Raw genomic sequence first — 103,068 nt, 5'->3', positions numbered from 1 at the left:
GGATCTCTGGAATCAATTTCCTGCAGGTGCTGAGAGAATTTCTGAGTAGATTTAAGGGCTACCTTTGCAAACAGCATCTTTAAGAATCACTGAATTGATGTTCGTGGTGAAGTGCTCTGGCACCTGGAGCAGGAAATGAGAGAATCATCATTGGAGTCTCATCAGAGCCAAGGATTTAAGCTGACTGCGTGGACCAAGTCATCTGCCACCAAGTTCAGCCATTTGAAATGTAGAGCAGATAATTTGTGCTGCTCGCTGTTACCAGTCGTCTGAGAGCCAGCAGTCCCAAGTTTATATAGAGGGTTTTGTGAGCCTTAAACAAAGTGTGCACAGGGGGTTCCCAGGAAGGGGAACACCCATGGCAGGGCAGCACATCAGTAACACAGAACAATCATGTTCCTGCCAAAGCCATTGCCCACAATCAGCTGCTGATTTAAGCAAGGGTATTCTGCCAGGTTGGCTGTATCAGGAACCCACAGTCACTTTTTCCTGCCCTGCACATTGTATTGGGGCATTTTATGTGGTTTTACACTGCAAGTTGTTTGCTCTTTGGAGGATCCTACATAATCTGAGTCCTTGGGGAAACAACAGCCACAGAGAAGGGCACAGGGCTAAAAGTGCAACAAATGGGTCACACTGATTATTGTCTTTACAACCAGAGATTTTTCTAGGCCAGGCAGTGCAACAGATCAAATCTCTTCTTCTGACAGCACTGAGTGAGTTGTCATCGGTGGAATCAAAGCAGGTGAGGATTAGGAAATGGATTGCAAAGTGAGTAACACACTGGCTGAAGGGAGCAGAAGGGCTGGAGGCATCACCCCCACTCAGCAGAGCTGGGACCCATCCCAAAAGAAGAGTCAGGACCAGCAGCAGTGGGTTTTGCTGTGACGTGATTGCCATAAGATGTGGGGATCTCAGTCCATTGGAAGCCATCCCTGTGGGATTGCTGTGGGCAGCAAACTAGGGGCCGGGATGCTGAGACTTGTCCCTGGTGCTGGTGCAATGATCAACCATGGCCAGGCTGAGGACTGAGGATGCCAGGCAGGTTCAGCCTGGGAGGATGCACAATCTCTCTCCTTAGTTACAATGACAGGGGGCAGAGGAAGATGAGGAAGAAGCTGTAGGGAAATACTGGGGGGAGAAAATAGCTTTTAAACCGCAGATAATGTTGGCACATGAACAAATGGGTATTAAGTGGTGGGGGCTGCTGGGAGACTGAGAAATTTGTGAAGGGGATTATATGACGTGGCTGCTCAGAATAGTTGGACTAAATGACCCAGCCTATCCCCTCTGGTTTTGCCCTCCCCTTATGGCACCAGGTGCTTGGAGTAGCAGCAGAGCTGGCCTATTTGTATTTCAATATTAGGATGTCAAGCAAGTAAAAATGAGAAAAACTGCATCCAAACACTGGTGTGCTTTTTCTGTTCTTGGGATGCACCAGAAAACCCTTCTGCATCAGCTTCTGGGGTCAAAACTTGCCTGCCAGTGCCCTGCAGAGGCACAGTGAGCTGTATTGGAGGGAGATGCTTGTAAGAAGTGAAGGAAATCATTAGGCAACAGCAATTACACTGCAAGAGTCACGAGTTGTCTCTCGATGCATTTCACTGAACCAGCAGAGTTGCTGGCTGGTGGCACTGGAGGCTCCCAAGGTTCTTCCCAAAGCCAAGCTCCTCCTGGAAGCATTATCTCCTCCAAGCCATTTGCTCCCCTGCCCAGCTGGTGTCCATCACTGTGGCTCCACAGCCAGAGGCTGCATTCCCCTGCCCACTGTGGTGTGGCATTAGGGCCAAGAGCAGCATCCTTGTGCCCCCCAGCCTCCAAATCAACCCCAGGAGCCTTTGCCCATCAGGTTCCTGCAGTCTTTCCCTGTGCACTGACCCTTTCTTCTGCCTGCAGGTCAGCAGTAACTCCAGGTCTGACCTCTTTAGCCAATGACTTTTTTTTCTGAAGTTTAACAAATTTTTAAAGGTAAACTTTCATCCAACCTTTTATTTGGAATAACCAGCATTCTTCCCTTCCTTTGAAGGGAAGAATGTAATTTTTCACTATTATTTAGTTGCTGTTGTTGCTGGAGTCAAGTGTCAGCTGTGCCCTGATGGATTTCCCCACCTTAACACCAGACCCAGGTACCACAAAGCCCAAGTTAGCCATGAAATCCAAGGAAACTAATTTTACTGTGCAAATGAGGATCTCGTCTTTGTAGAAACTGTCTGATGAGTCCAAGCTGCAAAAGCTTTGACAAAGCAGAAATAAGGTATTGCTGAAGGACAGTCTGGGGAGGCCAAAACTGAGCCCTTGCCCCTCCAAAACCCTGGGCATCATTTCTGCATACTCCATCTTGAGGTGGGGATGGCAGGAAACCTCCCTGGACACTTCCCCTTGTAAAGCCTCTGCCTTTCGTTTCCTCTAGGCTTTATCTTCTGCAGCCAGTTTGCCAAGACACGAGGCCTGAGGGGGTGAAAGGGAAAAATGAGGCACCTGAGCAGGTGCAGTTTGTGCACAACCCCAGAGATGCCTGGCTTCATAGCAGTCACCACCTCAGGAAGGCCGTCCTGGGCTAATGCATCAAAACATAGGGGGACCAGGAGGTTGTGTGCTATGACATCAGTTAAAAGGCCAGCTGAATGGAGGGACACAAAGCATTCAAAAGTGAGAAGAGGCTCAAACCTCCACTGGGGGGTGTGGGATCCTCTTTCTCTACTCTTCCCACAGTGAATCCTGCTGGGCTTGTCCTAATGGCTCTTCAGCCTAGCCCAGAAAGCACAAATCCCAGAAATGTGTTGGAGATGTGTTGGATGTCACTTTACTGAGTCTAACATAAAAATTCAAAGCTGAAGCATGCAAAATTGCACACTGAGAATATTACAAGATCCTCCTCCCTGGAGCAATGTCAAATGACCTTCTCTTGATCTGCCAGCCCAGTCCAGACTCAAGGATCAATCGGTGTACTCCTAGGAGTGATGTAAAGCTTTCAGCTGAACAGATGGAGAGCTAGATCCTCCACTTGACTCTTTTCACCAGGGGAGACACTCTTGGACGTTTTGCCACATCCATCCTCCCACCTGCCTTAGCAGGTCCCATCCACGCCTTACAGAGCCACCCAGACCCACCAGGAATATTCAGCATTTAATCCACCCACCAAGAGATGTGCCTTTTTTCTGCTGGCACAAGGCAATTTCAGACCATATGTGTGCTTTCCCTTAAGGGTGGGCAAGAAAAATTCTTTATTATTTTTATATCAGAACTGCATGGCAACTACTGTGAAAGGCCAAGTGTGAACGGCAGAAAACTAGTAGGAGCTGAGAAGAGCTTGTGCCATCTCCCAGCTTCTGAGACAGAAAACCTACTATTACAAAGATGGAGAGTGGGGAGAGCAATTAGAAGGCTGGAAATTAAAAAAAAAAAAAAAAAAAAAAAAAAAAAAAAAAAAAAACCTTATTGTAAAAGCAGAGATCATAGCTCAGATTTGCCTGATGAATGCTGAGATCAGGGGGTGCCACACAGGAGTTCAAGGAGGACCAATCCTTACAGGATTGTAAGGAGGGATTTCAAAGGAAATTAAGTAGAAGCTTTAGAGGTACTAGCAGGACAAAACTGTAAATAACAGCATCATAAATGGATCTGAGTGAAGCAGTATGGCTAGGCAAGGCAGGAGCAGGCAAGAGGGACCATCACCACTATTTGTAGTATTTGTAGTTATTTCCAGCACACACCAAAAGAGAGCATCAAGGACAGATCGCAGAGGCGATGTGGCACCATGGGCAGCCAGAGACACCCAGTGAAACTACGGAGCTTCCTGAGCCCCAGCAAAGGATCAGGAGTGCTCCAGAGCCTGAGGACCCACCTTATGCATGACAGCTGCTGGAGCAGGCACCTGAAACCCTGACAAGGGCCTTTCTCCTGGAGCACCTCTGAGTTATCCTGATCTCTTGTTTCTCTTAGGGAGCAGTTGGGGAAATGAAAGGCCATTGTAATAATGGCTTCATAAGAGGGCTGGATGCATCCCCCCACTCTGAGCCTGGCCAGGTGAGAGTCAGGCTCTGACAGCATCCCTAAGGACATGGAGCCTTGGCTGCAAACATCTAGCAGCCCCACAGAAGGATGTGTGGCCCTGCTGTAAATCATGGTCCCATGCCTTGGGACAAGGGACAACAGGCAGCAATAGCAGGTGGCAGCCAGGGGCCTGGCAGGACAGCCTGGAGCCAATGTTCCAGGGGAGAGCTACATGTATTAATTATTGACTAGTGAAAGAAGAGATATGGGATTTCACTGACCTCTGTGCATCTCTCTGTACAGGCAGGTTTCTGCACCCCAATTAAATCATGCTTGGGCAAGGAGAGGGACAATACCTGCACTCACCATTGGGCTGGGGCCATAAGGAGTGATGCCAGTAACACTAAAAACTTCCTGGGTCTAACAGCAAAATCAAGGTTTTAGAAATCACCCAGGTTCCATGAGAGATCTTTTCTCCCTCCAGAGTACAGCTGCTCCAGACCAGCTCTAGCCCATCCCCACCACAACAACTGTGTCCATTAAAAAAAAAAAAAAAAAGAGATATGTGATAGCCTCCAAACAATTTTTCAATATCTTTATATCACTCTTGTGCAGCAAGAAATGCCTACCCATGGCAGACAGGCAGCACAAATATCACTTGGAAAATGAGTTAGTTCTTCCAAGATGACTGCAGCAGACTTTTAAAGGCAGGTGAAATTTTATAAAAGGATTACATTAGGATTAGCCTGAAAGGAAAGAGAGCAGGTGCTTCCAGGAGCTTTTGCAGACCAAAATCCAGGGTTGTCTTGGCTCTCACCCTTCAAAACCCTTTCTGAACCCTGCCAGGTTTGTCCAGGGGGTGATTTACACTGGTGCTGCCACTGGAACAAACTGAATGGATAACACCTGCGATGTGGGGAAACAGCTGCTGTGTGTGATACCACCAGAACAAGGTCAAAATACACCCACCAAAGGGGACTTAGCATTTGTGCTCAGAGCAGGAGCTCTGTTTTCCTCTGTTCAGCCCAACATGGGCACCACACACACACACAAGATGATTCCCATGGCAGAGGGAAGGGATGCCCACTCTCTACCCCAGGGGTTTCTCATGGCACCTCACACCACCTGGCAGCTTTGCACCTAAACCCACACCTTGCTATGTTATGCAGAACTGCAAAATAAAGCACTCCAGCAATCTTGCCTCTTATCTTACCCAATCCCCAAATGATGGGGTGGATATTTTCCCCACTTTTACAGGTGTGAATATGGCAGCATCCCTGTGGGCACCCAACCTCTGCATCCCTGGGCCATGCTCCCCTCGCCGTATTGAGGTCAGCCTGCAGCCACAGGCTGCTGATAAAAGGTCCAGGGATGTCCCATGATGTGAGAGCTGCCTTGGCCACCCCCTAGAAGCAGAGGTCATGTGGGCAGTGGGGCTGAGCCAGGGGCTCAGCCCAGCTCACCCCAACTCCCATTTCTGTGGGCCCATGGGGCTGCACTCAGGTCTTCCACTTTTGTCTGAGAATCAGCTTCCCCATCACCTTGCAGAGAAAAAATTGACAGTGAGACTTCAGGATGAGCTCAAAGGTTGAACAAAGTACAAGAGAAGGGAAATAAAGACAGCATGCCCTTAGCTGGCTATAGTCAGAAGGCTGCAGTGGATGAGGGTGCCGGACCATGGCTGCTGGATGTGCAGAACTGGCAATACTGCAAAACTTCTTCCCTTATCACTCCTGTGTTGCCTCTCTGATTCTGGGTGCTTTCCACTGCCCACTCTCTTTTTTTGTACCCCACAGCCCACGTGCCCTAAAGCTTCCATTCCTCTTGAGCCAGTTCCCTTGCAATGCCTGCCCTTGGACCATTCCCTCAGGAATACTTTTCTCTGTGGAAGTGCCTTTAAAGAGAAATCATCCTGCAACTAAGCTAGAAGGGAAAGGGATCAAAATTATGATTATTCTGGCTTCAAACCTGGGATGTCGCTGGGAAAAGCGGTACCTGCTGAATCAGCACCAATCAATACAAAGCATTCCAAAAATCGCTAGAGAAGTGTTGTGCAGGTGCACAAGGAGGACCAAGAAATGCAGTAGGTAACAGAGGATGTTGCCATTAGGCACAAGATCTACAGTATGGAGTCTGGATGGCCATATACATCCTCATCTTCTGGGAGAGGGGCTGAGATTTTTAAATAATCTGATTTTTAAGCAATCTGATGCTGGCTACCTCTGGTGCCTTTGGTGTGCTTTCAGCAATGATCTCTTGTACTTTAAGGTGAGGTCATGGAAAGCCTTCTGCCCGATGGTGAGCCAGCAGAGAGGTGCCCTCAGTGTCCAGCCAAGCTGGACAGCTGCTTGTGTCCAGGTCCTCAGTGGCTGCAACTGGGATTAATTAGAGCAACCCCACCACCAGCTCAATCCCTGCACAATTAGAAAGCCAGAGACTTTCTGACTGATGTTTTAATGGGAGTGTTCACCCATGCATGCTTGTAAAGCAGGAATCGTGTCTTATCTCAGCTAGTCACTGGAGTTAATAAAAGCCAAGTACATTCTGAGTCCTTCACTTGCCTGGATGTACCCTGTGGCTCAGCCTGGCTCCCATCTCCACCTCTGCTCAGCCCTTGCTTTCCCAGCTGAAATCCTGCTCTCAGGGATGGCCAGTCGCCTGCGGGTGCTGAGCGCACCTGAGCCTGGCAGCGCCCTTCTGTCCCGTTCCACTCCCAACACATCAGGCTCTGCCTTCTTCTCCACTCTTCTCAAGGCCACAACTAAATCTAGATGATGCTTTGTATCCTCCCTCCTACATCAGCCCGTTCTGGGCTGCCAAGCGCAGTGATGGGACAATTCGTGGCATCGTTGATGTGGCAGCAGCCATGTGGTGCTGCCGGCACGGAGGAGGTGCCATATGGCCGCGGGAGGGGCTGTGTTGAGCCGCACTGCACGGGGAGCTGGCCCAGCCCCGGCATGTGCCGTGGGAAGTGCATGTGACCGACGAGATCCTGCAGCCATGCTTCCCAAAAATAGCCTGCTGGCCCCCAGCAATTGGGTGCCGCAGGGATTTCATTGCATGCGCTGCAGTCTGGGGCACCGTCCCCTCTCAGATGATTCAGGTCCCGGTGATGCTGCGGGCTCCAGGTACCCATTAGCCCTTACTAATACAGCACTCCTAAACGCCCCACGACCTCTCTTCTCTGCTCTTCAGCCAGTTCCGGTCCCTGGGAGGCCGGTGAGCCCGGCGAGACCCACGGAGCCCCACGGCAGCCAGGTGTGAGCAGGTCCCCACGCCCCAGCACATCTCTGGGGCGATGCTTCTCCCCAGCCGCTCCTACAGGGCTCCTCAGTGGAACCAGACCAACCCGACCGGCCGGGCAGGAGCGGGATTTTGTGCTGCAAACGTAGCACCGTGTTTCAGGTGATGCTGTCACGGATAGAAGGGGAACCAGGAGGGTGTTGGAGGTCACTTGCTGCCAGCCTGGTGCGAGTGGAATCCACTCCGCCTACCCCCTCAAAATTCATGGACCCGAGATTGCAAATGATTTCTGGAAGTGCAAATCCTTGCCCTTCTCCTCAGTCTGGGTCACGTCCTGCGCTCTCTCCTCCGGGCTCAGCTGCTCTTTCTCACCTCCCTGACTGCAAAACAAGGGGAAAACAAGCTATAGTGTGCCCGGCCCTGACCCCAGGTCTGCAGGGGTGGATATGGAGGAGATGAGGAAGGCTGGTGCATCCCTTTCCTGCTCTCCACCTTCGATTTACTTTCGGAAAAAAAAAAATATTAATTGCTTTTAGAGTCTAAACCCAGAGAGAGCTTTCTGGGGGGCACTGCATAATAGAGGAGGAGTAATTTGACATTAAACTGCTAGTGCTTCATGCCGAGGGGCCCCTTTGGAGTTCGAGTTTTGCTTGCAGTGCTGACCCCATCGCCCCCAGGGCTGGGCGCAGCATGGGCTCCCCAGCCCGCCTGTCCCGCTGGCTCCCTGACCAGGGACAGACCTCGGGCAGTGGCGGGAGGTGACACGGGGTGACAAGGGCCGGGCAGGCCTGGCTGTGCCTCTGTGCCTCCTGGGGGTGGGTGCAGCTGGGCTCCCACCAGTGCCACCATCCCCGGGGGCGCGGTGCCACCACGGCCGGCGCAGCAGCCGGTGCCCCTTTCCAAAGGCTCGTTCCCCGCTGCGGAGCTGTAACATATCCCGGGGCTGCTGAGCGGCGACCCGCCGGTCCCCCCCGCCCCGGGACAAGCCCGACCCTGCCCCGCCGGCCGCCCCCCCCGCGCCGGGCGCCGCGCAGCCGCCGGCGTTCGCACTCCGCAGGCGCGGCCGGGCCGGGCCGCCCCGCCGGGGCGCGGGGGGGGCGGGACGGTGGCGGCCCGTGGGGCGACACAGCGGCGGGGCGGGCGGCGGCAGCGCTGGGACGGCGGCGGCCGCCGGGCTCGCCGGCAGACGGACTGACGGACGGACGCGGCGCAGCACGGGGAGCCTGCGGGGCATGGGGAAGCGCGGCCGGCCGCGGAGGGAGCCGCGGAGCGAGCCGCGGAGCGCAGGGGCGGCCGGCGGGGCCCGGTGCCCCCTCGGGGACATCTGCAACACGAGCCCCGCGGCGGGCATGGACACCTTCCTCTACAACGTGCAGGTGCTCCTGGAGGCCGCCAGCTACCTGGAGCGGATCGAGAAGGAGAATAAAAGTAAGTGCGGGCTGGCGGCCGTGGCCGCGCGTGTGCGTGACCGCGGGGCGGTCAAGGGGAGTAAAGAAAATAAACCAAACTTTCGGCTGGCTGCAGGGGCTGGCGACGCAGTGACAAAGGGCGCCGGGGCCGGCCTGCACCCCCCGAGGCAGAGGCGTGCGTGCGACCCCGCCGCCACTGGGGAGATCGGGCCCGGGGGGAAAGTTTGGGATGGAGAGTGGAGCGGGACGGTGCAGGGAGGGGGGGCGCATCTCCGGTTCTCGGGGAGAGCGGGCTCGGAGGGGCACTGAGAGGGGCCGGGGGGGCGGCGGGCTCCGCGCGGAGCCAGAGCCGGTGGCGGAGCCGGAGCGGCGGGGGAGGAGGCGATGACACGTCCCCGCTCCCCCCGCCGGGGCATGGGCAGAGTCACGTAGGCAAGTGGCAGCGCTCGCCAGGTAGCCGGCGGGGAGGAGAGGGCAGGGCAGAGCAGTGTAGTGCAGGGCAGGACAAGCGTCCGGTGCGGGGCGGTGGCCAGCGGCGCCGCTAGCCCCCTGCTCCGCGGGCGCGGAGGGTGCGCGTAGCCCGCGGCTTTCCCCCGCGGAGCGGTCTCCCGAGCGGGCACGCGACCTGCGGGGGACGGCGGCACCGCGAGGAAGAGGCGCTTTGGGAACAAAGGGGCGGCCGTGGCCCGCGGCGGAGCGCGGCCGCGGACCCCGCGCAGTGGCGGAGCGCACTCCAGCGGCGCAGCGCCCGGCGCGCCCCGCCCCGCGGGCGGACACATGGTTCGCACATGGAGCCAGCGCGCCGCGCTCATTGGCCGCCGCCTCCCGGGGGCGGGGCCGCGCGGCCGGCTCCGCCAATGCGCGGCGCCGGGGTCCCCCGTGTGACGTCACGCGTTGCCGAGCGGGCCGGGGGGGGCGTGGGGGGGGGGTCTCGGCCCGGGGGTTCGGCCCGGGGGCTCCGGGGACCGGCGAGCCCGGGGGTGTCACATGGACACCACGCCGGGAGCCCCGGGCTCCGCTCCGCCACCGACGCTTTGCCCTCGTTTTCCTCGGGTTTCTCTGTTACTCTTTGTTTTAGCCTTTATTTTTTTTTTAATTTTCTACCTTTTTTTTTTTTTTTTTTTTTTTTTTAATTTCTCTGCCCTCCTCGGTTTCATGTTTGGGGTTTTTCCCCCCCCCCCCCCCCCATTTTTCCTCCGCGGAGTATGTGCTGCGTTTTGTTTTCCGTTTAACTTTACAAAGGGATCAGCGAGTCCCTCGCCACGCGTCTCCATCGCACCATCACCCTCTCCTCGCCGTTCATCCCTATGGCAGCTATAGGTCCCGTGCAGGTGACGATATAGGGTGCCCTTGTTCTGCGGGAAAAGCTGCGTGCATGCAGGCTCCCAGGGAAAGGGATCCCACTGCGGAGGAGCTGCTCTGCCTCTGAAGCTGCGGCCAAAAGCCCTTGTTCCTTGCTCGCCCGGAACAAATCCAGGCTGCTTTTCTGTTTGGGAAAGTTGAGTTAATATTGGAGTGGGATTTTTTTTCTCACGTGCTAATTGTTGTTTCGTAATGAATCTGCAAAGCCAAGCGTCTGAGGAGCTGAGCTGCACCGTGAGCAGCAGCTCTGAGCAGGAAAATGACAGGAGACATGAGCAAGAATTGGGTTTGCATGTGAAAACAGCAGCATCCCTGTTTTGGAAACTGATGTGAGACCGTTTTGCTTTTTTTTCTCAATGAGCACTGTTCTTGTGAAGGGGAACTGTCAAAATCATGGCTTTTTTTCGAGGTGGGGGAAGATAGAATTTTCCTTGCTGTTGAGATGGATAGTATCTGATCTTTTAAACGCTCCATTTAAAAATGCATCATTTTATATGGTTCCTTGTTTGGAACTGGAAAATGAGTAGGACAACAGGATACAGGATTTTTTTATTGCTAGATTTTTAAAAGAGGTGTTTGCATCTAAACAACTCCATTCCTGAGCACTTGTTTTCACTGAAGCTTTCACTAGTAATTGTTGAGGTCATAGTGTTGAAAATCATCACTTTTATTAGGAAATTCTGCAAAACCTTTCAGTATTTTAATGTGCAGTCAGGACATTTTAGGGTGAAAAGTCCCATTTAACCAAAGTTTCAGCTGAATGTGCTGTTCAGAACATGACCATCATAAAACAGGCAGCTTTTACGTGTTGCTCCCAAACAAAGAAAAATGCTGCTGGGATTGGAAAACAATCTCTGAGCCTTACTGGCCCTATCTAAACTAAGGAACAGCTGCAGAAGCGGGAGGGTTGTATCCTAATGTATATGCATCTCCTTTCTGGGAAGAGATTTACATCCAGAACTCAGCTTATTGCACCAAGACAATGCTGTGTCCATTCATCTGCCAGGGCAGGGGTGATTCCTCAATGCACTCAGTGCTGGCAGCCTGGCAGAGATGTTGCTAATGGGTGGTCACTCCTCATTACAGTCTCTGAACTCACAATTCACAATAATGGGGGGGGGCAGCTCAAAAAGGTTTGGTGATGGAGACTGCCACACTCGCTTGCAGTCAGACTTGGTGTTTGCCTGCTTCCTGCAGGATGCCCAGGTCATTTGACCATGGTGTTACGAAGGGCTGTAATGAGCTATTTTGGTGTTACTCCCATCAGGAAGGTGGCTGACTCACAGCCCTGTTGTGCCAGGTGCTGTACATGCAGGGGAGTGACAGTGCCCTGCCCCAAGGAAACAGAGTCTTAAAAAAATAGAGGTGACAAATAGATGTTTGTCTCTTCCTGGCCAGGATGGGTGACAGGGACAGAGCTGGGTAAAGCACCAGGATGCTGGTTGGGATCAGCATCACAGTGGTATGGAAGCTGGAGGACTTCACTAGCCAAAAGAAGGAATTTAAGGAAGGGATATTAAGGCTCCCAGAGCTCAAGTGGTTTTCCTCATAGTTTTATGGTTTCTGATAAACCACACTCAGTGTCCTCCTACATTCTTCCGAGCCTTTGATGGCTGTGCCATGTTATTCACCTTCTCCAAACACTGTCCTCAGCAGGAGCAGATGCTGTTTGGTAGAGGGGCCCCCTGAGAGGTGGACACGACCTCTTCTCTTGTGGATCGAAATGCTTGGATATCCCAGATGTGCATGTCACAACTTCTGGTCATAAAGGAGCAACTACAAGGATGTTTTCAGCTTCCAAAACACTCCTACCCTTGTCTGCAGGTCAGTGGTACAAGGCAGACAGCAGAGCCTTTCATGTCTAGGGCAGGACTTTCAGATAAGGCAGGAGTTTCCTACCTGCCTGAAGCTCAGGCAGAAATATGGAGATGATGATGATTTACATTTATAGGTCCCACATCCTATTGTTGTGGTCATGAATAACAGCAGAGGGGCCATGGGTTGGCTGGGTGGTGTGGAAACAGAACCACAGGGCAGGAGAGCTGGGTAGGATATACTGTCAGGGCTATGGCAGGGGGAGGCAGTGTTCCGGAGTGGCTTCTCATCACCACCCTTGTAGTATTCACTTATATTTTAAAATATTAGAATAAAAATGACCTGTGTTACAGTATGGTGACAGGGAAGGTTAGAATCCTCTTATCAGACTCCTTGGGTAAGCTGGAGTATTTTAGCTACTGAAATATAACTGAATTATTTTTCCAGTTAAGCCTCTGAGTGAATAACAGTGCTGCCTGCCTTCTTGCTGCAGTTCTCATGGTGAGACCACAAAACCCAATCCCAACACACACCTTGCTAACTGACATGTACAGGTTTCCAAATGACCTGTTTCTAGAAATTTAAGCTTGGTATCCAAGGAATAGAAACGTCACATGAAGAAAGTTACAGTGGCTGTTTTCAGAAATGAAAGTTGTGCTGAGGGCAGCTCTGTTGATACATCTGTAACCCCTGCAAATGCCACTTAATGAATAAGCATGGCTGAAAATCTGTAGCAGCTGAAATGCTGGAATTTGGAAGATGTTTTTAAAGGGACCTGGAATAAACTCAGCTGAGGTTTAGTATTGTGCCAGGCATCCCCTTTGGGTGTGTAGACTCATGTTTTTGTCAGTAGGAGTTGCACAAACACGTGATTAATCCTTTGGATACGATGACTTATCTGTAATAGGCATGGTGTGTAATACATTCTGATCTCACTACAGATACAGACCTGTGTTGCCATATCCTCTTCCAAAAGCATGAAGGCAATCAAGTCTCTGTAACAGGGGTGACAAGTTCACAAATCTAATAGAGGTGTGCATGCATGGGACAGTGGACCTTGCCCCCTTGCAGGAGATAGCTAGATCTTCTTCAAATGCTGGCTATGTTTATTAATCTTCTGACCAGGAACAACAAATGGGTGATCTTAGATTTGTCCTTTGCTCCTGAATAATTCTCTCTGAGGGAGAAGACAGCTGAGCCTTGGGCATGAGTTAACATTATCTTCATCATGTGGCTCCATCCATTGTTAATGTGCTGTTTAGAGTCTTTTTCTGACAAACCAAAGAAATGTCAGAAACCTGTAATTAGTGGAGGGCAGAAGAAGCTGAGACTGCCTTTGGTCTGCATGCAGAACTCCCATTGTATCAATGAGAGCTGACCGTGTGGCTCAAGGTCAGTGTAGATGGTCTTGGATCTTAAGGTGATGTGATCTACAGAGATGTGTGGGACCCCTTTATTTATATATTTTTCATCCAACTCACAGTAACCCCCTTTCATTCCTCCTGGTTCATGACCTGGCCACAGTGATTCATGCGTTAGCCACTTCCAGGTTAGGGTATTTTGACTCATGCTGTTTGGACCTCAGCATAGAATTCAGAAGGAAGCCACAGCAGGAGAAATGATAGGGCAGAGGTAGAACCATGGAACTGTGCCAGAAGCACTGCTGCGAACCGATTACATCCCTTGTCAGCAAAGCATCCTGAGAGCTGGGAGAGAAGCATCTTTTGCCACTAGCTGAACAACCCTACCTTCTTGTTATTTAGCTGAAGGACTGTGTATATTTTTTTTCATGGAAATTCCTCTTAATTTTGCAGCTGGATCAGTTAACTGACTTAATCAAAGTTACAAGAGTAAGTCACTGACTCATTATAAATTTGGGCACAGCACAGGTCTGAAAACAAAGCATATCTCCTGGAGAGAAGGAACAAGTGGCCCAAAGAGCCAATAGATCTGTGGCTTTTATCTTATTGTTTGGCAGAGCTTAGTCTTTGAATCAGAGTGTGCACTTTATTGCTGTTCAAACTCGGTTCTGAGGAACTTTTACCTTATTTTTTAGCAGAGCTTAGTCTTTGAATCAGAGTGTGCACTTTATTCCTTTTCAAACTCTTGGATATCCCAGAGGTTTGGTTCTGAGGAACGTCTGTCCTCAGTGGTGGATGGGTTCCAGATACCAGTGGGAGTGCTGAAATGGATTATCTGATGCCTTGCGAAAGAGTGAAGCTCCTGGATGAGGAATGAGGCCACATCCTATAGGCACTTGTAGGTCCCTTAGTGAAGGTATTGCAAGCCTTGGAAGGGAGTTGAGTAGGTGGGACTTGGGTTGTGCTCCAGTCTCCTGCTGCAAGTCCTGCAATACTGAGCTATTACAGCCATGACTACAAGAATAGAGACCTCTTTGTTACAGTGCTGATATGTTGTTCAGATGTTGTTCCCCTCACTAGAGAAACAGGAGTGGTATGGATCTGCTGTTCCCAGAAATTTGGGGAATCACTGAATCTTTGCACTGTTTTGAGAGTGCCAGAAAATGGTTCCCACCAGGGATCTCTGTTCATGCTTTGATTGCACAAGTGTTAGATTTCAAGGATTTGAAAACAATATTAAGAGTTTGGAGGGTTTGTGTGAAGGTGGCAAAGGAAGCGCTTATGGCTGTTGCCATCTTGATGTTCCTCCCAGAAAATGCACATGGTTGGGAACAGGAGGATTTTAGCAAAAGCCAAATACAGAATGAAAAACAAGGCAGCTTAGCCAAAGGGATTGCCCTTATTGAAAATAACTTCCACATTGCAAAGCATTGTGTTATTTCTAAGGTTTGTGTTCAAAGCAGAGGGCTGGGCATCTTGATTTGTGAGACGTGTTCCTGTTCCACGTCTGACTTAGGGTGTGTCTTCATGTGAGTAATTATGCTGCTTACACCTCAGTTTCCCTTCCTGTCGAGTGGAAAGAAAATAGCTAAAGTAATTTTGGGTTTGAGAAGCTTAAAGCATTACTTTTGGAAAGCTCTTAGAAAATTTCCCTGATGGAAGTTGCTAGTTTAATGTAAGTGATGGTGATGTTGATAAAAAACAGATGACATCTGTTATACTTGATGAAAATAGTACAGCAGCATTTCAGATGTAAATATTAATTGATTTCTGCACTGCAGATTTCTTCTTGGATATTTAAATTATTGCTAAGGAGGAGGGAAAGGCTATCAGGGAGATTAACAAATCCATTATTAAGGCTGGAAATGGAGGGTTGCCGAAGTGCCATTTAATAAAATGTAAAAAGCCCCTTTCTAAAGGGCGAAGCAGCAGAACACACAATGAAACTGAATCACAGCTGCCAGAAGGGATGCCAGCAGCAAGCACTTATAATCAGAAAACTGTACTTACAGATCATTCAGAGCCACTAAATTAAATGATCTCATTCTCCCCTAAAATACTCTTCCCTTAGCCCCTCCCCAGTGTTGCCTGTGGATTGCTCAACCACATTTAAAATCTGACTTTGGGGGCTTTTTGGTCAGCAGTTGAATGGTATTGGGCCTCTTTGTGCTATTTACTTTCCACCCACTTTTGTTTCTGTCACATTCTGGCATTTTGCAGGCTGACCTGCCCACATGAGCACTTGGGATGGCAATTGCAAGATTTTACAGATCTGCTGTTGCTCCATAGTTGACTTGCCTCTTCTCTAGGGCTCCTTCTTTGGGAAAATGTCCCACAGTTTATTCCCAAATTTGTCTTTGTTTCACACAGATTTTTTTCTTTTCTAATTGTACATTGTTTACTTCAGAAACAAAGACTTGGAAGCTGAGCTGAAGTGTAAACGCAAGAGCTTATCCTACATAATTTCGCACAGAACTGATCCTGCTGTTACTTCTTTCCAGGCTGATTTAATTCACCATGTGTATCAGGATCCCCCTCCTTCATCTTCTCTTGTTTTGTATCTTGAACTTTACTTTCATGAGGCTGACACTCTGATACGCTCTTAACTGACCCCTTCATTTTCCAGGCATGGCTTTCCCTATTTAATCCCTAGAGTGGCACCACATATCTCCCAATGTGCCACCAGAAAAGCTAATGGCAGTGGATGCTCACAAGGGCCTCTTTTACAGTGATTTTGGGGCTTCATCATGAGTTTGGGGGGTTGGAGTTTCAGGGTTTGGGTTTTTTCATGTTTAGTGTTGCTAATCCTGAGAAGCAAATGGCTTGCTGGTTTTGGGAGTAGGTTAAAGGAAGCACAGTTAGAGCCCAGAAATGCTCTTGCCTTAACCTCACTGTTGTGGAGATGTCTGTGCAACTGTGTCCTTTTCTCTAATCCAAGATCTTATGAGCACTCCTTGAGACCGCTCAAATTTGGAGTTTTCCCTGTGCTTTTAACAGTCTCCTCTATGGGCAGTTTCCAGTGTAGAAATAGGAGGTGGGGAGAGAGAATACTTCATTCCCTGAGTTCTCCCCTGGACAAAAGCCAGTCTTTGCACGTGCTGTGGTCTGGCTGGGTGTAGGTGCCTGAGTGGAGACTCTCCTGTCCGAGCAAGGGCTGGGACTGGCTTTCCCAGAATGAGGGAGGGATGTCCCTGGAGGTGTCCCAGCTTCCTTTATTTTTCAGCTATCCCACCTTAAGAGAAACAAAACAAATCAACCCCTAGAGATCTGGAGATTAAAAGGTCTATGTAAGAACTGAATAGTGGTATTATTTTTACCTCCATCAGCTGCAAGCCTGCAGTTTTCTGAGGAAACCTCAGAAATGGTGAATCAGCAAATTGTGTGTAGAGAAAAGTTAGCTACCCTGAATCCACTTTTTTCAGCTCTTCTCTAGTTCAGTGCTGCCGACTCTTGCAGCTCCATCAGAGTCCCCTGATACTTTGTGCTCTGCCTAAAACCCTTCCTACCAGATATAAGCCTTTGACTGAGAATCTCTGCTTTTTTGGGATTTTTCCAAGGTACTTTTCTGTCTCCCATTGTGATGGAGGAATGTTTGCAAATGTAACCAGTCATGGCCTAAAGGTTCAGAAAATAACCCCAGTCAGAATACAAAACAGTCTTTGGGGGATTCTAAGTCAGAATCAGTTGGAGATTCAGATATTTACTATGAATGTTCTGATCTTGAATGTTTTCTGAGTGCATCCTTTTCGGTATAATACAAAGACTGGTATAATAGAATTCTATGTTATCAGGTTTTTAAGCTCTATTCCAGCTAATGCTGAAGTTGGTAAAATTCAGGGTGATAGAAGTGATCCAAGGGTTTGTACCTATATGAAAATCAGGGTGTAAATACATTATTAAAGTTCTGAAAAGAGTGAAAATACTGAAAGCATTTGTTAAAATGTTGAGATGGTCACTGTTGTGCCTTGTTAATGTGCTGCTTCAAGTATAGTGAGTTTGCTGTCTATGGCATCTCTTGTCTATGCTCTTAAATAATCTGTGCACATTGAAAAATGGGCCTTGCTCCTTAGCCTCCCATGAAAAACAATGTATCAGTCACTCCAGGTGGGAATTCCTGGCACCTTTTTTTTAGTTCCATCTCCACAGGTGAGATGTAGAAAGTTTCCACACTGTGGCTGTGGCTTTGTCTTTTGTAGCCTTTCTGCTTTATCCTTGCCAGTTCCATGTGGGTGGGCATGGAGCCCTCGCCTGGCATGCCGCATCCAGTTCTGGGCTTCTCATTTCAAGAGGGACGTGGAGCTCCTCGGGCAGGTGCGGTGGAGGGCTACAGAGTTGATCAGGGGACTGGAGGGTCTCTCTTAGGAGGAAAGGTTGAGGGAGCTGGGCCTGTTCCACCTCAAGAAGAGATGACTGAGAGGGGATCTTAGCAGTGTCTGTGTGTTTGAAGGGAGGTTGGAACAGGTAGTTTTTGGTGGTGCCCAGCAATGCACCACCAAAGTAGCAACGGGCAGAAACTGATACACAGCAGTCCCACCTGAATATGAGGAACTGTGCAAGTAACTGAGCACCGGCACAGGTTGCCCAGTGAGGTTGTGGAGTCTCTCTCACTGGAGATATTCCAGAGCCATCTGGATGCAATCCTGTACACTGTGCTCTGGAGTGACCCTGCTTGAGCTGGGAGGTTGACCCACCGTGGTCCCTCCCAACGTGACCCACTCTGTGATTCTGTGACCTGACCACCACCAGCTGGGGGTCTGGGTGGGCGCAGAGCCATCCCCTCAGGCGTGGGGACACGCAGCCATTGCCCCGGGAGCTGCCCCCGACACGCTCCGGCGGTGCCTCGGTGCTCCCGGGAACTGCATTTCCCAGCCCGCCCCGCTCCGCTCCGCTCCGCCCGCCCGTGAGCGCCGGGCAGAGGTAAACAAAGTGCTGCGAGGCGGCGGGCGGGGCGGCGGCCGGAGGGGCCGGTCCCGCCGCGGGGCTGCCGGGCCGAGGGGGCCGGGGCTGGGATCCTGGCAGGGCCCGGCGCGGGGGCGCGTCGGGGCTGGCCGCGGGGGCAGCGCTCGGCCGGGCGCTGGGGACGGGGCTGGGGCAGGAATAAGCGCTCGCCGCTCCCCGGCGGGAGCATCCCGGAGCGGGTCCTTGCTCCGGCATTTCCTCGCGTGTTCCCTTGCCGCCCCTCGCCCTCTCAGGAGAGCCGCCCTCGGGACGGTGTGACGAGGCCCGGGCACTGGGCAGAGACGGCGATCCCCGGCGCCTCACCACCGCAGCCGCCCCCCTGTCCAGCGGGGAAGCCGGGAGCGTGGGGGCGGAGGGCGGCCCGGGGCTGCGGAGCCCCCCGGCCATGGAGCAGGTCCAGATGATCAACATCCAGCGGCTGCTGGAAGCGGCCGAGTATCTGGAGCGAAGGGAGAGAGGTAATCGGGGGAGGATGGGTGCCCTCTGTGAGGGGAACGGGTCTGGGGTCAGATCCCCACCGAGGGCGGAGAGTGACCCCGGAGAACGGATCAGAGCCAGTGTTTACTGGCGGGGTGGTGGTAAATCCCCAGCAGTGAGGGTTGGATGAAGGATAGGGCTGATGAGTCCTCCTGAAGGTGGTGGGTGAGGTGGAATGTTTTTGCAGAGTGGGGGAGATTGACGTGGATGTGGTTTCTGGGAGGAAAAGGGGATATTGGTGTGAAAGTTTTCCACTGGGCAGGAGGGATGATGATGGGTGGCTCTGGCTCAGCAGAGACGTCAGTGGCACAGTGAAATACATCTGTTTGCCTGGTTCAGATAGGTTGGGCAGGAGGAGAGATATGAGGCACTCTCTGGACTGTCATGGGTTTTTTTTTATATTTTCAATGTTTGAGTGGTGGTGACCTTCGTCCAGGGTTGGCAGAGACTTTATACTTCCCTTCCTCCCTTTTCTCCAACCGCAGTCCACTTCCCTGTGAATATATCCTCAGTCATTTCCCTGAGCCATTGTGGTTAAGGGCCTCCCCAGCTACGCCAGTGGGTTAGTGGTGAGGCCTGCCTGCTGAGTTCTTTACTTTTTTCTCTCTCTTTTTTTTTTTTTTTTTTTTTTTGTTTGTTGTTGGTTTTTGTTTTTAATGCCTTGCCTGTTGATTCTCTTGCAGAGTGTGAACACGGCTATGCCTCAACCTTCCCCTCAGTTCCAAGCCCTGGACTACAAGACCCAAAACCCCCGCGGAGGCTGAGCCGGGCACGGAAATACAGCGGCAGTGGCAGCATTGCCAGTATTGCCACCAGGTACGAGGTGGGCAGCACAGCTCAGGGGGCAGGGCAGGCTGGGCGTCAAAGCTGCAGAAGAAAGTTGGAGGCAGTGGAGAGAAACTTGCTCTCTTGGAAAAATGGGAAGAGTCTGAACAGCTAGAGGGATTCAGAGCTGGAGCACACAAGGGCAGTGTCCATTCTGGATCCATAGCACTGGAAGTAGCGGGGACACAGGGGAGCTGGATCTGAAGTGGCACTGCCAGCTGACACCATGCCAAGTCTCAGATGCTGCAGAGGGAAGGGGAATAGGGAGATCTGTTCATAAGGTTTAAGGAGGAGGTAGGCAATAGCTATTCCCATTGTATACAGCTGATGTCTTTCCAACCCAGAAATCACTGCTTTTAAGGGATAGTGCATGTGCAGCCTGGGTGCTTTGGGATTGTAATGACAGGCATGATTTGAAGCAAGGAAATGTTTTGAAATGGATCCCCTACCAAATGGGAGAGAGGGAGATGACTGACTGTAATGTACAACATGTTAAAAATTCAGTTCAGGAAAACAAAGCTGTGTTTCAGTCTGCCTTTCAGGGCAGTGGGATTTCCCAGCTTTTGATAGCTTGGTAATTGTAGAACTCCATGTTTTTGACACCTTTCTTATTATACAATGGTACGTTTGTTGGTTTTTTAAATCTAGAAGAGACAACAGGATTAAGCCTATTGCCTGGTGCTGTGGTTGCATCTGCCTCTTCCCTCTCATTCCTGTTCTTTTTATTTTTGTTTGCTACCTTCTGTATATTTGTTGAGACCTTCTGAGATACAGAAACTTTAGAAACATAAAGTATGCCTTTGAAAAGGCATTTGCAAGCTTGCTTTTACTGCAGCAAGGCCTGTGCAATCCATAAAATGGTGGCAGGTGGCTCAGGTGATTAAGACTTTCTTAAGGCCATTGGGAAGGATCTGTAAAGGCCTAAGAGAAAGGTGCCTTTGCAGTGATTCTGCTTTGGCAGCATTTGATAATAGAGGTTGTTTGAAGCAACGTTAGGACACCTTGCTGTGGGGAAGTTCTCTTCATCAGGATCAGCATATCTTGAGCTCGTTGTATGCTCAATGTTTGTATTTGCTTCCCTACTTCATCCAGCCTCTCCTAATTTGAGGGCAGTTGTAGCTCTTTACTGTTTATTATGAGCCAAAGCCCCCAGTCCTGCAATTTTGTGTTGAAAAATGATGGCAAATGCTGAATTGAGGTCGGTATTTTTCTCTCTACGTTTCCCACTTACTATTTTTCCATCCCACACCTCTTTGTCTCAAAGGCCTTTGTCATGGCAACCTGCCCTTCTCCAGAGGAGGGCTGGAAGCACATCCCCCTCAGGAACTCCTTAGCACTGAATCCAGCAGCCTGTAGGCTGGAGAGGGATGCAGAGCACTCCCAGTCCCTGGGGCCAGGGTGCTCAGCAGGCCCTGCCAGCACACTGCTCCAGGCACAGCTCTCCTGGGGCAGCTTTGGTGCTGACACCAGCCCGCTGGGCCCTGAGCCTGACAGGCAGAATATGTTCCTGTGGGGGGAAAGGCAACAGAGAAGCAGAAGAGGTACTTTCTAGTCTTACTTAAACCTTCTTTATACAAGGAATAGTGAGGGCACATTGAATCTTAAGAGTGTGAGAGCATTGTTATCCAGAGCATTTCCTCCTGTGGGTGTTTCAGCCTCAGGGAGTGACCAGTGTCAGGTCTGCTCCAGGCAGAGACCAGAGTGGGTCTTCTGGGGAGCTCAGACCTTACATGCACAGTTGGAAATGGAAGTTTCTTTTAGCACAAGTCGTAGCAGCTTGCACTTGCTGTAGGAGATGGCAGGCCTTCCAGATGGCTGAAGTGCTGGGAAGTGACAACTGTGAAGTTTAGGGTGCCTCCAAATTCACTGCAGTGTCTTTTGTGTGATGCTGAGTATAGCATCAGCCTTGTTTAAGGAAGGCTCTGTATCATCTCTTCCTGTTAAAATCAAAGGGGCAATTCAGTAAGTTCTGTCTGGTGGAGTTGGAATGGACTTTGAATTAAATATCAAATCCTTGATGAAGAACAAAACTTACATTTCATGTGTGGACAAGAGATTTTCTTAGATTGCTTTTGTCTCAAAATGTTTCATTAGTGTAGAGGAATTATGCATTTAGATCTTATGCAGATCTTGTAATAAAACAGCCTCCTGTAAAAATATCTCTCAAGCAACCTTGGGAAAGCAACAATGTTTTCCTTTTTTTTTATTTTTTATTAATACACTTTTACAAATTCTTTTACAAATTGGCACGTGTACATTTTGGATGGTCTTTATTGAACCAAATAATCCATGATTTTGTGATACAGTGTATTCACGAAGCCTGGTTGCTTATTTGATTAATATTTTAATTCCAAGTATTTCCCTTCAGCATTTGCAGCCCAGACATGACAGCTATTTCTTCCCAACAGGCTCTGTGCTGTCATTGCACAAACATACAGAAAGTTCTGAGGAGCAGACAGCCCAGTTCTGGATGGCAATGTGGTGGAGGAATTTTTATTCTTACAGAACTATGGTAGTCTCACAGTCTCAGCAAAATAATTCTTTTCTACCCCAAATAGATAAGTGGGAGAACATTGCTTTATAATTTCTAATTCATGTGATGCAATTGTACAGAAGGATGTTGTGGCTCAGGTTCTCTTTTCCTTTGCTTGTCTCTGTTGTGCTGCAGAGGGTTTCCCTCTGCAGTCATTTTCTACATGAATGTGCAGTGTTTCATGCAGATATTTGAAAGACCTAGTGAGTTTGAGTTAAATCATGAATGTGTTTAAAAATACAGTTTTATTTTAGTCGGGGATATTTTGGTATGGGAAATTATCCACCTGCAGAAAATAAGTGGAGAATCACAGTCATTGTTACCTTGTGTTTATAATAGACAAGGGAAACTTTTTTTTTTTAAACAAATCCTACTTAACACATAGATAAAAGCAAAAACCCAAGCAAATTAAAAACCCAGGTTAGCCAACATGTGTTACATTTGAATTGAATATTGCCTCCTTAAATTTGATCTTGACAAAATTATCTTCTGGTTTTTGGAATGGGATGAAAAATGAACAGAGGTTTGTTACAGCGTGTAGTATTACTTATTTAATGTTACTTTCTTCAGAAGATGTTTCTGGGGCAGAACCTGAGTTCTAAAACATTGCAAGAGAAGTGAGGTGGTCTGTGCTGGGAGTGCAGTTCTGTGGGTACATTAACTTGTACTCAATGTCACTGGAAATTGCTGTCATGGACCCTCCATGTGCAGTTCTAATAGACCCAATTATTTGAAAGGTTCATTATAGTTAGTTAGGATTAGCCTGGCTTGATATTTGTACATTTTGGAAAATAATTGAGAAGACTTTTTAATCAATTAAATCATTGTGTCAGCAGGAAATAAAATAAACAGTAGGGTTGTTAAATTATTTTTCCCCCAATAATACCATCAATTTAATGAAGTTAAGATTTATAACGAAATCTGAATTTACATTACAATATTAGATTGTCATTTGTGTTTTGTTTTTATTTAGGCTCTCAGGCACGTAGAAAGCCTGTTGTTTTTTGGTGTAATCCTGGGGAAATACCAAGCATCCTCCCAGCAGCACTGGGAGCCTTAGCTCTCCCAGGAGGCCCATGTTGTTAAGGGCTCTCAAATAATCTATTGCTCAGTTCCATGGGGGAGGGTTTGATCTCTGTCCAGTTTCTTTTTCGTTTCATTTTCCTCTCTTCCCATTATCCTCCCTTGTGTCTGGCGCTGCTTCCCAAGGGCCTTTCAGACACCTACAGTCTGGTAGCAGGTTGCTTGCAGAGCTTGGAGGCAGCAGCTGTGATGAGTATGGTAAGGCATTTTGGGCATGTTATCTTGGAAATCTGGGTGTCTGGGTTTCTTTGCCCTTCTGACTGTTCTCCTGGTGCAGCTCCTCATTTTCTCTGTTGTTACACTCTCATCTACCCATATGAAACTGTTTTCCCACTTCTAAATCTCGTCACTTGGTTTTGTGCTGAATCTTCTCTGTAGACCTTCACTCTCATATCCTTTGAAACTCTCTCTTAAGGGTTGATATGGGGACTGTACTGCTGAAACCTTCAGGTATCCTTGGCTTTAAGCTTGGTTTACTCACAGTGTCCCAGAGCAAGGGCTGTGGGGTGGGTGTGTAGCTGTGCATTAGGTACACTGTGTGCCTTAGGTGATGGCTTAATGTAGCACAGGTTCAGAAGCTCAAAAGGTGTGGCTGCAGGTGAATCTACAAGTCAGCCTTGGGTGTCTGGTACACAAGAAATCTGACTTACTGCAGCAGAAGTGCTGTGCAGCTGTACCTCACTGTACAGGGGAGGAATAGAGGGGTTGGTGAACATTTCACAGTTTTAATATATTATATCTTTTCTGTCAAAGAAGGTTTCCACCCTCCTCCCCTCACATTGTGCTGCTGACTGAGTACCTGGCAATCTTCAGTCCTTCCTAGAGCCTCTGGAGTTAGGACAGTCCTGTAATTATGATTTTATTGGGAGGGAGGGTGTGCAGGTGGCTGAGTAGTTTGCCTGTCTTTTGTAAGGAATTCCTGAAAGAGCAAATTGCTGTGTCAACTCTTGTTGATCTATTTTTCTGCACAAAGCCCCTACCCCTATCGTCATGTCCCAGAGACCTAGTTCCTGAGACCTTCTGTCCACAGCTTTCCTGCTTCCTAGGCTCTATAGTTGTTACTTGTTTCTGGATGATACTTTGTTTATTTGCGTGTGAGTTTTTTGGGTTATTTTTTAATCCTCTTGCACTGGATCACACCTCACTCCACAGCTAGTGGGAGTTGAGTTTTGACTCGCTGTGTGTAGGTGGGTTAGAATCTGGCCCTTGTGTAATATGGGGGGGATAGAGGCTGCTTTCTGCCTCAAGCCTTGTAGTGAAGCTCTATTCATGGCTCAGGACCTGGCTTTGCTTCACAGAGTACAAATCCACACGTGTAAAACAGAGAATGTGTGAGATCTGCTGTGCTATGTTTTGAGTTATGCTTCATTTTGATTATGTACAAGCAGTGTGATTAGTATCTGGAATCTTCATCTTGCTGTTGAAACCTTGTCTGGACTTACTTGGAGACAGGATCTTGCCTTCCGGTAGAGGGTATACCTGAATATGCTGGTTAATTTTTCAAGAAAGGGAAGCTGAACAAAGCTGAGTTGTCAAGGATTGCTTTTCTCTTAGAGATATTGAGGGACACTGGCCAGCAATACTGAGTACAGTAAGATAATGTGCATGACTTCCTTTTGAGAAAGCATAATGACAGTATAAATGTTGGGCTGGGAAGCTGGATTGGTGGTCCATGCACAAGAGGCAAATCACCCCATATTCAAATCCCACTGTCTTTGTAAGTTTGTACCTGCATACAGGTGCTCAGAGAAGTCTGGCAGGTAGGACTGTACTGAACTCTGTTCAGCCTCAGCACATCCCCTCTGCCCATTTGATGTAATTTGCCCCTGTGCAATCTGCAAGTATAGATAAGCAACTCCCAGTTATGCTGGAGTTTCTGAACCTGCCAGCACTGCATTGTGTGAGATCCTGACATGATGTGGAAAACAAAAAAGTACCCCATGTAGGTGACTTTTTGTATACAGTGTTTTCTGAGTGGTGCTTGGCTTTGCAGTACAGCTGACAGGTTACCAGAGAAAGCACAGAAAGTGGGGTGAACCCAGCAAAAGGCATGAGAAGCATAAACCCCACTCCCTGGTGAGGAATGAGGCCTCCAAAAGTGCAAGAGCTGATGTAGCAATTTCCATGGGGTAACCCACTGTGTTCCTCTTTGTCACCCTGTTTATTTTATAAGCCTCCAAGGAAGAAGATCCTGCAGAGCTGCAGTTCCTGTTTTCCTTTGTGTATTAGCAATATAGGGGTATCTGGGCGGCAGGGAGTCTATGCAGAAACCCACAATTCTAGGCTCAATTTATACTTTGTACTTTCAGTAGTTGTAAAATGTAATTTGTGTTCTCTTTAGACTAACCAAGTTGTGCAAAGAGGCCTTTGTGTAAACTAGAAGTAGGCCCAGTTGTTGATGTTATCTGCAACTGAGCTGTAATTCTCTGCTGCAGCATCTGTCTGCTGTGAAGTGTCACTGTATGTGGCTGAAGGCTCATGATCCCTTTGTCCTCCCGGACATGGGGGAATCCTCTGCAGGAGTGTGCTGTTTTACAGCAGTGGGAGTCAGTCAGGGCTCATGCTGTTTGTGTTGCAGCACTGCCCAGTTAGAGCTGTGCTGCAGCTGCCGTGGGCTGATTTGCATCACTGATCACAGTGCTGTTGTGATGACAGGAAACTTCACATTTTGGTTCTTATGTTCTCTGGGTCTTTTGAAATGTGAAGCTTGTTAGTCCCAGCCCCTAGAGAAATTTGGTGTCCTGGGATGGTGGGGAGGATATTTGGGCCAAATCTGGTCAACTGTTCCTGCAATTCTCTTGTTTTCTCTTTCCATTGTATTCACTGTACAGGCAATTCTCTGGTTTAAGTCGTATTTCTTCTTTGTCAGTTGTTTTGGTTTTCTTCCCATCTCAGCACATTTGTACCCTTTTTATATCTTCTCTGTGTAATGCTTCATCCACAGTACATGCAGGGATTTATCCTTCATGGTTTTGTTTAACCTGACCTGGTGCTGTGCTCGGCAGTGAATTGGTTGTCACCTGTAGTGTTGTTTCCATCTGTTCTCCTGTTTATAGGTAAGACTGACTTTTTCCTTTCCTGCTCCTGATGGAGCTTTCAAATCCATTTCTATTTCTGACCCAAACAGACTGGTCAATGTCCTGCTGCTGAGTTAATTGTCTTGCTTGTTGGAGTTCCTGCTGTTCATCATCTCCTGATCCCTCCTGACAAACTTCTGCCCAAATTCAAAGACTGGCTGCTATTTGTTCTCCTCCTGAGAGTGTTGGCTCTTACTCCCTACCTTCTTTGAACCAACAAAGATAGGATTTGTTTTTGTTGACTTATTTTGGGCTCTCTTGATCAGAGGCTGTGGGTCTCTGGGGCTGTGCACTTGGCTGGCCTTTGCCTGGATCTCTTCTCTATGAGACACTGCCTTGTTGCAGCTCAGAGAGAACAGGCCTGCTTTTTCCATCTTGCTGGATATATTCCCATCTCTCTTTTCTGTGTTCCTTACTGTACTTTCAGTCCTTTCATTCTCTGATATGAAAGTGATTTCACTTCAGTTCTGTTGCTTTATGAATCCAGTTTGAAGTAGCCTTAGATGATTTCCAATATTATCTTAATTACTTGTTTATGCTTTGCTGCTTGCTCTGTGACAAGCAGGCATGTGGACTGAGAGCAATTCTTCTGCCTCAGTTTTGATTAAAGCTCCTCTCCATAAAATAGTCGATTATTTTCTGAAAGCTTCTCATTTATCTCCTACCATCTGTTACACCATCAAGAAGGGAGAAGTTGTGAGAAAGGACAGAAAACATTGGGATTGCTGTTGGGGCTGCTGCTCCAGTGGTCATTGCCCAGGTGCCTGGGCAACACTAAAGCAGCATATAGGCATGGTAAGCTAACATAGCACCACTTCTGATTTGCCTTTAACAGTGAGGCTACAAAGTGCAGCAGTTCATGAACTGCTTTACAAGCAGCCTGGCCACCTGGGAGCTGTGGGAGGTAGCCACCTTGCAGCCTTCATGTTAGTTGGTGCTGCTTGTGAGCCAGAACTGTAAGAATGGAAGAAATTGAAGCTCTTCTGTTTTTCTCAGCCTTTCTTTTCCATGGATCTCCCAAATGCTGAATGAGTGTGTCCCTATTGACAGAATACAGTTGGAGACATAAGGGCATCTGGATTCTCTTCCTGATTTTCTTACAGCCCGTGGAGTCTTTGTGCCTCAGTTTCCCTAGTTCAGCAAGCAGCTAACAGTATTGTCAATGTATTTTCCTCTTTTAAAGTATATTTCCCCCTGCCTTCATCTCCAGGCACAGTATTGCAGCAGTATGGTTGTAACATGAGAGATAACTAACAAGCCTAAATAGAAGTGAAGGAAGCCTGGCCTGGCCCAGAGCCATACAAATGCCATCAGTTTCTTTTCAAACAAAGTGCAGTTCAGTCAGGTGGTGTTTACACAAAAAGCCTCACTTTCCCCAGTGCATCTGAAGGCAGTTTCTTGAGGGCAGAAGATGTGTGTTTGCAGAGAAGTACATGTTCCCCAAACAGACTGCTGCACTGCAGAGGACATTGCCTAGGCTATTTCTGGAAATGACCATCTTCCTCAAAAGGGTAATGTTATGTGTGGGAAGAAGCATGTTATAGGGGAAGGGCCTGGCATGCTGGGCCCTTGGATCATTTCCTGAGTCTGCTGCCGAAAGGCTGCATGATCTGGGCACGTCAGATGACCTACATGGGTCCTGCCATCTGCACATTATATGGTTCCCACCATCTGTATGTTGAGGTAATGCACACACTTTTCTAATCCTGTTTTCTGGAAACAGTATAGATGTTTTGGAGCTTGTAACTGTTTGAAAGAAGATGAGACTTAATCTCCTAAATTTTCTAGATAGATTTGAAAATTGCCTTCTGTGTCTTTATTCTTTTTCTGTGAACCACTGCAGTGCAGGTACCAGCAACTGGGATACTGGTTCTGATTTGGCCTTGGAAGGGGCCAAGTCCTTGACCATGTAGTGAGACATATCCTACTGGAAATCAGCAAGACAGGGACCACATAAAAAGTATTTGTATTTTTCTGTCCTCATTCTTTGTCATGCTCTTCCTTGTTCATGGGAGAGCTTGGAAGTGAATGGTAACATTTTTCTTCAGCAGGTCATAAAATACACGGTTTTGTCAATATATTAAAAAAAGACAAGAATCTTTTTATAAGAAGCTCAAACTCCCTTGCATCATGGATCACAGACAGGAGTCTTGCCTTGGTGAAGGCAAAAATATTCTTTTTCCTGACATGTGAGAATCTACCTGAATTGTCCGAGTTCTAAATTTTTACAGAAGATGTTGTCTGCTGTATGTCCAAGAGGGATGGACTAGGGTTTCTCTACTGAAATGGCTAAGGCACTTCACCAAATGAACATACATCAGCCTTTGTCTCTGATCTGTGTGTACCAGCCTCTTTTGACGTGGTTAACTGTAGGCTGGGAAAAAAAGGAAGTGGTTTCTGTAGGACTTTTGCTCACTTGTGGCAGAAGGCAAATGGAGCAATGAATACCACTTTGGAGAACTTGCTTCACTCTTGGCTGCTGTCAGCTGCCCGGTGTCCAGTCAGCAAGCCCCTTTCAGGCCAGCTGGTTATGGGAGACCCCAAACTGTCTATTCCTCACACTGGTCTTTTCCAAGGTACAAACCTGGGATCTGGACTGTGGAAGTGCTGGTGGTACACAGCCAGAGGGGGCACCAGCAGGGCTTGTGTTTAGAACATGCAAAGTGGCCCAGAAAACGAGGTCCTTGGGGGTCTTCATGGAAGTGTTCACAGGGACATGGAAGATGCAGTTCTGTTTTCTCTGTTTCTTAGCTTCCAGTTTGGAAAGTGAGGATGCATGACAATAAATGTGCTTGTGAACTGCCCAGCCACTGCTCTCGGTGAGCCTGTCAAAAAGCCTGTAAGGAAAGCACCAGTTCTGTATTCAGAGCAGGGCTTGGCTTGAGGCCACGCATTGAACAATGAAGAGAAAACAAAATATTGAATAGCTGCTTGTTCAGCAAACCCAGTTCCTCTTGGCCGTACAGGGCCCTGCATGAGGACAGTTTTCCTCTTGCATTTGGGGCTAGGATCAGCATGTAGGGTCTCAGGTGGTGCAGGAAAAAGCCCACACCAGCACACTTGCTCCCAGCCTGCATAGTAGGGAGCGAAGCCAGCTGGGGACTTCTTTGCTGGCCCCAGACTGCAGCACTGAATGCAAACAACATTCCTGCTGTTATGTCGCCTGGCTTGGAAAACCTTTCCCTGCAGAGTGCCACCTTGTGCTGCTTATTAGGATGTCAGTCTGGTTTGGGGGAGCTCAGCTCTGGAACTGGGATACACTCGTGGTGCTCAGCAAGGAGGAGCTGTCTTCCTGCTCTTTTCTCCTGTGTGCTGAAAAAGCAGAACATGCAGCAACAGAACAATGTTGCTTCCCCAGCTGAGGGTTATGTCTGATATGTCTGTTGGTTGAGTTTTATTAGTAAATTAATACTGCTTTGTTATTGGCTCCCATTTTAGATTGTTCTCTGGCACTTTGTACAGTGATGTTTGAGAGTCAGGATAGCCCACTTGGCAGACAGTGGGCAAGACATTAAGGCTGGTTTTGGTTTGGGTTGTTGTTGATTGTGGGCTTTTTTCTCATTTTCCCACTTACACTTCACAATGGTTATGTGATTTTTTTGGGGGTATTTGACCAAAGAGTCAGATGGCATGAGTGTTCATGTTAGCTGTCTCTGGGATGCCTGAGAACACCTACCTTATCCTGGGGTTCAGGGAACCCAAATTAAGTACCCTGCTCTGCCACAGGTTTCCTGTGTGACCTTGGGAAAATTATTTCTAATTTCTGTGTGGTGGTGTTGTCCCCCTGCATAAAAAGTATTATGGAAGACTTAATTTTGAAATGTTGCAAACAGAAATAATGGTTATGGGGAGCAGGTACCAAATTGAGAGAGGCTGTGTAAATACTGTAGGTGACTTTGAATATATGTACTCCTTGAAGGGAAGTATGCAGTATACTTTTAAAAGTTGTTTTGACTGAGTCTTGCAGGAGACTTTCCCAATACTGTGTAGAAACACAGGGGTAGGTGACTTTCTACAGTTGTGAACCACGTGGAAGAGCTCTCTTCTGCTCTTTGAGCTGAAAAAAGACTGTGGGGCCATTTCTCCTTTTGCAAAGATGAACAAACATGAACAGATGCCAGTACGGCTGCGTTCCCTTCTCTGTTGGAGATGGAGAATTTGAACTTTGGAAAGGGTCTGGCTTGATCCTGGGAAAACAGCTTTGATCAGAGCCTTAGGAGGAATCTGATACTGTGTCCGTCTAAGAGCGACAGAAAAACTAGCCAGAGTTTGGGGCCAGGTTAATCTGGTGCATCTCCACTGACGTCTGTGAGAAGGTGAAACAGTCTGTTCCACCCCCTCACCTCACCTCCTCATGGAGAAGAATTTACTCTGCACCTCAAGGCCAGACAGTGTAGGGGATTTTTGAGGTAGTAATGCTTATGATAATTTTTGTCTCTGGTATTGCTTGGAAGGAAACATTTTGTTAGATTTGCTGATATGCAAGGCTGAGGTGATGTTCTTGTTAGACTTGAGGCTGCTACTTGCAAAGGACATAAGGATGGCAGCAGAAGGACTCTGGCTGTGCCGTCTTCTGTTCAGCTGCATTTTGCTTCTCCTTGCTGTAGGAGCTCATGGCAGTGTTGAGTACAATAAGTTGCTATGTTCCCAAGGCTCCCCTGCAGCTCTATGAGGGCCAAACTTCTGGGCCTCCCAGAGGTGAGGAGGATTCACAACTCCCTTAGAAAGAGCTCTTGAGCATATCTGGGCAGGAAGAGTTAACTCTTGTGCAGCCTTCATTTGTCTTGCCATTGGGCTGGAAGCTTGACATGCTGCTGGTGCTGAAGGTTCTTTGTGGGCTTCCCAGGCTGGCTTCTGCCCTGGCTTCATAGGTTACTATGGTGTTGATCCACTTGGGACCCTGGCAAAACACTGGAGTTCTTCAGCCAGTACGTTCTGTTTTGTAGACACAGATGGATTTAAAATGTAAAAAAGCTGTTGACCACCCTTCTTTTCCATGATTTTGTTTTGTCATTTTTGAGGAAGAACTTGCATAAAAGAGAGCAGTAATGTATTCCACTGGTTTCAGAAGGATTGGTTATTCTTGGCTTGGGGAAGGGAAGAAGGCATTTCCTGCAGAGGAATTTAGTGGCCCAGTGAATGGGTCAGCAGAGCCAGAAGGTGGAAAGGGTCTGTAAAATGAAGAAGAATGAGTTTGTATATGGTGTGATGATGCATAAGCGGGAGAAGTAGCTGAACCTGAGTGAAGTAAGACAGAAAGCAGTTGGCCTGGTCTGCAGATGAATGTTCTTGTTTTGCTAAACACGATTCTGTACCCTAATTTTCACAAGCTGGTGGGATATTTCTTTAATTATTAAACTCTTGATAAAGCTGAATAGGATAAGTGAATTTGGAGGAGAAGCACTGGGTCTTGTGCAGGCATTAAGGATGTACTGGAAGAGGCCCCTTACTTAAGGCCTGCAGCACCTCTGAGACAGCAGTATATCTGTTGTGGTGCAGATGGAGTTCTTGGAGTCTTGGACTCCTCTGGAGCCAGGAGCTGATGCCAAATACAGGCAGGAAGATGACCAGGTTCAAGAGAGATGACAGGATCGTTGGGTCTGAATGCCACCTGTGTATTGCGTAGGACAGGGGCTCTTGAGGACTGTGTTTTTCTCAGTAGAAAATAGTTACCTCACTGAGAACCCAAACCAAAATGCAGATGTTCTGCAAATGCATGTATTGGCCCAGTTATCAATAATAAATGTGTAAACCAGAAAGGTCAGCTGTGTTTAATGTCATGTGGCAGCTTTGTGATTTTAGTTACAGTAAAAATTCCAATGACAAATGAATTCAATGCTCTTTAGAGCTTGTTCCTTTCTGCTGCAGTTAATTGTGTTGCCTTACCTGTGCTTGAGCAAAGTTGGGCTGCTTCTGCCATGGTAGAAGAAATTTTATTTAAATAAGGAAAAATGGGGTAAAGTGGCAAATTATTTGCAGATTCTCATTTACTCAGGGACTTCAGTGTAGCTTAATGCTTCGGCAACACCTTGTTACTGTGTTGGATGGCGAGGTTGCAGGCTATATCACTGTAACTGGCACAAAAAGGTTGTTGCATTTAACCTTAAATTAGAATGACTGACAATTTCTGCTTCCCTCTTTCTTCCTATTCTGTATGCAGTTTCAGGTATGTGGGGTAAATTGGGATAACTTGAGTTTGTCGTCTTTCAACTTTTTGTTGCGTAGACAGGGACTGCTTTGCTATTTTTGTTGTTGTTTGCTTGTCTCCTTTATCTTAAGCTTCTGAAACTCATTCTTGGTCTTTTTCCAAGCTGTTTTCAAAATGTAGTGAGCAGGATCCTCCTCCTTAATAACATTTCTTCAGTTTTTAGGAGTAGTTATCAGTTTGGGTGTTTCAAATTGACTGTTAAAGAATGACTGCTATAGAAACCTGACTTTTAAATGAGGACCCTGCAGACGGTTTGTGCTGGAGCTACTTTTAAATTGCAGCAGACGTTTTGAGCAGTGCCAGTACATGTGTTTGGTCTTTTCTTTTCCCCTCTGAATGTGTCCATACCTGCCTGGCTCTGGTTTCAGCTTTGCAGGTTCTGCTTGCCCTGTCCACCTGACAGCAGGAGTGTGAATTCCCCTGGTTTGTGGTCCATGCTCAACAGCAGTGTCCTTGTTTCACGGGGTGACACAGGCTGTGGCTGCTGTCAGCAGCAGCCCAGCGGTGTCCCACTGAGCACACTGGTTACTTGCTGCTGTACAACCAGAGTGTTCCCTGGGTTTTGGCAAGTTTTCAGCTGTGGTGTTCATCCTGTACCCATCAAAAAGCTGGTGATGGTGCACCAGGATGAGGCCTTGATTTCAGTCTGCTGATAGTCTCTAAGTTCTCAGTTGATGATAAGACCAGCTCACTTAGAGATCCAGTTACATTTTCTTCTGTTTACCTATTTACCTATTTAAGGCACTTCTTTTTCTGAGTTGTATCAGTAGAGGCTCCTCCACTTTTTTCCACTTCACTGACAGCACTGTCCTTGTTTAACTCCAAATAAATCTTAGTGACACGTGCAGCCCAAAGATGAGGGCTAAAAACTAATCTCTAGATTAGGAGCTATAGAAAATGAAATGAGTAGTGAACAGAAGAGAGAGGGTTTTTTCCCTTTATGTGTTGTCCAAGCAAAAGAAAACTGTCACAGAAAATTTGAGTTAGTGAATAGTGATAGTGAGGAGCAGTGCTGGACTTTTTTCCTGAATTCAGGTGAAATAAAGAATTAAAACTTTTCCAGATGGTCCTCAGTGAGATTAAGCAAAACATAGGCAGGTAAGAGAAGAAGCCTCCCTGTAGGATTGATTCAATACTGCTGAGATTCTTTCGTTTGCATTCAGCTTCAGTGGGAAGGTGTTGGGGGTTGCTTTTTTTTCCTTGCCACAGACATGGTTAAAAGTCACAGTGAATATTTCCTGACTTGGTGAAAAGCCTATGACCTCTCTCAGTTGCCTTGTTCATCAGAAGGCAGATAGGTAATAAAGAGTCTCCTGTGTGAGAGGAGTAAGGAGAACCTGCTGTTTTAATTTTGTTCACAGCAGTGGGCCAAACTTTGTTCTTTCAGTGCTGGCCTTGGTAATTGGCTCGATATAATATAGGAATTCAAGCCATTGCATATCTTTGGCCTTATAACTGCTAATGTCACAGCCAAGAAGAGTGCAGTCTCCTGCAGGAGCATACAGTAAAAAAGAACAATAAGCATGTTTCAAACTACATACAGGCCGTGGTTCTAAAGGGCCTCAGCTCAGTCCTGATAGGCTCATTTGTCTCCAAGTTGCCTGGACAAATGGATTTTGCTGGTTTAGACTCAAGAGGTGGAGGGTGGGGTGTGGGTTTGATTTGGGAAATTTTCTGGACTAAATATTATGTTATGATAAACATAATGGACTAAATATTATGTTTCTGATTCCCGGGAACCAGAATTCACTACTTTAGGGAGGGAATTCAGGAATTTTCTCAACATGAAGAGTTTGACTATAGTGTGCATTGCTTTTAGGGTATCCCATGTCCTGCTGAGCAGGGTGGCTTGCACAGGTATATGCTAACATTTTGTTTTTCCTCTGCTCTCAGCCATGGTCAGCTAAGGCTCATTTACCTTGTTTTTTGCAGACATCCACAGTTTATTCATCATTCTCAATGCAGTTCTAACACCTGTTAGGCACTCCTCTTTCCTTTTTTTGGAGAAGCATTTAATTATGATAGGGTTTCCCTTGAAGCACATCCTCCATTCAGTTCCCTAATTGTAGAATTCTCTGTGGGATTCTCCAGATGGGGGATAGAGGATAATCTTCTCAGAGCTCCGGAAGAAATGTGATGCCAAATTAGAGAAAATAGATCCTTTTTATTAAGCTCTTGGGTTCTTTTTACTCTTATTTTAAGATGACCTTCTGTTAAAGAGAAATGTTGGACAAATGGCTATCCTTTTAAATAATCCTCAACAACCTTACCTGGGTTAGATTAGAAATTCTGAATGGATTTAAACTTTTTTTTGCCACTCATTCTATCATCACAGAGGCAAAGAGAATGAACTTGCCTGTTTCCCTTTTGTTTCTAGTTGGTTTCATTTTCAAGCTGCAAGACTCTAAATTAAGGAATACTGTCAGTGTTCGTGGTGTGGTGGGCAGGTATAAAGACAAAGCCCCCTCCTTTGTCAAGTGTCACAGTGTCACTTTATGGGTCACTTCACTGCATGCTGGTGTTGTGGCAGTGCTGTTCCCATCCCCAAGGGGTTTGCAGGCATCCTAAATGTGCTACGCAGTGCCAATGATATTTGAAAACACGGCAGTACTGGCCATCCCATTTTGTGCCCAAATGCTGGCCATGTCTGTGTCTGCTAAATTGGCTCAATCTGGCATGTGAGGGCTGAAGGGCTCCAGGGGCTGTCCCTACAACCTCCCTTCTGCTGGAAGGAAGGTTCCCATGTATTTGATGCACAGATTAATTCTCTGTGAGCTCCTGCATTAGAAGATGATACCAATATTTTTATAGTGTGAATGAAGAAATTAAAGCACAAAGAAACAACTTCAGTCCTGTACTGAGTTGGTGGCAGTGCCAGGAGTCTGGAAGTGACAGACTCTGGTCCCTTGTTCTAATCATTGCCTCTCTTTGGGATTTTGTGTGCATTTAAGTCTCTAGGGAACATTTTCTTTAGCAGTAAGGGTACCAGCATTTGCACTGGAGGGAAGGAACATCTTGTCAGCAAGGAGGATGAGACTATACATTTTTATGTACGTAGTTGGTTGGCTTTGCAGTGTGATGTGCCAGTGGGGATGTGTATGGTTTGCAGCAGTTGAACTTTGGTGCCCAGAGGTCAAAGGTGGCTAATCCAAATTTGTTTTTTTTTTTCCAGGTCTACGCACAACGAACTAGAAAAGAACCGGTAAGTAGCTAATGAGTTGAATTCTAAAAAATGTAGACCTGGTAAGTGTAATGTGCTTTGACCTTACTGTCCATGCATGTACTGTTTGATCAGCTTAGACAGCTGTGAGTGACCACACTGCATCATGTAGTTTTAAAAGTTTGGGGGAAGACACAAAGATCTGAAAAAGAAGCTTTGTTTTCAGTTGGGTTTTTTCTCTCTCTCTCTGAAAAGGCAAGAAGTGACCCAGTTTTGTGACTAATCTGTATGCAGAGTAAATACTGTTCTTCTCCTGACACAGTGAAATCTGATTGGGGCACTTTCCATACATGAGGTTGCTACGGGATCAGGTTTCTTGGGCGCTGGGTACTATGTGTTACCGTGAAGCGAAGGGCAGAGCCCTGTGCTCTGCACCCTCTCCCCCCACCCCTGCACTGGGCTGTGACAGTCTCTATAGCACAGAAGAAAATACCATTGTCCAGAGGCTTGGAGCTCTGGCTACCTGCACTCCTGCAGAGACTTTTCTAACCTGTTCTAGGATTGCGCCTGTTTATCCTTGAATCTGATGTTTTAGCAAGCCCTGCAGTTTTGTTACTTGGCTGGCTCTTCTATATGACTCAACCCTTTTGTAACAGGAGTTAAAGTAAGATAAATACCATTGAGACAAGGGGAGCTAGTTCACACACAGATCAGATTATCACCTTCCATTCAGGATGCTATAGTTAAGGTTGTGTCAGGGTTTCCATTATAAACTTATCTTGGCTCTTCTGCTGGATTTTAGGGGGGCTGAGGGTGGGTGTCTGTTTTTTGTGGCTGCTGTAACAAAGGCGGTGCTTTGGCCAGCTGCTCCTATGAAGAAACCCCCAGGGTGGGAAGGAAAGCTGAGTCTAAATAGGTTGATTGCCTCCTCTTCTCTCTCAACAGCCATCATTTAACAAGGGATGGGAGGACTGTGAGGATGTTCAAAGACACACAGAGGCTTTGAGCCATGTGTGTATTTTTATTCAGACAAGATCTTCCCATGTGGCTTCAAGGGAATTGGAGCCGAGTACCTCATGTTGGTCTTGTTTCCCTGTCTAGTTAAGTGTACGCAGAAGTCCATTGGGGAGGTCTTCTTAGTAATAAAAAAAAGCCCCCATTTTCCCCCACATCTGCCTCCCCCTAGGAGCAGCCATGCTGGGAAGCAGCTTGGCCTTTGCATGGTCTGGGTGTTTTCTTCCAGCCTGTGCTTCTACCTCCTGATATTTTTGAGTATCTACAGAGTTGCCATGGTCTTATCTCTCCGGGTTGGTGCAGGGAGGGTTTTTTATTTGGGTTATGTTGCTCCCTGAGCTTCAGCCTCTCCAGTCCCAGGTTGAGCTGTGTTGAGGGGTGTTGGCTCCTGGGTTTTCCAGTGCTCTCTCCAGTTCTATTTACCAGTGAGGGAAAGAAAATGCAGTCCTTGGGTCTGACCCAGAACTGAAGGTGCTTTTTTTTCTCCATGACAACAGTAAACCGTCACTAATCTTCAATGTGCTTATTTGCATATCTAATTATTGCTGCAAATGCTGCTTTTACTCAGTACAGCTTTAGAGCAGAGCTGTCTCTATCTTTCCCTCTACCATCCTGGTCCTATCACATTGGCCAAGTTTGCATGGATATGTGATCATCTTCTTCTAGCCTGAGGGCAGGCAGCAAAACTTCAATTTCTGTGTGGGTGGGATCCTAGCAGCCAGTGTTACAAACTTACTGTCCAGCTAAGGACTCCTGTGGACTGATGGGGTTGGGATGTGCTGGGTAACAGTTGTCTGAGTTGAGGAAGTTTCTGCCTTGATTCCCTGTCTTTAACTGAGGACAGTTATATTATCTGAGGTGGGGATACATAAGGATTGACTATTGACTAGCATGTCAAGAAGTGTTACTTGTGAGAGGAACGTTATTACTTCAGCTTCCCCTTATGCCTCCTTTTCCTGAATATTGACAAGATGTTTGCTGCAGAATTAGTCCTTCCATTTTCAGTTGGTGTAATATCTCTTTCTTCCTCTCCTTTTGTCTGTTATTCTCCTTAGTCCCCACCTGCTCCAGGCTGAAGATTCCTAACCATCAGCCTTCTCAGCAAGGTCTTTCCTCCAGGGCTTCCCATTCTGGGGCACTGTATTCCAGGTCTGTCTCAGACATGGTTTTACAAGCCTTTGGTTTTCATCCTTCTGAGAAGGGTACACGTTTGATCATATTGGGTGCTCTGTACAGGCAGATTCCTGTATCTGGGAACTTAGGTCAGGAGTCCAGTGTTCCTGGTTTGGGATTGTCTGTCCCTTGATGCAGATGCTGTGGCTTGATCAGCTACTCACATCTGCAAACCCAGCTAGATGCTGCGGTGCCTTTGCTATGTTTGCAGTGTTCATTACCAGTGATTTGGGCAGCGAGTTGCATACTGGAAGCATTTATTTTCAAACTCCACAGCAGTGTTTTCTGAGTGAGGGGGATTGTTTCTTGTGTTCCTCAGCTCCATGTTTTATTTGCTGTGTTGTTAAGTTTGTCAGTGTCTCCAGACTTAACTGTTGCAAATATAAAAGCCCTGATACTAATGGCTTTGTGGCTGACAGGTGCTCATTTTCCCTATTATTTGAGATTATTCCTTCTGAATCTCACTGTTATCTCTATTATTGACACACACTATAATTTTCAAAATTGTCCACTATTAGGTCTCTGACTCTGTTTTTTTCTCTTCTTGTCTGTGAACAGCAGTCTTCTTATGTTCGGTTAAATTTTGGTTTAACCCATTCAACAATTACACAGAGTTTGTTTCAAGCAGTAGCAAGAGAATATTAGTCAAACAAAATGCTCTTCTCCTTTTTGAATATGTGATTTAACTGGGATCGCAGAGCTGGTGGTGTTTTAATGTGTACCCCTTTAATGTAGAAAACCCCCTAAAATGTATTTTAAAATATTAAAGCAATTTTTAAAGGTCTACTGCTTGAAAATATGTCACTCCAGAACACTCCATTGGTTCTGTTAAGGAGCTGTTTGATTTGGTACCAAACATTAGCTGCAATATTTAAATGACTCCTCTTCTGGCTTTGATTTGGGTTTTTTTATTTGAAAAGATTGCAGTGACATTTATATAAGGGACTTCGTTTGTTGTAAAAGATTAAAGTTAATTTATACATATTATCTGTCATTAATCCTCACGCTGAAAAAATTTATTTAATGGGTATGTGTTTCAGTTTATCTCTGCTCAGGATGAGTCATAGCTTGCATTTAAACAAGAAACCAACATTCTTCTCATCTGCTGCAATATGTAACTAAAATGAAATATTTTAGTCCTTTAACACGCCTACCAAAAAACCTGATGTGTAAGCAACACTTCATCGTTTTCTGAAAGAAAACAAGATAAAGCGTGTGACTGAAAGATGAAGTTTGCAAGTGTAATATTTTCTCCAAAAGGATAACAACTGAAATTCAGGCTAAAGGTAAATGTTGTGTGTTGTACAGATAGTGGTGTTAGCTGTTGTCTGTGAACATTTAGACACATGGCAGTGTTAGGAGGATGTGGTCAGTGTGGTATTAAGGGAAGACACACAGCTCTGAGGTGACATCCTGCTGCTCTGTGAAGTGGCAGTTCTGGTAGACCAATACAGCGGTGATGTCTATCAGAAAAGTTACATCTCCTGACAGAACGAGTTTTGTAATGCTTTTGATCAAATTTAAAAAATAAAAACCACCAGCATTTTTCTGTAGATCATACATTGTTCTATTAGGTTTTGATGATGATTGCTTTGTAATACAGCAGAAGGAAGGAAAACAAAGCTAAGTAATTCAGTAAAGAATGAGTTATGAGAGCATATTTTTCTTATGGTAACAATAATCCAGTTCAAACAAAAGATAGACCAAGGAGGTAAAGAGACCTTGAGATCACTGAAAATAGAATTTTCTGAAGATCTTGCAGAATTTGTGGCTTTGCAGAAGTACATAATTTAGAAAGAAAAAAGAAAAAGTCGAAAGGAGACAAACATCTAAACCAAGTTGCTAAAAGTTTGTTTCGTGTAAAAGCACAGAGTGAAGTGATGTAACATCCTTTCTCTCTGATATCTTTTAAGATGATCAGAAGCAAAGAAGACAAACACATAGTAAGGATCAAGTATTGTGGTTTTTAGCCTGACTCTTACCAGAATTCCCCATCTTGTGGTTCCTCACCCATTCTTTCTTTGACGTGAGAGACTGTTTTTTGCAGTGGTTCTCCAGGGTGGTTTCTCACCCAGAGCTGACTGTTGTGCTCAGGTGCCTATCTGAGGCAGTGGGTAAGATAAACAAAAAGCCCTGCTGAAAGTTGAGGAGAGAACAATGACCTGGGTCAGCTTGCACTGAAACATGGGGGCCTTCTGAGGCTCTGCAGCATTTGCACCATTTGGTTCTGTTTCTTTAGAATAAGGGCTTTGAGTGTGTCTTAGGAAAAGCTTTTAAGGTAGGGCTTTTAAGTAGTGCAGACAAGCTGTCTAGGCTGGGAAAGATAGAAGGAAGGAAAATGAAAGTATGGTGAATCCTTGCTACTCTGAATAGACAAGGATGATTGTGCTTTTGTAGTGCTATATATACTTGCCAAGGCAATCTGATCAGTGTTTGTCTTGAACCAACTAATCAATGTGGTGTTGAGTTCAGTGCTATTTATCAGGAGAGCTGGAACAAGAAACAAATCCAGTAAATTTCATTTGTTCTCTGGAGTGGGCTTTGTTTTCATGCTAACTTCATGTAGCAAACGTTGACAGTACATATTGTTTTCCTCATTAATAAAACTTGGAACCTGTGATGTTCCTTGCAGCAGTCAAACCATATCCAACACAGCTGAGCATGCATCTTTCTTTGACACATCCAAAGGTCATAGCATGCACTGATCCAACTTGCTCCTTGTGGGAACTGTAGCTAAACTCTCCTGTCTCCAAGGCCAGTGTGGAACAAGAGCTGGAGGTAGTTAGCTGTCTTCAGCTCTGTTGTTTGGATGACAGATGCCTCTGTTTTCAGCTGGGACTAACAATTTTCAACAGAGCTGCAGCATGTTTCTCTGTTTTAGGAGATCTGGATAACTTATTATACTGCTGTTCCTGTTTTTGCTTAACCTGGAGAGGGTGAAGCTGGTGGTTTTTGGAGTAAAGCTATCAGAGAGCTGTTCTTTCTGGGTACATTCAGGCTCAGCCAGCATTATTTAGTGTCAGCCTGCCTTTTGCTGTTTCTTTGCATTGCTCTGAGAACTCGCCAGTCACTGGTGTAACACTGGGGAAGGATGACCACCACACTTGCTCATGCAAAGTGCCTCTTTGGGCAGAAGCAGCATTTTGATTCAGTTACAACTGAAAGTCTGCAAAGGCTTTGTTTCACACTGGCTGGGTTTCTGAACATTCTGAACTCTGAGTACAGCTGCTGCAAAGGGACAGTTAGTCTCCATGCCAAGATTTGAAGGAAACAAAATGATCCACATTTCACTTAAAGTCCTTTAGTACTGCTCATATAGGAATTTCTAGTTTCAATATGATTTATTTTTTATTCAAAGAGATGCAGTGAAGAATGTATGCATGCCTATCATCCTTTCTGCTCCCAGATCTCTGCACCTCCCTTAGGAATCCAATAGCTCTTGGAGAAAGAAGAGGAAAAAGAACAATACTACTATTTTGGATGAACTGTCACAAAGAAAAATGTTTTTGTTTCAACAATGTTACACAATAAAATCACTGTTATAAGCCATTTTTCAGAAACATATTTATCACAAAGCCCTTCTTAATTAAGATGTGTTTGGGGCACTTTCTGATGTGTTTTTCTCCCATGGTGTAGAAAGAACTGTCAGCACAATCTGCTTGGCCTTGTCATAATGGTCTGATGCTGAGAATCCTTTCATCGTCCTGCCTCTCAGAAGGGAGACTTGAGAGGAAACCCCCATCTTCGAAAGAAACATTCTCTGCAGTCAGGTCTCTGCACCAAATAAGAGGTCACCAGTCTGATTTGGAGTGCATCATTGCCAGCTGTGGTTCCTGAAACTCTTCCCAAACTTGCATCCTCAGATTTGCACTTGGTGCATTTGCATATGGTTGCATTGCCATAGTTTTCTTTCAGGCTGAACCCTCTCCAGTTCTGTATATTTATGTTTGTCCTCAAAAAATTATGAAGACTGGGCAAATGCCCTCTCTAATCAGTGAGCTTGGATCTCTGGTCCCAAGTAGGAGGTCAAGCATTCAGCTTTCCTGGCTCCTTTTTCAGTCATGTCATGGCTCTGTACTTACCATCTCTCTCCTAAATGGATCTCTGGAGACTTTGCAGGCTTGCTATTTTTTTCCCAGGGTGCTTTTTGAGGTGCTGAGAGCCAGCAGTCCTGATGTAACAACTTTTCTTGTTCAAGTGACTTACATTGCTCGTGGGCCTGAAAGCATTGCTAGCAAAAAGCCAGTTGGGAGTTTCTGCTGTAGGGAAGATGAGGTAATAGGAACATAATTTTGAGACAGATCACCTGTTAACAACAATTTTCAGGACCTTGTACTCTTGGGGCAGAAGTTGGAGTTGTATGTGTTGATCTACATCTGGTACATGTAATAATGTAGCCCATGCAGACTTGTAATAACCAAAGGAAGTGGGATAGAAAAGGAAGCATGCTCTTGTTCTCTTTTCTGTATGTGGCCCATTTTTACCGAAGTATGACAGCTTTGATAACCTCTAACCTTGTATTGCAAAGGAAGATGGGAAGAGTGGGATGCCCCCAGGTATCTCCTGGTGTGACCTCTGCCAGGTGAGAAGCAGAAACATGCACAGAGCTGGTGCCTGGATGAAGAAAAGGAGCAGGGACAAAGTTGCATTGACCCAGTCCTTTGCTTCATTAATCCACATCTCTGGCTGGTTGCTTGCCTTTTCTCTCCTTCACACAAATTTCCCCTATCCCACCTTCCTTCAAAACTTCATGCTCACTCCTTCTGTCCCCTCAGTGCTGGCCACGGCCAGGAGGTGCTGCTTGACACCTTCTCCCATAAGGAAAGAGAAGATGGACACAAAGTGTAGGCACATTTGCTGCTCTGGGAGGCAGCAGTATGGTCTAACTCCTAGTTTTGGGTGCTGCGATGGTAAATGCTAGTGTGTGACAGGTGTTCACAACCTTGCCTGGGAAAGGAGAGAAGGGTTTCTTCATCTTGTGATTGCTGTGGTTCTTGCCTGGCTGCAAATGGTGCTGGTCACCCTGAGTAGTTTGCATAACTGTGGGCAAACAGACCTCACAGATTTCCTCCCAAAAAGTGCATGAGAAAACCATAAACAATTAAATAAGCAATGTGAAACCAAGGGTCAGGAATTTTCCTCACATGAAACAAGTGTATAACATGGACAGGGCTACGTCAGGGGCATGGCAGAACATAGCAGTAGATGGTGTAATCTACCAATTTTCCTTCTGTCCTTGAGAGTTTGAATTTGTGTGGAAATACAGATTATCTCTGCCTAGTGATCATTGTGGTTGTTCCTTATAGTGCCTGTGCAAAATTAAGAGTATCCTGATTTTCAGAGGTGAAACAGACTTGAGTCTGTTAGATGCAGGCTGAATCTCAGATAAAGATTTTGGATTTGTCTGAGTCTGGAGGAATGCAGAGGAATCCCTGCATGAGTCAGGTTTTCAGCCCAATGTTCCAATAAGAAGGCCTAGGGGCTGTCTTTTGAAGCTATACTTTATGGGTACACTGCTGCCTGAGCATCACTTCCCATTAGCCATGTAATAAGATTTTCTGTCCCTCTTGCCTGTTAATTATTTACCTTTGAGAGTACATTCATAAAGCAACATGACTTATTTAGGGGAAAAATGAAAAGCTTTTGCAAAGCATGGATGCTTTTCTCTCTCTCTCTTTTTTTTTTTTTTTTTTTTTTTTTTTTTTTTTTTTTTTTGCCTGGGAGTTCAGTACTTATAAGGCTCAGGATGAAGAAGAGATTGCTGTGAATGGGAGATTTTGCAAATGAGCATGTTCAGCTCACAAAAGGTGAGGCAGGAAAGGGGATGTAGCAGTTACAGAATGATCTTGTAACTGTACAAGGGTTTCTGCACAGGAGGGCTGAGGGAAAGAAGGAGGATTGGTACAGGAAAGCTTATTCATGAAGCCACCACTGGAAACAGGACATGAGTTTGAAATGCAGCGTTATTTTTATAGAAGCAGACTCAGTGCATGGTATCAGGGGCTCACACATGGTCCAGACTGATAGCAGTTCCCATGGTAAGGGTGTGGTTTGTATCATGGTACGTAGTAAGCAGCTGCACAAAATTTAGTCATGCTTGCAAAGTCAAGTGCAGGCTGCTATCTCTGAGTTGTCTGGTGGCTGAGCCAGGGTGGAATATCTAAAAGCATCTGAATCATTTAGAAGCAGAGCTCTTAATGGCTCTCGAGTGAATACTTGCTCCTTCACTTGGGCAGTTGTTGCTCCTCTCTGGTTGTCTCTACAGTGCTGTAGTTATGCTGAGTCATTTGGGGAGCAGTGCCAAGGGTTCCTTACTCTTCAGGACAGTGCATAATGCAAAAACAAAAGGAGGGCATTTTGATAGACACTGCTCTTCTTGTGATTAAGTGGGTGTGTTTATAGTAAAAGGGTAAGGACCCTTCCACATGGGTGAAGTCTGGCAAAGCCATACAGCCATCAGGAGGGATATATGGAAAGGTAGTTGATGCCAGATTTGATTTTGCTGCATGTTTGTGTGCAGGAAGATCTCCCTGTGAGCATCCCAGGAAAGAAAAGGAACAGAACAGGAAGGTTTAAAGGTGAGGTCAGCCCTGAGGAGCCCACTGTGGCTGTCAATAGCCTTGAAGAAGAGCCTGGTCAACCAAGAGTGTTCCAGGACCTGACAGCAGGAAACTACCAGCATTTCCATGTGCAACTACAATGTGTTAATCTCCTCTTTCTCTCAGAGCTGGATTTTGCAGGAGGGATTGTTTTGGCTCTCCCAGGAAGTTCTGGGCAATGTGTCCTCCATATTTTCCTCTCAGGAGAGACTTTACAGGACTACTTAAAGACACAACCTGCTGAAAAGTTGGGTAATTAATTCTAGTTCCACATGGTCAAAGCCCAGCCCTTAGATGGGAATTGTTCTGCTCATTCTGGAAACTCAATGAAATCATTCAAATTAGTAATTCTAAAAGGAGGGGCAGTGCAGCAGGTTTATTGTAGAAATCAGAGGCTAAAACAGAGGTTGCTTTGTATCTCCCATGTCTTTTATTTCCACCTCTTTGCCCTTGTTCCCTGGGGGGGGGTTGAGTTGTGGGTTGCCCAGTCAGGTTTTGCCCATCTGTGTGGGAATCTTCCATACAGCTTGGAACATACCATTCATTAGCTACACTCCGGTAATGCCAGGAGGCCGAGCGTGGGGCGAGTTGGCGCGTTTGCCCAGATGCACGCTTACGTGCGAGCGCACACAGAGAGCTTGCAGTTAAAAGCTACGTGCCCTTCTCCTTTTAACTGGGGAAGACAGCCCCAGCTGTGTATACAGCTTGGTGTTTCCCTTTGATCTCTGTTTGTTTCCAGTGTTTCTCATAGAGAAACAGCTCCTCAGAGCTGTCTGCCCTTTTCCAAGTTTGCAGCTGTGTAACTGCAGAGCTTGCTGGGGTGCAGCCAGTTTCAGCAGTTTGGGTGGGGGGTTCCTCTTCCCTGCAGTCCCTCCTGTTATTTGCTTTGCTCCTGGTCTTTCCTTGCCAATGTGCACAGCAGGGAGCTGCCTCATTCTGCTAATGGAAACAGTGCCTTGCAGATGCCCAATATCCTCCCTTTTACTTTGCTTGTTTGCTCCTACACACATGGCGTTAATGCCCTTTGCCAGCTGCAGCTGCCACTCTGGAGCAGATCTTCTGCTCTGTCACCTAGGTCAAACCTCAGAGAGGTTTCTGGAGACTCAGCATGCTGCCCCTGCAGCTGGGTCAGGCTCTGTATCTAAAGGAGAGCAAGAAATTGTGTTCTCCAGATTTCTGTGGTTTCTGAAGTTTTCTGAAGCTGTCAGAGATGGGGCTGAGAGGAGCCTGCAGCACTCATTTGGTGCCCTCATCCCAAGGCAGGATAAGCTCCATGTAAAGCTTTTTCTGGCAGGTGCCAATCTAGCATGACCTTAAAAGCATTTGACAGCAGGATTGCATAGGGAAACAGTGCAGCCTATTGCCCTGATTAACTGTGGTTACTGCTAGAAAGTTTTGTCTAACATCTGACTAAGAAGAAAATTATTTCAGCATTGTTCAGGGAAAGAAAAAAAGCCATACAAAGCTGAGTGCCTCTGTGAGTGTGAGGAGTCCCAAATGCTGAATATAGCAGTCAACTTCCCTAGCAAGAACCGCTCTGTTAGACCATCAAAGTATGCTGAGGAGTTCTGGCTGAGACAGGCAAATGTGGGGAACAAAATACATGGCTCTTTTCATTTTCCAATGCATGCGTTTCCCACTTCACCTAACCCAAAGAGCAACTTTGGTGCCAAAGAAAGTGGGAAACTGGATGGGAACACTTCATCTCCCATGGATAATCTATGTAATAGGACCCTCTTAGGAAATGTGCAGAGCCTGTTCGCTGTGGTGTGACCTCTTTTAAACTTTTCTTGGCTTGGAGAAGCAGCTTACAGGCTTGGTATTCACTGGAAAAAGCACATCTTGGATATATTTCAGTGAAGGGATTGCAAAAGGAGAGGAGAAGTGAAATCTTATATCTAGTGTCATATACTTCAGGAAAACACGTGAAGGCTCTCTGGAGTCATGAGTGTCTCTTGGAGTTTCTCTGAGTTGTGTGTTGTGGTGATTTCTGCAAAGAGTACATGTGGTGGGGAAAGAGCAGAATGGGAAGGGGTTTGTACTGTGTGATGGGCACACTGGAAGTGCTCAGAAGCTGTCAGAATGGAAAGCTGTGGTACACAAGCAGGGGACTCCCATGAGCCATCCAGGGAAAGCAAATTGCACAAGGTGCTTAAAGAATTTTTTTTTTCATTTAAAAGGAGCTCTTTTTTTTAATTGTTCTGTTATTTAAAGTGAAAAATATGATTAATCTTGCCAACTCTTTTAATCTTCCCTGCAATTCTGGTGGTACTTGGGGCAACCCAGCACCTAGAGTTTAGTGTTTCCTATCCCCCACATAAAACCAATGAACCAGTGTAACCCTTGTATTTAAAAAACAGAAAGAAGAGGAAGCATCCTATATAGGTGTTTGTTTTTTAAAATAGTGTGATGTCTGAGCAGCTATGGTGTATATTTTTATGGGGCCTAAACCATAATGGGATTAACAGTAGGGCATCAGAAACTAAAAGTTTTAAAGTAAAAAGTTTTATGATTCTGTGATTGCAGTGTCAACAATACAGCCTTCATCTTGTCTTCCTGATTATGACTAAACTCCTTTGAAATTCCATCTTTAGAATTGCTTGGGACAGAGATAACAGAAGACCTCAGATAGATTTTTGTTGCATATATGGAGTAGTGAGGAATTACTGATCCATTTTGGGAAATGTGGCCATATTGTACTCTGAGCCTTATTAACTACCAGAGAAAGCTGGATGAATTGGCTTCCCAGAGCATCCTGGTCTCTCGGCTCTTCCCACCATTGTCATTGCTGAGCTACATGAGCACCTGAAAACCAAGAGTAGCTATAGCTGTGCAGTACTGCGTGTAGGAATTAGGATTAGCTCCATTTTGTGGATGAGTGGTGAGTACTTCAGTTCCTAAAGGATTTACCTGGGGTCATGCAAGCTGTCTGTGGACAGGTCTGATTCTCACTTAAAGGTCTTCTTGCCTGCTGCATAACCCTTTCCTCCTTGTGGAAATGTCATCTCCAGTTTGCTACTTTGCCCTTCCTGAAAGTGCCTGCAAGCTCTGCCAGCTCCTGACTAGCACAGCACTAGGATATTCAAAAAGTTCGTCCTTCTGGTTTGTAGTTTGGCTCTCATGCTGAGGAAACCCACCACAGGCTCTCTCTAGGTGAATTGTGTTTGGAGAAAATGACCTTTTTATTGGTTTTTAGCTATGATTTTTTAACAGTAGTGTTTTTTGAAACCAACAAGGAGTCATCCCAGGATGGGATGCAACATAGAAAATAAAATATCTGATTGGTGAAGCAATAGTGAATCTTGCCTAAGTTTATGAGGCCCTGAGAGTGACATAAGCACTACAAAAAAGCAAGGAAGGAGGGTGTGATTGTGATTATAGTGGTGCTGCTGCAGGTATTTCTGTAAGGTCATGTGGTTATTTTCTCAATACTGCTCTGATAGCAGAGCAAATGGAAACCAGTTTCCACCAAACTAGAGGAGTAGGTGTTCCAGCTTCTCTGTCTTTTTCTTTGTCTTTTTAAATAAATTTTCTTTCCAAAACAAGCCATGAACCTTTCAGTGTCTGGTTTGTTCCAAGTGGGGTCCTAACCCTTCTCCTGCTGGGAAAATACAGGGTCAGCAAGCGTAAGGCAGCTAATCTTCCTACAAATGTTAGTTTACTCAACTACAGCTGTTCTTGGTTTGGGGAATCAAATTTGTATCCATTTGTGGCATTGAAGACCCAGACAGGGGTCATAATGGTCTTCTCCAGCTGATCAAAAGTTCACTAGGTAGAGCATCCTGTGCTTAATATAATGATTTTTGAGCCCTGTTGAAAGCACTAGAAGTTTTGTAGTTGAGCTGAAGCAAATGGAGCAATTTGCATGTCTTACAGATACATTTTGTCTTGCTTCCAGCCCAGGGAAGTTGTTTCCATGCAGCCAGCTCCATGCTTTTTTCTTGTTTTAGCCATCTTACATTTCCTGGCCTTCACACACCCCTACAGAAGAGAAAGAAAATATGAGGAAGGTGCCCGGTTAAAGGGGAAAGGGCAAGGCAGGGGGTTTGTGTTGTTCTTTCCCCCTGAAGTTTATATTGTTTTCATTTTCTAGGCAATCAACTTGGCTGCTCTTTGGAAGAACTGTATTGAGAAAGAGTTTGTATTAGCACATCACACCAGCTAAGCAGGCAAGGTGTGTTTTCACATTCTCTGGTGCTTCCTTTCAAAAACGCTTTTTTCCTGGTACCTCTGTATGTGTGAGTTCAGGACATGGCTCACCTACTGTCAGTGTGCTGGGAGTTATGCTCTGTTCATACTCCCCTCTTGAGTAACTTGAGTTAAAACCATTTGTCACTTACTGTTAGCCAACTCCTAGCCTCTTGAAATACAGTATTGTTGGTTTTTCTGTGCAGAAATCCTTACCCAGTAAGAAAAGTACTGCTAGGATCTTTTAAGTTCTCCTTCCTACTGCTTTTTTTCAAAACATACATCAAAGAATGACCTTGGCTGGTAATTTATTTTCCCTGGGAAGTTTGAGGTTAAATTTAAAATAATTTTACAAGGTGAAATTACATGCACTGCTTCCCTTGTTCCAGATGTATGCCCTCTATACCTGAAAGGTACAGTAGATATTTGATGACTCCTTAAATATTTCTGACAGTGTGAAGAGATATTAGATGAAGAGCACATGCTTTCCTTCTGGCATAAAAGGTTTTGTGTAAACAAGTATGTCAAATGGTCACATTCTTAGAATATACTTTCATTAGGAATTTTCTTCCATGAGGTAAGCTTCAGAAAATAGATGTATGTGATGGAAAAGTTCTTAGTGGCTATAACTTGCCTGTGTAATTTTAAAAATTATGTTAATGACAAAAATAACTTCTAGTACCAGATCAGAATTTTTCTTGATATTGACAAATTTCCCACTCATTATTTTAAAAACAGGAAATACGTTTTCCCAAATAACAAGTTAATAGCATTCTTTACTCTTTGAATGATGTACAAATGTCTGTCTTATGAAGCAAATGCTTGCTTATTTCAGCTGGTTGATGAAAGTACAAGTTTAAAACCTGTCTGTATTTGGAAGGCATCAAAGTCCAAGATCTCTTTCAGTAGCATTGTAAAGAAGCAGAGGCTTTGAGGTACTGTGTGTGCTTCTACTGCTATGACACCCTGCTATGACCAGGGGGAGCTTTTCTGCTGTAGGCAGCATACCAGTCCCTGGCTACTCTCCAGCTGCCTGCTGGGGAGCTGTCTGCTGCCTTGGGTTCTGCCAGGCTCAAGTGTAGGCATGGGTCTTCAAGGGTCCCTGCAGATCCTTGCTAATTTGTCTGTTTTCTGGTGTGCACCATCTTTGATTTCTTCTGGAGAGGCTGGAAGGACCTGATGACAGTAGATCTGAGCTGGAGAACTTTCCCATTGCCTGGCAGTTTTAGAGGCCATTAAGGATTATGGAGTGAGAGCATCCCTGCTTCTCAGTGTCTGACTGCAGAAGCCTTGCAGGAGTCCAAATACCTCTTCATTTCAAAGGCATTGTGCTTAGCCAGGAAACCTCTGAACAGAATAATCAAGAATAGGTGGAGAGTTTGGAAAATCTTGGCTATCTTTGCCGGTGACCTAATTCTAGCAGTAAAGCTGAAAATCCGTAGATTGCAGCAAAGCAGGTTAGTGCCTCCTCTGCAAGGAGGCAGGTTTCTGATGAATGGCACAGCTGCTTTGCAGGCATGTTGGCAGCATGCAGGAGGACTCTGCGCTGACTTGGCGGCTGTGAGCACACTGTGTATCCCTAGAAGGATAATTACAATGGTATTAGTGAGAACCAGGGCACAGGACACCGCTGGCTATTTAAAGAGCAGGTCTATTTTTAACCACCTTTTAACAAAGATAGAGTTTTTATTAGACTGGGCTTTATAATTAACCAGCCTGGGTTGTATGTTGGTGTTTACAGCTTTCTTTGCATGTTCCCTGATAGTCAAATGCAGGATTATAAGATTATATCTTCTGGCCAGGGTAGGAAATTGCAATACCTGCATGCTTGGCAGCACATGGAAAAGTTGGTGGCAAATGATCTTTACCTACATGCGGCCATACCAGTGGCACCTGGGCTGTGTTTTTGAGTCAGAAGGAGAATGTGGTGCCGAGCATTTGTGGCCTGTGGTGGCTGTTGGGTTTAGCATGTTGTTGTGAGCACAGCTCAGCCTAAAAGGGGTTTAGCTGGTAACACTGTCTTTTGTGCTACACTAAAATAGAATTAATTATATTCACCAGGGATTAAAATACTTTCTGACTGATGTCCAAGATCGATAATAGGAGATCCTCAATATATAAATTTAGGGGGAAATCTGCTCCAGAGCATCTGTTGCTATTTGACATCTCTTAATAATAATCCAAATTTCTTGCAATTTCTTGTCATTTCTCCTCTAATGACATAGAGGAGCTGGGAGTTGGGAAGAGAAAGTGGCGGACGGGCACTGAGGTCAGTCTTACATCTGTATGAAGATGAAGGGGTGAGAGAAATGCCAGGCATTGATTGATTCCATTCCTCTGCTGGGCAGATGGCCACGTATGCTGCTCTCATCACCTTCTCATTGTGAAACCCAGGTTACTGCATTTGATCTTTTTCTACTGAGTTGAAGCAGTCCTGTCTCATCGGTGCCTCTGAAGATCAAAGGGGTTATGAAGGGATGAGCAGTTGTGTTACTGAGCAACTGTGAGTTCATTCTGGAGGTGGCACCTTCCAAAATGGCATAATTTTTATTACTGTGAGCATCACTATTCAAAAGTTTTTGACATTGCCTTTTCTAGTTTTGGAAGTCATGCAATTACAGGTAGTTTCTCTTTTTTTGTTTTATTCATTTAAATGAAGCTTCTGCCCTATAGTTCAAAGCAGAAAACCTCAAGATGTGCAACAAATAGGACCCAAAGGCCCAGACGTTATGCTGTGAATAAAATTAGTCCTAGATATATCACTTCAGCTTCAGAATCATAGTTTTGCTTTTAGTATAATTATTTGGGATCTGATTGAGTTAGGAATTTTGAGTGCAGATACAGGAACCTGTTTCAATGTGCATTTGACAACTATATATGTGTTCCAAGGAGTTTCCAATCCAGGAGACAGTTGGAGAGGAGGACAGAAACAAAGCCTGGACAGGCTGAAGGATGGCAGCTAGTGATAGCACAACAGAGCAAATAGTACTGTCAGAGAAGAGAGTGAAAAGGAAGGTAAATAGAGGCTCAGTGTGAGATGAGAACAATCCTACTCCCTGAAGTGCTGAGATGCGGGTGGGGCTCCCAAGTTTTCAGAAGTGTCCTGCTCACAGCTGTCTGCAGTGCTGTGGCTTTGAATGCTGGAAGTGGATGCTCTCTCACGTGTCCACGTAACTCAAAGTGTATGTAGGCCAACCCTTGCACTCACTGAACATCTGTGATTTGCACTTAACATCTGCATAGTGTGAACAGACTGATCAGCCACTGGGAGATACAGCCAAGACTGTCAGTTACCACTCCATGCTGCAGCCCAGGAGACACCTGCAGGAAATCCAAATCTTTCAGCCAGATCCCCCATATTTCACCTAAGGATCGGAGGCTGCCTGATTTCCCCTCTCTCCATCCCTTTTTGAAAACCTTGATTTGCCTTCGAAATCATAACATAATCAGGAGAGCCCTCTCAACAATATTCAGTTTTATACCTGGAAGGATCCCAGGAAATGCAGAGACTTTGACAGCTGTGTAATGCAGAGGGAGGTGGAGAGAGCATGTCTTTATCCAGACTGCAGTAGTAGGCTAGAAGGATCCATGTTGGAATAGACCACTGGTGGCAAGACATCACTTGGCACAAGGTTTGTTGGTCTTGCAGCTTCTGTTTGCCAAGAACCTGAAACTCTTCCAAAGCTGACATCAGTGATGAGTGTTCCCATCTAGAAGAGTTGGGGGTAGAAGTAATTTCTGTATAAGCTGGCCATACACTCACGCTGCAGTGCAAGGCCACACAGGGCTCAGGGACAGTCAGAGTTTGTAGCATAGATGCTTCCAAAGTGTACAGTGGAGAGTGTGGGCAGTACACTTTCAGGTAAAACCCTTGCTTTATGCTTACCTTAAGGCTTGCAGCTTCTGTTGCAGATGGGGAGAAGGATGTATGTGCCCCAAAATCGACCATTTTTGCCTCAGTATTTCAGTTGCTTGGTAAGATGCTCCCTTTCCCAGGGTACCTGGTTTTGGTTTTGTCTCTGAGGTGGCCTTTGGACAAAACGCCGCAGTTGTGGAGTACATCAGTACATTGCTGTTTGTATTTTGTTTCCACTTATGGCCTTGAATCACGACTCTGCTTTCTTATGCACTGTGCCACCCCTTATCTGCCTGATACATGGCTTGTCACCAGGCAGAGGTACATTGATTTGTGTGACTTTGAAAAACTGCATTGCCTTGGGGTTGGGGTTTTTTATTTCTATTATTGCTCTTACCATTGTTAGGTCATAGATCTCATCATTTGTAGTTTGTTTTTCCTTTGCCCTTGATTTGAGAATACAGTTGGGTTCATGTTCATCTCTAACTTCTGCAGACAGACCTGTCATGGTTAAGATAAGGTTGAAAATGTTGCTTGTAGAATTTTTTTGTTCCTTTAAATTCCTAATTTATACTATGTTGTCAGGTCTTTTTATTGTCAGTCTTAAGTTTTCATTTCTTGGTTTATTTTAAATGGTAGATCTTTACATGTAAAAATTTAAAAACATGAAGGATTTTTTTCAGTTAATTTTCATGGCAGTTTTTATTAGCTTTTGGAATAAAAATACTCCTACGTGTCAGGGAGCCATCGGTAGAAATTGACTGGAAACAGGGTCAGATGAGCAAGTATCCTCTTCCAACTGGGAGCAAACGCACAAAAAGGATCATGAGGAGAGACCTGATTTAAAAATCCAAAAGCAAAGCTTGTTGTGAATGATTTCACAGCTCAGGTGGAGAATATTAACTTTTAGCTGTGCATCTGTGAGTCAGATTTCCTTCTGAGACATGTATCCGTGGAATCGGGGGGAGCGGGTGTGAGTGTGTGTATTGCAGGCTGGCCGGGTGCCACCGCAGCGTTACTGCGTGGCCAGAGGGCTCGCAGCAGTTGCATAACGCGCTGCAGCACGGACCGCGGGGCTCAGCCTGCTCCTGCCTCCTCCAGCCCGCAGCCAGGTGCTTGGAAAAACCTCTTTGCTCGCTGGAGACAAGTGCTTGGTAAAGCAGGGAGCAGATACCTCGCTGAGAGGGCTGGGCTGGGGGTCAGGGACAAGAGTAAGGAAAAAACATCAAGTCGTTCGATGGCTGTTGGAGATAAGCATCCTCTGACCTGTGAATTGCTTTTAGAAGGAAAGCGTACTTTCCCTGCCTTGTGGTTTTTGCATGTGTTGTTCATTACTTCTATCTCAAAATCATTCTCGTACAGTGAATTATTGATGTGGGGTCACATGTGTTTCTTCAGGAATTGCTTTCTTTAACCAGTGATCCCTCCTGAATTTCTTAGACAATCTGTTAGGCTCTGAAATCCAAACAAAGTTGATGGTTTCTAATTTCAGGGTTAAATTAGTTTCGACTTTGAAAAGGCTTTGAGGGAAGGGGAGACATATGATAATGTCCTTCTCCATGTTAGGGTCCTCCTTCTTCTGGTTCTTTTGGTGCTTCTTTGGGTTTGGTTCTATTTTTTTAACATCTCAAAAAGATCAAGTGTCTGATTTAGCCTCAGTGGAACTTGAGCATATTCCTAATGTTGAGCACATGCTTAAATCCACTGTTGAATTCAAGCCCTATAGACCTGGAGGCATAAGTACAAAAATATCTGGGAAATTCTTTTCTTTTCCCTCTGATGCTCCCTTCTTTCAACATACAAAATTAAGAATTCAGCATTTTGAACTGCTGGAGGCGAGTTGGTAATTTCCTGCTGGGAGGGAGGCTTGATCTTTTAAAGATGGGAAGAGAGTTTGTGTGTGTGTGTGTGTGTGTGTGTGTGTGTGTGTGTGTGTGTGTGTTTTGCAGATGCTCAGGCCTTGATTCAGCAAAGTCTCTCAGCAGTGTCTGACAGGGAGATACTGCTGAGTCTGGTAAACCTGCTGCTCCAGAGCTAAGTGTGCGCACAGTTCCCTGACTCCTCAGCAGAGAAAGTTTCTTTTCCCAGTTTCCATCACTTCTGCTTATGGTGGAAGTTGGCAAGAACACTGCACAAATCCCAAACCACTTCTGGCAAAGAAGCTGCTGTCTCTCTGGCAATGTTAACATTCAGGGATGGCTTGTTTCTGCAGCATTGACCAGAGGAGGATGGAGCAGGCAGTGGGAGGCACCCCTTGTCAGGCGCTGCACAGGGGCTTGGCTGAGCACACAGGGCCCAGGAAGGGAAACTGCCAGTGGCTTTACAGCCCTGGGCTGGCCCTTGCAGGGACCCATCGGGCATTGTTAGAGGGTTAAGTTTCCAGCCCCTGTGTAGCCACTTTGTGACCAGAAGACACAGAGCTTGGAGCTGCCAGCACAGGTCCCTCAGCTCTCTGGGGACTTCCCAGGCAGGGAGGAAGCTGGTGGCTTTGTGCCTAGCTTGCTATGGTGTAGAGTGTTGTGCTAGGTTGATTCCTACCCAAACTCCTGAAAAATGTATTTAGAGGTGTGGGGGAAGGAAACAGAGACCTTTTTTTGCACTCGCACCTTTTTCTGCAGTGCAGTTTTGATTCAGGCAAAAGAGAGCCCAGTTCCTGCAGTGGGATTTGCATGTGTGTTGTACACTGAGACAGCTGAAGCTGTGAGCAAAAAGCACGCACAAATAAAGGCTTCCTCCCTGTGCTTTATATAATCAGAGTGGGTGATGTCATTGGAAGCTGGGGAGGAGAGGAGAGCAGGCTGTGAAATTACAGCCCTCTGCAGCCAGAGCCAGAGCCAAGTGCAAGGCGGGGGCTGCACAGAGCAAGAGCCAGGCTCTCCTCTGATACAGGCTCAGGACAGAGGACCTTGGAGGGGAGCTGGAGGGTAGAAGTAGATAATCCAGATACAGTCAGATAATCCAAACTGCACAGTCACAAAGGGAAAGCAGGGAGAACAGCAGGTGCCCAGTGAGCAGCACTGGGGCTGCCATTTCAAGGGCCAGTATTCCCTTCCTCCACGTGCAGCCTTCTACAGCTTATGGATCTGCTGGAAGGGCTGTGGGACTGCTGGGCTTTTTCATCCTCCTTCTGCTTCAGTCTCCTGGCCCATTGCAGCTCCTGGCAGAGAAGAGAGGGCATCCTTGCCCTGCTTGCCCTCCACATCCCAGAGAAACTTGCTTCTAGTCTCTCTTGGCCCCAGAGGAGGAAGCACAAGCAACAGAGGGGCTCTGTCCTAGCCAGAGTGGCCAGGTGACACAAGATAAAGGGTGATCCTCAGCTCTTAGGGGCAGGGCTTCTGTTTGGCTCTGGGTTTCTGAAACCTCTCAGGTGTTTTCCTCCTTTTTTGGTCATCCCAATGCGCCCCCCAGTATGGGAATCTCAAACAGGAGTTTTCCCTCTCATCAAGCTGAGCAGGAAGAGGGAACCAGGCTCATCCCTTGGGAAAGTGGAGAGCCCCCTTCTTTCAAATCCTTCACAGGTTTCTCTTTCAACACATCAAGCATCTACAATGTGCTCAGGATGTTGCTGTGAGAGCCTGATTTTTTCCCACTTTAGCAGAAGGAAGGGCTCCAGCTTTTCCTGTCTCCCCTGCAGCTAGCATGCAAAAGCTTCAGCCTCTGCTGAATCTGGAATTCTCCTTCTGTCATCCTCTGTCTTCCTCAGGATCAAGAGAGCGAGAGGCAGCAGTCCTTTGCACCAAGCCTGCCTTGTTTCTCTGTTATATAACAATATGGGCTTTTAGACTTGTTTTTCTAGATACTGGCAGATGCGTCAAATATTGGCATAATCCAGTGGTTTACATGGAAAGCCGTCTGGCTCTGTCTGGAGGCTGCACAATGCTGGTATTTTCATTGAAAACAAGAGCCTGCAGCATTGTCAAAGCCACGTTGCAACAGAGTCCAGGTAAACAAGAGGAAAAGACACTGGCATCATGGCATGACCTGTGGAATTACAGCTGCCCTGGGGCAGCTCCAGGACTTGATAAGAAAGATTAATGGCTTTGCAATTGCTTGCTCTCTGAAATGGTCTTTTAGCTAAGTCTTCTGTGATGGCTCTCAAAGAATTACAAAATCATTTAGGTTGGAAAAGACTTTCAAGACCATCAAGTTCAACCTTTGACCGATCACCATTTTGTCAGCTAGACCATAGCCCTCTGTGCAACATCTAGTTCAGTGAGCAGTGACTCCATCTCCTCCCGGGGCTCTAGAGTTTTATTTCTGATGTACCCATCAGTCTGTCAGACCTGCAGTGTGTGCTCTGTGGTTTAAGAACCCATCATGGTCTACTGGGGCTGTTGGAAGTTATGAGAGGTCAGGAACTGTGATTGGGTTAGATTTTAAAAATAAAAAGGTAAGGAAGCAGCAGAGGGGTAACAGCTGGGGAAGTTGTTTAGTTGGCTCTCTCTAAAGGAAAGCAACGTGGTCACATGCCAGGACAGTTTGCAGGCTTGGTTGCTCCGTCCCATCCCAGTGTGGCTCAGCTTGGAGTGTGAAACAGGAGGAAAATCCAGAGGCAGCACAGAAGAAATGGCTTTGGTCAAACCTCTTTGAAACCTGCCTTAGCTCAGTCAACACCACCTGCCCCTGCAGTGTGCTTGCAGCCCGAGCCATGCTATGTGCCCTTGTGAGCTTATCAGCTCATACCACACTCATGTCCCAGGCAGGTGGCCCTTCCTGATGCCTGCTGTGCTGGCACAGGCCATCACCCCTGCTGCAGGCCACAGCCTTTGGCCAACAGCCAGCAGAGCCACGGGGAGGAGTGGCTTCTCTGAAAATGGTCTGCATGAGCCTGGGACAAGCAGTAACCTTCTTCACTCAACTGTAGTCCTGAGGCACAACGGGGAGGTTTTCAACTGTGCAGGGTTTTATTACATGGCTGAACCTTTGCCTGTTGCTTTCAGGTGCTTAACAGGGTTGATGTTGTTCAGTCTGCACATAACCCAGCTTTTGACGTGGCATATCAGTGCCACCCTTTTGATTGCTGTCTCAGCAATCCAGCCAGTGCTTGCTCCCATCTGAAGCTGATCACTGGTTCCAGGAATTGCAGTTCCTGGTGCAGCACCTTCCCATTTCCTGGTAAAACACAGTGCTGAGAATCAGCCCAAAGCTCAGGCTGTAGATGTGTTGTCCATTTCTCTCTGCATTTGGGAGTGGACTGTGATGTCTTTGCCACTGGTTAGATGTTGATTCCCCAAACTTTTTTTTCCTGTTACACAAATAATTCTATTTTCACCATGGGCTGGGAGCTGCCTCCAGGTCTGTGGTGCCTGCCTGTAGCAGATGCTGATGTCTGCTGTTAGGTGGAGCCCCCAGATCTGAGCTCTGCTCGATCTGTGTTTTGAATTTGAGCTGATCTGTAGGTGAAGTGTGTGGCTGGAGCTGATACTTGTGCTGTGAGGAAACACATGTGCTCCGTGCTGCAGCTTGATGGCTGTGCTCTTACAGCTCTGACTCAGTGACTTGCCTGTGTGGCCATTCAGGAAGTCTGTGCCATATCCAAAAATTGGTTTCAAATCCCAGAAGGTCTTTGACCACAAGATCCTGCTCTTCTTCATTTCTGTGCAAGAAGTCAGTGTCCAGTCTCCCGAGGGATGACACGAACTGTAGTGCCAGTGTGAACCAGCAATACCTTTTCATTGCTTACCCTTTTGGTCATCATGGGACACAGTGCAAACACCTGTAGAGGGTGCACTCCTGACCAAGCTCTGTGTTGGAAACTGGCTTCCAGGTAGAAAAAACTCCCCCCATGTCAACCATATAGGTTTAATGACAGTGGGGTTTGCCCTAGAGCAACTTGAGAAGTAAGAGATGAGATTGATGTGATTACTGTTCTTTCAGTTTGATTTTTGGATTATGATTTCCCTTTCCCCACGCCTGTATTTGTTAATGTTTAATGGAAAACATGCTTTCTTCAAGGTTCTTGCTGGTAATATGCAACCCTGTGACTGTTATTGAAACAGAATGATGAACCCTTCGTAAAGAGATTTATGGTAGAAACTGTGAGGAGCTCACAGCTACAGCACGGCCAGTGAACACTCCCCTGTGCTGACAGTTCATCAGCAAAACCCCTGACCCTTCCACCCTTAATCATCCTTGCTTGTCACTGACATAATTGCCTGATTACAGACTCCTCTCCCCCACCCCTTTCAAACTGGGTGCAATAGTGCATTTGAAAAACAAATGGAAATGAACTGTCCATGCTTTTTTTTTTTCTTTCTTTTTTCTTTTTTTTCTTCCCCTGCATTGAGATAGATCAGGCTAAGATTCAGTTTCTTTGTGCATGAGCAGGGGCTGGGATAGGCTTTCAGGAGTCTTTTGCACTGGTGTTTCTTGCATGTGAATGGTAAAGCTGATGTCATTGTGTTATTGATTGGGATGACAACTTTGGACATAAATCATTAATGTCTGGGAAAGAGAGAGGGAGGGGGAAAAGGCAGCTCACACTCGATAGTTTTCCATAAATCTGCTGTTCATCCCTGCATATGTGATCTAGAGGAGGAGACAGTGGGAACAGTTTTCCTCTGCAGGCTGAGGACAATGTGTGTTGCCACTGCTGCCTGAACCATGGACCCCAGGACGTGTTGCCATATTCTGCAGAAAATGGATCATATCACCAGCAGTGCTGTTGTGCTGGAGCCTGTCTTTGTAGATGTGAGCCAAGGTCAGAAGTCTGCCCAGGGGAAGGTCTTGGATTCTCTCATTCCCACAGACCTTGCACCCCTAGCAGCATTTCAGACCTGGGCCCAGGAAGGAGTAAGAGTGCAGTTCTTGGGAACTACTATGCCTCTCGCTCCTTGAATTGCCACCAGGGATTGTTTCAGCGTTTTGAATTGACTTTTTTTTTTCATTGATGATCTTAATTTCATGCAAAAAGAAGGTGTTCAGGTCAGTTCATAGCAAATGTCCCTGAGCTAGCAATAAACAAGCATGCAGGGGGTACCAGTCACTCAAAACTACTTTCACAAAAGTTCTTCTTAGCAAAACAGACTGCAAATAGGTCAGAGGAATCCATGAGATACTTGTACCATTTTCCTGTGTGCCTTTGTCCCTGCACAAAGTTCATCCAGATGGGTCAGATTATCAGTTCAGAGAGCAAGAAAATAAACAGTGTCTGTCAGAGGTTAGCAATAATGAAAGTATTGGTGAGCAGCTGATGTTTGAAGTGTAAATAGTTCAGTGGCAGTCTGTGCTGGTACCTGAGGGGAATTTTGTGATGTGTAGAAACAAGGAAGCCTGAAAACCACCTTGTAGGGCGGCAGAAGTGAAAGAAATGACATTCCCTTTCAGAAAGTATGGCTCTGATCCTCCTGTTCTCCCCTTGCAGCCGAGCTCACCTCCGCCTGTGTCTAGAACGCTTAAAAGTTCTGATACCGCTCGGACCAGACTGCACCCGGCACACCACGCTTGGGCTGCTCAACAAAGCCAAAGCACATATCAAGGTAAGAGCTGCCTTTCCCTGCTGCTTTCAGCGTGGGCTCTTGGGAAGTGCAATGCAATTGCTCATCCTTGCTGCCTAGAGCTAACTCTGTTGAAGGAAACAGAGTTTTGACACTGTTAATAATTAATTAATTAAATAAATAAATAAATAAAGAGCGCAAGCAAGCCTTGCCCCCTTGGTTAGCCATTAATCATTGCCACAAGCCCTATTGTTGGAAGAGTCCATAATGAACTCCTTAACTACAAAAATGATGGATCTGAAGAGCAAAGATCTTGTTCCATATTGTGATTTTTGTTGACAGCTGCATCTCTTTAAAGAAAAACATACCTACTGTTGAGTGACTGCATTTTGATGGGAAATGCAGCTTTTTTTCTGGTGTGCTAGTGAGTTTCCACTGCTGAAGCATTAGCACAAACCACAAGACTGTGAGACAGGTTTGGCTTGCTGGAGTTCCATGTGTGAACCTTCCAGCTAGCCCAGTGCTCTTCCAACTCCACTTTTGGCAAAGTGAGACGTGAAAAGAAAATGCAGCATTGTCAGTATCTGGGAGAGGCTGAAATACTTCGTTGCAGGTCAGGATATAGAGAGGGAAAATGGGGGATGAGGGAGGAAAAGTGCTGCCAAAGGTACAGAGTTAACCTGAAATGACTCCTCCTTATGCAATGTGCTTGTCGTAGGAAACAAAGAACAGTGCCTTGGTAGATTTCCCTGCTGTGATCAAAGAAATCTGTAGTAGGTTATGTAAATCACTCACTGAATAGAAAACTGTTTCTGAGAAATCCTTCTAAACCATGCAGTAAGGAACACAGAACTCCCGGGCCACGTTTTTATGTTGGAGCAGCTCGTAAGAAACCCTGGAGTGGATTGGTTTGGGGGTTTGAGGCCCCTACGTGGGCAGAGGCGGTAATGCAGGTGTCCAATCCCGGGCAGAATGACCCACAGGCTGCTGCAATTCACAGCGCTTCCCCTGGAGAGGCTCAGTCCTCAGAGACCCTGTGTACTAATGGGTATGATTTATCGGCACCTGAGATGGAAAGATGTGGGGAGAGGGCATTGTGCTTGGAGACTGCAAGGCAGCTTGGTTCAGGGCAATTATAGCTTGAATCCTTCTGGGACTGGGAAAGTCTAAGCAAGGCAGGTGGGAGGGAAGGAGAAAAGGATAAAAGCAATTACTGAGTTATATTTGATCATGTCAGAAACTTGAAGAGGCTGAGAGGAGAAGCCAACACCAGCTTGAGAACCTGGAACGAGAACAAAGATTCCTAAAGAGAAGACTGGAACAGCTACAGGGTCCTCAGGAGATAGAGCGAATACGAATGGACAGCATTGGATCTACCATTTCCTCGGATCACTCGGACTCGGAGCGAGGTGGGTGTTGCTGAACCAGCATGGAACTGCCAGGACTCTGAAGTGAGAGAATGAGATTCATCCATTTCTCATCTCTCAGCCTCCCCTTCTCGTGGCCTTTGGTGTTTAGGTTGCTGATTCTGCTCACACACAGGCACATACACACACATACATAGGGAGAGTTTAGTATTTTGCATGAGTTCTAAGGCTGGAAGAATTGTTGTTGCTGTCAACTTGATATGATTTCCGTGGTATTGAAAGAAATGGTAAAGTTTAGATGCTTATTGTGATTTTTGGTCTGCTGAATCTCTTGGCAACACAAAGAGGAAAATGTAAGACAATATTAATGAGACTGGAACCAATGTTTCACACACCTATCCCCCAGCCCCCCATACCAAACTTTCCATTGAGTTCACCTCTTCAGTCAAAACTGGCTAGATATATTTGAATGGCTAACTGAATTAAGATAACTTCCTTTTTAAAAATATCCCTGCAGTGGACAGAGCATTAGGCACAATAGATGGTTTGATATTTACTGACAGACCAGAAGATGATGGATACTTTGGGTATGAGTCTGTAGTTTAAAACAAAAATCCTCTGGAAAATTCCTGAACAATATGGGAACCAAGATACCTGGTTAATTAGATCTTTACTTTTTAAGTCTTTCTTAAAAACAAGATGTCTGTTCCAAAATCCACTGAACATGTGTGAGAGTAACCCAGATTGCAATGGTAATTCATTAAAATTGTGTGTGGTCTGGCTTTGGCAATATAATGTCAAGCAATTAGCATGTTTAGTGTTAACTTAATGCTTCATTTTCTCTCTTGCACTCAATTTTATCCGTTTCTTCTTTTTTTTTCTAACACTGGGGTATTAGCGATCCAAAGAAAGAGGTAGTGGGACAAGCTCAGTGTGTGGGGTGGCTCAGCTATGCTGACGTTGTGGCTGGCATGTGCAGGAGTGAAGCCCCTTTGCCAAATCCCTACAAAAGCCTCCAGGCTGGTATTAGTCTTTTTATAAATAATGACCACAGCCCACCTCATTCCAGGGGAAACCTGCCAGATGACCACTTCATTGCCTGTGTTGGGGGAGTCCCAGGAGTTCAGTGGCATGAAGGGGGCAGTTGGCTGTGTGGTGCTAACCTGTGTGCATTTCTTTCCTTTCCCTTTCTAGAAGAGATTGAAGTGGACGTTGAAAGCACAGAGTTCTCCCATGGAGAAGTGGACAATATCAGCACAACCAGCATCAGTGACATTGATGATCACAGCAGCTTGCAGAGTATTGGGAGTGATGAGGGTTACTCCAGCGCCAGTGTCAAGCTCTCATTTGCTTCCTAGAACCAAGTGAGACAACAGTGCAGGGTGAATGATTTCACTGGGATGATCAAACTGGGTCCTAGATGCCAGTATCCTCTTTCAGAATTGACATATTGACAGCTAGGCCTGGAGAGACCTGTATATAAAGCTTTTTGGGTAAAGGAAGCCTCCCCAGAAACCCATATTTGTCCATTTGGTCATGTTACCAATCCCAATTTCTGCTGGCAAAAAGTTAGGCCAAATACTAGTCCCTTTGCAGTCAATGAAATCCGTTTGTTTCTGTGGGACCTGGATATAGACCTTAGTGATGAAACACTTTGTTTTGAATTTCTTTGAAATTGTTTGAAAGAGGATACTAGAGACTCATCCCTCTCTTTCTGTCATGAGATCTGAGAAATGTCAAAATTTCTTACACTGCATTCAGATTGAACAACCTAATTTAGGCCCTTCTGAAGAGCTTTTGTGGTCCTGAAAGGACTGTATCCTACAGCTTACCACAATCTAATGCTGTCACAAATTACTAGGAAATCTCAGAAGGCTTACGTAGCCTAGGAATAACAGTGACAATAATGATTAAGGTCTCATTCTGTGCCCAGAGGGAGAGGGGCAGCGATGTTCAGGGGAGAACACCATTCAACTCAGCTTTCTGTTGGACATCATTTAAGCAGTGAGTACCTCTGAAGCGTGGCTAAAGTGAGAGGTACACACCTGTAATCTACCAGCACAGGGTGGGCTGTCAGGCCTGGGGCTGTGCCAGCGCCAGCAGATCCCCGGTAGATGTGTGCCCCTCGCAGGCACATGGCCAGCTGAGGGCAGAACGAAACCAGCACTCGAGAGGTGACACACCAGACAGTCATGCCCAGATACTGAGCCACTATGACCTTTTTATTTGAAGTGATTTTTTGATAAACATTTGTAAATGTGTTGGGAGGGAAAACACCCCAAGTCTGATGCATCTTTTTAGAGCTTGTCCATATGAAACCTTAGATGTCTTTTATATGAATTTATGCCATGAAAAGATCTCTGTTTTGATGAAGCACTTGACCCAATGAAATGCAAAGATCCTTTTTTTTGCCATGCACACAATGGATGAAGGCTGTGCTAAGCTGGAAGAGGCCAGGTTTGGTGGGGGTTTCTTCAGTTTTCTTTTTAGAATCATTCCCTTTGCTGACTTTTGAAGTTCCAGTCCAGTAGTTAACCTAGTTAAGCTCAGCACGTCTCTCATGTTAATGTAACGTTTTGACTGCACGTCCTGTTCCCAAGGGCCTTGCCATCTTATCTGTGCAGGTGCTGTTAAGAGCTGTTATAGCAAATGTTTTCTAATTTTCTCCAAGACAAGCATTCTAACCTGCACTTTGAGGGCTTTGCTTTTTTATTTTTTGTCTTTTTAATGGCCAGGATTATTTTGTTTTCCAAGTTTTAAAAACCTTAATAGAGTCTTCACCTATGGCATTGTTTGAAACTTTGTATATCCTTAAGTAATTTAATTACCCCTCATTACTAAGAAAAAAAGATGAAAAAATGCTTTATAAAATTCATAACTTATTGCTGATTTGAATGGGTTGTTAATTTCAGTCCTTTAGATTTTATTTTATTGTTTTAGATAGGGTTGGGTAAAAAGAGGTAAAATAAAGTAAAAAAATAAAGACAACCATATTTAGCAGTGCAGTGGAATTGTGTTTAAATGTTAGCATATGGTCCCCATTAAAGTAGCACTTTAACGCCATTAAACATTTCTGTATCTGAAATGAGTTGTGTTCTTCCATCTTGGTCATTCCTGTTACTTCAGCCAACTGCTGTTCTTGTGCCCTTTGGTCCTGCGGTGACATCCTGAACGAGTCTCATGTAGACTTTAGCACTGTGATAACTTGCCTGTGTTTAAATACTCTGATGTCTCCCCCACTCTCCAAAATGTGTCATACTCTGTAAGATGCACAACACACATGCTTGAGTAGAGATATAATCTTTCCATGGCTGTAATGAATGATTTCTCTCCAGTCTGGGTTTTTTTAAAATTAATTTGCTTACTAGGTTTGCATCTGGTTGCAGTTGTTAAACGTGTTTTCACTTGTGTGCATGTAATCCAGTGTCTCAGTCCATCTGTTCTTCTTTCTGGGAGGTTACCTGGCAGGAGCAGGAGTCTGCCACAGAGTGAATTAAGCTCTAGGTTACAAATGGAGCCCAAGGGCTTTGAAAGAAAAAATGCTGCTTGGATTTACCTTTGGGATCTATATGATCTCTAAATGACACAAGACTTGAAACAGTCTGTAGAGCGGTGAAAAGTAGGAAACTTCAGCATGGCATTACTTATTTATTATTCTCCTTGGAAGTGTTGACCACTGGCAGAGCTGGTGCTGAGCAGTTGGATACCAGTTGGATTTATTTATTTATGAGCTGTTTTCTGTAGCTGTCCCAGCACCTCCTTTTTCCTCTTATTCCTGTTTGTGTTAAATGCCCACTTGAGGAAGCAATACAACAGCCGAGAAGCACTGAAGCTCAAGGGATGGAGAATGGCTGTGCTCTCCTAGTTGGTATAAAACACTGACATGTCTATGGTTGGAATAAATGCATTTGAAATATTTGTTTGTAATGCTCTGGGACAGTTTGGTATTTCCTACCTTTCTAGTGTTGTGGTCTCAAAGGGGTCCTGATATCAAGTGCAAGTAAGTGGGGAAAAATGTCACAGGAGATGAATTACCATCACCAGCCACCTGCCTGACTGCTCAGCCAGCAGCAGTGGTCCAGCCAGGGGGAGGTCGAGGAAGAAAACAAAACTAAGAACCTTTCTAATAACTCCAAAGACCTGGGGTTGGTTGCTCTGCTGCTGGTGGGTTCTTTGTAGCAGATCCTAGCAGATTTCAGCTAGAGTTTTGATAATTTCTTATGTGATGGAAACATTTCTCTGGCCTTTCAAAGTTGTCCTGCCCTGCTTTATTTCTGCTTTGGGGACTCTGCCTTTTCTCACCTCACACAGCTGCCATCCTCCTCAAATCTCCCTTTGCTGTTCTGGTCTCTTGTGTTGCAGTGTTCAAGACGACCAATTTTTCGAGAAGTTGCTATAATTTTACAAGAATATGGTGACTTTTCCTGTAAAAGCAGAATTGGATGCACTTTCCTGAGGCAGCCTTCCCATGCAGTAGGCACACTTGCACACGCACGCAAAGCTGCCTCATAAGCTCATTCTGTCAAGTCCTCCCTCTGTAAATTAGATCCCCAGTGGGTCTCTTTGCTACAGACAAACCCATTAAAAAGACCATCCAGCATTTTCCTTCTTTTGACACAAGTGTATTATGGAATGTCATCTCGTGTCTGCAGACAAGGTGGAGATGACTATCTGGCTGCATTTGTCACGGTTATCCTGTGGCGAGTTGTCACTTGAAGGTCATTTTAATGTCCGTTCCATTAGCAGCATGTCAGTGACGAAGGTGGTCTCACATCTGTCTGTCTCAAGAAATCTTTAGGTCAATAGAAAGGGGGTTAACTAGACAGACTTATCATTTTCTGGGGTTGGTGATTGTGTTTTCCTTTTGTCTGTTTGTTTGCTTGTTTGCTACCATCTGTTTGTGAGCTCCAGCCTCCTGCTTTTCTGCTTTGTTCTCTTGTACTTGCTGTTCCCTGTTTGTTGTGTTGCCCTGTTGGAATGGGTGAAACATTTGGCTTCAGTGAAGTGAGGTCCATTGGGTGCCCTAACTGGAAATAGTTGTTCTCTTTCCCCCCCACCCAGAATCATAAGCTTTTCTTGTGGCATTTTTTCTGACACCAAACATGCATCATTGGAGAGAGAAATCAAGGTCACTTCCTGGAAGAGAATGGTAAAAAACAGGACTTCATTCTGAGGTTAGGGAGGTGATAACATGAAAAGCTCTATAAAAGCAGAATAAAGTCCAATTTTTTTTCCTGGAACTTTCTCCCATGGACACGTTGTTCGGTGAGTGAGAAATTCCGTGACTTGATAGTGATTGAAACTCCTCTGCATCAGCAGTGCAATCTCTGAATTGTCCTGTAGGACCCTCGGGGAAGAGGAGTGTGTCCTTCTGCCCCTCTGTTCCCCAGTCTGCACAAAATACCTAGAAAACACTGATGTGCTGTCACATCTTCTTGAAATGTGCCAACAAATCTGAGTGACATTTGGGAGGATGAATACAGGAGAGTGGTGTCTGCACAGACAAAGTTTTCATTTCACTGAAAGGCAGGTTGTTTAACTGGGAATAATACATCAGCACTGGCCTCTGCTTCTCTGCTCATTTCCTCCTGCAAAGAGGACTGATCCGTGTAGTGGTTGGGCAGAAGCAGGAACCGGGGGTCTGTGGGTACTGGGGTTGTGGCTGTGGTACTAAATACCTTTTATGGAGGGGCTCTGTTTGGGGTGCTGCTAAAACTAGAGCTGTCTCACAACATGCATGTGTTGAGATCCCTTCAAAAATGTCAAGGATCAGGGATTTCTGAGCAGCCTCGGAGAAGAGTGCGTGTGTCCTTCGAGGTGTGGGCTTGTATGGAGCTGAACAGTTGAGTCACATGGTGCTGCTGGCCTGGCTGATGCAGGTCAAAGGTGTGAAATGTAGTTTATTTTGGGAGAGATCTTCAACATTAGCCATGCTGTAAAAGCTGTGGGTAGTAATTTATTTTTATCACACTGGAAAAAATCAGCCCCTTGGTTTGTAGTACCTGAGTGAGGCCTGGAGCAAGTGGTGGGGTGAGCTGGGTAGTTTGGCCTTTAGCAAGTCATCCAACATCTTGGCTTGCAGACTGCTGTGCTGCAGACATGTGAGGAAGCTTTATTTTAATACAGCAAGGATACAGCTTCAGCAAATATTAATTTTGATCTTGAGGGATGTTGCAGCAAAGCAGAATAAGCCCTGAAGGAATTTAAAGCATTTTATGGTGGTTTTAATATTGTGGTTTCTAGTTAAAATGTACACAGGCCTAGGCCATGACTTGGGCTACCAGTGCTCTTGCTAATGCTCCATTCAGCTAAGGTTAGGAAATTCTTTCCATTTAATCCCCTTTCAAAAATATGTCTCAAAACAATTAATTGCTATGGATCTCCTCCTGGAAGGCTTGATGGGGAAATACAAAAACTCTTTCCTATCCCAGAGTGGTGGATAACACTACAAAATAGTATCCATCACGCCAGGAAATACCAGTTTCAGCAGGTCAGTCAGACAGGTAAGGTGTGAAATGCAGCGTTACTCATATTCCTCATGGATAATGTCTCTTTGGGAAGTAACCTTTCAGTCTAGGTGAGTGTCAGTGTTGAGTCAGGGACAGGAACAAAGACGGGTCTTCAGGAGGTGAAAAGGAAGCCTTTAATAGAAAATAGCGCATCTTTTATAACCTGACTCACTAAGCTGAGACTTGATTGGTCTTTAAAGTAAAAACCTCTCACTCTATTGGTGAACTAATACCATACTCTGGAATATCATATCTATAAACAACCTGTGCAGAAAGAGAGATAATAATTGTTTTAATTCTTTTCTCTAAGTTTTCTCACAGCTTCTCACAGCTTCCCAGGAAAATCCTGGGGGAGAGATGTCTCTCTCTGTTCAGAGGGTATGTGATTACCACAGGTGAGAGCAAGACTTTTTCAGTCAGCACCCACTGTGGGAAGGCTTTGCACTTCTGTACAGACCAAGGAGTCGTTGTGAGGTGAGTTCAGTATAGAAAGGGAATTGCTTTACAGAAGGAAGCAATGCAATTGCTTTTATGTAGCAGAGCCTTCAGCTTAAGACCAGAGCTGGTTTGGGTAGGTAGTACCATCATCCCAATGCAAATGTCCCTCTGTATTTTACCATCTCAGTGAAGGTTTTTAGAGCCCAGAAAAAGATTGGATGAATTGCAACGTAAAGAGCAGCACCAGCTGCCAGGCAGCAGTCCTTCTCTTGGGCCTGGGCCAGGAATGCTTTCCACAACCTCACTCTTCACATAACTTTTGCAGAGTGGTTGTTTCCCAAGACCCTGCCACAGTTGCTGCTGGTGATCAGAACCTCAAGGGGAAGCACAGAAGTTTGCTGTAGGTTTTGCTTTCTAAACATCTCCATTGTTGAATTGCAGTCCTCTCAGGTAAAGTCCCTTTTTATATTTACAAACCCGTGAGATTGAGCAGCTACATAAATAAGTGACACAGCACTCACTGGCTTTAGGGAAGGCAAAAGAGAAATGGATTGCCATGACCATGAGAATTTGAGTTTGCTACTGTTGAGACTTCTAAATACTTAAACTGACTGGGGCAATCCAAGATCTGAGTCAGGTTTATACTGGTTTACTTTCCACAATGGGTTTCAGTTTGCACAGGACTGAGGCTATACTAGATAAAAGTAAGGCCTTATAGGAAATGGTTGAAGAGGAAACATGCAGCCCATACTGGTCATTTTGCACAATACTCTTATCTGACAGGCACAAATCTCTCTTCTCTGACAAGTATCTCTTCCATCTCTATAGCTTGGGGGGTTTGAACTCTTTACTTTTACAGTAACTTTCCCTGTCATTTCAGTGTCTTTAAGTGCTCTCTGCTTATAGCAGGATTTGCTGGCACTGCAGTAGGTAATTTGTGTGCAAAGGCCCAATGCAGAGCATGAATTCCCAGGCTTCTTGCTGTCTAGACCAGGTAATAAAACTGGAAAATTGTAAAAAAAAAACTCAACCAACTAAAATACCATAAGCTACATTTCAGGTCAACTCAGAATTTGTAATGTAAGGAACTTTTGGCAATTACCAGCATTGCTTCACATAAGGTTTATTTTTATTACATGAATTTTTCAAGCCACTTTACTAAGGCTGTGTTCCAAAGCCAGATTACAATGAACTGGCCCATCCTATAGATGAGGCAAGAGCATAAAAAAGGAATGGCTGTGTGGCCAACACAGCCATTTTGGTGGGGCAGCTTTTTTGTTCATTTAAGTTGTTCTCAAGATGTTTTCTCTTCATAGATTGGACCACCCCAGGCACAGTGGTCTCATTGTTTCACTTATTCCAGGTAAGGTATTTCAGGAAAAAGCCAATCGAAACTTTCTTTCAGCACTTCTTTGCAGTGCCCAACAGAAGAGTTGCAGCAAAGTTCATGAAGCACCCCATTACAAGAGGTGACAGTAAATTACTCAGTGGAAAGGTGTAAGTTTTGCTAAATTTTTTTAAAGGTTCAGCTAAAACAACTTGGGCTGGACTGTCCCTTGCAGGGGAGGCTCACACCACCCATTGTGTTCTGATAACTCACTCTATTGCTCTTCAGGGCTAGTGAACAAATAAATAGCCCTGGGATGGTCTATTGATTGTATTTATTAAATTGAAGATGAGCAGATGTAGCTTATGTCAGGTATGAATTGAGCCTTCTTTTCCAAAGACTATTTTCTGTTAAAAGAACAGGTGGAGTTCAGAATAGCCTGCCTGAAAACTGCAGTTCTGCCTGCTTTAGCATGTGTCAGTTCTGACTTCAAGATGCTCCTTATGGGTAAGTGAAAGGGACACTGTATCACAGCCACCTGTGAAAGACGACAGGTGACCTTCCTTAGCACTGAGCTGTCAGTGTGGCACGACTGTCACCTAGTTAATGTCACTGCTGGGATGTGTTTGTAGCTGCAGGCTGCAGTACAAACTCCCTTTCTAAAAAGCAGATTATTTTACTCTTGTGATGTTTTCTATGCAAAAGAAAATTTAACTGCCCCTGCTGCCGGTGAAGATAAGGAATTAAGCAACACCTACTTCATCTTGCAATGAGTGTGTTGTACTTCAGAGCTACTTCTGAGTATTACATTCTGTCCAGCAGATTCTGCTGTACTCACCCCTGTCCTGATGATTTACCATTATCCTCCCATCATGAATAATTCCACTTCAACAAATATATCCAGCAGATTTTAAACACTTTATTTAATAAAAGTTAAACATACAAAACTGAAATTAACACACTTTGTATTCATAAAAATCACCTTCTCCCATTACAGGGAGAACTTTTTTCTATGTATGGATTCTAAACTACTGCTTGTAGAGTTTAGCTTGAGTTGTGACTCAGGTAACTGATGGACATTTCCACCAATCAGTGCATCAACAATTGCTGACGTGACCTGATCTAGTTAACAAATTACAAAATGAGCTACATTAACATAATATACAGGGAAATAATGGTCAGGGTTAATGGACAAGACACACATTTTATTTAATGGGGGAAATAGATTATGTACTCTTGTCCATTAACTCAGCCCTAGATTTTACAAAAATAATATCTACATTGTATACAGGGCTACCCATTAACTTCTTCAAACACATTACGGGTTCAGAGGTGGCATCACTACCGTAAGTGCGAGACAAGGAACAGAGGAAAGCAAATCACAGAGAGAGTACAAAAAAGCAAGAGCTTTTACACGTGGATTCCTGAAGAAAACTGAAGGGGCTCAGCAGCACTGTAATACAGCTGAAGGTACAATGGACACTAGGGCCAGTCAGTTATGCAAGGACAAACTCCCAACTAACCTTTACTCACAACTAAGTGGGATCTAGGCATTCGGATCTGCTGTGCCATGGTTCTCCTTGTCTGGATGGGGCACAGGCTGTCACTGCTCTGACTGTACCAAAACACCTACAAGATCTACAGGGGAGGACAGGATAGCTCCTTTCCACAGCACCAGCTCTGATACCTGGGGATGGGGAAGGGGGGGGGGGGGGGGCGGGATCTTAAGTACAGTTCCTTGTCCTATGGTTTTCTGGTTACATTTCATTAACTTCCTATTATAATTTGAAGAGTATTTATAAAACAAAGAAAAACAACCAACAAGAAACAGCATCTCCTCTGCTTAAATTCAAGCACAAGAAATATGGACTGGAATTAAGTCAAATTTATTGTTTCTAGAATGTAAGTGATCACTAGTAATAAAGATCCTATCAGCCCTGTTCTGCCCTCATTTACAGCTGTACAAACTGATCTGCAGTGGATTTGTAACGGAGTTATTTAAACTTCCTTAGCGATTCCATGTGACATGTCAGCTCTCTCCCAGAGCTGCAGCAGCTCTGTAATGCTGAGCATGTCACAGACAGCACCGTGACTACAGAAACCAGGGAGGCTCTTAAGGTGCCCTTTTTATACTACCGCTTTTTTTGAAGGGGAAAAAAAAAAAACCTTCACTACTGGTATGAATGAAAGAGTCAAAGCTGCAGACAAATACTGCTTTGAAAGTAACAGGCAACAGCAGTTCATGAACATTTACCTGCTACAAAAAGTTTAATGGCTGGGGGGTTCAAATCAATTGCTGGAGATTTAAGGCTCAAATCAGCTGAAGCCAAAGTGATGGTGACAAAATGGACTACTCACTATGTGCCAACAAATAATTTACTTTTAGAAAAATATAATGATAAAAAGTTAAGTGTAAAGCCCTGCAGAGATGAAGTTCCACCTTTTTCACCTGTTACTGAGGCATCAGATGCCTGACATTATATTTAGAGGTATCTTGATACTGTGTCATAGGTTTGTCTGCAATTCCACATGTTCCAACGCCAACCTTGCCAGTTACGCTCTCAGGGGAAGCAAAAATACTCCTTTTCACCTGGAAATAAAACAGAAAACACCATTACTGAATAATTAGAAATTATTAAATTTTACAAAACCCCCCCCCAACCCCCCCCAAAAAAAAAACCAAAACAAAAAACAAACAGACAAACAAAAAAAAACCACCAAGCAATCATTACCATCTGAAGTGCTTCAACATTCTCAACTTTTGCCCTACAGATGGGGACGCTTTCTAAGGGCCAGCTCAGCTTTGATGTGTTGTTACTGAATGAAGCAATGGGGCTGGGAACTTCTGGCACCTCAGTACTGGATATGATTGTGGTACTGAGGTTCCCAAGTCAGGCCAATAAGGAATAAAATTCACCTCTCATAAGGGCATCTCCAATAATTGCTCAAAAGGAAGATTGAAGTTTTACCACTATGACTGACAGCTCTTGGTCAAGCCATGACGGAAATGGAGTAAGACTTAATGTCCTTGCTACCTTTTTTGCCCTACACTTGCTGTTCCAGGGCACGTCCTCAGCACTGTGTCTGCTGGGTCATAAATACAGCAAGAAACCGGACTTGGAGGTTTAGAGGGGCCCTCAGGTTCTTGGCTCCAACAAACACCATCTGGCAACTGATGCAAGACTAGTTCTCCCAGCCAAGTGCAAGCTTACCCTCTTAGGAGCAAGAGGGTAAACAACCCTCTTGTTTTTACTGGGTTGTGTCTAAAACAACCCAGTAAAAAAAACAGGCATTTGAAGTGCACCAAATACAAAAATGCACACTTCAGAATCCCAAAGACACCCAAATCCCTGTGTTGCATCCCTTTAAAAACCACCTCCTTCTTTCTCCCAAGGTACTGCACAGAAGTCTATGCCCTGTTGCTACTCACATACTGATAAAGTAAACAAACCTGGCCTTTTTTGTTTTTAGAATAGGCTCTGTTGTTAAACTGTTGCCACTTGACTTTCTGGTCCTCTCGTTCCTGTTCAAGTTCTTTAATTCTCTGAGCTTTTTTCAAAGCTTTCTTCTTTTTATACTCTCGTTGCTGGGCTATCATCTCTTTTCTAGAGAAAAGGAAAAAAAAAACAAAAACCAAACCCCACATTTTATGTTTTTGCCTCTTCCTGTAACAAACTAAAATCTGACTGTAAAACAGACATGCACATTAGTTTTCCAGAAGTAAATTACAGAAATAAAACTCATAAATATTCACCATTTCTAGGAGGTAAAAAAAAAATCCCAAAAACTTAAAAATCCAAACCTAATCTTTCCATTAATAAGCATTACCTTACTAATTTATGTATTTGGCATAAAAACAACCACCAAGCACATGTGAGGAGCCCATGCCAAACACAGCCACCCAAGGGATTGGGTGCATTCATTTCTGGGTGAAATGGGGCCTATCAGCACTTCTACACTTCAGAAACATCTCGAGTTTGGAAAGTATGAATAACCCATTGGAGTAAAAAGCCCAAACTTTTCTGGAGGTCTGCAGGACTCTGATGCTACCAATTATTGGACAGGGATGGAAGGAAAAGGACAAAGATTACTTCAGTGAAGATGATGAAGTTGAAAGAGTCAATCTATGCCACAATGCAGCATCCTCAGAACAACCTTTTAGGGAAGGGATCACTGGCTATAACAAACTCTGATGAACTATAACAATCTCTGACATGCTCTCTTTTTTTTGTCCAAAGTAAAAAAAATGTTTTCAGCCCGTATAAATACCTTCCTGTGTTAGACACAGCAGATACTAAGTAAATGTAAATTTAAAACAAAAAGAAACAAAAAACCACCTATTTCATTATTATGATTTTTTTACCAATTACTAGTTTTTATAGCTGAGGGAGAAGAAGAAAAAAACAACCAACTCAAAACCAACCCACAAAGCAGCATTCAGACTTCCATCTGTGTATTACTTACTTGGACATGGGTTTGTTGCCACTGTCCTCTTTTGCTTTCCTTCCCTCTTCCACAGGCTTGAGGTTGAACAGAGGTGTGACTTCAGCATTGCCATATCCAGCAAATGTAACTGCAGCTGTTCCATTCTCCTCATCTATTTCTTCAATCTCAGCTTCGTAACACCTGTAAAGATATCATGGCTGTAAGCATGTGAGTAAAGCTTTAATACTCAGCCCTTCAACACCTACATCAGCCAGCTAATGCCACTAAGTGACAAATATGCAGATACCAGCCTTCATTTTCAGGGGCAAAACACAAACCACGAGATTATTGTCTTAAGGTCAAAGGGACACAGGTACAAAGACTGGAATCTGCTGTATTTGACCTTTAGCTTCAACAAGCAATGCCCTCACAGCTATCACAAGTAATGAATAATGCTGGGGCCAATCTAATCAGCTATCCTGATTTGGGTTTAGTTCTGGCAGGTCATGGAATAGGAAAAAAATTGCTGCATTCACAGAATTCATTAAGGAGTTTTAGAAAATGTCAGCTCAGAAGTGCAAAGCTTTTGTTCCATTTTTCTCCATAAAACAAAGAATTAAGAAAAACTGAAGGTTTCAAAACATTCCCTCTTCAACACTTTAAAGCTTAAAAGTTTTCTTATTGATTTAAAACAGCAATTGTGAAATTTTCACAGAAATCAGTCAATTTCATATTTATGTGTATGAAACACTTTGGTCAAACTGACCTCAAATTGGGAAAAATTTAAAAAAAAGACAAGTGACATTTCCAAAAATATTTAAAATAACTGTGTCTAACTTAAAGGGCAAAAGGATATATCTAGAGCAAATAGAGGAAAAAAATGAAGTGTTTCATAGACAATATTCCAATTAATATTTACTAGATTAATTTCTAGTGTGTTTTCAGTGGGCCAACATCTTGAGCTGAGTTAGGTGCAAACACACAAAAACCTAAAGTCTGGCTAGTTCTTCATGAAACACTGCTCACTTAAGAAATGCTGCAACAAAAGAAAGGTTTTCTAAAAAAAGCAGAACAATAAAGTCCAATAAGATGCACTTCCATGAACACTCTGACACACTCTTCCCCAAACTCTGATCCTGTAAGCAAGGGATCAGACAAAAAAGAATGACCCAATGGTGACCTAAAACTAAGAGATTCAATTTTTAAGTTCTAACACAAAAACATTTTCTTCATTAATAAACAGAAGAACTGTTCACTTTCAGATTAGTTTTCTACTTAAGACATCAACAGCTACACCAAAATCTTTACTTGGTTACTACATTGTTAAAAGAAGCACATTCATCCAATAATAGAGCCTCTCTCTAAGTGGTAACAATTGCAATATTGGTTCTGCATAAGCAGTTATTTTTTTTAAACTGCAACAGTTACACATTTGCAGTATGAAAAGTAACTTCTAAATGTTAATTTCGAAGTTTATGGAGTCATAATGATTTGCTTGGGTTCCCAGAACTACAAAGGCTAATATATAAGAGACCAAACCCAAAAGGTTGATTAATTCTATAGTTACATTACATAGTTAGTTATTTTATAGCCAAACCCAGCTTTTTAAATTAAAAATTTAAAATTAATTTCCAGTAAGAGGCCCAAACTGAGATACAGCAAGAATTTTTCTTCATAGTAATCAGTGACGCCGCTATCTAAAATACTGACCTTTTATAAACAGTTCAAGAACACTTAATACCACATTTATTTCAAAATTTCTTTTTGCTTTTCATCACTCTGCTCAATTCAAACTGAATGAAAGTCTCTTACCATTGAACTATTTCATGTAACTGTTAGAGAAGTTTTCTACACTTACTGTCCATCCTCACTCCATATGGCCATACACCTATCCCCAACCTTCCATGAGTGACTGGGCAGGGCGGACGCGGAACTGTCAGAACTCGCAAGAGTTTCCGAAGGTTGTGTTGAAAGAAGGTCTTTGGTTAACTCTATGACTTCCTATAAAAGACAAAAAACCCACAAAGAATAATTTTTCAAATTCCTCTAACCAAGCATATTTTTACCCCAAGCTTACTGGTTTTGGTATGGTTTTTTTTAAAGTTACTGTATTATATTCATTGCTGATGTGTGAATTACACTCCCTTTGGTTTTTTAGTAATTTAATTAAACTCATTAATTGCAATTGTAGATAAAAATATGTATGGTCCTCACTGTACTGCTGTAAAGCTGCCCATGCCCTCCTCCAATTTTCAAAAAGTAGCTTATATTTTTTTTTAGCACTTCTCTCATTGGCTGAACTGCAGCATCCAGAGTCAGGGTGGCAGAGCACCCTCCAAGCTGTGCAGCCCTCTCATTTTGCTAGAAAGCATCCAGGTGCACAATAAAGAACTGGTTTCCTTAAGTCATTTTCATAGAAGTGTTTGTTTTTTCCTAAGTTCCCTCACTTTAAGATTTCAGGTCAGGCCTTCCCTTACTAATTCAAGATGACAAAGTAACAAAACTTCCCAATTCCTTTACACATTATTCATTTTCAGGCAGGAACTTGCAAAAACCCCTCCCATTTTCCTGTAAATGTTACATTAAAGACTGAGCAATCAAGACCTCTCTTGGATTTCACTAGGGTTAAAAGTCAAAGGAGACAGCACCTAAAAGGCCATGTAAACTTTCTGTATAATGCAAAGAAACTTTGTTGGCCCTAAAGAAGAAAAAATCTTCAATTCTTTGAGTACCTCAGCATGAACCAGTCACTCTCCTAACAAACAGTAAACACTTAAGTCAGGGGAGGGTTACAGACAGCGTTCAAAGCCTGAACTTTCCTCATTTCACATCTTACTTCAGCTATGGGCATACAAAGACTCAGGAAAATGCAGTAAAGGAGCTGTTCATCATCCCTTAAGAACCTAAAGGACTGTAAGCACTTCCAAGTAAGTTAATACATCACAAACTTACATGCACATTTATCTGATAAACTATACAACTACCATCAAGGCCTAACAATTTGTTTCTGTTGCAGCATGTCAACGTCTGAATTTCCAACAGCTAATAAAAGTTTTGCTCTTTGCTTTGGAGGAGCTGCTGGTTAATAAGTACTCCAGTGAGCACAATCAGTAGCAACTCTGAGCGCAGGAACTCACAATTACTTCTACTACTTAGCTCACCATTTTCCTAATACCACAGCTGAAGCACAACAGATTTTAATTATCAAGTTACCTAATTTGAGAACATACAGCATTAGCCTGATTTTCCCTCCCAGGTGCAAAATCCCAAACTATTCCTTAACATACAGGTAGCTGTATTCTGCAAATCCAGGAGGCATCATGGCTTAAGACAAGTATCTCTCTCAGCAGGTCAAATACATCACATCAGGCACAAGCCACTCCTGAAAACAAGTGCTTCAGGTATTGCAACTAGCTGTAACACCAAACTGTTGACTAATTCTCGTCTCAGAGATGGCTTATTCTAGAACTTGGATATGAATAGTTTCAGACAAGTCTACCAAGAATCCTCTCAATTGAATAAAGTCTCTTACATACCAGGCTATTAAAATTACCAAACTGTGGGTAAAAATCTTCATCTGATATCCACATACCATAATGCTCAGCTCACAAGATAGAGACGCTAATTTTATTGCAAGCCATGAGACAGTTCTCAAGTCTTTAAGAGAAGAGATCATTCCAAGAAAATTGCTGAGCAGGACTTGGACTACCACAGCAGCTCAGTACAGGCAAACAGGTTGAACAACATGGCTTGGTGCCACATCCCCATGATAAGGAGGTGTGACCCACAGGGAACACTACTTAGTTTGCCAAGATTTTTCCTGACCAACTGGTCAAAACCAGACAGAGCTCTAGACTCCAGAGCACAACACCCACAGATCTCATCTCCAATTACAGAAGATGACAGCTGCCATCAATCCTAGAAAAGGTAAGTTTGGTTCTTGGGTGCACAGACACTGTCCTAGAAATGCTGTGGCGAACCGAAATGTGAAAAGCTAAGTACTTCTAACAGTTTCTTCTAATATTTTAATCTTGAATAATCTAAGCATACAAAATGCATCAGTATTTATAATAGGAAAAGGATGTTCCAGTAACACAGTAACCTTAGTAATTTTTTGGAACAGACAAAAAGCTGTTTAGCTGGGACACTGATGCATCAAACCCACTCTTACAGTTGTTTGCTTAGTTGGCATATATCAAGTCTGCAAAACATTATGTCATTTTCAAGGTGGAACATACGGATAGCAAACCTTTTGGGGACGAAAGTGTAAAGATCTTCCCCATTCTGTGCAGAAAGCTTTTATTAAAAAGTTTGCAAGTTGTCCTTTCACATCAATGATCTCTGCATATCAAAGCCGAGGTCGTGTTGGTATCGGAAATATCATCCCATATGGGTTTTGCTGTGCATTTTAAAAATATAAAAATATACACATGCTTTTAACAGTGTACAACAGAGCACATTCAGATGATCTATAAAGTGCCTTGTGGGCACAAAGCCTTTGCAGTTTAAAAGGAATTCTAAAGATCACTGTTTGGAGGCACTACTTGTGTTTTGCTCTTGAAGCCCCAATTTATTACTGTTACTTCCATACAGAGCAGTGGTCACTCAACCTTGCATTGGATAGTTTTATATATTTTTACACCTGATGGCTAAAGCAATCCACAACAGAAATGAAGCAGCATCTTGCACTCTCATGACAGATTTTAACAGCACTGCTGGGATTTGCTATATGCCAATGTGTCTTTATATGAACAAGAATCTAAAAGACCACTCATACATTTAAAATTAGGCTGGTGGCCTTCCTGTCACTAAACCACATCCCAAGGACCAGAAATGGGCTTTAGCTGTGAGGAACACACAATGTTCTTGTAACAAATGAAAAACACAACTCTTTTCCTTTCTTACATATAAACACAATCAAGACTCAGATGCACAAGGAATACAAAACTACACTCCAAAGCTTTTAACACTGGAGATGCATTTAATGAGTAAGCAGGTTCTGGATCAAGTTATTTGAGAACTCAGTAAGAACATCATGGTAAGCTAAACCATCAGGCTTCAGCATTAGTAAAAGCCACAAAAAATAATGACTTTGAGAAATGCTTCAGGGAAAAAAAATTAAAACCCAGCACACAGTAAAGACAGCACTGGCATATCTTTCACCTCTCTGGCCAAAGTTTATAGAAAAAAGTTTTCTGTATTAATTAGTAAATCTTTTTTAGTAATCCAAAAAAAATATACTTAAAATAGGCCATACTTTGGGTTTTTCCAAACTAAGCCTACCATGACTATATCAAGCTATGTGGAATGAGCCCACCAAGTGTCTGTTTTTGTTGCAGGACAAATATTTAGGAAAGTTAAAACACTTGTAAAAGACCCTGATGTTTCACCTACCCTCAAGTTCTCACCTGTAAGTCTTTCTTCAGTTTCAGTAAATCCTCATTGTCTGCATTGCCAGATAAGGCAGCCTCGACTTGCTGGAGCTGAGCTTTGTAGCTGGCCAACTGCTTAGCAAGGTCTTCTGACATCTACAAGGAACACACACACATACAGACCCCACATCAAAACAACGGCCTTGCTGCTTTTTAATCACACCCAGTGGTCCAAGTGAGGTGAAATGACAACAAAAAAAAGCTGTTAGTAACGTGTTAGAAACACAGCTCATTAAGTTTCAATGATGAGTATTTGTTCAGTAATTTGACTATATATGATACCCGCTCGTTTAATTTTTGTGCCGTTCCGGCTGCTCTCAAGAGACTTCTGAAGAACAGAGGGCTTAACACGTGCCTGGGTAGGGGGTACACGCACAGCTTACAGCGTGTGAGCAGCGGGCCCTGAGCAAGCCTCGCAACTCCACGGCTCTTCAGAAAATGAATGCACGTCCCAACAAACCCCGCGCACGGCGGTGTGTGCCCTCAGCACCGAAATCCCCTGCGGCACCCAGGAACCGGCTCCTGCCGGGGCTCCCGTGGGCTCGGAGCGGGCGCGGGGGAACAGACGGGCCCGGGCCTGCCCGCTGGCGCGGGGCCTTCCCAGGCCTAGGCCGGGCCCGGCCCAGGCCCGGATCGCTCAGAGCGGGCAGGGGCTCGGCGCGCGGGGCCGGCAGGGCCCATGCGGCGGTCTCACCTCGGCGGTGCGGGGTGCGGGCCGTGCCCGGGCCGGGGGCTCCGCTCGGGGTCCCGTCAGGCCGCGGCCGCTGCGCTCCGGCTCCTTCCGCCGCCGCAGCCGGGGGTGGGGGGGCGGCAGGGGCGGGGCCTCGGCCGGCGCGCGCCGGCGCTCGCGAGAGCGGTCACGTGTGCTACCGGCGCGCGAGCGCGTCACGCGGCTCGCGGGTCACGTGGCCTGCCGCCCCGCCCGCAGCCCCGCGAGGGGGGGGCGGGGCCGCGGCTGAGGGGCGGGCGGCAGGCCGGGAATTTAAAGTTCCTGAATTTAAAGTTCCTTCTTTAGCGCTCCGTGACCCTCGGCTCCAGAGCGAGGGCACATTTGTGCTGTCGGAATACGTGCTGCTGCACGGGACCAGGGGTCCCTGACCCTGCCTGGACCCAGGGGCTTTGCTCCTGATAATATCAAGTTCAGCAACACCCTCTGGCTACTTACGTGATCATTACAACCACGCAAAACTTACTACCAAGCAGCTTAGAAGAGAGTAAGTTTCAGTATTCGTCCTGCAACAGGAGAGGAAACTGAGAAGAAAAGCTCAGTGGCTCCTTCAAGCCTTTCACAGGAAAAAAAATATATATTTCTGGTGGAAAGCCAGTGATTAATTTGGCTGTGAGCCAGGCAAGTTAAGCAGATGCCCAAAAATTTTCTTCATATTAGCAGGAGGATCAGTGTCTCCTGCAAACATCCTGTCCCTCATGGTTACAGGCACATGGTACTGCCCAGGAAGCTGACTTCACTCATTGGATTTGTTAATGTATTATGAAGAAAATATATCTACTGTGTTCTATGACACTTGGTGTATATCCTCCGAGAATATCCTGACCCGGAATGAAACACATTTCTGTATCTTGGTGTATGATTTGATAATTAAAATGCAGAAATTACTGGACACTGTTCAGAGACAATAGTTGAGACCAAGTGTAACAATGAAAATTGCAACATCAACTTTTTGGTGTTTTCATGTTTATGCAATAATAAACTAGAAATAGTTAAGGAAACATTTTCTGATTAGACTTCGCAGACAAACCAGCAACTGTTGAAATACATACAAATTTTTTGATACAGACCAATCCTAATGACTGTGAGCATACCTATCAGTTAGAATAGACATTAGTACAATCAATTTCAACTTCACATTTCAGGACAAGAAATCTGTGCTGTATCTGTAGGATCGAGAGGGACTGAGAAGGCATCCACTGTCCAGCTATCTCCAAAGGCAGCAACAGCAAAAAGGAAAACACTTCTGTGCTTGCATCAGCAGGAGCAAGCATAAAGAGGCATTTTATTTCTGTAAAAGGTTTGCTGAGAGTTAATATTGAAGTCGTTTTATGGTTATGTAGTAGAGCTTGTAATTTATAGTTGAGTATGGAGTTTTATGGGGTCTGCAGACATCTAAACAGAGGCACTAACATTTTAAGATATATATGCTATATGTAGGAAGACAAGCCAGATCTTGAAATAACTGATCTTTAATTCCTACAAATTGAAAATTCTCATTTATTCCATCATTAACACTGGATTTATCTTCACCTAAAAATAGAGACCTTTTTTCCTGTCTTTGACTAGAGAAACTCTTATATACTATTGAGGACAAACAGTGTAAGGAGGACATCTTCCTGCTGTCTTACAGATTACACTTTTTTTAAAGTATGTTTTATAGTTCGTTAAATGTTTGCTGCTTGGACGGATATGCACATAGTAGCACATTATAGCAGTATATATAGCTTAGCAACAGGGGAAAAAAAAAGGCAACTTAATTGCCTTTTACCAAAGACAAGCTCTGTTGCCATTAGCACTGGGGCTTTCAGCTGTGATTCCCAGTGGAAGCTGTCCGGCTGCCCTGGCTGCACTTGCGGAACAACGAGGTGAAGTTGATGTAAGCGGAGCCTCTGTGGCCGCGCTGGCGCCGCGGGGCAGCGGGGAGCGGCGGTAGCCGGGAATGGCACAGCTGGGTGGGAAGGTGAGCTTTGCAGTACCGGGCATAGCTGGGCATGCCTTGGAAGGAAGGGGCTGCCCGCCTACCTTCAAGGCAAACCGAGGCGCCGGAGCGTCCCGCAGCTCTGCTTGGCTTGTCCAGGAGGTGGTAGTGGCGCTGCGCAAGACGCCAGCCGTGTTTCACTGGCTACTTGGGAAACGACTCGGCTACAGGTCCACAATTCTGCCTCTTTTTTAGAGTCTGCTGCGTGATTTTCATGGCTAGATAATGGGAACATATATAGGAAGTTGTTTTTGAGGGTAACTGGGACTATGCAGTCTTTTGAAACGTGGATGTGCTTTGGTAAATAAGTACACTGAAATCCACAGCATTCTGCATTCCTAAACCTCAAATCTTGAAGCACTAAAGGATCGGAAATCTAAATGCTGAGCAGCAACCGATGTTGTTAAGATGTTATTATGTCAAAATTATTTAATATCCTGCTTTTCAGCTCTGTATGGGTCTGTTGTTCTGCTCAGCACAGAGACCTAGCCACTAGCCAAAAATTGGCTTCTACAAACAAACTGGTGTGTCCTCATGACAGAAATTGCAACCCAAGCCTAGGCCAGAATGGAGACACTGGATCTTTTTAGGCTTTTCTGGTAGGCTGCCTGCATGGCAGGCATTGCCCTGTCAGTGGGGCAGTATGTCATCTTCAAAGTTATTGGTATATTAATTTGGATTTTAAAAATATTGTATTAATATTTCATTTTTTAGGGTTATTTTCCTGAAGATGCAGGGTTTTTTTGTTCAGTTGTCCTGTGCCTCTGAGAAAAATTTGTTTTATTTTGGGGGAGGGGGTTACCATTTGTCATTATAAGCAGAACTGTCAACTTTGTCCATAGCTGCAATTATGCAATATTTCCCATTATGAGGCATTTTGTTGTTGTTGTTTCTTCTGCAAAAATTATTTCTACTGCTTGATTTTGGTTTTTTCCCCTGCACTGGCTGTTTGAGTCTGGCTAAACTTAGTAGTTCAGCAGTTTGGCTCTTATAAAACCAAGTTATAGAAAGAAATTCTGATTTCCCAGACGCTTGATTAAAATACACACTTGCACTGTTGAGAGGTTCAAGTGCCTCTATGCTTTAAAGTGTGGGCTGAACATTTCTCAGGGAAGTTTTGTGCGTTTTAAATCTCCATTTTTTTGCCATTTTACTCTCCTGAAATTTGGCGTCATAGTCAGATTTTTCAATGCTTGCTTACACAGAAGTTTGTGTGGAAGGGAAGTCGGGTAGTGTGTGCATCCCTGAAGATAATTTGACTCTTTGCAGCCCAGGTAATCAGTACAAATTGTGGTTCTAAGCAAAGAAACTGAGAGTTCAAACATGTTCTGTCCTCTGAATTACTGCAGAAATTATTCCCATTGGTGAAAAAGGCACAGTGACTAAAACTGAGGAGGAAAAGTGAATCAGAACTCGATGAAGAATAAGATCCAGGGTGAGGCAGAATGGGGATAAGAAGAAAATACCAGAATTAGGAAGAATGGACTGAAAATTTGCATTCTTTATGATGTCATCCACTTCCAGAGGGATTTGAGGCTCTTGGATTTCCATTCTCTTGCAACTGACAGCTTGTGGGAATGCAGCTTACGTGGGAAATGACAACCTGCCAGTGTGATTGTTTACTGGTACAAGCAGCAGGTCCATGTGCTGGGTCTTGATCCGGCCTACACAACACAGACTGTCAGATGGGATTTGCAGCTTTGTGTGAGCCTTCAGTTGGGAGCAATATTCCAAGTCTTTCTCTGAGGCAGTCTGCCATCTGCGTCAGGGAGGGTCAGGCCTGGGCACTGCAGGAGAAGGCAGCTGGACATGCTGGTTCTGCATCTTGGAGTGCCAGGAATTGTCTTCCTGAGACTCCTTATGTACAGAAGGTGTTTGAGTGGCAGGAATGCTGAGAAAATAAGGGAAGTTTGGAAAGTAGGGAGCAAGGGCAGAGGGTAGAGGAGCCTGGGAGGATTAGGAGAAGAGCTGAAGCAGCAAGCCAGTGTGGGAGGTTTGGGAAGCAGGAACTTGAGGTTAATATGGGAACAGCGTGGGGGTATTTTGGTTTGTGTGTGGGGCGGGACCTGGGAAGTAAGGAACAAGATGGACTGCTGTGATGGATTGTGGGGCTGCTGCGGGGGAGAGGAGACCCAAGTCCTGCACAGTGAGGGCAGACAAACAGGAGGGTACTGTATGCACAGGGAGAGGGCAGCTTGTAATGAGCACATGAAAGGAGAGGGAAGGGGATATGAGGTGCAGCTGACAGCAGTGATGACTGTGTGTGTTTTCCCCAGGACAGGGTTGCTGCCAGCTGTGTGCTGCACACTGACTGGGGTTTGTGGCAGCTGGTCAGCAGCCGCCCACCACGAGCTGTGTGGCCTCTGGGTGCTGCTGAGCTGCTCTGCTGTGGCCCACAGCTGCAGCTCCATGCCAGCAGTCAGTCCTTGGTGGTCCACCCCCACGGGAGCTGCACAGGCCTGGTCTGAGCACTGTTCAGAACACAGGATTTACAGTAACCAAGAGTGTGCAGTTAAAAATAGGCAGTTGTTTGTGGGTTCTGCATTGCTGTTTGCTGAATTTTAAAAGAAAGTGTGCTGAAAGAAGAGGAAGAGAGCCTTGCAAGAAGGCTACTGAATAGCCCTGTAAAGAACTGGGTTTATTCTCCTGTGTAGGAGTATCTACACATAGTGAGTGATGTAGATCTGTGTATGGAATAAAAGCTCAGAGTGTAATTTAGAGCTGATTGCCCCTTGGGACTTGTAGATGAGAACTGACCACAAAAGCTCTGATTCATCTGGAGGTAACTTTGCTACCACAGAGGCATGGTTAGATTGTGTTTAGGAACTGTCATACATTCCTAGGTTTTGAAAGTTCATAGCATCTTGGCTTGGAAGAGCTGCCACGCCTGATCAGTGTTACTAAGGCAATATAAGTAGCTTTGGGGACAGTCAAAAATAGGAAGAGATTTGAAACAGTGTTACTTATTTATAAAGAGGGTTTTGATTATTTTCTGCCTCTTCTGAAGTTAACATCAACATTTTAATTAGTCATGTGGATACCTTTGGACCTCTGTACTTCTTGTTTATTTGCCCTCCTTTAGAACAAGGGGTAATACAGATACCTTATGTTGTAGAAATGAACAATTAAAAAATGCTGCCACATCGTACTGATGAATACCAAATGAAATCCAGTGAGAAAATGAAGAATTCTCTTTCTAAAATAGAATTCAAGGAGTCCATGGCAAATAGTAAGATCTACTGATGCAGAAACAGATTGTGATTAGCTGGCATCAGAGCAGTGTCAAGAACTATTGTAGTCTGGCTTTGTCATGCCATATTGGACTTCCATGCTGTGAACCTAGAAGTTGCCAGCAGTTAACATTTTTGTTTCTGAACTATGATAAATTTATTTTTGCTAACTGTAGTGTACATGAACTTTTAAAAAGGTTAACTATGCCATAGTAGCTGTAGAATTCACATGCACTGATGTAATATAAACAACATGTACAATTTACATAAAATGCAAAATATGTGCATCACTGTTCCAAACTTTTCCATCCTTCATTCTACTGACACTTTCAGACACATTTTCCTGAAGTGAGAGAATTTCTGGAGTGTGCACATAGCGATGAGAGATGACATTCACCCATCCTATTGCATGAACAAACTTGTTAAACATTCCTTCTACATCATGTTAGTCAGTACTTGAGCAGCAAGACTGCTTTCATGTGGTTTAGCATCCTGTTCCTGGTAATAAGAGTTTTTTGGTAATCAAAGAGTGTTGTCTTACATCCTACAGCTGATCTAACACTTAGAGAAACTGGAAATCCTTCTAAAGATATTTCCTTTGAAAATGAAACTGAAATTTCTGTCTCTTACAGAAATTGTCTTGCATGTCATTACAGCCATTTACAAATTAAGTCAGATTGGATCCTTGGCCTGCAAATGGCATTTTGTAGAGGCTGCTGATAAAAGAAGAGTGTATCAGATGGGCATTTAGAACTATTTTTATCAATGTTCCTACTTATATGTCATTTGAAAGAACAAATAGTGGAGCTACTGGTGGATATTTCTTTAAATGCTAAACTTAATAAGAACATATTGTGGTATCCATCTTAATGGGAAACCAAGATAACAGGGTATAGTAAGATATACGCAATTTAGAGATATAACAAGGATTCTCGTTCACACAGAGATGTCAACACCATGTTTGGGCTCTGGGATAATTTTTACTCATTGTACATTGGCTAAAAATATATTGGAAGGGTTTGGTTGGAATTTTTTTTTCCCAAGTTTCATCCTGCACTGCCTAAGTGCAGTTCTGTTTACATCTTTTAGTTACGAAGAGGAAAAGGTGCAGTTAATATGTTGTGCTGTTTCATACACTGGAATGAGAATTGCCATGAGGATTTTGATTGCTTGTGCTATGCTTCCTATGTGAGAAAGTTTCAGTTCTTCGGTGTAGTTATCGATCTGAAGTATTTCCAAGTTTTAGATCTGCAGGAGCACTTAGCTTAGTACTTTGTTGATTCAGGGATAGACGATAGATCCTGATTAAGTCCCCTGCAATTATGGGGATGTTTTTCCTCATCTTGGTCAATCCTCTTCACATAATTTGGTGAGAGGGTGCAATATGCCATTCAATGGAATTTGAGCCTGTACTGGTACCAGCAGAGAGAACTTAAACAAAAAAGCAAATAATGTCCATGGGAACAAGGTGACTTTTTTGTCAGTGACCATTATAATAGGTATGACTTTATATTATTGCACTGTCTTTTGAATGAGGCAACGTACCTGTAGTATGAATTATTGAGATGCATATGCTTTGCTCTGAGTTTTTCATTTCATACACAGTCAGGAATGTACTGAACTATTTCAGGAGGGGTGCAGGCAAGACCATGTGTAGACAAATACCTGTTCTTCTTGTGTTTGGAAGGAGAATTTGATCTTTTTTAGTAGTTTTTACTCGAGTATGAGAAGTCAGAGTGTTTTACAGCATACATGAGGATGGACAGCTAACCAGCTAAAGTGAAACAGAAAAGTTCTCAGTTTGAAGGCTTGGTGGGTTTTCAGGTTTGGGGGTTTTTTTAAGCGTTGGTTTCAAAATTGCCAAGGGATTTCCCAGTCAGGCATATAAACATGAAAACCTAAATATAGATCCAAACTGCTGAAATGAGTGCTGATCCATAGATTTTATCTAGAGACAGATGACTTATGTATCTGACTTTTTTCCCCTTTTCTATCTTTCCTCCCACACCTGATGAAACTATTTAGATTTGAAATGTTGGAAGGCCACATACCTGAAGCAGCAGTGGGCTTGTTTAAACACCATTTTCCGGTATTAGTTTTATAGATCCAAGATGACTAATAAGGAAGTTTCTTCATTCAGTATTCATGGATGACCAATTTTTGCTAGCACGAGGAACAAAGCTGGTATGAGAAGGTCATGTTGCCCAGGGAGCAATTCAAATCTCCAGAGTGAGTCATGATACTGGTATCTTAAAACACAGAGAGAAAACATGATGCAAAACTCAAACAGGGCTTTTTTCTTCTGCCTTTTCAATTTTTTGGGATATTTTCTGGCAGGCTTATTTCACTAGCACTCCTGGTATTAGTATTCCTAGATTTAGGGCATTTATTTGGGGTCTCCACCTCCCTTTCATTGTAATAGAATGAAGACAGTAGCTGCCTGGTAAATCAGAATGGTGACCATAAGAAATACTATTGGCATAAATCTAGATGAGTTTTCCTAGTACATTTCTCTTTTTTTTGGTTACGTTGGTCATTTGAATATTCATTGCAGCAGTGGAGAAGGTAGAGGTGTTTCCTTTGGCAGGCACAACACAGCACAATTACCATATCAAATTTTTGCATATCCTAAAATCATACTGATAATGTTAGTGGTCTAAAGGCAGTAAATGCACCCCTAGATGTGATGTACCTCAGCAGGTCTGTTCTGTATCGGAGACTCCTCTCCAGCAGAGTTGCTGTGTACATGAACCACAGTTAGCTCCACACTCTCTCCCAGGATCACTGCTGAAGTCAGAGGGGCAGGATATTTGCAGTTGGCAAAGCTTTTAGTGGCATCTTCAATTAAGTCAGTGGATCTCTCCTAATTCCATTTCCCACTGCACTAAAAACTCCCTACCAGTAGATGATGATGCTTTTCAAACCATGAAACCATATTAAAAGTTTAATCTGGATAAAATGTAAAATAACATAATCCAAGTTCAATAAAATCTAGGCTTGGTTTCAGACTAATGTAAAACAAGGCAAAATTAGGTTGTGATATAATTTTAAGGCTAACCTTGAGGGAGATCTTGTCAGGAACTCTGGTGCAAACAGGTTGAAGTATTAGATCAGCTATGTTAATACTTTTTTTTTTTTTCAGTGAAACCACTTGGGAAATAATCTTCCTTCTCTTTGGGGCGTCTGTATAGATCTGAGTAGGGAAACATTATTGGTTTTGAAACTTTAAATCACTGTGGACTAGTCCTGTCATCAATTGTATTAATAATACAAGTAATTTTAGTACGGAGTGTTTGGTAGATATTGATTCACTTCTTTTTCAGAACTCGTCAAGATTTCAGACAATATATTTACATTTACAGGGTATTAAAGAACTCTCTGTCAAGGCCCAAAGAAGCTTCTACAAAAATGTATTGATTTAAGAAATTTTTGAAAAGTTCCAATTTGTTTATTGGAGAAATTGTTGGAAGCAAAAAGGAAAATTTTGTTGTAAGTAGATGTCAGTCTCCTTAGCACAGAAACAGGAAGAGAAGAAGAAGAATACAGAATAATAGAAGGAAGGAAACTAAGCGTGGTTTAACCTACAGGTGAAAGTTAACAATTTGTGTTCTGCTGCAGGAAGAAATGCAAAATTGAGCCAATGTTTAGCACATACCAAATGGTCATGCTAAACTAGATAAAATGTATATTCACCTCAAAAGAAACAGAGCTGTCCCATGGAGCTGTTTATTTTCATTAGACAAATGACAATGACCTCTATATTTGTCTTCAAAGCTATAAACAATGCAAGCCAGCATGGAGCAGCTTCACTGTGGTTTGCTTTTGTGTAAAAATATATTGTAAGTTTATTTAGGCGCTAATTCTGTAATAACATAGCCTTTAAGTGCAATTTAAATAATTTTTACTTTACAATTCTCTTTTTTTTACAATGTTTTTTCATTAAGATACACTTTTACTTTAAGAAACTTCAAGTGTGTCTGTAGTTCACTTGGCTGGGGACAAGTCTCTGAGATGCAGCAAGATGTACACATCAACTGGGCAGAATGTGAACAGCCTGTTTGGAAAGCAGCATCATTCACACAGGTAGCATGAAGATGTGGGCACCAGTGCAAGGACTCTCCATGTCTAAATTCAACATTTGTGTAAAAACTGGAGGTAAGATGCAGAAACACATCTATCTTAGGGTTCAAAGGGTGGTTACACTCTTTAGCCATTTAGGAATCCAGAATTTCAAGTTTCATACAGTTGCTCAAATGGGCAGGTTTGATCTTCCTTTTGCTTGATCTGAGCCTCTCAAAACGGAGGACGTGCAGCCAACTTGTGCTTGCACCCACATTCAGACTCTGCTCAAGCTTGTGAGGAAAGGTAACAGAGACTCCCCGTATTTGTTTGGTGATCCAATGAAGGCAGTTATTTACAGCTCTCATGGAAGAGCCAGGCTTTGCTAGGTCAGATCCTTCAGGCAGAGAATTTTTAGGGAGCACATGGAGAGGGTGACTTGGAACCTGGATGTCTGAGATGTTGGTATGGGTTTTATTCTGCCAGGGATTTGCAATTAAACCCTGGGCTAAGTTATTTACCTCTTGTCCTTGCTCCCCAGGTGCAGAGTGGGAGCACAATGGGTACCAGCTCACAGGCACAGAAGCACTGCCAGTTGCTCGGGCTTCTCTGCTGGAGCATGTAATGAAAGGAGTGTGCTGGGTCGCTCAGCTAAGTCATTTAGTTTACCCATTGTTGCCTAAAATAACGTCAAGTGCGTGTGACGCATGCTCTGCTCTGCTGAGGCCCACAGAACATATGTTGATGTACGGGCTGGGAGCCCTCCGTTCCTCTTCCCCACCCGGCCGGCAGACATCGCCTTCCCCTGTGCGTGCTGGCACTCTGGCCCTCGTCTTCGAGGGTGTGGTGACGTGGAGGCGATGACAGAGCCAAGGCTTCTGAAGCACACATCTTCAGAGAGCTGCTGCTCACAGGAGAAATTAATATACATCAGGTAAATCTGTGGCTGTAAATGAAACCTTGGGACACTTCCTCAGACGTGACTAATCCTGTGCGCACTGTGACTCAGCTGGTGAAGCATATATCAGGAGAGCTCCCAGAGCACTCAGCTATAAGCCTGTAAATAAAAATACCTTGTTTTCTTGTAGGAAACAGAATCATTGAACCTGATTTCATCGTCTGTTTCTTACTCCTTCAAAAATAAGCCACCCAAATGTTTACAGCCATGCAAGAGAGGAAACATCATTGATAGTAAACACACTGCCTTAAATTCACATGTGTTTGGCTCCTGATTTCTGAGTTCAAAATCTTAAAGCTCTGGAACCTGACTGACTCCAAATTATTTTGTGAAAACGTACTTTTGGTCCTGTTTGTGGTTTAGGAGCTGCATGGTGATAAAACCAGATGTAATTCATCAAGTTTGTAGTATCGGTAACCTGTGTATGTTGGCTGAAGTTAGTTAGAAGAGACTGTGAAACTCACAGGTTTTTTTTGAGGGACTTGGAAAAAGAACTTAGAGTAAGTATATTATTCATAGTTTGGTTACCCCACAAAAAAAAAAAAAACAAAAAAACAAAAAACAAAAAAACAAACAAACAAACAAAAAAAAACCCTGCTAAATTCTAGGTTGAATCCAAACTTGACATCTGATTTATCACAAATTCCTGCAAAGCTGTTAGGCTTATTATACTTTCTCGTATTTCATTGTGGTTTTGTTGACTTTTTGGCTAAGTTAACCCTTAAATCATAAGTGCAAATTTTCTTTCTCATTTTAGCTCAGTTGTAGCATTTACTGTTATTTAAGCCTGCATATTGAACTTTGGAGTTGTTTTGTTGTTTATAAACTGCACCTGCCCCAAGATCTTTGTGCACAAAATGTAGCAACTTCTGCTCCAGATAAATGTACTGGGAGTATTGCTGTTGGTGCAGCAGCTCTGATTGTAATAAGAATGGTTTTTTAACAACTCTTAAAACCCTAAAGTATGGCATTGTCACCTCTCATGTCAATTAATACTGCCAAACATGTTTTCTATATTACTTTGTATTCTACTGGAGTCCAGCATAATTTTTGCTTACTCATTCTTTCATGACAAACTTTTCTTCTTTAAATACAATCAATGTCTTCAGAAATTGAGCATTTTCAATGTTTTAGATAAATGTTTTGTTTGCTATCATATGGCTGGCTTTGAAGAGTCTGTTTAAGAGAACCTTTAAACCAAATATGTCCCAAATAACCCATTTTCTTGCTGTTTAAAATCAGGAATAGGCAAAAGGCAGCTGAGTACAAAGGTTGTGTTTGATCTTTGAAGGCTGCTATAAAAAAAGTATTTCACATGTTCTGTATTTTTCCTGGTTTTTTAGTTATGGGTAGCATGAGTGGATAGAAACAACTTCATTTTATATGGTGATAAAATTGCTTGCTGTGAAAATGTAATTACTTGAAAATATCTCAGTTGTGCTTCTCAGTTGTACTTCTCACTTTTGTTGGAGACACTGAATCAAGCTATTGGTGTCTCTTCGTTATTTAGACTATTTGTCCTTAGGTCATGTGGATTATTCCAGCTGGAATATGCAGTAGGTAAAATTTTACAGTGGGACCCTTTTGTAAAATGTGAAACAGATGAGAGAATCCCAGCCTGCATCTCAGTGGGCAGGAATTTGTGTGTAAAAACTGCATCAGTTTTGACGGACCACCTTAGATGCAACAAATAGTTCCAGGGCTAAAGCACTGGTAGATTGAGTTATACCAATGCTCTATGTAATCCATAGGTATAATAATATCTTGCCTGAAATCAGCCTAGTTCCGCCTAGCAAAACTACTTAATTTCTTAGACTTGTTCTTGCTGTAGATTTGTGTCATCAGGTAAGTACCCACATGGTACTTGGCATGAGAATATCCTTGCAAATTAGAAATACACCTGCAAATACATTTTAGAGATGCTGAAATATCTCACTGCATGAAGCTGACACGTATTCAATCAATTTAGCATATTTCAAAGCCAAGAAAATGCAATTGAAGGTTCTTTCTTCTTTTTGTGGTGTTTCTGCCAAGGAACCCAGCTGGGTGAGTTTTGGAATATGGCACAGTGACACCTCAGGGTCTGTCTGCAGTGTGCCAGTCACACAGACACCTTGCTTGTCAGTTCTTCCCCCCCTGCCCTCAATAGCAATTGCAGTGTTCACAGCTCCCCACTTTTCAGCTATGGTTCATTACAGGACAGGTAAACTGGCAGATTTAGCTCATAGTAAAATTGCTTTGGATGGTGAAAAGGTCAGTGGATACTTGAAAATTAACAGTTTTGTTACCATGAGAGGAATAAAATGCCCTCGATTTTTACTTTAGAACATCATGTTATTCTTGCTGTTTGCTTTTTGAATAGTGTGTCATACACCAGCGGCACCTGCCAAATACTAAGCAAGCATTTGAGTTATTTGTGTCATCATTCTCAGTGGAATAAATGGAAGAGACTTGGGTGAGAGCATACAAGGCAGTCTCCCTACATCAGCCTGTCTCTTTGCAAAGCAGCTGTGAATTTAATGGGAATATAAATGAGAAGTGGCTGATAATTAGGCTGCTGGATGTTTTAGCATTATTTTTGTTAATTTCTAAAAATCATCCTGATAACCTGGAGGGTTCTCTTGAGAAGCATGTATTTTTGCTTTTTAAGATCCTAGGCAGGGTTTCAGCTGGATGACATGGTAAGTTACACCTCCTGGTAGGAAGTGGGTATCAGAAAGGACTTAACAAGGGTCCCTCAGAGATGAAAGGAAGACGACCATGATGGGAAAGATGAATTTTCCCTTTGCTCCCTCCACCCCTGAATCCAATAATGCAATCCTTACATGATGTTACTGATTTATAGTGGCTGTGAGACTAGGTATGAAAATTGATTTCTGTGGCGATCCAGTCTTACTTACAGTTGGAAGCAGGCTGTTGCATGGTGCTAGTTCCAGCCTTCCCCATTCACCCAGGCAGCCTCTGCTGTCTTTACCCAACTGCTCTCTAGACTGCAGAACAGCATTCCAGATCATGCTTTGCTTCCCATAACCTCCATCCAAATCCCTTGGCCTTTGCTACAGCGTTCTCAATTAAACGCTAACAATGAGTTGCTTGGGAAAGCAGTTGTGTGTTAGACCTGCTGTGCCAGGTCAGCAAGTTTGTGCGTGGCTGCCTGCACCTCCTTCCTGTGCCAATGCAACAGGCATTCTCTTTTCCTAGACTGTGAAACACAGAGGTGGCCAAGTGCACTTGCCACTCTGGGGGGTTGATTAGGGAAGGGAGATGGCAGTTTGCTGCAGCAAAATTGAGATTGTTGAAGGGTAACAGGGAAATATTCTTTCTGTCCTTTGCTGCATGCTTGAGAGGAGCAGTACCTTACTACTCTTGATTTACAAGAGTAAATTACACCTTGTTTTGCTGTTTGGGATGCAGTAATAGCATCTTGAAATGCTAGATCAGGGACACTGCTTCTACAACATTGCCTGAGATAAAAAGGTGTGAAAACTGAGATTAATTCTTTGAGATTTGTCCTGCTTCAGCTGAGAATATGGTCCCTGTGCACAGGCATCTCTCTAATGATATATCTGACTTGGCATGTGAATTTGGCACTGAGTGACAGCTCTATACCAAGTACTGCCCAGATGGTGAGCTCTTGTAAAGCTTCGCTCCTTTTCCTCTGAGATGTAGTTTTAGGATCTTTTGTATCCTCGCATGATCAGGTGTGAGAGCAATGGCTGACTGACAGAAAGGTGAGCGGCAGAAGAAGTGGGATGACTCCATAAATGGAGGAAAAAGAGGCTGATTCTTACTGTCTTTTCATATGTGTGCCAGTGCTTACTGTCAAAAGGAGGATCCTGGTGTAGTTGATCATGGTTTGTTTTGGCTGAAGCAGAGACACTGGCACAAAGAGAAGCATCATCATGAGTGAGAGAGAGGGAGAGAGTGGTGCAGTGACTGAGTAGATCATGGTGAAAAGTGGGAAGAAAGAGAAGCTGTGAGAGTCATTAATGGAGTAATGGAGAGGCTAAGAGAAGAATGAAGGGCAAAGGCAAAGGATGTGACAAATCTATCTAAAGCTCACTCTGTCAGCAGCCTGCTATGGTAAGGTAGTAGCAGCACATCCATTTGGAGCTGAATATTGCCTCAGTAATTGTTTTCATAATCCTCTTTCTACTCTAATACTGCAAATTATGCAAATGTGCCAGGTGCATGCTGGGTGCAGGATGCCGCTCAGAATCACTCATGAGCATGCAAGACTAATAGGCAGCTTTTGTCCAAAGCACAGCTCTTCTGTGTGACTCACAGTACTGGCTGCTGTTGGAAAATCCAGCAGCCTGTTTTGTTTCTCCAATATGCCACCTGATAGCTAAGGTCACGTAATAGGTTCTTGGCACTCTGGCACTGGTATGGAAATGTTCACAAGTGAATAACTAATCACCTTCCAGATCTCATGCTGCCTGCTTTGATGTGGTGGGGAAGAGTGCAATGCTAGTGCTAGGATGCTGATCCAAGAAGAGAACACCTTAGTTCTGTCATGGACTCTCTTCAGCAAGTCATGGCAACTTGTTCAACTTGTACAGTGGGATCATCCTTTACTGTGGTGGTTTCCTTTCCATCACTGGTTCGTTATTATCCCTAAGAGCACAACAAAACCATAGCACCTCCGATGTTACTTGCTGGCGGCATGACAGATGCTGTTACTCTTGTGGTAATCGGCACGATGAGCTACCATGTAAGGGTGGTGCTAGCTCACTAAAATTAGAAAGAACTGATGCCTCAGCCCAAAGTACAAACATCACTATTGTGTGACTTGCTTGTTTTTGACTTTTAGCTAACAGTTGTCCCATCAGAGTAAGAATAATACATAGCAGATGAAGAGCAGTGATTTTAGTGAACTCTCCACACAGGTGATTCCTCTGTTGTTCTATTTGGTTTTTTTTCCATTTAATTTATTGTAAAAGACTAGCTGCTAACCAAGAACATATGCCAGGGAAAGAAGCAGAAAGTGCAATGGTGCAGAAATCTTCCTTTTGGATTGTTTCAAAATGTTTGCTTACAGACAGGAATTCCTGCTGCTTGGGTTTAAAGAGTTGTCTTTTCCACTACCTCCAAACTTATTCACTTTCACTTGTGATGAGAGGCATTTAGCATTCAGCTCCTCCATTTTTCTGTTTCTCTATTCACAGTGAGTAACTCCAGTGTTTCTTTGGTTAATTAAAGTTTACTGCAGGAGGAGCAGGAGTGGGTTGAGAGCACTGATGAAGAGATGACTAACAAAGTAATCGGCATGTGATTAAAGTGTGGGCTGACAGGCACAGATTAGCTCTCCCTGGACTCTGCTTTTATCTTAACTCCATGTTTGAAACAATTCTGTGTAATAATATATAGAATTTCTATCCCATCTAGCTTATCACTTTAGAGCAAACTAGACAAAATGACTCAATTTCAAACGACTGATTCAGCTCAGGCTGCAGCCACACATTGTGAGGTTAGGTGACTGACTCCTCTTTTGTTTCTTTAAAATTCTTTCCCGTATGAAGTATAGGGGGGAGAGGGCTGGTCAGAGTGGAAGGTTGAGGTGGCATTATAAAGCCTCATGAGATGCATTGGTGACAGTCATGTCACAAAACACTTTGTGAAAATATGTCACAGAACACTTTGTGAACTGGCAGCAGCTGAAGGCTGGGGTGAATGTAAAGGTTTGAGTGGTGGATAAATCATGAAGAGAAAAAAAAAAACTTTTCCCAGAGGGAGAGTCACCACATACACTTGCACAGAAAGTTGTTTTCTCTGTGTGGTGACTCTAACAGAATTTTTTACCAGAAAAAAGAGCATAATTTCATTTTTTTTTCTTTTTAAATCATAAATTTAATTTGTTGGGTTACTGACAGCTGCCTGATGCAAGATGACAGAAAGACCTGCTTTAAAATTGTCATATTAACACTTCCTCCAGCTACTCATATCCTTTTTCACCTCTGTAATTCTGGTATCCTGTGAGTCTAATATGAGGCATTACCTGAGCTGCTGTGCAGGTAATAAATTAATGTTTTGAGAGAGGCACTGACATGCAGAGAGAGCAGTGAGATGTCTGTTCCCCCTCCCCATATTCTTCCATCTGCCACTATGGCCACAGTGAGGACTGTTTGGAAGCTAAAAAGGCCAGCATCCAAGCTGAAGGTTGTGTCAGGTAAAGGAAAGAGAAATCCTGTGAGGAGGTGGTGGAGGTGGCACACCAAAGGCACTGAGGCTTCCTCAGTGGTGACTGCCAGGCAGTGCCGTGCTGTGGTGCTCATCCCATCGGAGAGCACAAACAGCATCATCTAAACTGCCTGAGCAGCTGCTGCTGGCAGCACGTTCCATGAAGCATAGAAGTCATTACCAAGAAAGGGAACTTAAACCACTAAGTTATTCATGGATTATTTGTAGAATCTTAGAATAAGGAAACAAAAAGAAGAAGGAAAAGAAAAAAAACAGGAACCCATAGGTTCCTGGAGAGTTCAGTAAAGTTTTAGTATGTCATTTTTCTCAGAGCTTAGCCCACAGTAGCCCTGTACTGCCCATGCTTAGGAGTTTTCTTTTGGAAGGTGCAAAATTGCCACTTCCAGCTGCTGCGGATGTTGGGGAACCATCAGGAGTCTGTCACTGCAGTGCCATCATACTCAGTGGTAGTAAAATAACTTGCATAATTCTTATCAAGGAAGGGATAGTACATCTGAATAACTCATTCCTGATCACTGCTTAAGAGAGTTGTGACAATCTGCATTCTTTTGTTGATGGAATATGTGTCAAACTAGTCTAACAAATTGATATTTTTTCTTCTCGCAGGATAGAATTGGTTTACCTTTTTTGATTTTAAAATGTTCTTTTAAAAAAGCTTATTTGTCATCTGCTTAAAGCTGTCAAATGAGTGCTTGTTTTGGAAGAACTTACAAGTTAGAATAGTGTCTTAATCAGGTTTCTTGGCACAGCACTTAATGATGCTCTCTTTAAAGCCAAAACAAAAAACCCAGAGATGCATTCTTTACAATATAGAGTGAGAAAATTAGATGCTTCATGCCATAATGAAGCACTGGTGTTTGCACATTAGCTGAACAATATCTACAGCTTCTAAGTTAGTTGTTGTCTGTATAAAGAAAAACAAAGTCCCAAAAACACAAGGTCTGCAAAAGTCATTCTTGAGATAGCTATGATCCTTCAGGTTCACAAGGCAACTCACAATGATTTTAGGTGTTGTGCTCAGTTCAGCGTGAAGACCTCGAAAGTGGCACAACTATAATCCCAATCTTCTCCCTCTTCTGTTTCAATTCTTGTTTATTTAAATATGGGACTTCATGGAAATGGCTAGGAAAAAAGGGTGTTAAGAACTAGGTTGCTCTTCTCTTAGAATTGAACAGTTCAGGTTGAAAGGGACCTTTTGAAGTCATCCAGTCCAACCCCTGTATCACCTTTATCGTGATAGAAATTGGAGCCTGAATGTGAATAACAAATTAGGGTGGGAGGGTGTTTGGAGTGGCTCCCTCCACCCTTGTTCTTTACCAGGTGTGGGCAGGGAGCAGGTTTTAGTGTTGTGGGCTGTTGTTTTTAAGTCTGAAAGAATCTCTCTGAATGACTATGGAATCAGTTAGACTGACTGAATTGTTTTGTTGGTGGGTTTTTTTTTTCCCTAATCTGATTTCAAGACGATTATTGGCACTCTTTTTTGGATCTGAAAGCCAGATGAGTGTTCAAAAGAAAAAATTGTGAGGGAGGATATACTGTGTAATGCAGTTTGAATTGCAGCTTTCAATATTTTGAAAATTACCTTAAAAAATGAAATCATCAAACAACTTCATAGACACAGCAGATTATCTGTCTGTGGTTTTGCTTTTTACAGCAAAGTTGCTGAAGTCATGTTGACTGGCTTTCATGTCAGGTTCCCAATGATACCAGCACAGTAAAGAATGACTATTTTTTTTCACATCTGGAAGCAAAAACTATCCAATACATCCAGTCTGGTTGGCAGTGTGGGTGTCCAAATAGCCCTGCCAGCTCTAGTGGGAATTATGTGGGAACTGGACTGCTACAAAGGAAATTTTGGGGGAACCACAAGCACAGTAGATTTTGAACCAGTAACTCTCTACTGTAAGAGTCCTTGGTCTGGCCTTCCCAATGAGTGACTAATTGGCCTCCTTGGAACAAGGAAGAGAAGCAGTTTCTGGCATGTGGTTATCAACCAGCAGCTCAAGATAGGCAGGTGATGCAAGTTCCTTCTTTGAGTTCTGTCTGGGTTTTTGTATGACATCTGAGCACCAAACCACCAAGTAAAGCCTTTGTGTCTGACCTGCCAGGAGATTCCTGGGGTCTCTGGAAACTGCAAGATGACTGGGGGCTTAGCTGGTAGCTAAGTTCTATTTTATCATTTAGTCTCCCAACTTGTAATATTTTGTATTCCTTCAATCCTGGCTCTGTAATGAAGGTTGCTTTGCTTAATGGCAGTGAACACAAAACAATCTCTTCATCTGTGCAGCTGCCATCAAAGGTGTCAGTTTTGGTTGACATTTTGAATGCTGCTGTATGTGCAGCTTGGAAACCTGTTGGTCCCTGAATGTTACATTGCTCTGTAATAAAGTCCGTTGAGAGGGAAGTGGAGAGAGATCTGTTACATCACCTAGGAAGACTATGAAACTGCTCACAAGGACAAATAAAGAGCTGAAAGTTGTTTTCAAGCTTCCCCTTTGCTTGTCCTGAGTGAGGGGATGGGGGAGGAAGGACCTGCTTTTTGCAGATGGTAGAATGATTCACCAGTTAATGGGATCTTAGAGCCTGGCAAGGAAAGATGTCATTAGCTGTGCTGAACGTCTGTGATGCGCACATTTGGTCCGACGTATAGCGCGCTGTGTGTGCTCACTCTGCCGGCTGCTCGCTCCACCAGCTCCTCTCTTACTCCTCTGCTTACGCACATCAAGTGCTGCTTTTGATAAGCTCTGATTTATGGGCAAGTGACTCTTTAATGGAAAAGTGCTCTCATCTCCTAGGATGACAAAGAGCTACTCTTTGCTTATTAATAGTGGCTTAAGAGACAACTTGCTGGTTAATCAATGGTGAGATACACAATTGGGTTGCAATTTTCATTTAAATCCCCTTCATTTTAAGTACGTAATAATATGAGATCATTGTAGTAGCCACTGTGGTCAGATTTTCTTGAAGTGAGTGACAAAATACCGGTTTTGTTAGTGCATTCAGTATTCATTAGCCTTTCACAACTAACTAACTAACTTTCAGGCTTCAAGGGTTCCAGGAATACTTGCGCAATGGGGATTATTTCTAAATCTTTCACACTAAAACCAGTGTTCAGTTGTCAAACATCATAGTACTTTAGCAGTGGCTTTTCCTATGACCACAACTCACAGGATAGGCTTCAACATTACTCATGGGAAGTTACACAAAGTGGTAAAATAGGTTTTAAATTTTAGATAAACCAGGTTGTCACAGAAGGTAACTTTTGTTTTCAGGTTGCAGGTTGGTTCTTGTCAAAAAGATAATCTATATCAAATATCCAAAAAGATAATTTATTTTTTGTGTTATAACACTTATACTATGCCATGCCATTTTAAAACTCTCAGTGTTTCTAAGAAGAGCAAAATGTTAAAGAAAAAAAAAAAAAAAAGGAAGACTGTGTCTGTTTTGAATAGGCAAAGGTGTAAGTTCTTCAGTTGGAGAGTTGTGTGGCTGCGTCAGTCAGCTGAGTGACTCTGTTGTGATACTAATGCAGGTCTGAGTCTGGATTTGAAGCCTAAATTTATATAACTGAAAAACTCAGCATAACTATGTTAAGAGAAGTAATTTCTGTTTTCTTATGCATCGCCCAATTTAAAAGCTTTTTTCCTTCTCCATTATATTTCCCTCCTCTTTTCTTGCATATTTGTTTTGACATGCTACCTCAGAAATAACTGATCCGCTCTTTCTTCATAGTAAAGAGTTGTGGTTTTTCAAAAAATCTGAGAATTTATCTACACATTATTCAATTTAGTGGTTTAATATTTAATAAGAATGTATTACTCTAGAGACATGGTACCTCCTTCAGCTTAACTACTTTTATTTGCAAGGCAAACCTTTGAAGAAGATATATCATAGCAGTCCTGCCTTTATTCTAGTTAATAACACCAAATTGTTCAAAGATTACTATTGTCTTTAAATCTTATCTATCTTAATCTAAATAAACTTCCAATAGCACGTAGGTCTCTTTTCTGAATTGTCTTAAATTATAAGAACAAGCATATGACTAATTGTGGAATCATTGTGGAATCATACAAAACTATTTGCCTTCTTTGGCCAGCTACCTTACCTGCTTAGGGTGTGCATTATATCAGGTAAACCAGTGTGATTCATAACAGAGGAGAAAGTAAAGTGGTAGAAATGATATCAGGTGTTGAACAATGCCCATTTGTAAGATGCCACTGTCATATCTCAAAGAGGTTTATAGCTGCTGTTTGACTTCCAGCTGTCTACTGCTAGTGATAATGTATTTGAAGATTGTATTATGTATCCCATGGTGAAAAATTTGCTCGCAATGTTTCCTGTAGTGAATGCTGAGATTCAGATGTACCACTCTAATTTATTTGCTCTTAATGCAGTTGGTGTACATCAGGCAGCATTGTGCAGGCAAGGGAAGTCCTTTTTTGCAAGGAAAGTATTCTGTATTAAAACCCCCAGCCCTGTTACATTGCAGGCTCCCTGCTGCAGCGTGCTGCCAGTAGAGCTCCTGAAAATGTCTCTCCTTGATTCCACAGACAGCCACAGTTGGCAGCTGCCTAGCGCAGATAAAGCTAGAAAGAGATTTAGCTAATTCTGTCATCAACAATCTGGGGTAAATTTCTCTAGTTCTGCTCTGAAGAATGTGTACTCAAAAGTGGAAGGAAGACAAACCTTTGAGTTAAACAAAAATAGGTCTAGTAAATTGTCTTCCAGGAAAAGCGCCTCTGTGCTGAGAAGCTGACAGTGATAATATGGCATAACTGATAACATGGCGTAATTGGTCTACTCTGTTTAGTAGGGGAGTGCCTTATTAGGGAATGCCATTAACATTTCCCTTGTGTTTCTTTTCCTGAAATGTACTGACAAGATTACAAAAAGAATGTATCAATAAATAAGTGGCTTTGTAAAAAGCTATAAAGAACTGAAGAGTAATGTACAAACACCATCAAATTCCTGCAGGGCTGTAGAGATACAACCTCATTTTACACACAGTTTAATGGGCTCAAGATAGGAGTAATGAGTTTCAGGTAACCGGAAGTGGAAAGGGGGGCCTAGGTCTTGGCTGTCATTTGGAATTAGTTCTCTGTACCAGCAGTATGCCTGAAATGTGCCTGGGGCTGTCCTGGCTTGCCTGTGCAGGCTTTTTCTTGACTCACATTGTCCTCTGAAAGCAAGTGAAAGGGCCCAGAAATACAAATGCTGGTTTGGCAAAATGGGGAGCATTTTGTACATGTACTCATCAGCCCAGGATATTGGCTCAAAGCCCCTGGCCAGAGAGGTGAGAAATGTCATCCTGAAGTCAGACATCTGTTCTTTTGCCATTCTGGTTTTGGCTGAGATAACTGATCCCCAGTCTGGTACCTTCTGAGACCAGCTGTGCCCAACTAGGCACAAGCTGTGGCCAGCTCCTTCTGCAGCACGGCATCCTGAGATTTCCTTGTTCCTGGCATTCTCAATTTTATAAATCATGTGCTTTGAGGGCAGGTGGGGTGAAAAACATGAGTGCTGCAGTGTGGTGTAATATACATTTAATAGGTTGTCATATATGGGAAGGGAAGGGAAGGGAAGGGAAGGGAAGGGAAGGGAAGGGAAGGGAAGGGAAGGGAAGGGAAGGGAAGGGAAGGGAAGGGAAGGGAAGGGAAGGGAAGGGAAGGGAAGGGAAGGGAAGGGAAGGGAAGGGAAGGGAAGGGAAGGGAAGGGAAGGGAAGGGAAGGGAAGGGAAGGGAAGGGAAGGGAAGGGAAGGGAAGGGAAGGGAAGGGAAGGGAAGGGAAGGGAACATTAGCTCTCCCAACATTGGAATGTGAACAATTCTCTCTTATTACCCAGGAGCAGTCACCTCAGGAACTGGTTATGTGTAATGCACCAGTCATAAAGCAGTGGGAGTATGTTAAAAACCAAGAAATGGAGTGGAAGGGGGGCTGGGAGGTAGTCTTGGAAATGAGTAGTTCTCTCCCACTCAGCAAGCCAGTTCCATTATCTGAATCAGTATAAAAATACCCACCCACCCGTAGGAATGTACTAAGTCACTCCCTCCATGCCAGATATCTCTGATTGAGAGTAACTGCGAGCTTTTGAGAGCCTGGAGTGGATCTCTGTGGAGTGCTTGAGTAGGAGGTGAAAAATCAGCAACTAATGTGATGGCTTCTGGTTTTGTTTTATTTATTCTGAAACATTTTTTCAAGCCCAAGCAGCAGCCTGCCACGGAAGGTGTCTCTGCTTGGGATTCATTATAGTTATTAACAGTAGCAATATGCCTCTGGCTAATTACACTTGGTTTGTGAGTGACAGCCTTTGATTGGACAGTGTTGCTCTCCCCTCCTGGGCAGGAAGTTTCTTCTCAGGTCACAGATTAAGTCATTGCTAGATGACAATTTCATGGTATGTTATGGCAGTACATGCTTGAACCAAAGATTACCACTGCTAGCTTTTTCACACATCTGCTGGAAATAGATCCTGCTTCTCAATTGCTGCCAGTTTGTAGCAGAATGAAGATCTACTTGCAGAAATTTGCACTTCAAACTATTATCTACTAGGAGCTGGCTATAGGGTTCAATGACTTGATGCAATGCTGTCCAAGTTGTCCACGTGGGTGCAGGGATAGTGGAGGCAGGTTTATAGTTGGGAGCT

At 44.2% G+C, this 103,068-nt stretch overlaps 2 protein-coding genes and 1 long non-coding RNA gene across 6 annotated transcripts; 2 read left to right on the top strand and 1 right to left on the bottom strand.

Annotated features, from left to right (window-relative positions):
• The first annotated feature begins 8,449 nt into the window (after positions 1–8,449).
• Positions 8,450–64,223, top strand: MXI1 (MAX interactor 1, dimerization protein). Of its 3 annotated transcripts, none has more exons than XM_053949166.1 (6): positions 8,450–8,664; positions 19,303–19,435; positions 35,518–35,547; positions 59,699–59,813; positions 61,009–61,180; positions 62,333–64,223. In XM_053949166.1, the coding sequence occupies exons 1-6, from the start codon at positions 8,469–8,471 to the stop codon at positions 62,494–62,496; spliced, it is 810 nt and encodes a 269-aa protein (XP_053805141.1). In that variant the 5' UTR covers positions 8,450–8,468; the 3' UTR covers positions 62,497–64,223. The 3 variants fall into 3 exon arrangements, with proteins under 3 accessions (XP_053805141.1, XP_053805143.1, XP_053805142.1); XM_053949168.1 differs by lacking the exon at positions 8,450–8,664 and adding an exon at positions 18,259–18,600; XM_053949167.1 differs by lacking the exons at positions 8,450–8,664; positions 19,303–19,435; positions 35,518–35,547 and adding an exon at positions 57,037–57,275.
• A 6,088-nt stretch (positions 64,224–70,311) lies between these two features.
• Positions 70,312–80,085, bottom strand: SMNDC1 (survival motor neuron domain containing 1). The gene is made up of 6 exons (XM_053949169.1): positions 79,964–80,085; positions 79,246–79,365; positions 75,696–75,838; positions 73,877–74,038; positions 72,864–73,017; positions 70,312–72,002 (listed from the first exon to the last, which is right to left on the bottom strand). The coding sequence occupies exons 2-6, from the start codon at positions 79,363–79,365 to the stop codon at positions 71,865–71,867; spliced, it is 717 nt and encodes a 238-aa protein (XP_053805144.1). The 5' UTR covers positions 79,964–80,085; the 3' UTR covers positions 70,312–71,864.
• A 118-nt stretch (positions 80,086–80,203) lies between these two features.
• LOC128791783 (uncharacterized) lies at positions 80,204–91,466 on the top strand. Of its 2 annotated transcripts, none has more exons than XR_008432140.1 (3): positions 80,204–80,483; positions 81,142–81,296; positions 89,152–91,466. It is a non-coding gene; the product is annotated as an uncharacterized LOC128791783 (long non-coding RNA). The 2 variants fall into 2 exon arrangements; XR_008432141.1 differs by having other exon boundaries at positions 80,204–81,296; positions 89,152–89,362; positions 89,808–91,466.
• Positions 91,467–103,068: the final 11,602 nt, after the last annotated feature.

Source organism: Vidua chalybeata, chromosome 8 (genome assembly GCF_026979565.1).
Source record: "Vidua chalybeata isolate OUT-0048 chromosome 8, bVidCha1 merged haplotype, whole genome shotgun sequence".
In the NCBI taxonomy this organism is placed as follows: domain Eukaryota; kingdom Metazoa; phylum Chordata; class Aves; order Passeriformes; family Viduidae; genus Vidua; species Vidua chalybeata.
The sequence above is the reverse complement of the archived record's forward strand: the minus strand, read 5'-3'. Positions and strand labels throughout refer to the sequence as shown.

Excerpts from the sequence above, each read along its gene's own strand:
- SMNDC1 (XM_053949169.1), bottom strand. The coding sequence starts at position 79,365 with ATGTCAGAAGACCTTGCTAAGCAGTTGGCCAGCTACAAAGCTCAGCTC. Across the intron at positions 74,039-75,695 it reads ATATGGAGTGAGGATGGACA|GTGTTACGAAGCTGAGATTG; the intron begins GTAAGTGTAGAA and ends ATATCTTTACAG. Across the intron at positions 72,003-72,863 it reads CTAAAAACAAAAAAGGCCAG|GTGAAAAGGAGTATTTTTGC; the intron begins GTTTGTTTACTT and ends TTTTATTTCCAG.
- MXI1 (XM_053949166.1), top strand. The coding sequence starts at position 8,469 with ATGGGGAAGCGCGGCCGGCCGCGGAGGGAGCCGCGGAGCGAGCCGCGG. Across the intron at positions 8,665-19,302 it reads GATCGAGAAGGAGAATAAAA|AGTGTGAACACGGCTATGCC; the intron begins GTAAGTGCGGGC and ends ATTCTCTTGCAG. Across the intron at positions 19,436-35,517 it reads ATTGCCAGTATTGCCACCAG|GTCTACGCACAACGAACTAG; the intron begins GTACGAGGTGGG and ends TTTTTTTTCCAG.